Below are 144,179 nucleotides of genomic sequence, written 5' to 3' on the forward strand. Positions count from 1 at the left end.
CTCTCCAGTTTGCTTCTTTCTGGTGTGAGCATCCTAACATTGTCCTTTGTGAAAGCCTCCTCTCAAGCTTTCTGTAAATCTTACCACTGTCCTAACCTCTAGGGTCTGTCTAACAGGATCTGGAAAGTGGTATTGTTCTATAAGGAAAGGTCATTATTGATCAGTCAGAGTTGATATTCTCCCAGCCTGCAAGAACTTATTCCATAGAGCATGGAGGAGTTTTGTTTGTTTGTTTGTTTGTTTGTTTGTTTTTTTAGCTCCTGCTGGCTCAGTCCTGTAATATAATTGATTAGCCAGAGGAGAATTGATTAGACTTATCTGGAGGACTTAATAACATGGAAAAACTGGGACTTTAAAGTCATTCATAGTTTTTGTAGGGCTGCCCATTTTATAAATGAAAACAGAGAAACAGAAGTACGGAAATAATATGAGGATGCTTTTTCAAAAAGGGAAAAGATCAGTGGACTTTTTAGTCAGTATTCTGTTTTGGGAGACAGTCTCTATATAGGGACATATACTATTTTCAGAACCTGAGTAGATAAAACAGCATCTGTGTTCTAATGGAGGGTCAGAAGAGTCATTAGAGACCTGAATTTTTGTCTTTTACTGTAGATAAGTTACAAAAGAGGGCCCTCTTCTCGTGTAACATGCATATCCTAAAGCACTGATGAAGGAAAGTCAGGTACTAGAACACTATTGAGGTTGTCAGGTCATCACCAAGGGGTAAGCAGGAAGAGGGTTGTGACTTGGAAGAGGCTGATGGTCCTTTTTGGTTGTCATTCGCTGGCATTGACTTTATTCCTCCATCCTAGACCCATGATATGTGTAGCAGAGTACACATATGTGTCATAATGCCGCTGATTTTCTGATGCCCATTTATTGGTAGCCACTAGAAAGATGGAACGAAGGAAGAGTTTGAAGAGAAAATACTTAATACTTTTAACTCTATGGCCATTCTAAACAGAAAATTTTAATTTCCATACCATTTACTAAATAGACATCCAAACAATCTCTATTGCCATATATTTTATTCCCAAACTAAAACATTTTAGCTGTTGGATTTTGTTTTTTCTTCTCATTTTTTTGAGTGTTTGTTGTTTGCGCTTTTCTGCTTGAGGCAGGATCTCATTCCATATTCCAGATTGTCCTGAACTCCTCATATTACTACCCCTATTCCCAAGTGCTAGGTGTAAATCATCACATCTAGTGGTCATTGAATTTTGGATCATGATTTCTACCTACTGTTTTCCATTAAATCCAGTAATTTGTTGGCCATTATTTTCATGGTTTTTGTGTAATTTTCCCTTACTTTAAAAATTCATAAAAAGATAGGACAGCATTTATTTTTATACCTTCATAGGATGGTACTTTGCATTTTTTAAAATCACTGTTTTAAAATATTTTATATATTTAAATTTGTATTTGTATTGAAAATAGATTCTTTTCTCACACAATACATCCCAACGACAGTTTCCTCCCGCTCCAGTCCTCCCAGCCCTCCCCTTCCCCTTTTCCTTAGATCCACTTTCCTTCCATTTCTTCTTCAGAAAAGAGCAGGTCTCCAAGAAAGCCTTTTTTTTTTTTTTTTTTTTTTTGTAGGCATGATCTTTCTTTTTCCAGTGTTAGATGTATTTAGTTAGTAAGTGAGTCCATATAAATTTGGAAAGGGGGTTAATTCTCTTCATATAATACAGGTCTTATGCTTGGTTTTTTTTTTTTTTTTTGTTTTGTTTTTTTTGTTTGTTTGTTTAGATTCTTACTGAATTCTCCTGCTTCAGTCCACAAATGAGGTGCATACCATTACATATAGCTAGGGTCACTGTAATAGTGTTTTGAATTAATTCTGATGTCATAAGAGAATGAATGAATTTTCCTAAACTCTTAAGTAATGTTTTATTTGTTTGGGTTTAGCAGGACAAACCCCCAAACTATTCTTTTTTAGAATTATTTTTATTTCCAGATTTGTTCTGCCACCAAAATGTTAAATGCCATCATTCACTATCTTGTTTAAACATTATTTTCTTTTATTTTATTTCTGCTTTTTAAAAATTTGATTCTGCCCCTCAGCTCACCACATGCACCTTAGTTCCATGGAAACTTTTCTTGTTTCAAGACTGCTGAAACCACCCAGGCTTCTTTAGCCAGAAACGGAAGTACATACATGCTCTCTGAGCAGGCCAGTGACTCAGATAAAAGAGGCCAAGTTGTGAAGTCAAAGAAAATGCCGGAAACTGTTTTGATCAGCCTTGGATTAATTCCTGAACTTTTGCATTTTGCTTCTCATTTACTGGCTTTAGAAAATGCTTTCAATGGTTAGTAGCATTTTCTGCCTGATAGTATTTTGCTGTTGCTGTTTGTTTTTAAAGATGAATAATATATAGGGGAATAAATTATTTTTTTACTGGTGACATGTGAATTAGGTGGAAAATGAACTTGATGGGCTATAGAGGTTAGTAGACTTTTCTTAGGAGATAGTTTGAATAGATTGGTATATAGATCTTTCTTTCTCCCTGGAGTACCACTGCTGGCTCTGCCATTCATTATTGCTCATATAGAAAGTGGAAGATTTTGTTTTCATTTATTGTAATAAAAACCATGTATGGTGGTAAATGCTTATAATGCAGCTTCTCAGGAGGCCTAAGTAGGAAGATCATGATGAGGACAGTTTGGGCAACATAGCGAGACCATGTCTCAAAACTTTAATATTAAATTATCATGAGGATTAAATGATATCATAGTATAAATAAAATAACACAGTAGTTGGCACAGCATAAGAGCTTAACAAACATCTAGAGCCTTCTACTCAAAATGTGATCCATGGACCAGTAATGAGAAAGACAGCTCTGAGGTCCTCCCTCACCTGCATGTTAAAGTCTGAGAAACACTGGACCAGACCATCAGTGGCCTTCCTTTACTAAATAAGATTATAACATGAAACCAAGATTTAGGAGGGCAAACATTTTATTTATTTGTAGATGAACAGCACAGTGTCCATACAAAGGCTGAATCTGGACTCCATTCTCAAGAAACAGTGTATTCACTGAAAATTATATCAAGTTACATAGGATCTATTCTTATTAATTATTTTTTGGGGGAGGACAAGATCTCATGTAGTCTAGGCTGGTTTTAAATTCACTAAAGCAACTGAAGCTGGCTTTGAACTCCCGATCCTTTTGCCTCTATCTCCCAAGTGTTGAGATTGCCAGTATGTCTCACTATGTTTATGATGTGATTTGGCAATTCTACTCTTGGATATAGAGCCGGAAATATTAAAAACATTTCAAAGGTAAATGTTTTTAGTAGCATTATTTACAGTAGCCACAAGTGAAAACAATTTGAATGTATAAAAAATGAAGTATACCTATAAAGTACAATATTTAGCTTTAAATAAGAAAGGAATGCTGATAGATGATACTCAATAGATGAAGTTTGAAACTATCAGTAAAAGAAAGAAGTCACAAAATGCCATGAATCATATGATTCTGTTTATATAAAATGTCTGAAATGTGCAAATCCATAGAGACAAAAAGTAGATTGTTTCACATGGAGAGAAAGGAAGAAAGGTTAGTTATTTCTTAATGGATAAAAGGTTTCATTTGGGAGCCATAAAATGATTTGGAATTATAGTTATGGTTGTGGTTATGATTGTGAATATACTAAAAATCACTGAACTGGACATTTAAAGAGGAGAGTTATATGGTATGTTGATTCTACCTCAACAGCAAACCTAAATTCTTAACCAATAGGAAGAATCCTCATTTTGAGGAGAAATGTTTCAGGGATACCTAAGACTGAGGCCAGTTTTAGTGATTTGCTCTGAAGATTTGACATACAGGTATATTTATAACAAAATCCATAAAGGGGAAAGAAATGAAGGACAAAGTCTAGGAAAGACAAAGCACAAGCTTCCAGAATCTTTCCAGTAGAGTAACTCAGGATGTGTTTCCTGAAGTGATTTCAGACAAGAATGAGTTGCCTGGCAGGAAAGTTTGTTAGATATTTGATGGTACTTTTTACAGGGATTTGACCATGTGAACCCCTTGTCCAGTACGTATCAAGATTCTATACTGTTGAAATGAAAGATACTTGGATTGCTTAAGGCACAATAAATCATCCACTCACCAGCTAATGTTGGGAACCTTGACTGAGTCTTAGATTCCCAGACATGGTTCAGAGACCCAGCATAGAGGGTTTGTCTTAAGCAGCCATGTTGCCTCCTTGTCCCTTCTGAAGCTTTTTCACCTGGCCCCTGCGCAGCTCTGTCCAGTAAGCTGAAGCTCACCTGACCACCTTCAGGTCGGAGGCAATGTTACGATATTATGGGCATGCACAAGAAGCGTAATTCTTGAGAGCTCGTGAGTTTCTGTTAAAAGAAGAAGAAGAAGAAGAAGAAGAAGAAGAAGAAGAAGAAGAAGAAGCCGAGAACTTTGGGGAACTCAGAACAGGAGATTCATTGATCAAGAGACATATCCACCTATGTGAACTCCCACTGTAGTTTCTCTCACTGCCCCAGGAGGCTTAGTACACTGGTAATAATTCATTTCAGCCTATGAATTCAGAGAGACTGCCTGAGGCTATCAGTCCTGAAGCTCCACTAATGTTATTAACACTGGCTTATCTATCTGGTGAGTGTGAATAGTATGTGAATGAGAACTATACCAAAACTGGCCCATCACAGCTACCTCAGTCATACTGTCATGTGCAGTCTAGACCCAAAAATCTGTGGTCACAGTAGCTTGCAAAGACATCATGGAAAGTTTCCTCTGAAAAAAGAGAACTTCTAGGAGCAATTCTGGAAAACAAAGATCACAAATATAGTGACAGTGTCCCCCATGCCACTATAAGCTGAATTTTTTTTATTTTATTAACCAATCAAAACTTGATTTCTCAATTATTCATTACATTTGAATAAGCTTCTTTTAAAAAGGACAGAGCATTTTTATGGATGGAAGAAGAGGAGAAGAAAATAGAAAAAACATTTAATTCAGCTTAATCAGAAAGACATATTATGTTTAGAAATTATTAAGAATCAAATCCTAAATTTTCAAAGAACTTACCTTAGGTGTATGTACTAGGATGAGGTAAGTAAGTAGAATCAGGCCATAGTTCATTGATATAAAGTACAGCTAGTTTTAAAAATCAAATAGAAAAATGGCACTTTAACAACCTTTTTTAGACTGTAGCTTTTGCAATCAAAATTTTGGTAAAGGATCTTTCATGAAGATTTGGTTAAAATGCTGGCCAGGGCTATACCATCTGAAGGCCTGACTCATGTGAGACAGGCCTGCATGAAAATTATAGCACTGAAGAGTGGCTTGGAATTTTTGGATGATGCCATCAGAGACCCTGCCCTGTGAACATTTATATGTAACCCAAGTGGTCCAGTAGTATTCCAGATGTTTCACATAGAGACCTAAGGAGGGATGTATTTGAGGAGTCCTAGTTAAGTTTAAAATGACAATGTATATCTCTTCTGGAAATTTCATCTTTTCAGACTCTTAATTTTAGACAGAAATAGTTTAAAAAAACAAAAATTAGTTTGAAATTTGTTTTGGTTTCAGTACTTGGTTCCAACCCACCCACTGATGACAAAACCAAGGAAAGGCTGGTTTTTGTTGTTGTTGTTTTTTCTCCATTTCCATTGAAGGAGAAAACTAAAACTATTCCCTGACTGTGATTTTTACCTCAGTTTAGGTAGCATGGCCAAAAAGTAGTCAAGGAATACCATGAGGCAATACTCTTGGAGATGCAGTAGTTATGTTCAAATTCTGTAGGCAACTGTCGCCTCTCATAGCAGAGAACATCTTGGCTGTTTTATACCATGCCCGACAACATCACAGCCACACAAGGACTACAGGTTCACTCTCCCCCTCCCAGGCAATTTTCTTTTCTTTATTTTTGTGAATTGGTGTTACTGTAGTAATTCCCACTTCTGATGTCAATTGTTACTGGAGAGCCCCAAGAACACCAGGGTTCGGTGATTTATCAGAGGACTCATAGCAATGATTTATTACAACCAAGATGTACAACCAAGTTAGCAAAGGGAAGAGCGCGTGAGAAGTAGAGGAGACCAGGTGTAAGTTACCAAGGACCTCCTAAAAGAGTCATACAGGATATGCTTCATTTAGCAATGCACAGAAAGTATTGCTGACAGAGGAAGCACTCTAAAGATTTATTCATACCCTTAGTTTTTACTAGGGACTAGTCATGTAGGCACTCTTTACCACGCAGATACCCAGACCTTACACACTTACAATTCATTATTTGTATGAACAGGTTGGGGGTTTATTTGTTTGTTTTTTTGTTTTAGCACTCAGCAGTGAGTGATATGAACCTTACTAAAATCTAAGGTCCTAGGTAGTAGCCAAAGCTCAACCTTGTATGCAGACATGCAAAGACAGCAGTCAGGACTTGTGTGTTCTTCCTGCATAATAAAATTGAGGCTTAGAGACACTAAGTGCCCTGCCCAATGTCACCAAGCTATCAGATGGCAGTGCAGAGTCTGCTTAGCTCCAAAGTGCATTATCCCCTCAAATGAACTTGACATTGGAATCTTGGCAGTCTTATTCAAGATGAGATCTATCCTGTGGATAGTAGAAAAAGCATATTTCAAAAATGTGGATTAAACATGACATTTTTAAAGAAGTAAGTTCTTTTCAACCTCTGATTCTCTTGCGTTTTCTATCTGTGTTTCTTGTATTGTTTGGCTATTACAACTGTAACTCTCTAGTACCCCATGCCTGTTTTCATTTAGTTCTTGGCAGCCCTGTCAAATCTTTATACAAGTCCTCTCCAACCCGGGCCACTGAGAGAAAGAAAGGTACACCTACATCTGCCATGGGAGATACTGGGAAGGAAGCTGTGGCAGGAGCAGAACCTTCACTGGTAAGTTTAAATGCCCTCTTTTCACTTTTTTCTATACTGTAGTTTGTCTGACACTGTAAGTATTTTCACCATTGACCTGGGGTCTCTTTCTGTCACTCTTCAGGGACTAGAGGATGCATTTGGTTTAAGTTTTTACCGAACTTTGCAATCCCCAAAATCTTTATGTCTTATAGCAGAGTCCCAATGATATTGTTGTAATAATACAGCCCGTTCTTCCGGAGGACACAAGTCAGAATGAGTGTTGCAAGGTTCCTTTCTGCTTCTTCAAGGCTTTTAGGTTCTAGGAGTCTTGCCTCTGTATGCAACCAAAACTGAGGCTTTGTTCTCGTTGAGCCTTCACTCACAGTAGCCTTTGAATGTTTTTATGTAATATAGACACTGCAAGTAAAATGACTGTTGAGCAGGTACGTGCAATTCTATATATTTATTTAGAAATTATATATGTGATATTATTTGTGTTATCATTTGCTGCATAGCAAAGTACTCTAAATGTTGACAGATTAAACAAATATGTCTTTACTCATTACAACAAATATGTCTTTACTCATAAGCTCCTTGGGTCTGAAATTGAGGTTATCTCAATTAAGAGCATGATAATTTTAGTAAAGGATCTTTCATGAAGATTTAGTTAAAATGCTGGCCAGGGCTGTACCATCTGAAGGCCTGATTCGTGTGAGACATTCATTACAGGGCTACTGAAGGATGGACAGCCTTAGTTCCTTACTATAAGCCTTTCTGCAACCCTACTAGTGAGCACAAAATGGCTGACTTCTACCAGAGCAAACAATCCAAGAGACAAGCTACAAAAGCGAAACTGTAATGCCTTTAATTTCCAACTTGTGAGTTAAGAGTCATGCAGGTCACAAAAAGCAAGTCGCTATGATCTATATTCATAGGAAGGAAATTGAGTTCCACCTATTGAATGAATCAATATACATAATTAATTGTGTTGATTATGTATCAGTTCATACATAAAAGTTTATGTTAAAATTACTATATATTACTATTGAACTTTTTAGTTTTGTTCATTATTCATTATTTTTATTATCTGAAGTCTTGGAGAGCAAATCCAGGAACTTATACACATTACATAAGTAGTCTACCACTTATCTTAAATCCTGGGCTCTGTTGAACACTTTGTTAAAAAAAAAGAAAAAAAAAACACATATTCTTTTCAAATTCACAGGTGCTCTGAGATATTTAAAATAGAAGATAGTACTTTGGACTCTTAGATTTTCAGGAAGATGGATTATTTGTGGAAGAAGGTTGCCATTTGTAGGGGAAAATGAGTACTTGTTACAGAATCGTGTAGTAAGGAAAGAGGTTGAAGCTCTTTTTATAGGCTAGTCAGTGATGCCCATTCCCTTCTGCCAAGAGAGGTAAAGTGAAAAATGGAGAGAAATGTGTGTTTTTTCACTCTACATTACATGTATGCCTCAGAGTTTACAACTGAGCATCTTGGATATTAAAATCACCTTGTGGTAAAAGTTTTGCAATAAGTATATTTTTGTTTGTTTGAATTTAATGTTTTAAGTTATTGAAATTATTTTTTAATTTTTAAAAAAAATTAATTACTATTATTTAGTACAATTTATTCATTTTGTATCCTGGCTGTGCCCCCCTCAAATTATTTTATTTTTTAAGATTATAATTACATCAATTCTTCCTCCAAGCTCTCCCATATACTTCTTGCTCTCTTTCAAATTCATGGCTTCTTTTTTAAATTAATTGTTGTTACATATATATATATATGTATCTTTATATGTATGTGTATTAATATATAATATATATTATTATTCATTCCTAAGTACATAACCAAGTATGAGATAGCCCTCTTTTGAGATGTTAATTAAGGTTGTCCAAAAGGCTCCCAAAATGTTATAGGTTATTTCTCTTTGCCTTGGTTGTCTCCCAGAGGTGGAAAGTAAGTCCCTATTACTAAAAACACCATGTACTTCAGACCCAGAGCCCAGAGGCTTCTGAGCTAGAAGTGTATGTTTTTGTATTCTTTCCAGTTCCTATATGTTTAGGGCCACAATATGGTTATGTTGCTTCTTACCTCTTGGTAAGACAACAAATTGCAGGGCAAAGGATCTCCATGTTGAGGCACAAAATAATAATTTCTAACTTGATGACCTAAATGTAATGATCTCACAGTATCACAAATTTCTACAAGGATTCATGTCACATGAAGATTTGGGCCTTTATATTGATACTTCTGTATGGTATCAGTCCTATATGGGATAGTTTTTCAGTTATAGAAGTAGTGCCAGTCCTAAGATGCTCAATCCCCATTCAGAAAGGCAAAGAGGATGGACATCAGAGGAGGGAGAAAAAGGGAACAGGACAGGAGCCTACCACAGTGGGCCTCTGAAAGGCTTTACCCTGAAGGGTATTGAGGCAGATGCTGAGACTCATAGCCAAACTTTGGGCAGAGTACGAGGAATCCTATGAAAGAATTGGGAGATAGTAAGACCTGGAGAGGACAGGAGCTCTACAAGGAGAGCAACAGATCCAAAAAGTCTGGGCACAGGGGTCTTTTCTCAGACTGATACTCCAGCCAAAGACCACTCATGGAGATGACTTGGAACCCCTGCACAGAGGTAGCCTATGGCAGTTCAGTGTCCAAGCGGGTTCCATAGTAATGGGGACAGGGACTGTCTGACAGGAACTGATTGGCCTGCTCTTTGATCACCTCCCCCCTGAGGGGGGAGCAGCCTTACCAGGCCACAGATGAAGTCAGTGCAGCCACTTCTGATGAGACCTGATAGACTAGGATCAGAGGGAAGGGGAGGAGGACCTCCCTTATCAGTGGACTAGGGGTGGTACACAGGTGGGGAAGAGGGAGGGAGGGTGGGACTGGGAGGGGAGGAGGAGGGAGGGAGCTACAGGAGGGATACAAAGTGAATAAACTGTAATTAATAATAAAAAAAGAAGTAGTGCCAGTCATGGACTGTGGTTATCATATTCCTTGACCTCTACAGGTGGAGAAAACGAAGAAGGGACGAGTGACATCTTCTGCTTCCTCCGGGATTATTGGGTCCCCACTGAGAAGATGCGAGTCTCCTAAAGACATTACTAAGAACTCATCTTCTCCTGTGAAATCCAAGTAAGCATATCTTCCCTTGCCAGAACTCTGATGGCTAGTCAGTTTAACTTAGTTTAGTTTCATCCAGCATTGCTGCTTCTGTTCTGCTAAAAGCATGACCAACAAGAAGGGGTGAGCAAGACAAATGCCCACCTTTCAGGTATGTGCCTACATGGTTATGTTTCTTCTGGATAAATGATGACCATCCATTTATAAGTTTGTTGCTTGGTATGATATGTTCACCATTTTCTCTTTGGAACCTTAAATTCCATTTTTCTTGTCTTTATTTTCTCTGGAATTATCCTTTCTCTTTTGATGGACCAGGTTTAGCTCTTTATTGAAGGGATTACATGGTGTGTGGGCACCTGCTCACCATCTCCTATTATTGGTGATTAGCAATTTTGTTTTGGAGACAGAGTCTCATGTAACCAAGGATGGCCTTGGACTGATCTTTCTGCCTCTGCTCCTACAGTGTTGGAACAATAGGTATATGTTACCACACATAACAACATTTTCATATAGAACACATAACTTTTAGTAGGGATAAACTCAACAAAGAGAATATAAATAAAAAACAAATTTATGATCACTGTCCTAAGTTACTAAAATTTTTACCAACAGTAATTGACAAGAGTAATTCAGTGAAGGATCAATGAAATGGTTTAGTTGCTAAAGGTGCTTGCCACAAAAGCCTGGCTACCTGAGATTGATACTTGGAGCCCACTTAAAAGGGGAAGGAGAATTGTCCTCTGGCTACTACAGGTTGTACCATTGCACATATCTGCCCATCATGCACACACACACAAATAATAAATAAAAGAGTAGTTTAGTAACAACTCAATCCAGTAGTGTAGTAGAAAGGTATGAATTTAAGATATTAAGAAAGAAGGAACAATGTGGTTTTAATATGGAAAAATAGAAACTTTTTTTTTGGTCTTTTAGAGGTTTTTATTGTTGTTAGTTGATACAAGGTGTCTTGAAGCTGAGGAAAACCTTGAGTCATAATCCTCCTGCCTCAAATTATTCAGTGGCTGGGATTACAGTGTCTGCCCCCATGCCCAGTTTACTCAGACGTTTTTCTATTCGGGGTTTTACATAAGGTCATCTTCATTCGTGCAAGTATAAAATGTACTTTGAGTATATTCTCTCAATGTAATATTTGAGTGGAAACTTGCATGAAAGAGTTGGCATGCCTCAATTGGAGCCTTGTTAACCCGAAGCTCATTTGCATTGTATCTGAATTTTATATTCAGTTAGTGGTCTTCCTCAAAACTGCTTTAGGCTGGGGACTGTCATTATTTCTTGTTGTACAACAGGTTTTCAGTATGTGTCTGTCTTAGTTCATTAGGACTACTTGGATGCTTCACATTTTAGAGTTGCTTAGGCTTGGGGGTGCTTGCATAGACATTATATGGGTTAAGCAACCTTGATCTGACTATTTGAAATTTTTGAGCAGTGGCATGATGCTCACAGAGCTTTGAAATATGGAGCATTTCAGACTTCAAAACTTTCTATTAAGAATATCACCTGTCCCCATCCTGAAAGGCAAAGAGGATGGACATCAGAAAAAGAAGAAAACAGGAAACAACCTAGGAACCTTCTACAGAGGGCTTCTGAAAGCCAGAAGAAGAAAACAGGAAACAAACTAGGAACCTACCACAGAGGGCCTCTGAAAGCCTCTGCCCTGCAGACTATCAAAGCAGATGCTGAGCCTGATGGCCAACTGTCGGGCAGAGTGAATGGAATTTTATGTAAGAAGTGGGAAATAGCAAGAGCTGGAGAGGACAGGGTCTTCACAAGGAGAGCAACAGAACAAGAAAATTTGAACACAGGGAACTTCCCAGAGACTCATACTCCAACCAAGGACTATTCATGCAGATAACCTAGAACCCTTGCACAGATGTAGCCCATGGCAGTTCAGTGTCCAAGTGGGTTACATAGTAATGGGAAGAGGGACTGCCTCTGACATAATCTGATTGGCCTGCTCTTTGATCACCTCCCCCTGAGGGGGGGAGCAGCCTTACCAGGCCACAGTAGAGGACAATGCAGCCACTTTTGATGAGAACTGATAGACTAAGATCAGAAAGGAGAGGAGAACCTCCCCTATCAGTGGACTTGGGGAGTGGCATGCATGCAGAAAGGGGAGGGAGGGTGGGATTGGGAGGGGAGGAGAGAGGGGCTTATGGGGGGATACAAAATGAATAAAGTGTAATTAATAAAAAATTTTTAAAAAATTTTTAAAAATGTATGGATAGATGTACTGTATTATCCAGATGTAACACATCCACAAAAGCACATAAAGTAATAAAAGTCAGCATTCAAAAATAAAAAAAAAAATGATCACCTGGAGACTGAACTGTGTCTGTGGGCTACATCTGAGGCAAGGGTCTAGTTCCTCTCTATTCATGGTCTTTGGTTGAAGCATCAGTGTCTGTAGGGTCCTCTGTGCCCAGCTTCTTTGGTTTTGTTGCTCTCCTTGTGGGGCTCCTGTCTCCTCCAGATCATTCTATATTCCCCTTCTTCCATAAGACTTCCTGCGATCTGTCCAACGTTTAGCTGTGTCTCTGCATCTGCTTCAATCTCCTGCTGGTTGGAGTATTTTTTTCCAAATTTTCTTTTATTTTTTTTATTAATTACAGTTTATTCACTTTGTATCTCAGCTGTAGCCCCATCTGCCATCCCCTCCCAATCCCTTTGTCCTCCTTCATCTCCTCTCATGCCCCTCCCCAAGTCCACTGATAGGGGAGGTCCTTCTCCTTTTCCCTCTGACCTTAGCCTATCAAGTCTCATCAGGACTGGCTGCATGGTTTTCCTCTGTGGCCTGGTAAGGCTGCTCCCCTATCAGGGGGAAATGATCAAAGAGCCAGCCACTGAGTTCATGTCAGAGACAGTCCCTGTTCCCCTTACTAGGGTACCCACTTGGAGATTGAACTGCCATGGGCTACATCTGTACAGAGGTTCTAGGTTATCTCCATGAATGGTCTTTGATTGGAGTATCAGTCTAGAAAAGACTCCTTTGCCCAGACTTTTTGGATCTGTTGCTCTCCTTGTGGAGCTCCTGTCTCCTCCAGGTCTTTCTATCTCCCCTTCTTTCATAAGATTCCCTGCACTCTACCCAACGTTTGGTTGTAAGTCTCAGCATCTGCTTTGATTCCCTGCTGGGCAGAGTCTTTCAGAGGCCCTCTGTGGTAGGCTCCTGTTCTGTTGCCTGTTTTCTCCCTCTTCTGATATCTATCCCATTTGCCTTTCTGAAAGAGGATTGATCTTACCCAGGGTCTTCCTTCTTGATTGGCTTCTTTAGGTATACAAATTTTAGTATGTTTATACCATATTATATGTCTAATATCCACTTATAAGTGAGTATATACCATGTGTATCTTTCTGCTTCTGGGATATTTTAATCAGGATGATCTTTTCAGACAGTTTGAATCCAAGTCACCAATATAGGCATTTAGAGGACATATGTGATAGGCTCCTGTCCTGTTCCCTCTCCTCTACTGCTTCCAGTGTTTTGCCTTCTAAATAAGAATGAAACATATTCCCTAGGATCCTCCTTGTTATTTAGCTTCTTTAGGTCTATAGATTTTAGTATTTTTATCCTATATTATATGGCTAATATCCACTTATAAGTGAGTATATAACATGGGTGTCTTTCTGCTTCAGGATGATCTTTTCCATCCATTTGCCTGCAAATTTCATTATTTCCTTGTTTTTAGTAGCTGAGTAGTATTCTATTGTATAAATGTACCATATTTTTCATTAAAATTAGAAATTTATTTCTTTTTATTATTATTATCATTTCTTAATGAGAGAAGAAACAGTCTCTGACAAGATCTTGGTTGCTTGTTTCTTGTTCATTTCTCCCTGGTGGTGTGATCTAGCCAGCCCACAGAGGAAGAGGATCTAGGCAGTCCTGAGGGGACCTGACTGGCTAGGGTCAGACAGGAAGGGAGGAGGACTTCCCCATCAGTGCATTAGGGGAGAAGAATAGGGGAAGAAGAAGGAGGGAAGGTGGGACCTGGTGGAAATGAGGGAGAGGGCTACAACTGGGATACAAAGTGAATAGGTTGTAAATAATAATGACAATGTTAATAATACAGTTGTTAATAAAATTATTATTATTAAAGGAAATGTGGTAAAAATAACATTAATTTTTCATTTTGGGTAAAAAAAAGTGATCAGCTGGGCTTGGTGGCACCTGCTTGTAATCCTAGCACTCAAGGAGGCAAAGGCAGATGGATCTCTGTGAGTTCGAGGCCAGCCTGGTCTACAGCCAAGGCTACACAAAGAAGCCCAAAACATAACGCATTTCACTCTGGCTCATGTTTATCTTAAGAGAATCATTCAGACTTTTATTTTATTATCTGTTAAAACATCACCAATATCCAGTAGCCACTGAGTGTTTACTTTTTGATAACTCTAAAAAGAACATGCTGGGATCCCAGTGAGATGGCTCAGTGGGTTAAAGGTGCTTGTTCACTAAAGCTGAAAACCTGAGTTAGATTCCCTGGAACCCACATTATGGAGTGCAGGGTGTTTTGTGATCTATACTTGAGTGCACAACACACACACACACACACACACACACACACACGCACACACACGCACACACACACATGAAGTTTTTAAAAAGCATGCATAATTGTGGCAGGCAGAGGAGTGCTTGCCTGTAATTCCAGTATTTGGGAGGTGGGGGTAGAAAGGTTGAGTTCAAGGCTATTCTTAGCTACATAGCAGGTTTGCAACAAGCTGAGGCTATGTGAGACCCTCTCAAAGCAATAAAACAAAACAAAAAAGAACAGGGAACATGAAAGTGTTGTGCTTACTTAAATAAGCCAGACACAAAAGGACACATATATGATTCCACTCACTCTAATGAGTAAGATGCCTTAAATAAGCAAGTTCATAGAGATAGAAAGTAGAATTAGAATAGTGGTTGCCTGGGGCCGAGAGAATGGGGGGTTGCTTCATAGAAATGGATGGTAGTAATTGCTATACAACAATACGAATATCCCTACTGTTTCACAGCTGTTCCTTTAAAGATGGTTCTAATAGGCTGAGAGGTGGTTCAGTGTTGTACTCCTAGCATTTGGTAGGCCAAGGCAGGAGGATCTGAAGTTCAAGTCCAGTGCGCTATACATAGTGAGTTGAGGACCAGCCTGGATACATACATGCATGAGATCCTTCCTAATGACTTGTTATAGGTCTTTATCACAGTTTTAAAACACAGAGCCAGTTACCTAGCTTCTCTTCCAAATGGTGGTTCTAACTGTAAAGAAGTTCACTGAGCTGTACAGTCTTCGGGTCTGGTTAATTTTGGTATGTGTTTTTTTCCCAATAACAAAGCTTGAAATAAAAAAAAAAGCCAGGTTGTCTATTGCCATATGTTGAAACAAAACTGAATTCTAGTGTTTATCTAAAAAGAGGATATAGGAAATGCCCAATAACCTGTCTTACTTGTTTTGTATTGTAATAACAAAATAATTGAAGTTTGTTGTTTTATAAAGAAAAGAGATTTGTTTTGGATCAGAGTTTTTGGAGGCATAGTAGTTGAAGAGCATTTGTTGGACTTCTAGTGAGGTACTCATACTGCATGGTAGAAAAGAAAAGTGGGCACATAAGAAATGTCACATGTGTGAGAGGCAGGGAAAGCTGGTCCATATTCTAACTCTGTATAGTAAATAATCTAGTCCCAGAAAGTGTAGTTTTGACGGTGAGGTGACTCATTGTGTAAAAGAATTTGCCATCCAAGTCTGGAAACCTGAATTTGGTGCCAGGAGCCCATGTAAAGGTAGAAGGAGAGAACTGACTCCTTAAAGTTGTCCTCTGGCCTCACATGTACACTATGGCATGTGCATGGACACACACACACACACACACACATCCTACCCACCCACATACCCATACATATCCAAACCATGTTACCATCCTAAACATTGTCTCAAAACATAAATGAATTTAGGACATAGTATTACCAGCTGGATTTCTTAAAATATTTCTCTTTCTTCCAGGGACATCTTACAGATACCATGTATTTCTTTGGGATGAGTTTAGGGAGTATATTCTAAAACCTACAGGTTTTTTTTTTTTCTATAGAAGGGTTAAGTTATTCAGTTTCTTTGAACAAAATTTCTTATGAAAAGTTCTGTGGTCAAGCTCACTACCTATTGTGCCTAATTTTGGTTTTCCAGGACAATTTCAAAAGGATCCCCACAGTCTCCGAAGACAGCAAAGCCTCCATATGTAGGGTTTCCTGGGAAGCCTCGCTTTCCCCCCATTCCCAGTGAAGACACACTCAACAAGAAGGCAGAGAAGGAAAAGACTAATAAGGAAAAGGAAGGTGCCACTGGTCAGCAGACCACTGGCCTACCCGGAGAAGAAACCCTGGAGAAGCACATGGTTGACAAGAATGCCGCTGTGAAGTTTGTAGCTGATAAACATGCAACTGAGAAGCATTCTGCCACTGGAGGGAAGGCTGAGCACAATGCAGGTAAACCTCTGTTGATGCTGCCAGTTAGCCTTGGCTTTCCTCTCATAGTTCTCTCTCTGTCCTTATCTATTTGCCATTCTCTCATGGTTCTGAGGATAAGGTGTTTCCCCTCAGGACAACGTCATCCCCTTATGCTGTTTTTTTGTTTGTTTGTTTGTTTGTTTGTTTGTTTTGTGTTTTTTTTTCAGGCTAGCTCAACATTTTTGAATTCTCCTTTGTTTTTTAGGAGACCTGGGCCTTACGGCTGTGGGATTTCATAGGAGTGCTAATATGGGCTGCATACAGCCTGTATGTGCACTGCTGTATGACAAAGCACTAGCTTAAGTCCTTAAAGTCTTTGGCATGCAGTGAGTTTATTCATACGGTAGTGTTGTGGAACTTGTTTGTAGCTCTGCCCTTAACTGTTTCCTGCCCCACATGCAGGGTTACACAGCTAGCCCACTGCGGCTTCTTCTGCTCAGTGACTAATTGTAACCCTCCTTTGCAGTGTTTGCCATTACCACACTGAGTTAAATAGCTTAGTGTCCAGTTCTGTGAGAATGAACTCACTGTGTTCATTTCCCCTGGTCATTCTTTTTGCTACCACTTGTCTGACTGACTCAGGAAAACCTACAGCAGGCACCACTGATGCAGAGGAGGCTGCAAAGATCCTCACTGAAAAGAGACGTCAGGTTCGGCTGCAGAAGGAGCAAGAGGAGAAAGAACGACTGGAGAAGGAAGAACAAGAGAGGTATACAGGCACTTAAACTGTGATCTGATGTAAAGATTAGCTTGGAAAGATTAGGTTGGAAAGATTAGCTTGCCTTTCTTCTTACAAGTTTTTTGTTGCCAAAACCTGGACAGAAGTATAGGAACCTAGATTGCAAGGGTTACACAGAAGGTGCTTAGAAGACTGCATCTTCTGTATGTCATTAACAGCTGCACTTTTTTAAGGACTTAGAAACTCATATTTCCAGATCTAAATGTTACAGGTACCTTTTTTTCCCCTTTTTGGATGTAGAGTGGAGAAAACTCTAGTAGAGCTTTGAGGAGAGCTTGAACTTTGATGATAGATTGAGTCTCCCTGAAAGACAAAAGATTCTGGATATAGAAATCTTTACTCTGCTTCCCAAATGATCTTAACTCATGTTCAAAAGTCAGGGAAGAAAGAGAGTTAATCAGATTCCCACAGATAAGGGGCTGGAGAAAAGAGTCATCTCTCTAGCCCATGAGAATGAGTTATGTGGAAGTCCTCTCCTGGAGCACAACAAAGAATATTATTGCAGTGGTCTCTAAATGTTGGAGAGTGTTTGGGGAACATAATAAAAATGTACCGGCCCTAGTCTCATCTTTCTTTAGCAGTTCATCAGTATTTGAAAGCCATTATAGCAACAGCACCAGGATACTTTTATGTGATACTGGCAATCCTGCTTTTTCTGAACTTTATGTTCAGAAAGGAAACACATGGTTAAATGACAAGGTCAATTTTATCACTACAAGGAGAATGCCCTTGGGATGTTCACAGAGTACAATCCTGTATCATTTAAAGAATCAGAACACGACAAGAAGTAAGCAGTGCTGTAGCACTTCAAGATGATCCTTTAATAACATTATAAAATCTTTGTGGTTTCTGATTAAATGTTTGTTGATTTATTTTTTTGTTTGTTTGTTTCTTTACAATTGGGTGATAGGTCCCTTCTTCACATTCTGAGCATCTCTGATTATTTTCTTACTCCAACTTTTTGATCAATATCACCATATTTCGTTTTTGTTGGATGGTATGTTCAGGCTGGTATGGATAGGCTAGAGGGAAAGTAATAGGTAATGATGGGTAATGAAAGGAAAGTAATAGGTAATGATGAATCATGGAATTCCAAATAACAGTGTTAAAGATAGCTACAGAGATATACCATCCCCCTGAGCAGGTGAACGATATGATTGTTGCAGTGTGCTTAAGAAAGGAAAGTTGTTTACCTTCCAGCTACTTTCTTCTCTCTCACACTTCCTTCATGGCCCACCTGCAGAAAGAATTGATTACTTTCTTGTCTTTTTTTTTTCCAACTCACACCCTTCACCCTTCATACTTCCACACACCCTCCAATCTTTTATTACAAGATTCTTAATTTGATTCTTGATTTCCTATGGTGCTGTGGAACTTGTCTTTTTTTTTTCTCTCTCTCTTCTGTATTGCACCTATTAAATCTCCTTAAATGTTACCTAGACTCCACTCCTTTAGTCTTTGACCAGGTTTTTGTCTGACAAGTCCTCCCTGAGGGCAATGTTGCTAGCTATTGTCCCTGATATTCTTCCAGTTTCCTCTGGCTTCAAAATATTTATGAGTGACAGTTCATGCAGCAATTTCATGCTTAGTCTTTGGTGTGTTAAGTGAACTTGCTCTCATCTCCCTTCCTGAGTTCATTTACCTTTCACCTTCTGTTTATCACTTATTTCTGAAGCTAACTGTAGGTTTGTTTTGTAAACCTCCTAATACTTTCTGTAATATTTAAAGACTCCTGAATCTGTACCTATGCCCTGAATTTAACCTAAAGCTGCATTGTCTTATACCATCACATCGAGATATATGTAAATTTAAATTGTGGAAAATTCAATTCCTTAGCATTAGCCACATATCATTGTTTATAGCCACATGTGGCTAGTAGTTACCAGAACAAACAACACAATTCTGTAAAACATTTCCTTATCTCAGAAAGTTCTGTTAAGAAGCATTTGTCTATTAAGCCAAAGCCTATATTTTCAAGTATAATTTTAGTGTTCCCATATCTACCTCAAATTCAGCATTTTGAAGGCATAAATTAGTATTTAGACTTCTGGTTTATTTCATGCCCTCCATATTCCCATCTATCCCAGTCCCAAAGTCAGACATCTCAGGGTTGCTTTCAACAACTCCATCATCCTTCACATCACATCAGTTGTTAGGTAAGTCTCCATTGGCTAATAAAATTAGCATTTTTGTTCTCCCCATGCTTTCCCAGCAGTAGGTAGGTCAGCTAGACTGTGTCTTCGGAATCTTAGTGGAGTGCTCCAGATCTCTCAGAGCTTGTTTGCTGCCCATGTTGTTTTCATAAGTGACTTTTCTTAAATAAATGTGATTGTCCTTGCTAGTGAATCTTTTGACTACTGGATTTCTCAAAACCTACCAGCAAATGTGCCATGGACTGGCCACTCCTTGCTTCTCTTCTCTCTCTCTCTCTCTCTCTCTCTCTCTCTCTCTCTCTCTCTCTTTCTCTCTCCCTCTCCCTCTCCCTCTCCCCCAGCCTCCTCATGTGTTCTAGTATCCAACTTCACAACCATAAAACCCTTGCTTTTGCTGTGCCTCCACATGAACATGTGATGTGTCTTTCTTTCTTAAGATGCAGGTCAAATCACTCCTGTGGCCTTTCTGGATCTGTATTGGGGAGGGAACTGACCTACTCCCTTTTTACCCTTTTAGCTTAGCTTCCAATTGACTAAAATAGCCTCATTTGTCTAGAGGTTGTATCTGTTTTCTAGCTAATACTTTAAAAGGTCAGAGTACAGTCTTGGGTTACTGTTGCTTGGTGCTCAGTGAAGAAGAAGCTCAACAAAAATGCCATCAGTGACAGCAGTGGGTTAAGTGGGCTCAAGGCTAAAATTTCATGGTGAAGGCAGAAAAAAGGGAATATACAGACTTCTACAAATAAAAAGAAACGGGCAAATTTGGAGGAGATGCTAAGGTTTGATTTGAAGTATTTAGGAAGATGTTATACCCAATAACAGACCATGGGAAGGCAAAAAAAAGTATGAAAAGCTAAAAATTCCCCACCTGATTTTAGATAAAAGGTGCTTGCAGAGCATACAGGTAGTTGGAAATAAAAAAGAAGCCTGATGCCTAGGTGAAAATTGAGATGAATACACTTAAACCCAAATCAGTTTTCTTCTCTCTTGCCAGAATGTAAAGCTTTGACAGTGCCATAAGCAAGGCAAGAAAGGAAAGTACCAGACAACCTGGGACTGAAACACAGCAGACATCTCTTGGAATAGAATCATCCTCTTATCTGTTTTGTATAGTATCAATAGTTAAAGTTGCACAGAAGTGATGACCAGTTCAGAGACTGTAGAAAAAAAAAGAAAGAAAGAAAGAAAGAAAGAAAGAAAGAAAGAAAGAAAGAAAGAAAAGATACTTGTGCTAAACTCCAGAAAGCCCAGTTATTGTCACCAGCTATTGAGAGAAACAATATCCAAGTCATGGGTCTGAGAGACTCCCTTTAAAGAAAGGGTTTACTAGGTGATCTGGCAACTAGGCCCCAAGAGAACAAAACGCTGATCCAGTTTTAGATGGCTGTGACATCAGAGCTCTCTTAGAAGTCCACACAGCAGTCCTCGCCTCTAGGCTTGGGGATGGCCCGAGATATACAGTAGGATAGTTGGAGTTGGGACAGGCATCCTTACACCCTGCATCCAGTCTAGGGAAGACATAAGCAGACATTAGCAAGCAGGTGAGCTTACAGGGATTACAAAATAGATTACATGTAGAAGCTGAAATGGTTGTTAGAGATTCTTATGAAAGAATGTTCATAAAAGGCTTCTCATGACCAGGTCACGTAGCCAACCTGAAGTCATTGTTTAAATGAGAGCACATGCTTGAAACTGCGGGCACAGTTCCATAGTGTTGTTCATACCTGGCTTCTCACTGGCTAAGTCTTGAGGTAGCTGGTGTTTTGAGTGTAAGCTAGGGTAGGCACTGGCCTTCCAATGTGTAGCAGCAAGGTAAAGTAGAGGCAGGAGGGAGACAGGACAGCACCACCTTAAGTGGCCAGGCACTGTAAGAGGGCCCCACAGGAAGGAAAGCCAGTGTTGTCAGGGTATTGCAAGACATATTTAGGCAATGAAAAGATTTTAGGAGATTAAATTATTGAGAAGACAGGTACAAAGACATGAAACAGCCTGAAAAAGGTAAGAGATTGGTCAAAAAGCAGAAGGCAGGTGGGAGAAAATTTAAGAAGATGGATTGGGATGCCTGAGACCTGAGTGCTTTTGCAGCTCATGGGAAGTTGTATATAGAAGGGTGAAACTGGCATTGGAAGGAATGGGAACCAGCAGAAGAAATAAGAGTAGTGGGAGTGTAAGGAATTAATTACACATGTGGTAGCATTTACAATCCTTTGCATATTAGGCAGAACAAACAGGAAACACTCTTAGTCCTAATATAGTGAATGAATGAAGTATAGAAGTACGACGAAGTGGCCCCAGTTTTCTCTGAAAAGTAGTGGTACTGCTGTCAACTAAAATGAGGATAAAGGTTGACAAAAAGTGATTGCCCACATAGAATCCAAAAGATGAGACTAAGAATATATCAGCTGAGACTAAGGAGCACAAGACCAATCGCCTTTGTTTGTACCTTTCTCTAGCCAGTCTCAGAAGCCAGGGAAGGGCATGAGTAGATCCTAAGGACCACCCAGGCTGCGAATTGGGGAAGAGGGTAACAGAGTAGCCTCTGTGTCATCACAGGAATGCTCAGGTGGGGACCAGAGACATGGATAGATCCTAATGGAAGGAATATGGTAGACATTTGTACAGTGCTCAACAGGGAAGGTCACCAAAGAGACAGAAGGATGGGCTAAGATCAGAATAAGATTGATGGTAAAGATGAAGCTTTTTAAATGAAAACTTAAAACACATAGGACTAGTGAACAGTGAAGCCCACATACTCAACCACAAGACTAAACAATTCAGGGTCCATCAAGTGCATCCATAGGGTGGGCCAACATGGCAATGAGGGGCTTCAGGTGTGAAGAGCAAGAGACTGAGAGATGGGGGGCATTATATAAAGCCTCTCACCAGTAGTCAATGACTAAGGCAAGTGATATCCATTAATTGGTGAAGGATGACACTTTCTATTAGTAGTGAAGGAGGACTGGGCTTAGATGTGTATGATAACAAGGATCAAGAGGATGAAAACTGCTCACTGGTTTGGTGAACTCCAGAAGATTGGTAAGACAAGATTTTTATAAAACAAAGAGAAACCAGAGAGTGTAGGTAGCTTTGTGACAACAACAAATGTGGTAGATGAGGGGTGGCCAGTGATAGAAGCTGGTGGGAAAGGAAATGATTCTTAAAGTGAGAAGGTTCATACTTGGAGAAAATTGTGAAATACCTGGTTTCACATGGGAAGCCAGGCTTTTTGTGTTAGTTTTTAAATACTTGTAAGGGAAGTGAAGTGGAGGTAAAAGGGAATCTTTTCAGGAACAGGATGGAATTTCTTAAGGAAAGGATAAGCAGAGGCTGGTAGGTATGTGGGGAGGAACTTATGTTTGCTTTTGTAAAGTATTTTTCTTTTTATAATTTTGTTTGTTTATGTATATATGTATGTATGTATTGCAATTTATCCATTTTGTATCCTCACTTCAGCCCCCTCCCTCATCTCCTCCAGTCCCACCTATTCTCCCTCTTCTCCCTCTATGCCCTTTCCCAGATACCCACATAGGGGAAGACCTCCTCCCCTTCTATTGGACCCTAGTCTATCAGGTCTCATCAAGGCTGGCTACACCATCTTCCTCTGTGGCCTAGCAAAGCTGCACACACACACCCCAGGGGGAGGTGTTCAAAGAGCCAGCTACTGAGCTCATGTCAGAGACATCCCTGTACTCCTTACTGGGGAACACACTTGGAAACTGAGCAGCATATGGGCTTCCTCTGAAACGCGGTCTAGGTCTTCTCCATGCATGGACCTTGGTTGGAGTATGGTCTCTGCAGGACCCCCTGGGCCCAGGTTTTTTGACTCTGTTGTTCTCCTTGTGGAGTTCCTGTCCCCTCCAGGTCTTTCTATCTCCCTCTTCTTCCATAGGGTTGCTGGTACTCTGTCCAAAGTTTGTCTATGAGTCTCAGTATCTTCTCCAATACCCTCATGGGTAGAGTCTTTCAGAGGTCCTCTGTGGAAGGCTCCTGTCTTGTTCCTTGTCTTTTCCTACTTCTCATGTCTGTCCTGTTTAGCCTTCTGAATGAGGATTGAGCATCCTCCCTAGGGTCCTCCTTGTTGTTTAGCTTCTTTAGGACTGTAGAGGTTATTATGCTTATCCTATATTATATGGCTAATATCCACTTATAAGTGAGTATTTACCATGTTTGTCTTTCTGCTTCTGGGTTACCTCACTTGGGATGATCTTTTCTAGTTCCCACCATTTGCCTGCAAATTTCATGATTTCCTTATTTTTAATTGCTGAGTAGTATTCCATTGTGTAAATGTACCCCACTTCCTGCATCCAATCCTCGGTTGAGTGACATCTAGGTTGTTTCCAGATTCTGGCTATTACGAATAAAGCTTCTATGAACAAAGCTGAGCAAATGTCTTATTGAATGGTGGGGCATCTTTTGGGTATATGCCTAGGAATGGTATAGCTGGATCTTGAGGAAGCACTATTTCTAATTTTCTGAGAAAGTGCCAGATTGATTTCTAAAGTGGTTGTAAAAGGTTACATTCCTACCAGCAATGGAGGAGTGTTTCCCTTTCTCCACAACCTCTCCAGCATGCATCATCCCTTGAGTTTTTTTATCTTAGCCATTCTGATGGGCGTGAGGTTTCTTGTTTTGATTTGCAGTTCCCAAATGACTAAGGACGTGTTGAGCATTTCTTTAAGTGTTGCTCTGCCATTCAATATTCCTCTATTGAGAATACTCTGTTTAGCTCTGTACCCCATGTTTTAATTGAATTAGTTGGTTTGTTGGTGTTAACTTCTTGAGTTCTTTATATATTCTGGATATTAGCCCTCTGTCAGATGTAGAGTTGGTGAAGATCTTTTCCTAGTCTGTAGGCTGTCATTTTGTTCTGAGGACAGTGTCCTTTATGCTCATGGATCGGTAGAATTAGCAGTGAAAATGGCTATTTTTTACCAAAAGCAATCTAAAATGCAATTCCCATCAAAATACCAACACAATTTTTTACAGAACTTGAAAGAACAATTCTCAATTTCATATGGTAAAACAAAAAACCCAGAATAGCTAAAACAATCCTGTACAGCAACATATAGTCTGGAGGTATCTCTATCCCTGATCTCAAGCTGTATCTTGAGGTAGCACTATTCCTAAGGAATTTATGTTTCCAGTGATAATGAGGTTAAAGGAGATTTAGGACCATAAATATGTTACTCTAACAGTTTCAGTCTTTACCTCTCTCTCTTACTTGCTTTCTTCCTCTTGCTTCCTCGCTTGCTCATTGTCACTCTTGCTTGCTTTTAATCTTGAGAGAAAGAGAGGGAGAGAGGGAGAGCATGTTGAGCCTTACCTGCTATGGTCAGCACATGATCCATTGGTAGTTTGCCTTTAGAGTTATCACCCTCTAACAATTCTTTTGTTTTCAAAAGGCTGGAAAAAGAGGAATTTAAAAAAAAGGCAGAAGAGGAAAGGCTGCTCCTAGAAAAAGCCCTTGAGCAAGAAGAGGAAAAACAAGAGAAGGAAAAGGAAAAGCAGGTACAGTCTGCAGTCTCAAGACTTTTCTTGTTATTCAATGGTTCCTGTTAATAATAGGTAAAATTTGCTCAATGACATAATAATAATTAGGTTTTTCTGAAGCTCCTTGTAATGGTTATTAAATATAATTCATATGGAATAAAGTAAATTCATTAATGTTTACTATGTCAGTTTGGATTTCCCTACAAGAGGAAGACACTGGAATAAGAATTTGGGTAAGATGATCAATCCTTATTTAGAAAAACAGATGGGATGTGCATTGAACGTATGACAGGAGTCTACTGCAGAAGGCATCTGAAAGACTCTACCAAGCAGTGTTTCAAAGCAGACACTAAGACTCATAACCTGTACTTCAGCATAGTACAGGGAATCATATAAAAGAAGGGGAGTTAGTATGATGGGGAAAGGATAGGAGCCCCACAAGGACCAAATATATCTGGGCACAGGGTCTTTTATAAGACTGACATTCAACCAACGACCATGTATGGATATAACCTAGAACCTCTGTTCGGATGTAGCCCGTGGTAGCTCAGTAACCAATTGGTTTCCCATAGTAAGGGGAACAAGGACTACTTCTAACAGGAACTCAATGGCTGGCTCTTGGACCTCCCCACCCCCCAAGAGAGGAACAGTCCTGTTAGGCCACAGAGGAGGACTTTGCAGCCAGTCCTGAAGATACCTGATAAAACAGGGTCAGATGAATGGGGAGGAGGTCCTCCCCTATCAGTGGACTTGGAAAGGGGCAGGGTGGAGATGAGGGAGGGAGGGTAGGATTGGGAGGGAATGAGGGAGCGGGATACAGCTGGGATACAGAGTTAATAAAATGTAACTAATAAAAAAATAAAAATTAAAAAAAAAAAAGAATTTGGGTGCCAGTGGTTCATTTGGGAGAAAATCGCATGAATCTGGTATGGGAAAAAAGGAAGTCAGTATAAGTACATTGATGAATAAGTTACTGTGGGTAACTGGAGCTAGGTGCCATTGGGACCTCTGAGACTAATTATTGTGACTTAGAATTTTCTCTCTGAGAAGTGAGGAAACTGGACAGTTCATTTACTAACACTACTCCTGAGTGTGGAATACTGCTCCTTGGGGAGTTAACTTCTGGAATTGCCTGCCTGTATGCATACTTCCTTGCAAGAGCCTGCCCACAACCACAAAGACCTTCTCCATGTGTGAGAACTATCTACAGGTGATTTTCATGGTGGGTTGAGAGGATATGAACAACCTGCTAGGTCAAAAGTAGGTTTCAGAAGTTCACATTAAATATGGAAACAACATCCGCTTTGGGGGATATGATGGGATGAGGGCACCTGTGCAGAGCTCAGGGAACTACTCCAGTGTTTCTACCTTAATCAAGCCTGTGCTTTGCTTTGTTTCTTTCAGAAAGAAGTAGCAGAAGCAAAGGCACAGGAGGCCACTAAGCAGATGCGTTTAGAAAGAGAACAGATCATGCTGCAGATTGAGCAGGAACGAAGAGAGAGGAAGAAGGTAGGAGTGGAGGGATCAGGAGTACTTAAGGTGAGGACAGGAACAGGAAGTGAATCAATCAGTCTCTATCGTTATTATGTTGTTTTTGTTTTTTTTTTTTAATTTCCTGTCATCGTGTTCTTTTGCTCATTGAGAAAGGAGTGATTAGAAAGCTCTATTCGTGTGCTGGGGATGTAGCCCAGTAGTAAGAGTGCTTGTTAATCACATATACAGTCATTTGTTTGACCCTCAGCCCTGTAAATAATAGAGCTCTTTTTGTGATTTTGATTTTTCACATTTTGCCTTTCATTTCTGTCAGTTCTGTTATACACACACACACACACACACACACACACACACACACACACACACACAATGTATGTTGAATCCCTATTAATGAATATAAATATCAGATAGTTACATTTTCTTTTTGAATTGACAATTTTATCATGAGCTTCCCTTCTTAGTTCTTTTGTTTGTTGGTTTTTCAAGACAAGGTTTCTCTGTGTAGCCCTGGCTGGCCTGGAACTTGCTCTAGGCCTCAATTGGCCTTGAACTCAAATATCTGCCTATCTCTCTGCCTTCCAAGTATTGGGACTAAAGACCTGTGCCACCATTGCCCAGCATTAATTCTAATACTATTCTTTAAAGTATACTTTCACAGCCTTCATATGATTAATGTTCTGATGGTAAATCTTGTTTCCATATTTTTCTTTGAACCTGTGTGTTTTTATGATTGTCCTTTGTAAACAACATATAGCAGTCAGGGCTTGCTATCTGAATCTAATTTAACCGTTTTTGTCTTTCAATGGAAATTTTTATTTCTTTTAAATTTAATGTACTTACATATCAAGTGTCTGTAAGGAGACTTATTATGTAGACCTATTTTTGTGGTCCTTGTATTACCCAGTGTGGGCTTTGTATTGCTCTAGATAGAAGCTAAGAGATCGGTGACTCTTCCTGAGCCTACCGTTCAACTTAGCTTTCTATTGCATAGTCCTCTTGAATGGAAGGTGGCACTTGGTTGATTTAAAGAGAATAAGGAAAAATATGGTGTACAAATTGGATATTAATTCTAGATCTGTCTTAGTACACTCATTTGACCTTGTTTGTGGCAGTGGAAGACCCTGCACCACCACTGGGAAACCTTTCTCCGCTACTTTTCGTCTGCTGACATTTATCTTTTACAAGTTTTCTGAGAGATATGAAATTGCCTATGGAGCCAATTTCTTTTTTTATTCTTAGAGGCCTCTTACTTTTACCCCCCACTAGAGAATAGATGAAATTATGAAGAGGACAAGGAAGAGTGATGTGTCTCTAGAAGTAAAGGTAGGAATTCAAATAACCATTATGTCATGAGTGGAGAAGAACAGCAGAATACATTTCATGAAGTTGAAGGTTTGAGACTTGTAGAAAAAGTAGACTTTCCCCATTCTGGTCAAGGTACGGCTCAGGAAGGAACTGAGACCTTAAAGGAAAGAGGAGTTTCAAAGATGAAGGGGTTAAAAAATTTGCTCAGAGCAGTGGGGTTGGTGGTGCAAGGAAAGACACAGTAGTTAAAGAGAAAAGTAGCATAATAATTAAGAGAAATACAAAGCTTTAAAGAGAACACTTCCTGCTATGGCCTAGAAGGGTTCTGAATACTGAATACTGGTACTTTAAAAAAATTGTTTTTCTTTATAATTTCAGTCTTTCATCTTTACATCACCTTTCTGATTTCTTCTCCAGTCATTACCAGTGACTTGATTTTAAAAAAAAGTTATTTCTTTTTTATAGTTATTTCTTTATTAGATGCTTTTTTCTTTTTTCCTCCTTTCCCCTTTCTTTCCTAGTCATCCACCTTCTATTTGTTTCTAGAAGGAAGACCCCAAAGTTGAGATTCAGCCTGTTGCAGCTGTGGAAAATAAGACAAAACCAGTTGTCCCCAACAAAATAGGTGGGTATGAGGTCTCATGTTTGAATCCTTTAGGTGATGAGGACTAGTAAACCTTCCTCCTGGTGGTCAGGATAGTGCAGCTGGGCCAAGGGTTCTGGCTGCTGGCAGTTTTGCTTCCTGAGACATCTTTCCAGCACATGGGCTATTAGCTGCAGTTGATAAACTATTGCCTTCTTCAGCTACTCTAATAACTGATGCTTGGTTCAGGATGCTTTCCAGAGACCTTGACTGCACATCAGATATTACTAAGACACTGCTTGTCTCTTAAACTGAGTCCTTGTAGACACTGATAGTAAGATCATTTTTTTTTTCCTTTTGTAAAGCTGATTGCATGGAGTTACTGGTGGCTCTTTCCACACAAAAACTACTGTATTACTGCTGAAAGAAAGGATGAGAATAATTGCCTTGTTATATGTTTTCTGTTACTTTGTCAAATGTGGACATTAAGATTTATCTGAACATTCTGTGATCTTGATCAGAAATCAATGAATTGAACACCTGCCAGGAAGTAAATGCCCCAGAGCATTCTGCTCCAGAAACCTTTTCCCAAGACATTTTCTCTAATGGTCTTAAACCAGTTGGGGGACCTGTTCATCTGGATGGCCTTGATGGGAAATCAAACAGTCTGGATGATTCAACTGAAGAAGTTCAGTCTATGGATGTGAGGTATGTTCATTTATTTTGCATTTAATCTTGATAGGTTTGCCAGTCCTTGCCAATTAGTTTATCTTTTTTTTTTCATTTCTTTTACTTGTTTCTTTAAATCATACCCTTTTTAATTTTATCCCTTCACTCATCTTCCTCATCCATAATGAATCACCTTGAAAGCAGGTTTTGGTGATACAGGAAAGTTGTCATAGGTGTAGTATAAATGTCTCCAGTTTGGCATCCTAGAAGCAAAACCAGAGACCGAGTTTTATGGCATATAAGTTACTGAAGGAGGACTGTGGAGGGAGGGAAGGCAATAAGCAAGGATGTGTTCTCAATTTCACAGGCTATCTGGAGGTTGGCTTTCCACCAGGGCATCATTTTTATTACTATATATTACATACATTAGTCATTCAGTGTTGTCAAGCAACTGCAGGTTGGGTGATGCAGAAGTAACTGTGGCCACAGTGGCTCCTATCAGTTAAAACAAGTTGTCAAAAAAAAAAAAAAGTAGCAGCTGTGAATTTTTACTAGCCAGCCTTCTGAAGCTTGTAAGTAGGCGCACCTTCAAGGAGAGGAGATCTAGCCAGGCCACCAATGCAGTTGCCTGTGTCCAGAGAGCCTCACATTTAAGTAGACTTCTCAATTCAAGCTGAGAATGGTGTCAGATACTTGGAATCAAACACTCTGGCGGCTGAGATAGGAGGGTCAAGACTTGGAGAGGAGCATGGGAGGAGATAAGGGAGGGAGGGTGGGCTTGGGAGGGAGTGAGGGAGGGAGTTACAGCTGGGATACAAAGTGAATAAACTGTCATTAATATAAAAAATAAAAATTAAAAAAAGTTCAATGGCAGTCTGGGTTGCATAGCAAAATTCTGCTTGTTGTTTAAGACCTAATGAAAGAACTAATTTGATCTCAGTTACTAAAAACCTAAGGTATCATTAAACTGGTATCTTACAGATGACATCATTGGCATATTAATCTGAGATTTAAAAAAAAGAGATAATTGACTTGGAATTGACGTACAGCTATTGGAGTATGAGTTGGCTCTCTAGGTCAGGAGAGTGTGACAATATTTTATAGAAGTTTTACAAGAACTCCTACCTGTTAAGAGCTTATCCTTTTCTCATCAGCCATGAACCCTCTCTGCTTTATCTGAGCAGATGTGAACAGCCTGTGACACACACTGATCATTAATAACCCATTCATACACACTGAGTTTTAATCAGATACATGAAAACCCATGCTCCAACAGCCCTATCACCAGCAAAGAAAATCCTGTATAGGCTGATAGTGTGGCTCCCCACCAACTTTCAACTGGATATCCCCATACCACCAACACCACCTCACAGCTTTCCCCTGACTGGTACCACTCTGCTCCCAGCAGAGAGGAAGAAGAGCCTGACACCATTTTTTATCTTCAGGAAGATATGTTAGGTCAGTTGCTGTGCCTTAGCTTGGTTTAGGCGTGAGGAAAATGGATACTTTGAACTTCTGCAGATCTACTGATTTTCCTAGATTCTTCTTTAAGAACTCATAGAGGAAGAAGAGCCTGACACCATTTTTATTCTAGATGTCTTATTTGAGAGTCTTACAGGGACAGGCCCTTAATTTCCAGCCCAATGCTCTTCTAGAGCTGTATTTGCTCCTTTGGTAGACCTATAGCAGACAGCAGCAGTTAAACCCCTCCCATCTCTAGCAAAAGGAAATAAAGAAAGAGCAAGCCTCAGCTGCTTTAGATAGACAAGTCATGGTGAATTTGAAGCCTGGTTTTAGAAAGGAGGCAGTGGGTGAGATTGGGCTTATAGTTGCCTGGAGTGACAGTAGGTTCCCCCATTCCCCAACTTTAACTGAGCACATTCTTCATGTGGCCCTGCATTAATTCTTCTCAGCATGGTAACTTCACATCTCAAAGGAGTAGTGGGAGGAAAAAAACGACTCCTCTCCCCATTTTACAGGGGGAGGAAACCAAGGCCAGGGACAGGAAGAACAGCTTACCATAGACAGCACTGCTGGAAGGGCAGCACCAGGAGGCCCCAATGTGAATTAGAGTCCTTTTTAGGCCCCAGTGTGAATTTAGCCCTTTGAAATATTAGTCCTTGCTTGCTCTTGGAATGTCTCAGCCTGAATGCACTGGGGAGGGGGGGGCATTACTTCTCTGTAGTAATGTGATGATATCTGTAGGGTCTTATTTCCCTTTAACCCTCAGACACTGAACTAACTCTTCTTCACTGCTCTGACCCATCTACTTCCCTTGTTCTCATCTACAAGGACCTTATGTCTGCTAGCTTCTCAAATGTGAACTCACTTGTCATTTTCCTAACTCCATCTTCTCCATAAGAGCAGTAGAGTAAAATCATACAAAAAAGGAAAGTACATTAAGACATCATATTTAGTTCTCATGTTTTCTCTCCTCTCTGTCTCTCATTCTCTGTCTCTTCTAGTCCTGTTTCTAAAGAAGAGCTTATCTCCATCCCAGAATTTTCACCAGTGAGTGAAATGATTCCTGGGATGTCTCTGGACCAAAATGGAACTGGGAATGCCCGAGCACTTCAGGATATCTTAGATTTCACTGGCCCTCCCACATTCCCCAAGAAATCCAGTGAAAACCTCAGCCTTGATGACTGTAACAAAAACCTCATCGAAGGATTTAACAGTCCTGGGCAAGAAACTACTCTGAACACCTTCTGCTGACAAAGCATTCCTTTAATGAAAGGTACAGTCTTTTATGATATTCTAAATCTACAACTTCCTAAGTGAGATTTGCAAAGATGGGATAAATACCACATAGTCTCTTAGCTGATTTTATTTGAAAATTAAAAACACAAAATTGTATTGCAGCACACACAGAAAATTGAGGAGTCTAAGTAATTCCTTTATATGTTAGCCCCTAATGTAGTATCCTATTCATGTTGTCCCTGTTCTTTGGAGCTGTGGGTAGGAAGGTTGAGAAGATTCGACAGTGAGATAATGAGAGAATGCTCAGACTTCTGCAGGGTGATTCTAGTAAAGCGAACCCTTTTTCAGTGACTTCCATACTCTATCTGTAATCACTCATACAGACTGATGAGTGATGAGCCAAATGGTCAGCTATTCTATTGACCTACTCTGGATTCTTCCCAAGCAGAAATCTGTTCTTGGATCATAGCGGAGGTTAGAGGAAAGAACGTTATTTTTGTGTCCTGAAGGTTTTCCCTCACCACTGAGCTGTGTTTTACATGCTAAGCTTATGCTTTACTACTAAACAACACCAGCCCCTCTCATGGGAGAGTCTTTATCAGTTATCTTCATTCAATAGCTGTGTACACTTATATTTCACATTTGATTTACTTTAATTCGGACTTTAAAAAAACTTTTAAGTGTGTGCGTGTGCATGTGCATGCATGCACACACGTGTCGTACATATATACACAGGAGTAAAGGCCTTGGAGGCCAGAAGCATCACACCCCTGTCCGTCCCTGCATCTGGAGTTACACCCTCCTGATTTAAGTGTTAGTAATCAAATTCAGGTCCTGTGCAAGACCAATAGTACTCTTAACCACTGAGCCATCTCTCTAGCCCCTGGGACTTATTTTTGAACAATGCAAACATAATTAGTGTCTATCATCAAATCCTTGGGTAAGTTAGTTATTCCTATTGCTCCTGACATTTTATTTTTTATTTTTATTTTTGTTGTTATTTGTATATGGTTTCTACTTCTGTGTGTGAAGGTATCTTCCTCTATCACTCCCCGCCTTATTCCTTTGAGACAGGGTCTGTCACTGAAATAGAATTCACTTTTTTTGAGGGCTGGGCTACCTGAACATTGAGCACCAGCAATCCTCCTGCTCCACTCCCACCACCACCCTCACCACACACTGTGATTACAAGTACATGTGACCATGTTTTTATGTGGTTGCTGGAGATGTGTAGTCATACTGATGCCTGCACAGCAAGCGCTTTTAATTACTAATCCTTTTCACTAGCCCTAATGTCATTAAAGATTCTAAAAAAAGGTTTTTAGCCAGGCGTGGTGGTACATGCCTTTAGTCCCAGCACTCAGGAGGCAGAGACAGATGGATTGCTGTGACTTTGAGGCCAGCCTGGTCTACAAAGAGAATCCATGGTAGCCAAGGCTACACAGAGAAACCCTGTCTCAAAACAAACAAACCAACAATACAACCTATAGACTAGTTCTCACATCCTTCTAAACCAAAGGTGCTTTATTGCCACCGTGCTTGAAACATTAAACACCTTGAAGTTTGGATGTAAGGGTGATCTCAGTGGCTTGGAGAATATCATTCCTCCCTCCCTCATCCTTCATGAAGCTATGCACTAGCCCTACTTCCTCAATGGAGGACTGTTCTTTCCTCAAGGGCAGAAAAAACCAAAGATAATATCTGCCAATTTTAGAGAAGTCCCATAAGAAGAACCTTTGACCCCACTAAATTAATGATTCTGTTAAAAGTGCTACGTTATTTCTGTTGAGAACTACTGTATTATCCAAGGGAAAGTGCAAAGTATTTGGTTTCTGCTTTGATCTTACCTGATTTTGCTTTTGAATTGACACAGGTGGTGTTTGGATCAACCATGAAGCTGTTGGTGTAAAATCTAAATTGCTGGCCACCTGAAGAAGATTCTTTTGCCCTTAACTGCTGGATTCCAAATTACTATATCAGAATGTAACTGTATTCCTAGATAGTTTGGCAAATACTGGCCTTCTGATAAAAACCTTGAGATTTTTGCTTTATGGGACTTTAGCAAAATTTTATTTTATGGTTCCATTTATGAGCTTCAGCTACTGCTAAAGCACTTCCTTATCCTTCTCTACTATTGTAACTTGCGTGATGCTGGCTGGGAACCTTACTTTAGGACACTCAAATTTCCAGAGTTGGAGCACATAGGCATTTAGATGTCTCTTCTTATAGAATTCTTCTATTTACCCACACTCTAGTTAATCATGTACTTCTCAACCTGGGCTGCTTATCTCCCTGTCTTTTGGAGGGTGTGTATGGGGGATCTAGCCACTTTCTCTCTCTCAGGCTTCTGTTATTTTATTTTTATTATTAAGTTTCATCACCTGCAGAGCATTACCCACATTACTGTTGGAAGGTTAAAAATGTTTGGTTGAATAAATAATCAAATAGTGGCAATTATTTCTTTCCTCTTATGGAAACTGAATCTAGCAAGGACCCTTTCATGTCATACCTTTAAAATCTCCAAATTTTCACTCCAAACCATTGAATGGCATTGCAACTGAATGAATCAAGTCTTGTTTAAGTGGCTGTTTTTATGACTTTGCTGTTTTTTGTTTTTTTTTCCTGATGGATCTTGGAATTTTCTTTTGTTTGCTCCTATGATTGCTTAACTATAATAAAGGAGTCACAGTGCTTTGAAAGGGGGCCCCAAGTTGGTCCCAGTATGTCACTTTAATAGACTTTAACATTAAAAAGTCTGAACGAGGAAAAATGACACTAGAATGTATAACTCCATACATTTTATGCCATATGCTATATTTAATTTTTTTCATTTCTTGTGGTGAAATGTAGCTTTACTATTAAAATGATTTTTTTCTTTGGAACTTTTAGTTTTGACTTGTACTTGAAAGCTTTTGAAAAGATCCTTAATTTTGAGATTTGCAAAACAGGAGATATAAAGAAGTTTCAGTAGTATCTTGTTCTGTACTTTTAAAACCAGTACAGTTTAAGAATGTATTAGTCTCAGAAGCTATGTATGTTTATGCGATATAGTCTAAATAAAATCCATACCTCTAAGAATGCTGTGCTATTGACTTTGATTACTATTAAAGGAGATATATCTTTTATAATAAGCACACAGATGAAAGCATGGTCTGACACCCAAAAAGCACCTGGCCATTTTTCTTAAAGCTTTATTTTGCTAAGTGTCTGTTTCATTGAGCTTCACTGTACCTCACAGCACTGTGGTGATCACCTGATACCTCATTTGCATGATGTGTACATTCTGTTTAATTTTTAAAACTGTTAAAACATTTTTTGTTTTAATTTTTTCACAATTTATTCATTATATATCCCGGTTGTAGCCCCCTCCCCCAACTCCTCCCAGTCCCATCCTCACTCCCTTTCCCCGCCTCTCCCCTTCCAGTAGTCCACTGAAAAGGGGGGGGGGGTTCCCTCCTCTGCCATCTGCCCATACCTTATCAAGTCTCATCAGGATTGCTTGAATCCTCTTCCTTTGTGGCCTGGCAAGACCTTTTCGCCACGGACAAGTGATCAAAGAGCAGGCAACTGAGTTCATGTCAGAGGCAGCCCCTGCTCCACTTACTCAGGCAACCCACATGGAGACTGAACTGCCAGTTGGCTACATCTGAGCAGGGGGTCTAGGTCCTCTCCATGCATGGTCTTTGGTTGGTGCCTCAGTCTCTGCAGGACCCCTTGGGCTCAGGTATTTTTAGCTTTGTTGGTCTCCTTGTTGGGGCTCCTGTCACCTTCATGTCCTTCTATTCCACCCCCCTTCTTCCATAATACATTTTCATTGAAGAGTCTGATGGCTTGCTGATGTTTTGTTTTTGTAAGCAGTGAGAAAAAACTTGCCGAAACCAACTCAGAATTTTATAACCCGAAACTAGGTAGGGAAAAAAGGCCAACTGATTTCTGCATAGGTGTTCTTTCTCTGTCTAATTTATTAAAATTTCTTTAGTTGTCAGTTATCAGTGAACCCATCTGTAGCTTGAGTGGTGGCCTGTCCCTAGAACATGATGAACTTTCAAGGATGATTAAGTTGCACTTTTGCAGGCAGTTAGCTAAGTGAAGAAATAGCTGATTGTTGCATAAATGATGAGACTTTCACATAGCAGTTTGGCATTCAAATGATTGTAATGAGAGTATTGGCTGTTTCAAAGATATGGAGACCCAGACTTGATTTTTTTTTTTTTGCATCTGTGGTGTGATTTTTCTTGGGGAGACATGAACAAGTGTGTGTTTACCCCAGATTAGGCACTGACGATGACAGAAACCTAAGGCTTGTTTGGTGAACTACTGAGTTTATTGGGATTCCTTCAGGTGTATGGAAAAGGGATTATTTACAGGTGCACAGATGAATCAAAGACAGCTATTTCACATAAAAGACTATCCCAGTGTGGTGATGACTCTCAAAAACTCAATTCCTGGAGTTCTAGGATGTTCTAACAAGTCTCTTGCAGACAGCTTAGGCAGCAGACTGCTCTCGCCAGCAATGTATGTATGACTTTGAAGGGCTTTGTGAATCTTGTAAGTTTCAGGAGTCTGTTATTTTTGTTTAGATCATCAGGCCTATGAGTCTCCTTCCCTCCAGGGAAGGGATATTTTTATTCAGACTCATAAGCTTGTGTCCCTCCCTGGGTAATGGTACCAACCCAGGGATTAGACTTGAAGTTCATGGTGACTTCCTCCAGAGCATAGAAATAGCTATCTCTTGAGAGTTTATTTGGAGGTTCTAGGAGAGAAGCACAGCCGCTCTATACCTTTGAGTAAAGACTTGTCCTCTATCATGGAAAGTCATCATCTTCAGTCATCCAAGCACAAAGCTTCAGGGGGAACAAACATAGACCAGTGAGAGAGGAACTAAAATAACTTTCTGAAGTTTGGCCATGGGGTGTTAGGGCAGATGGGAAGATCTGTGCACATGAAGATGATTACTGTTGGGAAGAGGCACTCAGATTTTAGCCAAACAATTGGGATTTCTTTTGGACAAAGAATTGTAGAGTTTATGTAAGAAAACAAAACTGTCTGGCAATGATGACATACACCTTTGATCCCAGTACTTGAGAGGCAAAGGCAGGCAGATCTCTGTGAGTTTGAGGCTAGCCTGGTCTACAGAGGGAGTTCCAGAACTGCCAGGGCTACATACAGAAACCCTGTCTCAAAAAGGGTGGTGGTGGGGGGAACAACCTAAGAAACTTGTTTGGTGAAAATTCTCCCAGCAAATAGTAAAGTGCATAAAATTGTTATTTCTTAAAATGGTATAGTCTGATAGAGAAATTTAGAATAGCAGTGGAAACCAGCAAGACTGGAGGTACATTAGCATTTAATAGTGCTTGAAGCTGGAGATTGGCCATTTGTACCTGTAGAAAAGTAACGGGTGACTTACGGCTTCTAGAGTGTTAGCTGAGCTTAGGTTCTAGAATCAAGTGGGAAATATAACTGGGAATCTACGATGTGGATCACAATTGTGGTTTGTTTAAATGGGACAATATTTAGATACAAAGCTTGGGAACCCCTTCTGAGGATCCTGCTGTCCATTGCCTGAGGATGTGCGCACTCAGGAAGTTGGGCACAAATGGGAGAAGTGGAAGCCTGCTCACTGAGCTGCAGGCTTCTATGTGAATATACAGTAATGACAGCATGAAACTTTTTCGATTCAGTGTTAAGATTTGTTCATGCCATGAGGTAGATAAAAGAAGGTAACACCCCACCCTTAAAGACATATAGCAAGAATTACGTAGAGCTGATTTTAACTCCAGGGCTCCATATTGGTGCTCTGAGGGGAGGTTGACAGGCTGTTCAGCCACCAAGAACAGAAAAAAAAAAATGCTACTGCTTATAACAGTGAAGAGCCAAGATCTTTATGGGGAATCCTAGTTTTGAGTATGCTTAATAAAAAACAGAATTCTACCCTCTCCCTGAAACTTTTTTTTCTGAGACAGGGTTTCCCTGGGTAGCCCTGGCTGTTTGTAGTCCAGGGTGGGCACAAACTCTGCTTGCCCAGATGCTAGGATTACAGGTGTGAGCCACCACGCTCAGCTCTGAAACCTAAACAAAACAAAACAAAAAACTGAGCTGAGCATGGTGGCACACACTTATAGTCCCAGAACTTAAGAATCAGAGGCAGAGAGAACTCTGAATTAAAGGCTAGTCTGGTCTGGGTAGTGAGTTCCAAGAAGCCAGGGTTATCTTATGTAGAGAGACTGGGTCTCAAACAAACAAAAATTAAAAAAAAAAACACCCAAATAAATAAAAAAAAATTTAAAACCTGAGATAGAGTTGACATACAATAAAACACACTTTTAACATAAAATCTGGGCTGGTAATATACTGCCATAGCAAGGTGCTTGCCTAGCATATATGACTCTGCGTGGTCTTTATTCACAGCGTTTTACAGCCATTACTAATAATTGTCAATTTTTTTTTATTTGAGTGTGCCTTTGGGGAGGCAGTATTTTTGTTTTCAAATGGGTCTCATGTGATCCATGCTGGCCTTGAACTCCTGGGCTTTGAACTCATTGTATAGCCAAAGATCCTGGGTCTTCTGCCTATAGTTCCCAAGTGCTAGGTAATATCTCTGAGTGGGCCTTTTCAAGGGTTTCTTAGCCATGTAATACAGCCTGACTTTCTAGCATAGGTTCTCATTGTACCTGGAAGCAGGACCATGGACTTGATAATAGTACTCTTTACAGAAGCCATTTCTTCTAACATGAAAATTAAGGTGGTGATTATGTAACAGAAGCCATTTCTTCTAACATGAAAATTAAGGTGGTGATTATGTAACTTAATGTGGGCCATAGAGTGGTGTTCTCCATTTGTTTCAAAAACATGGGTTCACATGCTAATTAGTGTCACATATCAGGCACTCAGTATGGGCTTCCATGTTGATAGACAAGGATTAGGGGAAATCCATTTCAGATTCTTCACAAATTCCTAGCCTTTGGAGACATGCTTTCAACAATGACAATGGACTCAGACTCCTGAGTGTGACAGATTGCTCGTGTGAGTTAACGACTAGAGAGAGTGTGTATTTTAACCACCCCCCCTGCAAACTTCCAGGTCAGGATGCAAGGCAATTGGGAGTGCAAACTGAAATAAATAATCTATTGCCAAGACCCAGAAAGTCATCTTGCGAAAGGCAGAGAGTAACAAATGAAAGCCTTCAGGTGTGGAATACAACAGAATTAACTCCCATTCCCCACTGTCTTATGTGTGTGAGATTTCTGCCTGTGTGTCTGTGCACAGTATTCATACAGTGCCCATGGACACCAGAAGAGGGCATTGTATACCCTGGGATTGAAGTTACAAATGTTTGTGAGCAGCAAAGTAGGTGCTGGGAATTGAACCTAGGTCTTCTGGAAGAGCAGACAGTGTTCATGACTGCTGAGCCACCTCTCTAAGCTCTGAAGATAAATTATCCATACTGTAAGATGAGATTAAAAAGCTAACTATATGCTCTCCCGTGTGTGTGTGTGTGTGTGTGTGTGTGCATGCACGCACATGTTTGTGTGTATTACAGGCATGTGACACTGCACTCAGATGTTTATGTGGGTGCTGGTCCTCATTCTTGCATGAAAAGCAATTTACTGGCAAATCTGTTTCTCTAGGCCCTGCATGCCAAAGGGGATGCCAAAGGTTATAAAATTTGTCCCTATAGGACAATGAAAAATTGGTCTTCCAACCTGCGCTTGCTTTCTCATTTTCTCGCTGTATCTGCCTGTCACCCCCTCTCTCTTTCATACTGTGTCTCTCCGGTAATTTTTTAGGAAGGTTCTCTCTATTATATAGCTCAGGCTGTCTTGAAATTCGGTATGTAGACCAGGCTGGCCTGGAACTCACAGAGATTCACCAGCCACTGCCTCATGAGTGTCGGCACTAAAGATGTGTACTGCCATGCCTGGCTAATGTGTTCCCTTTCTATTAAATCAAGCTCTTTCCCTCTTTGTCGCCATCCACCCACACACACACACGACATGTAGTGCTACAGGACAACCTCTGGTATTTTTTCCTGATCTATCATCCATTTTTAAAATGCACGTTCTCACTGGCGTGAAGCTCATCAAGTAGCCTAGACTGGGTGACCAGGAGCTCCAAGGATCTGCCTATCTGTGGCCCCTCACCACTGGGATTACAAGTGCATACTATCATGCCTGGTTATTTTTTTAACATTCATTTTTGGGGTTAAACTCAAGTCCTCAGTCTGCACAGCCCCTTACCAATAGCGCTAACTTGCCAGCCCCAAAGATTTTAAATGGCATCTTATGACTTACTTTTCTTTGATTGTGACCTAATCCCTGACAAGAAACATAAGGGATGAAGATTTATTTTGGCTCCTACTTTGAGGGGATACAGGCTATCATAGCAGGGAATACGTGGTGGCAGAAATTGAGGTGGCTGTTCACAGTGAGTCCATAATTACAAAACAGAGTGAGGTGAATGCTGGCTCTCAGCTTGAGGGAGAGGTAGGGGAACTTAGGCAGATCAAGACAGCAGAATTTTTTTTTTTTAAGAGGACTGCTGGGACTAGAGAGATGACATAGTGGTTAAAAGCACTTAATGCTCTTCCAGAGGTTTGATTATCAGCTCACAATTGGTAACTCCAGGGGATCCAATGAACTCCTTTGACCTCTGAGAACATCAGGCAGGCAAATGGTACACATGCATACATGAAGACAAAACATAAATAAATAGATCCATAAATAAATAAACACATAAAGTGAGGGGGAAAATAACTTTTCTTCTTAAAATTCCTGGGGCTGGAGAAATGGCTCACTGGGTAAGAGCACTCGCAGTGCTTCCAGAGCACCAAGGTTCAATTCCCAGCACCCATAACAGGCAGCTTTCATCCATCTGAAACTCCAGTTCCAAGGGATTCAACACCCTCTTTCTGGACTCCATGGGCACGAGACACACATGTGGTACACAGGCATAAATGTAAGCAAACATATACACAGAATATTTTTAAATGGCTGGTGTTTCTGGTGTAATGGCACACACCTTTTGATAGGATAAGATGCAAACAACAGGTAGGGTACTTTTGGTGGGCCTGTGCCAAGGTGTACCCTTGAGAAATTATGTCAAGCAACAGATCTACCTTAAGATATTTATTGGGGTAGGGAGAGCAAAAGGTTATCTTGGAGTGGGGACATGAGGGAAGGATAGATGCAGACAGGCAGGGAGATAGGGAGAGGGACAAGGAGAAATGAGGGAGCTGCAGAGAGAGGCACAGGGGAAGGCAAAGAGAGAGCAGAGAGAACTGTGGGAGAGGATGATGATAGAGAAGTGAAAGCAGAGAGAGATGGGGGGCGTTATGTGTGGCACACCTAGTGATGGCAGGTGATGACCTAAGCAGCTACTAATTTCCTGAGAGCAGGCCAATGCAATTGCCTGTCTGCTACCACTTTTAATCCTTGAGTTCTAGGCCAGCCAGGGCTACCTAGCCTGTTCTTGCCTAAAGCTAGATAGTGAGTGTAATTGAGGGCTTTGAGGGAAAAGGTTTCCCCAATGGGAGTGTAATTTACATCTCTGAGGGAAAAGGTTTCCCAATTGGGAGAGTTGCAGCTCTGAGGAAAAAGGTATCCTGGCAGTGAGGGGCCAAAGAATACCACAAAGACACCACACAACAAACCTCACACAAGTCATGTATTGGGAAGGAAAACCCCTGGAGGGTGGCTGCCTCTGCTGAGATGGTTGAAAAACAACAGAGAACTGGGTAAAAGACAGGGTTTATATATGGGGTTTAGGGGGAGGGCTTTCCAGGGTGGCCTAGGATTGGTGGGATTTTATGGCCTGATCTTAGGGTAAGTTCAGGAATTGGTGGGATTCTGTAGCCTTTTTAGTTTGGACTTTTTTTTTTCCTCTGTAGGGTGGTAGGGTGGAGCTTGGCGGCCTGCATCTTCAGGGTCTGCCAGGTATCAGGAATCTTCCTCTGAGCGCCTTTTTCTTCCTGCCTTTTCTTGATGCCAGTGGGCTTTTTCTTTCAGCTCTTTGAAATTGCTACAGTAGCAAATTCTTCTCACAGTAGTCTGGAAAAAGGGATAGCAGAACCAATTGGGGAGAAAGTGAAGGAGTCAAGAAAGGGCTCCAAATCCTGTAAAACATCTAGCCTCTCTAGCCTACTTGGAGGACTCCCAGATCTGGGGTCCTACTGTTCTAAGTAAACTGGAAAGAAGGCTCAGCAATTAAGAGCATTGGCTACTCTTCCAGAGGATCCAGTTTAATTCCCAGTACCCACCTAGCATCTCACAATTAGTTATCTCCCCACCCATGAGTGACTTTGAACACCATTGCCATCCAAAAGGAATGGATGAAACACATAAGATTTTTGACTTGTTGGTAAGAGGTCTAGAAGAAAGAAGTAATAACCTTCTTGCATTGTATTATTATAAAATGTACCATAATGCCCATTATTATGTTCCCTTTTCCTACCAGTCTACAGGAGACCATAGGGTGCCAAATTAATTTGGGGTTGAGCTAAAAATGGTGGTACATACCTGTGATCTCCGTTTGCCAGGAGGCAGAGGTAGGAACATCATGAGATCAAAACCAGCTTTCAGTTGGCAATGTGGTGTTCTAGGTGAACCTGGATTACACTCTGAAATTCATCAGGAAGATGAAATTCAAGAGACCTTACTAACATTTTAAATCCAGTTAGGGGTTGTGATAGGGAACAAAACCAGAGATTGCGTATGGCAGGAAACTATATATGAATCTATCAAAATACAGAAAGTTTGTGAAGGGCACTGAATAAATTAGAGGAATGGCAAGCTTTAAAGTGCAAAAAAAATAAGATCTGAAACTCACATAGTCATTTCTTTTCACTTTGCATTAATGTAAATTGTCTGTATGAATTTTTATAATTTATTCTTACTGGTTTTGATTATGTGTATGTGGGTATGTGCACCTAAGTGTAGGTGCCCTCAGACATCAGAGGCATCAGAGCCCCTAGAGCTGGAGTTAGAGGCTGTTGTGAGCTTCCAGACACGGATGCTGAGAATTGGACTTGAGGCCCCTGAAAGAGCGATATGTGTTTTTTAACTGCTAAGCCGTCTCTCCTGCCCCTACACATCAATTTTTATTTTTTTAAAAAGCTACAAATATATAACTGTCAGAATGAGGGCTGCACTAATACATATACTAAACTATGAAAGACTTCATCAGAAATAATTATGGGACCAGATTTTATATACAAATTTGTTCACAATCTCTCTAGGAAACAAAAGCAAGGACTCACATAAACAAACAAACGAAAAGCTGAACCCTAACCCTTCCCCCAAACATTTTATTCCAAACAAAACAAATAATTTTTGTCTCTGCTCTGCTGTTGACAGAGCCATTACAGAAGCAAAAGTGGGGCAAGGTGGATGATTCTGATTGAAATAATGGAATGAGCTAATGGCAAGATGAAGTTATAGTATATAAAGCAGGTTACTGGAAGTGGCTCTTGGTCAACATGCAGGAAGAGGGGGAGAGTGAGAGAAAAGTGTGAAGAGAGAGGATAGAGGAGAAGAGATACAGAAAGAGAGAGGAGAACAAGAAAGAGGTGAAGGGAGAGGGAAGGAAAGAGAGGGAGGGAGAGAGGGGGGAGAGGGAACTAAAATGTCTGGGTTATATAGTGAAGGGCCTCTGGGAGATGGGAAGCCCTGCCCCTAGCTAGGGAATTCAGGGTAGAGGGCAGGGTACACCAGCCATGTCCTGTAGCAGGCAGAGACCCAGGGATGCCTGAAACCAAACAAGTTCAGTCAGTAAAACATTTGCTTGGAAGCATAAGGACCTGAGTTTGGACTCCAGAATTCACTAAAAATAAGAGGAAGGATAACACATAGTTGTAATTTCAATATTGGGGAGGCAGAGACAAGAGGATCCCTGGGGCTTACTGGCTATTGATGAGCACCAGGCTACTAAAAAAACAACTGTCTCAGAGGAGGTAGATGATATTTATGCAAATGGATGACACCTAAGATTGTCCTCCATCACCTACACTCACATGAGCACAAAACACATGCATATACAATACACACATTCACACACACATATACAATACGCACAAGCATACACACATACACAGAAATATTATGCATATGGTGCATAACTGTCATGTCTGCATTGGACAGTGGAGATACAAAGATCAGTAGTTGAAAGCCAGTCTGCAGTAGATGAAATCCTGTCTCAAATAAAGAAAACAACATCAAAAAAAAAAAAAAAAAAAGAAAGGACAGTGTCCATGCAAAAAATAAATGTTTGTATCATGGGCAAGAAGAAGAAGAAGAAGAGGAGGAGAAAGAGGAGGAGGAGGGGGAGGTGGGGGAGGAGGAGGAGAAATCAGGGCTAGCTATGCATTATGCATCAAATGTCATTAATAGCTAACAGAAAACACACATGGTTCTTTCAGTTAGGATATAAACATTGGTGTTAATACTGAGGGCACATGATACGACCCAAAATAGAACACATACAAAAACTCTGGGGAAATCTAGGCCAGCAGTATTTTCAAGGGACAAGGGAGCTCTCTGCCCTATTTCATGTTTTTCTTCTATTAGCCTTTACAAAGGAAAACCACGTAGAAGGGCTGCTGCCATTAGTTTTGTGTGGATTTCGTGACTCTGTGTGTGTATGTTTCTGTTTGTTCTGTATGTACCATTTTTAGATTCACCTCTGAAAAGGTGAACTTTGTCAAGACAAGCAGATGGCTCTTGGCTCTATTTTCCGTTTTCATGGAGCAAGCAGGTAAATAGCTTGCACATGATACTGAGCATGATGATGGCTTATCCCTGTGATCTTAGCATTTGTGAGGAGTTTGTGGTCATTCTCAGCAAGTCTGAGGCTAGCTTGGACTACATGAGACTTTGTCTCAAAACAGACAAACAAACAAACAAACAAAAAAACAATTTGCATGTGACAACGTAGTTCTTGGTGTGTAATGTGCACTACATATGTATGTAGAAAGCTTTTGAAATAGAATATTATTGGCCTTTCCCATTAACCTCTCCAGCTTTCATGAAAACAAAAACCTGTTACAGAATACCAAGCACGCGCAATATAAGGAGTTCACATATTAAGTTATGCTAAAATAACAACCCCTGCACGTCAGTGAGTTACTCATCCCAACAAATGTTGTTCACCTACATGCATGGGCATTGCAGGTCAGCTCCTGCCTGGAACTCAAACTAAAGGAATCAACCCTGGGTGAGATATTACGGGTGAGATATTATGCAGAAGGAACAAAAGAGCAAGGGCATAACCATGCACTGTACCTTTCTTTTTACTTCCAACCAGGGCCTCCTGCGTGTTAGATAGGCACTCTCGTGCTGTCTGAACCACCTGCACTGTAGGTTAAACCTTTTGTTTAAAGCAGAGACTCTGTGACCTGGGGGTATAGCTAAGGAGCAGAACACTTGCCTAACATGCACAGAGCTCTGGATTCAACTCCCATCACCACAATAAAAAAAAAAAAAAGAAAGAAAGAAAGAAATGGGAAAAAAATGAGTGAATGTAAAGCTACCAAATGAGAAACTCTGGAAAGAAGCCCAACAAAACTTCAGGGTAGAGGGCAGCCCAACTCTGTGTGAGTCTGATACACACTCAAATTAAAGAAGCAGTTCTGTATCATTTGTATTCCCTGGAAGACAGTTGAATAGTGGAATCGTGGGTAGCTGAAAATGTGTTTGTCACGATTTGTCTGTCAACCTGACTCCACTGAGATGCCTAGAGACACATTTCTGGATGTATCTGTGGGGGCGTTGTCAGATATAATTGACATTTAGGACAGCAATTGAGGGGGAAAGTACCTGTTCTGAATGTGGGTGGCAACATCCAAATAGGCCTGCAGCTCAAATGGAATACAGGTAGGAAAAGATGTCCAGCCAGAGTGTGCAAACTCTATAATCCTTCAGCAGATATGTCCAATGCTCAAGCCATCGCCTGTGGCCCTCAGACTCCAGTGTCTTCAGCTTCTCAACACTTACCAGCAAAGACACCCTCTAAGGAGCTTGAAGGCAATCAATGGTACCATTTGTTCTGAGACTTCCAGCTTTCTTAGACTGAGTAGCTAACAGGTTTCTGCTTCTGCAGGGGGCAAACAATCATTGTTTAGATTATCCAGCATCTAATTGTGGGACATAATCTAAAAAATCTTTTTTGTAGTTCTGTACACAGACACACACACACACACACACACACACCTCTACTCATCCTAGATAGGGTACCCTCAACAGACCAAAGTAGACATTTCACCAAAGTCCAACTTGGTGAAACAATGAGTTTTCATCAGTGTTGCTAAGAGGAGCCTGGGTATGGAGTGACCTTCAGGGATATAGATGATTCAAAAGCAGCTGCATCACTAAAAGGCCCATTCCAACATGTGTGACAGCCCAAGAAATCTGCATCCTGGAGCTGTCTTCACAGCTTACGGCAGCTCAACAGGTGCCAGAAGCATCCTCTAGGCTGCCTGGCCCTTCTCTGGGCAGCTTGGTTGTCAGTCTCCTCCCCAGAAGTCATTTATGACTTGAGTAACAATGGGGAAGGGACCTGGTAAACCTTACAGCTTTCAGCTTTCTCAGAGGTGTGGAAATCTACTAAATAATATGTCTCCTCCTTCTCTCCTTCCCGAAGGGAATGTTCTAATTCAGAGGAGACTGCTATAGAAACCATGGGTTTATGCTGAATTTATGGGAAGTGAGAGCTCTATGGTCAGTAAAGACTGTGTGTTCAGACTAAGGGAGACATACTATAGCAAGGATGGGGATTGTGACTCCAAATAAATAGGATTTTAAAAAAATGCATGATTTTAGAAACAGAGCAGTCAGGTATCTCCTACCTTTTGTCATGACTGTGGAGAGCTGCTTGTTCAGGCTGCTTTGTTATTGAGTTTTCAATGAAAACGAGGTTTTCACCCTGGCCTTCACCTTGAGACAGAGATAAGTAGGATTGTTTTGCCAAGCTCCTTCCTTTTGTTTGTTTGAGGATCACACAGAGAGGTGGTCAAGGTAAACAAGTTTGACTTCTCCATGAATCCATTCATTGTACTGAGGTGCTTTGTTCTGACTCAAGGAAGGAGCTATGGAATAAAACAGAATGTGACAGTTTTTACTGACAGCCCTCTCAAGCTGATCCCTTGTGTCTTGTGTTATTTTGTTTTTCAATCCTCACTCCCCACTCAAGAATTGTTTGACTCTGCCGGTGGGCTCTGGCACATGACATTGGCACATACAAGGTTCACAGGTAAGAACCACATAATTGAGCAACAGAAAAAGAACCATTTAGATGCATTTAAACCTATTATATGACACATGTGGCCTATGGGCTGAAGGTTCAGGCACACCTGACAGATTTTCTAGAGTACATCACCATGAGAATGGGTGGACACAGCAGAAGTAAAGGTTATTTGGTGGCTAGAGAGATGGCTCAGTTGGTAGAATGCTGAGGACCTGAGTTTGATTCCTGGAATCCACTAAACAAACTGGGTGTGGTGGCTACCAACTTGCCATTCCAGACTGGCAGGAGGATCTCTGGGTCTTGCCAGCCAGCCAACTTAGACTAATTGGTGAGCTCTGGTGTCCTAGTTAGGGTTTATATTGTTGTGATGAAACGCCATGACCAAAAGCAAGTTGGGAGGAAAGGGTTTATTTGGCTTAGGCTTCAACATCCACACTGCAGTCTTTTGTTGAAAGTAGTCAGGACAGCAACTCAAATGGCAGAAACCTGGAGGCAGAAGCTGATGCAGGGGCCACGGAGAGATGCTGCTTCTCTGGCTTGCTCCTTATGGCTGGCTCAGCCTGCTTTCTTATAGAACCCAGGACCACCTTCCTGGGGGTAGCACCACCCACAGTGGACTGAGCCCACCCTCATCTATCACTAACTAAGACACTGCTGTACACCGGGTCTTTGAGGTATTTTTCTCAGTTGAGGTTCCCTCCTTTAAGATGACTCTAGCTTGTGTTAAGTTGGTACAAAACTAGCCAGGACATTGGGTTTCCATAAAATTCCTTGTCTCAGAAGAATGAAAAATGAAAGTGATCTGCTCCTGAGTAACCATACACGAGGTTGACCTCTCACCCGAACTGCATACACATGCACAAACTTTTAAGGTCGTTTGGGTTAAAAGAGGCTAAGGAAAAATGATTCACTCATACAGGCTGGATTCCTTGAGATGATGATTGTAAATGTTACAAAGACGAAAGACGAAAATCAGGATCATGGTGTCAGCGGGTAACAGTAACAGGTGGAGTAGTTGTTTTTACAAGGGAGAAAAATGTGTATTAAAATTGCCCAGTGGGAAAACTTCAAAGGAAGAGGACACATTCCCTTTGGTGATGATGTAGACTGTGTGAGAAAAGAAACTTTGGAAGTAGCCAGGTTAGGAGCTTATCTTAGTGGTAGAGTGCTTGCACACTGCCTGCTTGGCCCTACATTCCATCTGCAGCACAGTCGATGGAGGGTGAGGGATAGAGTGATAAATAGGAAGGGAAGGGAGATAGCTCTGTTAGGACAGGGATTGCTTTGCAAGGGTCAGGACCTGAGTTGGAGCCCCAGAACTTGTGTAAAAAGAGACAGGCATGATGGCACATGCTTGTAACTCCAGTACCGAGGAGGCAGAGACAGGAAGATCCCTGGGACTTGGAAGCCAGCCAGCTTAGCCTACTTAGAGAGTTTCAGAGCAGTGAGAGACCCTGTTATCCAAAACAAAGGTGTTTTGTATTCCAAAGTACTCCTTAAGGAATGACACCTGAGGTTGCCCTCTGACCTTCATACATACAGAGACACACACTCATACATACAGAGACAGACAGACAGACACATATACATATGTGCATACAAACAGCGCCCTGTAGGCACAGAAGAGGAGGAAGAAGTGAGTAGAGAAAAAGAAGAAAAAAAAGATAAAAAAGAGAGAAGACAGGGAGGGATTGGTATTTATTGGTACCATTAACCTATTTGAAGAGTTCAGAAGTTTCTGTTTTCCAAGTAGAAGCTTCATTTGAGGTTATGAGAAATGGTTAAAAGTTAGGTGACTGGTTAGAAATTAAGTAGGTGGGAATGGAGGCCAGGGAGACGCGGACTCAGATGAGTTGATTCTGTAATGACTTTGAGGGCCAAGTAAAGCGCTAGAAATGCTTGGTGGATACCTCTGCCTCTTGGTGTGTGTAGCTGCCGACAAGGCAGGAAGACCGAGGGGACTAGAGGACCGCATTCTCCAAATCCAAAGAGCCCAGGACTTGCACCATCCAGTTCATCCCTTTCTTCCAGCCTGATGGGCTCGCCTGTGCTTTAGCGTCTCAGGTAACCGCAGTGAGCTCAGCCAGCAAAGGGCGCTAGAGTGTCTGCTGGAGCAGCCTGGGCGGGGCTCGGAGCCCTAGCTTCTCCTTGAAAGCAAGTTTGGCGCGAGGCAGGCACGATGGGCGGGGATAGGGGGTGGGGCAATACCATTAAGGAAGGAAGTGGTTCCGGGTCTCGTGGACCCGCGGGTGTGGCTGGGTGCTTGTTGGAGCAGGAGGCGGGAGCTGAGCAAGATCGCGAGGCCTGGAGGGACCTGCGGCTTCGGTGGCGTTAGAGGCTTGGCGACAGCGACGGATATGGCTACGACTTCCTTGCAAGGTGATCGGTCCCGGGGGCAAGCGGAGCGAGGAGGCCCGGGCCTGCAAGGGAGGGAGGGTGTGTCCTTCACCCGGGAGAGGCGGTTCTCACGGTGGCGGGAGGGGCGGCAGGGAAGGGGCGGCGGGCAAGCTGAGCTTCTCTGGGCGATAACATCCCTTCTTCCCCTCACGCTGGGCCCGCGCCTTCCCTCTGCCGCTGTCGCCCGCGCAGCACAGGCCCCTGGCGCGCTTGGCCAGCGGGCTTTCCGAGGCTGTCCCATGAGTGCCTTTGCCGAGCCGCCCGGAGTCGCAGCACCTGCCCACCTCCCGAGTCTTCCCCGGCTGAGGCGACGGGCAGGTGGCAGCTCTTGTTCCCCGAGTGGAGTGTCTGCCCTAGGAATCAGGAAGGGGGCGGTACCTCGGGTCTGAGCCCTTGCTCTCAGGCCTCCTCAGACGCTTCGCCCTCGGGACCCGAGCCCAGGCTTTGTCCGTGAGGGACCTCCTGGGAGAACATCGAAGAGTAGTAAAGACGGCAATGAGAAATTTAGTCAACTGTGTCACTGTCAGGACTGTCCTAGAGAAACTTAGCCCCCTAAATATTTTCCCCTTGGGGGTAATTTTTGAGCTTCACCTTGAGTGATTTCTTTTCTGCAAGAAATTACAAACTACCAGTAGAAAACAAGGTTCTCTATGCTCCTGGTCAGGCTACCTTTTGAGCAGTTTTTTTTTTTCTTCCCCCTTTTACAACCTTGTTGATTAAAGCTAGGACCTCCTCCATGCCAAGCAAGCACTTCACCATAGAGCTATGTACCTTTTGAGACAAGGTCTCACTCAACTCAAGCTGGTGTTTAGCTCATTCAAGCAGGGCAGTACTCAGACTTTCTACCTTATCCTTCTGACGAGCTGGTAGTATAGGCCTGCACCGCCAGGCCTGGCACGATTTAACATTTCTTTCCTAGATGTGAACAGGTCCAAAAAAAACTTTAAAAGGCTTTGCTGCAGTTTCATAATGAGCCTTGTTTGTTCACTTCTGTTGGGGTTTTCTTTCTTTTTTTAAGGAGAGTCTTCTAGCCCATGCTGGCTTTGAACTCACGGTGTACCCAAGGATGGTCTCGAACTTCGGATTCTCCTGCCTCTGGCTCCTAAATGCTGGGATTACAGGAGCATGTCCCCCATGCCTATTTTATTCTCCTTCTTTATTGATAGTAGTTCATTAACTCAACTTCCTGAAAAACTAGTTTAGTAAGGCCTTTTCTAAATGAATGAGAGATTTGAAGACATGACTTCATTGAATTATAATATGTCTGATTACCTTGGCCAAATCACTTAACTTTTTAAGAGGTATTTTCTCAGTAATGAACTTTTAAAGTCGTATGAGATATTTATTGAAAGTGCATTCACATACCTTGTCTTATTACAGGCTTTGCTTTCTTGTAAAAAAATTCAGAGCACGTAAAGCATCTTGAAGCATAAAAAAATTTAAAAAAAAAAGGAAATTTCTTTGAGCTGGGCAAAAATGGCTCAGTTAGTAAAGTGCTTATGGTGTAATCATGAGGACTCGGGTTCAGATGAAGCCCTAGCACCTGAATAAAAAGCCAGCCCTGCAGTACTTATTTCTAATCCCAGTTCTCAGAAGACACAAACAGGAGAGTCCCTGGGGCTTGCTGGCCATCCAGTTAAGCTGAAATGGTGCGCTTCGGCTTGGATGAAAGACCCCTGTCCTAAGAAAATAAGGTAGAGAGCTATTGAGGAAGATGTCTGTCTCTGAGGAAGGTGTCTATCTCTGGTCTCCAAATGGTTGCATACACATTGACGTATGGATATAAGTACATACTTATACATCATTTAAAAAAAAATCCTACCAGGATGTAAAGTGAATAAAAAGAAATAATTTTCCCTTTTGCAGCCCAACCTTGCCTCAGGCTCCTGAGTGTTTGGATTACAGGTACGTGACACCTGTAAATCACCTGTTTGTCGAGTTTGTCGAGGATCACAAATTGGAGACCACCCTACACACTCTCTTAAGATCCAGTTTCTAGTGGTGCAGGCCTTAAGTCACAGCACTCGGGAGGCAGAGACAGGAAGATCTCTGAGCTCAAGGCCAGCCTGCTCTACAGAGTGAGTTCCAGGAAAGGCAGAGCTACATAACAATAACAACAACAAAAAGCAGAGATCCAGTTTCAAAAACTCTTTTGTGACAACTCTTTTGCCCCAAACCATGCTTTTGTACTCTCAAATTTGAAGTTTAACTTATTCTTGGTAATGTATAAATTTTTTGAACATAGCTCCTCAGTTCTTTTCATTTGTTTTTTGAGACAGGGTCACATTTAGACCACCTTGAGTCAAATTTGTAATCCTTTGGCCTTGGACTCCTTTGTACTGGGATTATGGCATATGTTACTACACACCTAAATCACTTTTCTTTCTTCCCTTCATTCTTTCCTTGTGACAAGGTCTCCTATGGACCAGACTCAGTTTGTAGCTGAGCAGGACTTAGGATTTCTAATCTTCCTCTGTGTCTTCAGGATTGGGATTTCAGAAGTGTGTGTATCACACTTGGTTTATATCAGGGGCTCTCAACCTTCCTAATGCTTTGACCCTTTAATAGAGTTTCCCATGTTATGATGACCCCCCCAACCATAAAATTATTTTCATTGTTATTTCATAACTAATTCTGCTACTGTTATGAGTCATAATGTAAATATCAGTGTTTTCCGATAGTCTCAGGGGACTTCTGTGGAAGGGTCAATAGACCTTTAAAGGGGTTGTGACCCACAGGTTGAGAACTATCGGTTTATATGGTTCCGGGGACTGAACCTAGGACTTCATGCAGGCAGGCATGCACTGTACTAAATTACATTCCCAGGCTCCTTCCGTTGTTGTTTTAAGTGTTTTTAAAAATCTTGTAAATCAATAATGATTTGTAAATGAGCAAATGGTGTTACATGCATGTCAAGGCCAGAGGTTTGGTATCAGGTATCTTCCTTGATAGTTATCTCTTATTTTTTTTTTAATCTTTATTTATTATTAGAGTGGGGGTATGCATGCATGTGTGCTGGGACACATGTGGAGGTCGGAGGACAACTTTGTGGAGTCAGTTCTTATCTTTACGTGGAGTTGGGGGCTCAAAGGCAGTCAGGCTTAAGTGCCAAGTATCTTTATCTGCTGAGCCAGCTCATTGTCCTCTGCCTTGTTTCTAAGACACTCTTTCTCACTGAACCTGGAGTTCATTCATTGTGCTAGATTGGCTGGCCAGCCAATGCCTTTCCAGCCCAGGGATTACAGTTGGGCGGTTGTACGAGGTTTCATGTAGGTGATCTGAATTTGGGTCTTCTTGCATGGTGAACACTTCATTGATGCATCTGTCCCTTCAGTCTCATACAGTGAATTTTTGACTGGCCACTGTTGTTTTTTTAATACATCTCATAGAACTCGATGACGTAGTTAGTCTTTGTGTCTATGTGCGCACACACATACATATATACCCTTGATAGAGGGTTTTACTCTACAGCGCAGGCTGACTTCAGACTCATTGTGGAGCCCGGGCGGGCCTCAAATTCAGATTGCCTCCAGCCTCAGCCTCCAAAGCACCAGGATTGTAGGGGTAAGCTTGGCTTTATTGTCAGATTTTTTTTTTTTAAATAAACATCTCTTTAAGGTGGAGGGATGACTCGGCAGTTAAAGAGCACACATATCTCAGCACCCACATGATTGTTCACAAGTATTGAAACTCTAGTTTTAAGGCATCTGACGACCTTTTCTGGTTTTAGTGTACACTACATGCACAATATAATGCACACACACACAGACATGCAGACCAACACTCATATACATAGAATATAAAAACAAATCTTTAAAAAGGCCATTTTTACACATATTTATTGTGTATATCCGAGTTCATGCCATGTGTGAAAGAGAGACTTGTAGGCCCTTTAAAAAAAAAAATCAACACATGGGTTCTGGGGAATCCAACTTAAGTCCTTGTGCTTGTGTGACAAGAACTTTACCTACTGAGCTATGTCCCCAGCCTGTAGGAACATTAGTAATTTTTTAAGGGGCCTACCTTTGCATTTAACTTCCTTCTAACGTGTTTACTTTTCTGTTTATCTTTGTGTGAGACAGGAATTACTTTAATCCATGTAACCAAAGTAAGAGTGATAAGCAACAATGGGATTCCATGTGCACTTATAGCTCTTTCTTACTGAAGAATTGGTGATGAGGTAACATGCTCTCTGTGACCACGCCTGATCTTCTCACTGCTGCTTTCTCCTTTCCTCTGAGCTACTGATCATCCTCTTATTCCTGTGGTCTCTTGCTGCAAAGGCTTTCCTGGGAGAATTTTAATTCATTGCATTTGTAAATACTGAATTTGCATTTAGTGTGGAATATTTTTGCATAATTCATCCATTTTAAGTGTACAGTTCAGTATTTTTAGTATTTTCATACAGTTGTACAGACATTACCATAAGTCTAATTCCAGAACAGTTCTTCACCCAAAAAGCTCTTGTTGGGTGTGATGTTAGATACCCAGAGTCCCAGGACTTGGATGATATAAGGATCCCAGGATTTGGATGATATAAGGAGGGGGGAATCAGGAATCCAAGGTCATTATCCTCACCTACATAGTAAGTGTGAGGCCAGTCTTCCTGATGGGAAAACCTGTTTCAAAAAAAAAAAAAAAAAAAAAAAAAAAAACAAACAACAAAAAAAAAAACTAAAGAAAAATGAAAAAAACATTAAGCCCGTTAGCCATCATTCCATTTCTGTGGATTTTGCCTATTCTAGATATTTTACATAAATGAAAGCATACAGTATGAGATCTTTTGTGAATAACTTCTTTCACTTGACACTCTACTTTTAGGTTCATCCATGTTGAAGCATGACTTAATATTTACTCCACATTTTATGGTTAGAGATTCTACTGTATATGTATGAGATTTTGCTCATTCATTTCTTAATGTACATTTGACTTGTTTCTACCTTTTGGCTATTATGAGTGCTCCTATGAACATTGTTGTAAAATATTTTGTCGAGTCATATTTTTAGTTATTGTGGTTGCATATATATCTGGAATGGATAATAGTTGGACCATATGGTAACACTATGTTTGACTTTCGGGGGAGCTGCCAGACTTTTCTAAAGTGGCTTACTGTACCATTTACATTTCCACCAGCAGTGTGTAGGGATTGTATTAGCACTGCATCCCTAAAAACATGTGTTATCATAGAATGTTGTTAGTATGGCTGGCTTCATTAGCATGGAGTGGTATCTGTTATAACTTTGATTTACATTCCCCAATGACTAGTGGTTTTATGTGCTTTTTAGTCAGTTTTATAGTACTTTGGAGACATGTCTATTCATTGCTTTTATCCATTTAAAAAGTTTGATTGTTACAGAGTTACGTTCTTTTTATATAGGATGACATTAAGTACATTTCTAGACAGTCTTGAGTATTCTGTATGCATTTCTTTATAAGATAAATGATTTGTAAAGAAAAAATGTTCATTAATTGGGTTACCTTTTGACTTTTTTTTCTCTTTGTTTTACATTTTTACTTTCTTGGTGGTGTTTTTTTTTTTTTTCCAGAATTTAATAACAAGACTTTAATTACTTGGTTTCTTTTTCCTGTGATCGTATTCATATATAAATCTTGACAGGGTGACACAGTTGTTAAAAATAAACATAAAAATAACAGCTCTAAACTGGCAAGGAGGTGCATGTTTTTAATCCCAGCATTCATGAGGCAGAGGCATGTGGGTCTGTGTGAGTTTGAGGCCAGTCTGGTCTACATAGTGGGTTTCAGGACTACACAAAGAGACCTTGCTTGAAATAAACAAAAGTCCGAAACAAACAAAAAGCCAGCTCTACATATTGAACAGATTAGTTAATTCATTTTGCTTTTTCAGTCATCTACCAGACAGCTTTTAGATTAGAATTAGAACATATTTTTAACAAGTAGTAATGAAGATACCAAGTAGTTTGTAGAAAATAAACTTAACATTTCATACTCTTAACATCATATAAGCCTATTAATAAGAACTTTAACTTAATACTCAGGACAGAAGTTTAATACGGAAGCAGGCTCTGAGCTGAGGCCTCTCACTGCTGCCCAAAGTGGTCTGTGCTGTTTCAGTCTGCCCTTTACTTTTTGGTAATGTCTATCATGGTGACTGAGGTATGTTTCTTGGATGCAACAGAATGTTGGGTCATGTTTACTCATCCGTTCTGTTAGTCTGTGTATTTTTATTGGAGAGTTGAGTCCATTGATGTTGCGAGAGATTAATGACCACTGACTGTTAGATCCTTTTATTTTGATGTTGGTAGTGTGTTTGTATGCTTGGCTACTTTTAGTTTTACTGTAGTGAGGTTATTTATTGTTTAAATTTGTTTTTGTTGTTGAATATCTTGTTTTCTCCATCTATGAGGACTGAGAGTTTTGCAGGGTATAGTAGCCTGGGCTGACATCTGTGTTCTCATAGGGTATGCATGATATCCGTCCAGGCCCCTCTGGCTTTCATAGTCTCTGTTGAGATGTCAGGTGTGATTCTGATGGGTTTGCCATTATATGTTACTTGGCCTTTTTCTCTTGCAGCTTTTAGTATTTTTTTCTTTGTTCTGTATACTTACTGTTTTGATTATTATGTGGCAGGAGGATTTTCTTTTCTGGTCTAATCTATTAGGTGTTCTGTAGGCCTCATGTATCCTTATTGGCTTCTCCTGTAAATTGGGGAAATTTTCTTCTGTGATTATGTTGAAAATAATTTCAGGGCCTTGGAGATGGGAATCTTCTTTTTCCTCTATTCCTATCATTCTTAGGTTTTGTCTTTTCATATTGTCCTTGATTTCTTGGATGGTTTGTGTCAGGAATTTTTTAGATTTAACATTTTCTTTGATGTATGCATCAATTTCTTCCACTGTATCTTCTACACCTGAGATTCTTTCTTCCATCTCTTATAATCTGTTGGTTATGCTTACCTCTGTACTTCCTGTTTTCTTCCCTAAGTTCTCCCTCTCCATGATTTCCTCAGTTTGTGTTTTCTTTAATTTTTCCATTTCCATCTTCAGATCTTGAATGGTTTTGTTAATTTCCTTTACCTGTTTGTTTTTTCCTGCTTTTCCTTCAATTCCTTCACCTACTTGTTTGAACTTCCTCTGTTTCTTTTATTTCTTTCAGTGATTTAAGTATGTCCTCTCTAAAGGCCACAAAATGTTTGGCTGTATCTTCCTGCGTTTCTTTATGGATAGCCGTAATCTCTTTGAATTCATTTTTCTGTATTTCGTTATGGATTTTATTTATTTCCTCCATTACATCTTCATGAGCATAGATTTAAGGTCATTTTCTCGAATTTCACTTACGTTGGGTACTTGCCCTGGATAATGGGTTTTGGAGGTGCTTTGGTTTTTGTTGGTTGTGCTTTTACACTGGCCTCTACTGATCTGGCTGGCTCTGGTGTTGGCTGTTAGTTTCTGGTGCCTGCTGGAATCCTGGGGTGGGGAGAATCCCCTTGGAGGAAGATGGTTGTTCCTGAAGGAGGCCTCCTCAGCTTTTTGGTCCCTGAATAGTCGGTGCTTCTCAGGGAATTGCCACAGCTCAACTCAGGTATATGTCCTGTGGGGTAACTGGGCTCCTTGGGAGTCCAGGGGCTCTCCTCTCACCAGAAGTCCCGGAGACAGCTGCCCTGCTACTGGCTTTCTTGCTCTGAATTTAGTGAGCTGCTGCTGCTCTTACACTGTTTTTGCTGGGTGCAGCCCTCTTGAAGAAATAGGGAGACCTGCGGTTTGGTTGGTTTCACTAGGGAGACAGGTTGAACTTTGGAGCAGCATCTGGGGCTGATCCCAGGGGTCCCAGGCTTCTGTACGTCTGAGGTTGAGGCTTGTGAACCCAGTACCCAAGAGGTAAACAGTGACTGGTGAACATACCATATGGGCATGTAGCTGGAGGCCCTGATCTTGTGGGAACCCAGGAACTTTTCCGGGAATTAGCTGTGTGTCCTGATGTTTCCATCTCGACAGGGGTCCACACACAGATCAGTCTGGGATGGTGAGTAGAGCTCAGCCCTGTGGCTCTGTGCTGGCAACTGAACGCCTGCTGGGAGCCCGGGAACTCCTCCAGGGTTTACCTGAGGTCCTTCCCAATTGTTTCCTTTACCGGGGGATTTCCTCTCAACTGGCGAATCCAGTCTCCAGTGTTTGGGGGCCCACAGTGCTGCCTGGGACAATGAGTAGTGTGTGTAGGCCTGTGGCTTTGGGCTGGCGACTGAGCTCCTATAGGGAATCCAGGAACTCTTCTGGAGTTTAGCTGGGTGACCTGAGATCAGACCGGATTGCTTCCCACATCATGGGGTTTCCTCTCACCTAAGAAACACAATTGCTGGTGTTTTTTTTTTTTTTGGGGGGGGGGGACAGAGTTCCCTCTGTTGGTCACTGTGCAGTCCCTGCTGTGCTGCTGATCAGACATAGTGTGCTCTCAGCAACACCGTCTTGGATCTCTCAAGAAAGGAAATGTAAATAGGAAGAACAAACTTTTTCTGTAAAGGCCAGGTAGTAAATATGTTATACTTTATATGTTACATATGCATCTATTATTTCCATATCTTTCAACAATAATAATACCTTTTTGTGGTCCTTTTAATACCAGGCTTCGGATCTAACAATCTCTGTTAAGTGGCCTTCCAGGTTATTATAATGCACACCAAAATTTGAGAGTCATGTGTGGAATTGCTGAGCTTTTGGATATGGGCATGTTCAATATTTTGGGGTACCTCCAAACTGCTTCTAAACTACTTTTACTTAGCTATATTCTGGCAGTGTATGAGGGTTCCTCTTGTGCCGTACATTTGCTTACTCTCCAAAATAACAACCTCACTTTTTAAAAATTTAATGGGTAGAAGTGATTGGATTTTGCTTGCATTTCCCGATTACTAGTTCATCTCATACATGCACATATCTCATACATTACTTGAATTTTGGTTTTGGGATACACTATTTAGAGAATGCCTATTTAAATGAATAGTGCCATGTAAATAAATAAAATGTGTTGAAATAATTACTGAACAAACCCAGAATCCGCAAGGAGAAAGAAATTTAGAATTATAGTCAAAACAAACAAAAAATGAGGAAGAGCACCAAGGAAAGTTAGGGTCAAACAATTCAGGAAAGCATGGGCAAACTGAGCCAAGGCCATTGAAATAGGAGGACCAGCATGCCCTGATTAGGGAAAACAAGGAGTTTGATACAGACTCTTAGGGTAAGTAGAGAAAAAGAGACATCTGAAGTCAAGAAAGATGATGTTTGTGTTATATATTTAATTTAGTTATTTAGTTTTTTGAGACGGGGTTTCTCTTTAAAACGGCCCTTACTATCCTGGAATTTAACTTTGTTGACTATGCTGGCCTGGAAATCCCAGAGATCTACTTGCCTCTGCCTTCTGAGTGCTGGGATGAAAGGCATGCACCACCACACCTGGTTTCATTTAATCATTTACTAATAGTGAAGCATTTGGATTAATTTGGCTTGGATTTTGCTTTGCTTTGCTTGTTGTGAATATACATTCTTGATATTTTCCCCCCTTTTAAATTATTTCTCTTTAAGACTTGTTTTTATTTTATGTGTGTACATGTTTGCATGGATGCCAGAAGGGGGCATCTGTTCCCCTGAAACTGGAGTTATAGCTGGGAATCAAACCAGGGCCTTCTGCAAGACCATAGTCTGAACTGCTGAGTCATCTTGCTGCTGGGGAGGTGGTGCGGGGGTGGTGCTTAAATCATTTACTTGCTGGGCTAAGGCAGAAGTGAACAGGTGGATTCTGAGGTCCAAAAACCTGGCTGGCCCAATCACCAGGTCCCAAAAAGGAAACAAGGTAACAAAAGAAGCAGAAAAAAGCGTGCAAGCGCAGCTGAAGGTTGGAGAAGGTGACTGGCAGAGAGGAGAGACAAACTGCCATCACCTCTGTTTTGGAGCCCTTTATTTATTTATTTTTCTTTTCTTCCCCCTTCCCCCCCCGAATTCTTTTCTTTGCGTGGGTGTTTGGAGTGGAGTGTGCGTGTGGTGGGGTAGGGCTGAAAAGTCAACTCTCCAGAAAGAAGGGTAAGTCTTGGTTTTGATTTCTTTCCTCTTTCACATTTTCTTTCTGTCATTTTTCTCCCAGTTCAGGGCTTTCCCCCTTCCCCTCGGTGGCCACTGTCACAGGATCTCAGCACTTGGGTGGTAGTGGAGTGATGGTAGCAGTAATGGCGGTAGCCGATATTTTACAGCAGTGTTTGTGCCTGTGCAGTGCTCTGCATGGCATTTTTTAGTTGAGTCCAAGTAAGTTTTGTTTTTTTCAGTTCACTTTTCATTCCAATCGTAGACCCCTCCCTCCTCTCCTTCCGGTCCTTCCCTCCCCTTCCCTCCCCTTCTCCCATCTCCTCTCCCTACTCAGAATAGGGGAGTCCCCACCACCAACCCGCTTTGGAAATCGGTCTGGCAGTTTCTCAGAAAATTGGGATAGCTCTACTTCATGACCCAGCTAAATCACTCTTGAGCATATACCAGAAAGCTGCTCTACCATACTCCAAATGAGTTCTTAGTAGAAGCTGTGCTGCTGCATGTGACCCTTCTAACCCTCTCTCACCTATGGTGGTTTTAGAAACTTAAGGTTTCTTTCTCACTGCAGAGGAGTCACATACCCCTTTCCCCGACAGTGCGGAGTCCCCTTGCAGTGTTTCCAAAACTAAATTTCACTTGTATTTGAGCTAGGTTAGTACTATCTCCAAGACAAGTGCTTGGCTGGGCACAGGGAACAATAAATAGTTCTATGTTTATTTTAAATTTAATTTTGGTTGTTTGAGAAATGTCTCATTCTGTAGCTTTTGGATAGCCTTTAAAAAATTTTTTTTTCTATTAATGAACTGTATAAAACAGGCTGGCCTTGAACTCCAGAGCAATCCTGCCTCTGCCTTTTGAGTGCTGGGATTAAAGGATTTTTTATTTTATTTTTCCTTTGTCATTTGATTTTTGAGACTGGTTATCCCTGACTGGCCTGGAGCTCCTTTGTAAACCAGGCTTGCCTCAAACTCACAGAGAAAATGCCTGCCCGAACCTCCCGAGGGCTCTGATTAAAGACCTGTGCTGCTGTGTCTGGCCACAATTCCATGTAAGAATTACCGATGTTCAACAAGCTCAGATGAATCCCAGGGGTGGGAAGAATTTTTTTTTTTTCAAAGTCAGATACAAAACCAACCCTTAAGTTTTCTCCTCCTTTCTACAAATACTGAGCACCCTGCTATTTAATAATCACAAAGACACTAAGATAAAAGCCGAACACGATAACAAAGGATCTGTCCTACCTTGTCAAGCACTTCCGATGGCAGTGGTTTTCAACCTGTGTGTGCCATCCCCCACAGGGCTCACATACTGAATAACCTGCATGTTAGACGGTTACAGTATGACTCATGACAGTACCAGTAGTACAGTTATGAAGTAGCAAGGAAATAATTTTCTGAATGGGGATCCCCACAACACGAGGAACTGCACGAAAAGAGTCACAGCTTTAGGAAAGTTGAGAACCACTGTTCTGTGAGAAAGCAGAGAAGACAAACTAAATGTCAGAAAAGAATTAAATAATCCGCTTAATGACAAAACCTAGAATAAAATTAAAAGGTAGTAAAGAAGACTCATTCTGCTAAAGGATGCCTGAGGTTGACCTCTGGTCTTCAAATATGTGCACATACATAGGTTTTCCAAAGATTATCAACAGCAATGTCTGAAAACATTGCTGGTTTTTATACCTGGATTTTCTTTTCATACTGTTGCAGTGATTTTTTAACCTTAAGAATTCTAACTTTGAGAAAATCTTATTTTTATATGTCTGGGTATTTTGGCAAGGTTTGAGTCTGTGTATCACTTGTGTGCAATGCTGAATAATGAATCCAGAAGAGGAGGCCTGATCCCACAGAACTAGAGTTACAGACAATTGTGAGCAGCCACATGGGTGTTGGGAGTGTGGGAGTTGCAGCCAGTTCCTCTGAAAGAGCAGACAGTGCTCTTTAATTGCTAAGCTATCTCTCCAGCCCCTGTCCTTGAAAATGTTAACAACCTTGAATTGTTCACGTCCCGCGTTGAAATTTATCTTCCGGAAAACTTTCTTCCTTTTTTTCCAGTTACGTTTGTTTAGTTGGATAATACATTGATACTGTCAGGAATCTTTGTCAGCTGGTAGATAACCCTTTGCAAAACCCTCTGTCTCTGAGCTTAAAATACGGAACTTTATTCCACCAATAAGGATTTTTCTTGCAGTACATTCTGAAGTTCTCTTGAAGAAAGTTGAGCCCCACCCATACCTCTGTCCATTTGTGTCAAAAAGTACAGTGCACTTTATGGTCCAGGTGAGCCAAGTGTTGGAACAGTTCATTTGATGCCATGATTCAAGGACTTTTTCTGAGAAAAGCAAGAAGCCAACCACACTCCATATTTACTACTGTAGCTCTTCTCACCACCAAGTCAGCCGTGTATACACTGAAATATTCTGACCTGGAGTCACCTCCTTAGAAAGCCTTTTCCAGCTTAACTTGGACCTTTGGTGACACTCTGAACCTTTTTGGTTTAGTCTTTCACTTTTTCTTTTCTGTTTTGGAAAAAAAAAATATTAGGGTCTTTTGGTTTTGTTCTTTGTTTGTTCCTTTTGTATTTTAACAAAGGACAAAATCCTGTTTACTGTATCAAGTCTTTTTGTTTTTGCAGCTCTTGCTCTCCTGAGACTCACTCTGTCATCAGGCTAGCCTTGAACTCTGTCTCCGCCTCCCAACAGCTAAGCCTTAAGTTGTACATGACTATGCCTGCTATAAAATCTTTCCTTACCCCTAAATAGGAACATGTACACATGTACATGTGGAGGCCAGTTACTTTACCTTATTTTTTGTGACTAGGTCTCTCACTTAACTTGGAGACTGTCATTCCAGCTAGACTGGTCAGCAAGCCCCTGGGATCTTTCTGTCTCTTGTCTCCACTGCTGAGATTACAGACTTGCACAGTCATGCCTGGCTTTTATGCAAGTGCTGGAGATTTTGAATAAAAGTCTTCCTGGCTGCTCAGCAAGCATTTTAGCTATCCCTCTCCAGCCTCATTTGTTTTTGAAGTGGTTTCTCACTGGCCTGGACTGTGCCAAGTAGGCTAGTGACCTGCCTGTTAATTTTCTTGGCACTGGGTTTACAAACGCATACCCCGAAGCCAACTTCCCAGCCCCTTTCTATGTTTTTTCTGTGCTCTTAACTGTGTTTAGGTCTGTTTCTGCCTCTCACTTACCAGTTCCCTCCTATTGTGTTTTCTTTCTAAATTTAACAAAATACTCAGTAATGAAGATCATGAGACAGAGCAACACAATCAGTTTGCCAGATTACTAAACAGGAGTTAAATATAAATTATATTTATGATATAATGAAACTAAGATTCTTTGTCCACACATTGTTAAACCACATGATTCTTTTTTAAAATTTTTATTATTAGTTACATTTTATTTATTCTGTATCCCAGCTATATCCCGCTCCCTCATTCCCTCTCAATCCCACCCTCCCTCCCTCATCTCCTCCCTGCCCCTTTCCAAGTCCACTGATTGGGGAGGACCTCCTCCCCTTTCATCTGACACTGGTTTATCAGGTGTCTTCAGGACTGGCTGCAAAGTCCTCCACCACATGATTCTTATCTGATGCAAGTCTTAGATTTTATTACTGCTAGGGTTTAGATCCTGAGCTGTCTACATAAAAGTCAGGCCTAATGATACTTGTTAGGAAAACCAGAAATGGGAGAAAGGGAACCAAGACCTGGATTCTAGCATCTTAATGACCAGTCAGTCTAGCTTAAAAGGTAGAAAGGTGCACTCCAGTGTAATAAGAGACCTTACCGTAGAAAGTGAGAGAGGCAGACACCTTAATTCTACCCCTGAGTCATCCCCTCCCAAGAGAAACTTTAAGCGAGCATACTTCCACACACATACACACAATAATGAAATTGATTTTGAAACCCATGCTGGCAAACAAGATGAAATATCCTCAGTGTTACTCTCCTGTCACTTTACCTCAACAGGTACCTTTACTGGGAGGGAGAGCAGAATGCCTTAGGACACAGTGTAGGATGGGGGGGGGGGTGTTATCGGTCTCTTAAAGCGCTATTCTTCTAGGAAAACTCTTTTCACCCGACAGTGAATTTGTACCCAAGTCATATGTTGAATCATGGGCAGGTCCCTGACCAGAAAACAGAAGAGTAAAGAAAGCCCTGCAAAGCAGAGAAGGTGAGCAGATAGATAAGTGGTGGTGGTGGCGGCGGCGGTAGAGACTGGAAGCCTCAGTATCTCCACTGCTCAGATGAAGCTGCCTTGAAAATGCTGCAGAAAGGGAATTCCAGGACAGTCAGACTTACAGTACATGCTCTAGATTTCAGCATAAAATGTTCACAGGGGTGGGGTGGGGTTTTCACAGCTGCAGAGGTGTTACCAGACTGGAATAGTTTTTTCCTGTTTGTTTGTTTTGTATGTGTGCTTTTTTTTTTTTTTTTTTTTTTTTTTTTTTAGTATTGCTGTGATAGTAAAATTAGAACTATGTACATGTCTCAGGAGAAAGTGACCTAAGATTATAAACAAAAACAAACCTGAAAATTGACAAACATACTGGGCATGTTTAATCCCAGCACTTAGGGGGCAGACGCAAGTTGATCTTTTACAAGTTCAAGGAGAGATATAGTGAGTTTTAGGACAGCAAGGGCTGTATAGTCAGACTTGGTCTCTAAAAATAATAGAAGGAAACCAGAAAGGGGAGAATCTGAAGGTGAGCCTGAGAGCAAGCCAGTAAACAGCATTTCTTGATGTTCCCACCTTCTGTTTTGCCTTCTTGCTCAGCTTCTGCATTAGTTTCCTTCAGTAACTGTTCTAGTTTTCTCCTACTGTAACCTGTACACTTAAACAGATTGTGCCCTACTCCAAGTTGCTTTTGGTCAGTGTTTTGTCACAGCCACAGAGAAGCAAACCAGAATATTATTTTCTTTTGCTTTGTTTTGAATTTTGTTTTGAGACAGAGTCTCATGCATCCCAGACTAGCCTTGAACATGATATGAAGTATAGGATACCCTTGAATTCCTGATCCTATCAATTTCAAAATTTTGGAAACATTTTAATAGTACATTTAATCCAGTATACCAAAAAAATCATTTTAACATATGATCAGTAGTAAAATAGATTGATGAAGTACTTTACATCCTTTTGTTTGGGCCAAATCTTTGAAAGCTGATGTGTGTTTTATATTTATAGCACATCTCAAAATGGTCTAACCATGTTTTTGAACTTTTTTTTTTTCTAAGCATGGTCTTATTGTGTAACCCAAGCTGGTCTCAAAACTGGTACATAGCCCAGGCTGGCTTCAAATTCAGGATTCTATTTGTCTCATCTTCCCAAGTACTGTGATTATGTAATGTACAGTTACATTTTTACATTTTAAGAGATTGTTTTTGTGTTTGTTTTTTTCAAGACAGGGTTATTGTCCTGGGTATCTTGGAACTCTGTAGAGCAGGGTGGCCTTGATCTTAACAGAGTCCCTCTGCTTCTGCCTCCCAAGTACTGAAATTAAAGGGATGTGCTACCACTGCAGAGTCTTGTTTTTAATAAAACAGGAGGAATAGATTTGATTCAGACCTCATGTTGTAGGACATGTAGAATAGTTTCAAGTGTAGTCCTTTACAGAAAACATTTGCTTATCCTTGATTTAATTCATTTTATTTTGACAGTATTTTAGTAAGGTGGGTATTCTTATCTCTGTGTTGTAGATCAGGAAATATATGCACAGAAGACTCTCTTAGCAACCACCAGGTTTTTAAAGCATACTGCTGTCCTTTTTAAAAACAAACTTCCTAATGCTGTATTTCCTTACAGTATAAAAAGTGAATCAGGTGGCTCATATGCTGAAGGATGGCACGGTCACGATCCAGATCCCCCAGATGGAAACAAAGGTGAGGAGTTCCACGCTTCACATAGTTCTTGGATTTAAAAATCACCATTAATGCTCAAGGTTCCATTTTAATAAGCTTACTGGATCTGGCTGTTCACAGACAATTGATCATGGTAGTGGTAGTATTTCTAGATTTGGAGAGTTGATGAATTTGTTTAATTGGGGCTGTTAGCTGGAATTACTTTATAATAAAAAGGAATGCAGTGACCACAACTAGAATGAGAAATGTCCTTGAGGAGGATAATTTTGTTTTTAACCTAGTAAGAGGTTTACATCTCTTTAGTGCATGATTAGTTTTTCATAATGTGCTTCAAGAAATTTAGTCAGAAAATAAAGTGTTTCCTACCTTGGCAGAATAGTGGTTTTGAATAGCTCAATTACAGTTCAACTTTCATTTCTTCCTCTGGTAGGTAGTATCAGTCCTAGAGTATGTGTAATTAGATTGGAATAGTTCAACCAGTTTATTGTACATCAGTCCCAAGTTCTGGGACTACATGGACAAGTACGTCATTTTCCATGGCCTCAGCAAGCACACAGACTGGGTGGGGAGAGCGTCATCGTAGGCAACTTTGATACAGTGGGGAAAGTGTTGGGTTTCTGTCGGGGGCAAAGCACTCTGTATCTGTAGGGAGAGAATAATTCTGCTTTGCAACCAGTAACTTTTTGGACTGACCTAAAGGACCATTATTATTTACACAAAAGATAAACCATGTTTTTTATATTAATAAAGCTTAGCCAATGTGCTTGTTCTGATAATATAGTGAATCACTGATCCTACTTTAGTTTTCAGTTTATAAATGTCGCAAAATCATGTATTTGGGAGAAATTTCAAAAAGAGAATGTAAAGATAGAAATGACTATAACAAAATAACAAAGATCGTTATATTTTATTCTTCTTTTAGTGAGGCTCTGGTGATTCCTTCTGATTCCTTCTCCAGGGTTGGTTGTTAGGAGCTATAAAGGATTTGATATAATCCAACATACTAGTTTGCCACAAAATACTCCCATATCAGAAATATTCTTTCTCCCTTCTAAGATCCCCTGAGGGCCAGCACTTCAGAGTGGCTGGCTGGATAGATGATGCAAAACAGTCACAGGTTCTAGGGTTATGACACAGCTGAGGAACTTGAATCACTTGGAGTAGGCATTATCTTATTATCATGGGCAGCAAACAAATAAGCCCTCTATTCCAGAGGGAGACCTTATCTCTGTTTCCAAGGCTGTTTCCTGGGGAACCAAAGTTGTCAGTGCCTCTACTCATAAGGCATGCTAAACTCTAGAGATAGAGAATTGTCTCCTAAGAAAACTTTAGGAGAATTGGAAATGTTAACAACCATTGTAACAACTTTTTCTAGGAGAAGGAAGCATTAGACAGTAAGACATAAAACAATGTAAGAGCAGTTTTAAATGTGAATTAAGGGCTAAAGTTAAATCTTGAATATTTTGTCCCATCTGGAAGACCTCTGCCTCTGGCTGCCAAGTTCTCTGCTTAGCAGTGAAAAGAGATGAAATATTCAGGAATTCCTCAGAGGCTGTAGTTGCTTTCCCTCCTTGATGAGATATAGCCATCTGGATGGCAGAGTTTCTGTTTCTGGTTGGTAATATTTACCAGTATGTCTAGCTTGGTGACTCAGAAAGACAATATTGCCAAGTCCAATGTAAATGTCCTAATGAGTACTGGAAAAGATAGGAGTGTCTCCTTTCTTTTGTGGATGACACAGGTTTGCCCCTGGAGGGGAAAAGATTCATGATTGCCCCAATTCTTTAGAAGCTTCTTAGAACAGGTAAAGTAAAAAATTGTCAGGGAACACCTTTCCTACTGATTTGGACACATTAAGCCCTAAAGGAGGAGATGAAAAGTTAACAGGTGGGGAAAAGGTTCTCATTCGGATGCAAAGGTAAATTTTATTGAGAGCACAAAAGGGATTGTTATCCTCCCCAAATGCAAGGAAGGTATATTCCTGATGAGCATAGAGATAGAGGAAGTGGGAGAGGAAGGAAGCCACCTCAGATGTCACTGGCAGATTCCTTTAGATTTGAAGAGAAATGGCACCTCCTCCCACCCCTCTTTTTCGTCTTCTTTTTTCTTTCTTTCTTTTTTTTTTTTCTTTGCTTGCTTGTTTGGTTTTGAGACAGGGTCTCACTGGCTGACCTGGTATTTAATATACAGACTAGGATTAAAACTCATAGATCTACCTGCCCGTGCCTCCGAAGTACCAGGAGTAAAGGCGTGAAACACCATGTCCAGTCCTTTCCTTGTCTCTAAGGCTGAGTAACCTCCAACATTTTCCATGAATATGGGAGTCTTGTCAATGGGAATACAAGTCTGCATGCTGGCAATCACATGAACACAATAAAGGAACCACAGAAGATAGATACAGAAGAGCTATAATACTGTCCCGTAGAGAGCATTATAGGTGCATTAAAACAGTTTGACAAGAGGTATAAGCTATTTGAACAGCATATATTTCAGTTGATGTGTAAGGGAGGAGAGTTTGGAAAGAAAAATCAGTTTATACTAGAAGTATTTATGGAGAGATAGGCATATTGGTACACTCTTGTATTCTCAGCATGATGTAGGAAGAGGCAGAAAGATTGCTTTAAATATAAGGTTAGCCTTGTCAGCAGAGATGATACTAGTCAAGGGCAGCTTGGGTTATAGAGGGGGACTTGTTTTTTTGTTTGTTTGTTTGGGGTTTTGTTTGTTTGTTTGTTTTTTCAAGACAGGGTTTCTCTGTGTGGCCTTGGCTGTCTTGGACTCACTTTGTAGATCAGGCTGTCCTGGAACTTAGATATCTGCCTGCCTTTGCCTCCTCGAGTACTGGTATTACAGGCATGAGCCACAAACCACAGCACCCAGTTTTTTTTAAATGTGTGGAAGAAAAGTGATTCCTTTTCCCATGCTACATGATAAGCTGTTTCTTTGGTATAGCCTTGAGGGAAAGAACAATCAGTTGGAAAAACTATAGAAACATTTCTGGGTGTGAGTTTAAATTGTACCATCATTGTGTTAGACTGTAATTTCAGAGGTCAAGTTCAGCTTTCTTGACACTCTTCTGCACATTTTTTTATTTCACTCATGCTTCTTACTCACTTGGCTATTGAATGTGATGTAAGTTTTTCCTGATTGGCCCTTTGAAGTCACTACATCGACTTTTGCTAGAACTGGCTATTAGTAGTCTCTCAAAAAAGATTCCGCTTTCTACCTGAACCCTGTTCTCCTCTGCAATACGACATGTATATTTAAACCCATTTTGATATATTGATTGAATACATTATTTTGTATGAAAAGAGTATGATTGGCAGGTAGGACAAAAGAATCATTAACCCGTCTCCCTCACCCCAATAGACAATTTTAATTGCCTAGATTTACCTTGAGTGGGATGGTAGTGGAATTTTAGGAATGGTCAGTGTTTTAGGTATGTCACACTAAAACAGTTGATTGTCACAAAGTGAACTAAACTTCTCTATGCTTGTTTACATAGGTCATTATCACCACAGTCTAGAAATTTTGAATACTATGAGGAAAGACATTTCCATGGGCACTATGACCCTGAATATAGAAATGATGCAAAAAGACCCTTTACTTGGAGAATGTATGATGAGAAACATGGACAGAATAAATCAAGGATTCCCCCTCGTGTGAATTCATATTATCGGTCTTATGAAAATAGATCACCTTCCCCAAATGTAAAGCCTGTTGAAAAATTTGACACGTATAAGCCTCACCAAGAATATTTCCCTGGAAGAGGGGACGATGACAGAAGATCTCAGTATATACCCACATACTCAGAGAGTGCAACAACCTACACAGAGCACAAAAGGGATTGTTATCCTCCCCAAATGCAAGGAAGGTATATTCCTGTTGAGCATAGAGATAGAGGAAGTGGGAGAGGAGGGAAGCCACCTCAGATGTCACTGGCAGATTCCTTTAGATTTGAAGAGAAATGGCATGAAGATGAATTGAGACACCACAGGGCACAAGAAGAAAGCTACCCTCAGTCACCCAGAAGAGCCTCAGAAGACTTTGACACAAGGAACACTTTTCAAAAGAGGTACAGGAAATCATCATTAAGCTTGGGGAATTTGGCATAAAGCCTCAAGTAAAAAAGTTTGTTACTTTTATGTTGAATGTCATTTTTTTTGTCTCAAATGATAAAATATTTCTTAAATAATGTATGTGGGCAGCTAGAATGTGTGTTTTTCTTTCTCTCTCTCTCTCTCTCTCTCTGAGACAGGGTTTCTTACATTTTTGGTTGTGAGCCTAGCCTTTAACGGCTGAGCCATCTCTCCACACTGAGACAGGGTTTCAGTGTGTAACCTTGGCTGTCCTGGATTCGCTTTATAGATGAGGCTGACCTCAAACTCAGTGAGATTTGCCTGCCTCTGCCTTCCTGAGTGCTGGGATTCACCACATTCGGCTGTGAGAATGTTTTTAAAAGATGTTACTTTTTTTTTCATTTCTTTTCTTTTAATTTTTTTATTTTTAATTATACTTTATTTACTTTGTATCCCCCCTCTAGTTCCCTCCCTCCTCCCCTCCCAATCCCTCCCTTCCTCCCCGTTCTCCACACACTTCCCTCCCCAAGTCCACTGGTAGGGGAGGGTTTCTTTTTCTTCCTTCTGATCCTAGTCTGTTAGGTCTTATTTTTAACTTTCGTGTGCCTCTATGAGTTGGCATAGGTCCTATAAGTTGTCTTGCCATTTGCATGCTGCATTTTAAGGCCAGATTGCTCAGTAGTCTGCATATAAGCATTTTTATTTTTACGTATTGCAAAAGTAAACTTTTTTATGTCAACACAGGTATCCTGAGAATCATGATTTCAGAAAGTATGGCTACGCATCAAAAAGACCTATAAATGCAGCAAGGTATGAAAATAGAGAACCAGCCAGAATCCCAAAGTGGAAACCTGAGCATTCCTTTCTACCTTTCCAAGAGAAGGAAGAAGAGTGGAGCTTTGGAGCCCAAAGTCACAGATACACTGAGAGAGAATACTCAGAGATAAGTTCAGCAACCAGAGTGTCCTATGACTACCGTCACAAACATCATAAGCTCTCAGATGGTGAGCAGGGCTTTCCTGATGGGAGATTTCAGAAATACTTGAATGAAGAAGACAGAAAGTACAATTTTCTAAGAGTCCCTGGAAATAGAGAGTCAGAGTGTTTCAGTACTACAAGAGGAAAAGAGACCAAGAATGAGCAAATCAGTGGACCTTTTCAACTGTACAAGAAAGATTGTGTTTTCTCTACTAAAACAAATAAAAAGGAGGCTGATGTGGGGCCTTGCAATGACAATTGGAAGAAAAAAATAAATAAAGAAGATTGTAGAAAAGAGAATGCCTCTTCTAGTAAACAACTTGGTACAAGCCCAAAACCTGAAGAGAAACGCTATTCATTTGTCAAGAAGAAATCACTTACTGTTAAAGTAGACATGAACAAGATGGACACATTTAGGTATTAGCTTTTTAAAGAAATGCTAATAGTTTTTTCCATCTTAATTTGCATCTTCCAAGATGAAATTTGTACTGTTGGTTAATGTATATTGTGTATTCAGAGGATCACCAATGTTTTCCTCCAAAGTCCTATAATGAAGATGATGTAGTTAGTAATAGGTAGTGACCTTTTGTCTTCCAGCTCCTTTATCTGACCTCCAGATAATTCTTGAGTATAGGACATTTCAAAGGATTGTTTCTGTTTATGTGGTTATGTGTATTTATACTGGCAGTGTTTGTCTTTTAAAATACAAACATAAGCTAAGGAGAGTTCAGCTTCTATTTTTTGTTGGTTTTTTTTTTTTTGTGGTTGTTTTTTTTGTTTTGTTTTTGAGACAGGATCTTGCTCCATAGCCCTGGCTGTCCTGGAACTCACTGTATAGACCAGGCTGTCTTCAAATTCACAAAGACCCATCCTCCTTTGCCTCCTGAGTGCTGGGATTAAAGACATGAGACACCACACCATGCCAGCACCTGTTTTTTATATAGCTTCTCAGGATGTTCCTTGCTGCTTTTGACATTCACAGAAAGGATCTTAGCAGGTCCTTATTCTATACAGGAGAAAAGTTAGGTTTGAGAGATGAAATGGAACCCAAATCCTCATGTCTTCTTGGGATCCCAGGAGACAAATGACTTGATGTGATTCTTAGTATGATTTTGACATAACTGAATTTAACTGACTAGATTGTTCTTCAGCATAAAGGCAGGATGAGGCACAATGCGTGAATGCTGGAGCACATGTGCCATGTAGAGGTCAGAGAACAATTTGAGGAATTATTTCTCTTTTTCCACCATGGATTTAGGGACTAAGCTTGCATGGAAGCACGCTGAACCATCTTGCTGGTCCAAAGTTAAATTTCTTAACATACTTAGTTTCAAAAAATTATTCTAAGCTTCTCATTACTTAATGCTGAGACAGAATTTTTATAGTCAGGTTTTTAGGTTTGATTAAGGCTTTTAAAATACAGTAGTGTCTCAGAGTGGCTGATTATAGTGTTTTGACAATATTGAAGTAGAAAATAGTCTTGATTTTTTTTTTTTATATTAGGTAACTTTAATGCCTTGTGAGTTTGAAGATAAAAATTAACTTAGAATTGGGATTTGAAAAGAACTCAGAACCATTCATCTGTACTTATCTTCTACTCATGGCTTATTGGTTTTATAACATGTAATTTAGTGCCTAAATTATGACAGAATAAATAAATATCTTTTTAATGTTTAGCTATCTTAATTTTAACAAATTCCATCCTTAGCAAAATAGTTTCAAATTAAACATTTCAAATTATTTCAGGTCTACTTCTAGATATTCTGCAGAGAGACAGATATCACATGATTTGGTTGCAGTTGGCAAAAAAAGTGACAATTTTCATCCAGTATTTCAACATCTTGACTCAACTCAGAATCCTGAAAACAAACCTACAGAAGAATTTGCTCAAGAAATCATAGCAATAATCCATGAAGTTAAAGGTTGGTATATTTTACAAAAACATTAAGGATAACACAAAAATAATATACTAACTTTTCATAAGATAGAAATGCCTTTGATGACATTTGATTGTAATTAATATTTCATTTTAAGTAAGTCATAAATTAGGAAATCTATTGGAGAACCATATAGTCACTCAAGTATAGTTATTTTTATGTATTTTCAATAAATTTCTGAATCAAGTGGTAATAGATTTCAAATCATTAGTTAGAAAATGATCAGACTGCTTTAAATGACAGGCATATTGAAAGGCTAACAAAGGAGGACGAAGCAACAAAAACAGGTTTGGATCCCAGAGTGTAAAAGTCTAGGCTATTATGTGATATTGTCAACCCTTCCCCAGGGCCTTTCTAGGTCTCTGTGCTATAAGATTGTTCCTGCATGATCAATAGAGGATTACATTCTCAATGACATTGAAGAGTTAATGAGCATTTTAAAGATTTTCATTAAAATTTTGCTTTTGATGAGTTTCCATTAATTGGAAAAACAACTTTTCCTAGTAATACTACATATAGTATAGATACTATAAGAAAGGTTTTCAAGAATGTAAAATTTTTATTTTCTTCAGTCTTTACCGTAATGAAACATTTAAAAAATAATTATTGTGGCTGAAGAGATGCTTCAGCAGTTCGAGTACTGGCTGTTCTTGAAGAGGCCCCCCATTTGGTTCCCAGTACCCACAAGGCGGCTTACAGACTTCTGTAACTCCAGTTCTAGAACTATTTTGGAATCTTTGGGCACAAGTCACACACATGGTGCATAGATACACATACAGGCAGGACATTCATATGCACAATTAAAATACTTTAAACAATAATTATTTTCTCTTCTATCCCTTAGGTGAAGGCATCTATATTTTTTGAACCCGGTCTTTTGGGGCTCAGTATTAAAGCTCTTTTTCTTAGACTGGACATGGCCCTGAGTTTGATCCCCTAAAACTTGAGTTTAGATATGAATAAAAAATAAGTTATACAGCTTTTCAGGAACAGTTTCCCCTCTCATCTCCAACCCCCCTTTTTTTTTATCCAAAGAGTATAGTTTTCACAAAGTATGGTAGTATTACAGAAAAGCAGGAGGGTGTCCCAAAACAGGACTAGTAATTAGGAGAGAAGATTGCTTGCATAACGTTTTGATGGTTTAAGTGTATTCTCCTTTCTGTACTATGAAGAGCCTTCAGTATAGCTGATTTTAGAATGTTTTTATGAACTAAAGTTAATATAAAAGTGGTGTTTGAAAGTACTCTGTGGCATTTAAACATATTTTTCAATATTTGTTCAGAGATTATTTTGATTGAATTGTTAGTTGATTTTATTTTCACTGTTGAATTGTATTGTCTTAATTTTCTAAGTAGAGTATGGCCTTACCGTGGAGAAGAATCATTCTCACTTTGACAATGTCCCTCTTCTAGACAAGAAAGCAAACATGGCAGATAGGAAGAAAATCATTGAATTCATAAGTCAGGTTTTTAAAAATCCTTGTTTGGCAGAGAAACACTTAAAGAAATGCTCAACATCCTTAGCTATCAGGGAAACGCAAATCAAAAAGACCCTGAGATTTCATCTTACACCCACCAGAATGGCTAAGATCAAAAACTCGAGAACACATGCTAGAGAGGATGTGGAGAAAGGGGAGCCCTCCTCCATTGCTGGTGGGAATGTAAACTGGTACAACTACTTTGGAAATCAACCTGGTGCTTTCTCAGACAGTTAGGAATAGTGCTACCTCAAGATCCCGCTGTACCACTCCTAGGCAAATATCCAAAAGATGCTCAATTATAAAACAAGGACATTTGCTCAACCATGTTTGTAGAAGCTTTATTTGTAATAGCCAGAAGTTGGAAACAACTCAGAAGTCCCTCAGTTGAGGAATGGATATAGAAATTGTGGTACATTTACACAGTGAAATACTAAGCAATTAAAAACAAGAAAATCATGAAATTTGCAGGCAAGTGGTGGGAACTAGAAAAGATCATCCTGAGTGAGGTATCCCAGAAGCAGAAAGACACACATGGCATATACTCAGTTATAAGTGGATATTAGACATATAATATAGGACAATCATACTAAAATCTGTAAACTTAAAGAAGCTAATCAAGAAGGAGGACCCTGGCTAAGATGATCAATCCTCATTCAGAAAGACTTATGCCCCTCCCCCCTTTTGGTTTTGGTTTTGGCTTTTCTCTTTCTCTTGTATAATCTTACCTGTCCTAGACTTGCTCTGCAGACCAGGCTGGCCATGAACTCACAGAAATCGGCTTTCCTCTGGCTTCCCACATGCTTGGATATAGAATCTTTTAAGGGCAATGAGTTTCACATTGACATGGAATTATTTGCTTTCTTTTCCAGAAAGTAATTTCATACCATCTGAAATGACTCTTCATGAGCGTTTCTCAAGAATAAACAGACATGATGCCAATTTCAACCAAATGAATTCAAATTTAGATCCAGAATTTCACAGGTAATAACTAAATACTGTCTTTTCACTTGTTTCATGAGAATAAACCTCATAATAGATAGGGAAAGGTCCAGGTTTCTGAGCTTGCTTTTCTAAGCTTGGTATAGACTCTAGGAGTGCACTTTGTACATAAAAACAAGTGTAATCTAAGCATCTGCTGGACTAGTACACATGGACGAAGTAGGTTGCATTAAAGTCATGGTCTTAACATTGTTTGAATGTGTGGGCCTTTGAAAATATTGACCTACCCAACTTTGATTGTGCTGTGTCTATAGCATTTGCCTACTGACGGTAACACTGGATGATGTCAAGCCATTGAAATCAGAAGAGATTACTTCAAGTGGTCACAAATGATCCTTCTGAGGTCTGAGGATGCAAGCATGCCTTCTGCTGTCTGTCATTTGTACAAGCAGGTGGTGCACCCTGTCTAGACTGCTGAGTTGAATCAATGTTATAATGTGTATCACCAAGATAAGACTTGGAGGTCACACTTACCACTGATTAGAAAACCACCAAAATTTCCCTATAATGTGGTCCATAGGATATGTGTTGCCTGTAGACTGCCATGTAAGTGAAAAGCATATCTGGGCATAGGAGCACATGACTTCAGTCCCAACACTTGAGTCACGGGGTCAGGCAGATACCTGAATTTGAGTCAGGCAGTGAGTTTCAAAATAGCCAGGGCTACATTAGAAAGACCCTATCTTAAAAAGAAAGAAATAAAAAGAAACCTGCTACCTGACAGGTTTCTTTTGCTTTCTCTAAGACCTACCTACTGGTTTTATTTTAAATTCTGTTCTGTAATAAAAGAATCAAGGTGTCAGTGCATAACATAATTATCATAATTATTTAATTATATGCCTTTATTATTTTAGGAGAATAGATGTGTCTTTGGCTGATCTTCAGAATAAACAGACTACGGCATATGCACCAGATAAGGTAAGTGAATACAGTTATCATTGGTATAATATCAGGAAAAAGGATTTGTAATGGGGTCCAGAGAAAGAGTGAAGGATGTATGAAGAAAAGCTAACATTCAGGAATCTAAAATTATAAAAGCTGTTCAAGTGACTGATTACAGTCCAGGATAGAATGAGAATACCAAAAAATGACAAAATTTTTCTTTTTTTAAAAGCTATATTTATTTTACATGTATGAGTGTTCTGACTGCATGTACACCTGCATGCCAGAAGAGGGCAACAGATTCCATTATAGATGGTTGTGAGCCACCATGTGGTTGCTGGGAATTGAACTCAGGACCTCTGGAAGAGCAGTCAGTGATCTTAACCACTGAGCTATCTCTCCAGCGCCCAAAAATTTTCTTTGAGAGGCACAGTTATTAAGGATAACAACTTTGAAAAGTTGATTTACAGGTGACACTTAATATTGATCCCCAAACTCCTCAGTGTGTGAAGCTTATAGAAAGTATGATTGACAGCTATTTTTCTAAATCTAGCCTGTGGAACATGTATAAGAAATGCAAGGGAACTGTGGCATTTGGTGCTGCCTGTCTATTTGCTATAGAACTTACGAAAGATTCAGTGGAATAAAAACTAGCAAAATAATGAAAATGATGCTAATTTCTTCATTATCATTGAATGTGTTCCTACGCAACACCTCCACTCCCACCTTCTAATTCTTTACTGATAATAAAGACTGCCATGACTAACCAGGTTGAAAGAGAAGTCTTAAAAAGCATGTCAAATTCTAGATGAATTGTTACTTTTTCCTTTGAGAATATTTTTTTGTGAAAAGATTTTAATGTATTTCTGATGTACTGTAAGTAGTTTTTCACTTATGAAATAAAGTTTTTATTAATACGGATTTCTTAGTTTATTGAATGATTTTTTAAGAAAATTCATAATTATCTTTATAGTCAACTTACAGGGAATTTGAAGACAAAATATTCTTAATTCTTGCAGTATGGTGTGGTACATTTTAAAGTCTGTCAGATGTAGTTCAGTATGCTTTTAAAATAATCCATAAAGTCTCTTTCATGTAAAAGTTCTAAATTCCCCCCCCCATGGTATTTTATAACTGAGATTTAGTTTTAAGGTTTTTTTGTAAGTATTTTTTCATATTGACTCATATAGCATTTATTAATTTTAATGTCTGTACAGTTTTGTTTGATTTATTTGTCAAATTTGCTGCATCCTTTTCTTCCATCTAAATTATTTTTACATTTAAGTTGTTTCCTCTTCGTTATTTTAAATATTTTTTTAAAGGCAACCCCTTTTTGGGATACAATCCCAGAAGTAGGATTTCTGGTTAATATTAAGAACTTTTCTGACTAATGTCAGTTGTGTCTCAAAATATTGTATCAGTTTATACTACCATTAGCAGAATGAGTATAAAATAATTAAGGACTTTTAATTTAATTAAGTTTCCTGTAGAAGTGGTCTTTGTGCAACTAACAGTAATATGAATGCGTTATCTTCTGTCAAAATTCTTTAGACTCTGGTCAAAGTAATAGATCCAAATGACTTACGACATGACATTGAAAGGAGGAGAAAAGAGCGGTTACAGAATGAAGATGAGAACATTTTTCACATGGCTAGTCCTACAGAGAGGTAATCAGTGAATGAAAACTCTCCTGCTATTAGAAGCCATTAGGAGGCTTTTGGTTTCAGCAGTTTTTACATTTTTGGGTGATTAACTTTAGTCTGGGGATTTGAGTATTTAGATCCATTTTCTGTTTATTAAGATGTTTTAAGTTATTCACAAGTTATTGGAGGAAGCTTGATTTAAACATCAAAAACCAGGGAGTGTGTAAATATTTAAGGTCTTCTAATCTAGAAAAGAAGAGTATAACAGCTGTTTTCATATTAGTAAGAGCCAGGACCAGCAGTTTGGCTCAAGGAGATTGAAACTAATATGTTTGGGCCCTTAGGTTCTGACTTAGTCTGAATGAGTACAAAATTTTTTGAGGTCAGTACAGTTCTCTTTGGGAATTCTTGGTTCCCTGAAGTAGGTAGGTGGAGTAAAACAGGTGGAAGACATCAGGTGTGTTGGCATATGCCTTTAACCTCAGCACCCTGGAGGCAGAGACAGGTGGATCTGTGTAGTGAGATCCTGTCTCAAAAACTAAACTAAAACTAACAAGAAAAGAAACAGCAGAGGGAGACCTCAATTTGAATCTTTACTGACTCTGCCCACTTTACAAACTGCCAACAAATTTATGAATCTTTAGAAATCTCTCCATACTGTAGTAATAAGACCAGTTTATTATAAAGGGGCATCTGTACTTAATAAAGTCACTGTCATTTTAGCAGAAGTTATGTCATGCATACCAAAGAGATCATATCATTTTTTCTGTATTCAGTCTCATACCTCTTTCCAGGGGTCTTTAGTCATCTGTATTGGCCTCAGTTCGTACCTCTAATTCTGAGAACTAGTGGAGCCTATGACAACTATGTGAACCCAGATGATGAAGAGAAATAATAGAATGAGACGGAATTTCTAGTTTGGGCAAGAGTCCTTAATTTGAATCCCTGAAAAGAATATGGATAGGAATATGAATAGGATAGTGCTAATTGTTTTTCCATAACCCTTAATATCAACTCTTAAAACAATTATTTGACTAGACTTAAATCAACTCAAAACCTAACTAACCTTAATAAAAATTCATAGAGCTTGTTTTAGCTAGAATTGATGTTGACAATAAGTTTGGGACTGATTAAAAGATAGTGAAACTGCTTTGCATATAAAACAACTGGAAAATGTAAACTTCTTGTCCTTTGCTGGGTGAAAGTCACCAATTTCCTAATATTATATGCTTACGCATGGTATCACTGTATTTAATGACAACATGTCTATTTTGATTTTCTTGGCTTAGAGAGCTTTAGAAGAAACACAGTGTATCAAGAGACAGGAATATTTCAACATGTACAATGCTAACTGCATCATAAATGCCCCAGGGAGTATCTTTACCCTTTGAGATGATTACAGCTTGAATGCTGGCATTCTACTTGGGTTTGATGCTCAGCTCTTAAGAATCCTAGCTATGTGAGTGACTTGGGATAGGTTAACTAGCCTCTGTTTCCTCATCTGCGAAATAGGAACCAGAACTATGCTTACTTCATACGGGTGACCATAATTAATAAAATGTAGCTGGTTAGCATTAAGGTTGTTAATGTTAGCTTTGAGGACAGTGTTATAGCATGAAACATGAGGATTTTTAAAAATTTTACCATACATTGCCATAAAATTCATCCTTTGTAAGTAAGCAAATGAGTTGTTTTTACTATATTCACAGAGTTGTGTACAAACCACTTACCCCCCAAGAATATATTGTCACTCCAGAAGGAAACAATGTACCCAGATGTGACATGACCCCCACCATTTTTTTCTTTTCCCCTCCTCCGTCAACCACTGTTACACATTTTGTTTCTATGGATTGCCAATTCTCAACATTTTAGATAAATGCGGTGATATGATGTTTGGCTTTTTGTGACGTGACTTCTTATTTCATGTAGCATGTATTGAAAGTTTAGCCATGCTACAGCATGGATTTCTTTCATGGCTAAATAATGCTCCATTGTACGGATGTATCTCATGTTCTTTTATTCATTTATCCGTTGATGGACTATTGATTTGTTTCCACTTTTTGGTTATTGTGAATAAATAGTGCTGGGAACATTTGTGTGCAAGTTTTTGTGTGGTCATGTCTTCATTTTTATTAAGTATATACCTACATGTAGAATTGATAGTTAGGTGCTTATTGCCAAACCTTTTTCCAACATGACTACATGATTTTACATTCTTAGCAGCAATGTCTGATGTCTTTAACAATAACTTTGGGGTTCTTTTTGAATTTATTTTTGCTTTTTGTTTTTAAAATGATACCAGGGCCATTTTGATTTGCATTTCCCTTATGACTAAGGATGTTGAGCTTTTCTTTAAGTGTTTCTCTGCCATTTGATATTCCTCCATTGAGAAGTCTCTCTTTGGCTCTGTATCCTATTTTTTAATTGGATTACTTGAATTGTTGCTGTTTAACTTCTTGAGTTCTTCATATATTCTGGATAGTAGCCCTCTGTCAGATATAGGGTTGGTGAAGATCCTTTCCCAGTCTGTAGGCTGTCGTTTTGTTCTGATGACGGTGTCCTTTGCTTTACAGAAGCTTTTCAGTTTCATGAGATCTCATTTATTGATTGTTGATCTTAGAGCCCATGCTGTTGGTGTTCTGTTCAGGAAGTTGTCTCCCGTGCCAATGAGTTCAAGGCTCTTTTCCACGTTTTCTTCTAAGAGGTCTAATGTGACTGGTTTTTGTTGAGGTCTTTTATCCACTTGGACTTTAGTTTTGTGCAGGGTGATAAATGTGGATCTATTTGCATTTTTCTACATGTTGATATCCACTTAGACCAGCACCATTTGATGGAGATGTTGTCTTTTTTTCCCATTGTATGGTTTTTGTCATCTTTGTGGTGTCCATAGGTGTCTGGGCTTATTTCTGGGTCTTCTATTTGATTCCATTGATCCAGCAGTCTGTTTCTATGCCAGTACCATGCAGTTTTTATTACTGTTGCTCTATAGTACAGCTTGAGATCAGGGATGGAGATACCTCCAGAAGGTCTTTTATTGTAGAGGATTGCTTTAGCCATTCTGGGTTTCTTGTTATTCCATATGAAGTTGAGAATTTTTCTTTCAAGGTCTGTAAAGAATTGTGTTGATAATTTGAAGGGAATTGTATTGAATCTGTAGATTGCTTTTGGTAAGATGGCCATTTTTAACTATGTTAATCCTGCCGATCCATGAGCATGGGAGATCTTTCCATCTTCTGTTATTGACTTCTATTTCTTTCTTCAGAGACTCGAAGTTTTTTTTCATACAAGTCTTTGACTTGCTTGGTTAGAGTTACACCAAAGTACTTTATGTCTTTTGTGGCTATTGTGAAGGGTGTTGTTTCCCTAATTTCTTTCTCAGCCCATTTGTCTTTTGTATACAGGAGGCCTATTGATTTTTTTTTAGTTAATTTTGTATTCAGCCACTTTGCTGAAGGTGTTTATCAGTTGTAGGAGTTCCCTGGTAGAATTTCTGCGATAACTCATGTATACTATCATAGCATCTGCAAATAGTGATACTTTGACTTCTTCCTTTCTGATTTGAATCCCCTTGATCTCCTTTAATTGTCTTCTTGCTCTAGCAAGGACTTTAAGAACTATGTTGAAGAGATAAGGAGAGAGTGAGCATCCTTGCCTTGTCCCTGATTTCAGTGGGATTGATTTAAGTTTCTCTCTGTTTAGTTTGATGTTGGCTACAGGCTTGCTGTATATTGCCTTTACTATGTTTAAGTGAGTGCCTTGTATCTTTGATCTCTCCAGTACTTTAAACATGAAGGAGTGTTGGATTTTATCAAATGCTTTTTCAGCATCTAAGGAGATGATCATGTGTTTTTGTTTTTTTTCCTTCAGTTTGTTTATATGGTGGATTCCATTATAATATAAGTTATATGAAGGCTCTCTATCTAGATGACTATTTCTTAATGTCCTGGGTTCCTTCGCCAGTAAGCTTAATGGTCATTTCAGCCAATGTCTAAGACCTTGCTATTCTCTATTGGCTCTTCATTGTGACCAGTATTTTATTGTGATGTCTCCAGGTCTTACAGTGTTTCCAAGTCTTCTGACACATGACTTTTCTTAGTAACTCCTGTTACTAAGTATAATTGAGATGTTCTATAGGTATGGGTTGTGTTAAGCAGCTTAAAATTTTTATCAGTGAACTTTAAAAGGACATGAAACTATAAGAACTTTATTTTTCACTAGGGAACTTATGGGAAAAGAAAGTTTATATCAAACTAGGGTGAACTTAATAGAGGTATTTTTCTGTACAACCTTGTTTCTGAGCATTGAAGGGAGATGGGGATATAACAAGGAAAGCATTGCCAAGGACTGTAGAAATGAGGCTTCCAGGATCTTTCTCTCAGGGAGACACTCATTGTCAGGGTTTCTTGCTCTCACTGTCAGGAGCTGGGAGCCTGTCCTTTCCAATATCAGAGCCCACAGCTTTGCCATTGAGGTGACTATGTTCCATTCCAGTATCTTACCTTCTCTTTGGTAAATAGGTTGGGTCAGGAGCCACTGATACTTTTGCCAAGTAGAATCTCAGGAAGTGGGCAGAGCAGCCATTTATTCTTTTTCCTGAGGGGGGAAAAAATAACTTCCATGTGTCAGCTTTAGCCTCCAGGAACTCTGTCCTTGGACCTCAGATTGAGACCCCTATTACAAGAAATATTGTTTTTCCTGTGTTGGTAATTTCCAGCTTACTTAAATAATGTTTATTGAAAATAACAGACGTAATAACCATCATTTATAATTTTAGTAATGACAGCGCATTAAAATTTTATTGTTGTGCATATCCTAACTTTTTTTTAACCCTTTTAACTGATAAAAGTAAAGTAACAACATTCTTTCTTTCCCTTTATCAGGAATCATCAGTGTCCCAGTTTTTCAAAGGTGAAGACTGTTTGTGCTGATGGATTTCAAAAGCCCCCCCATTTTAAAAAAGCAAATTTTCGAAAATTTGTTCAGAAACCTTACATAGTAAGATTGGAGTTTCAGGTTTTTCATTTTGTACATTCTTTATAAATATATCTATATTCTTCAAAGTACTTGCAACTTCATTATGTGTTATAAGAGCATTGAGGCTTAAAGATTTTATGACAAGAAAGCTCATTTCTTACTTGAAATCGTAAAAAAGTGATTTATTATATTAACTAATTTTCATAAAATGGTTTAATAACAACTTTATTAAAATATAATTTATACACTATAAAATCCACTCATTTTAGTTGTATAATTTGGTGATTTTTAATTCTGCAAGATGTGTTATAGTCATCACGTTAGTTCAGTTGTTGGACTCGAGACAGGATTTCACTTTGTTGCTCAGGCTAAGCAGTGGAATTCAATCTACATTCCAGGCAAGCTTCAAATTTACAAACCTTCTGCCTTCTTTCACTTCCTAAGTGCAGAGATTACAGGCATATGCCCCCATGTCTGAATAGCATATTGTCATTACCCAGTAAAAGCTGTCATGCCTGTTTAGTTATTCCATGTTCCCACTCCTCCACCAAACCCCTAATCACTTTATTTTAAAGATTTGCTTATAGGATAGATCATGATATAATAGCTGACAGCTCTAAATGATGACTAAGTGAGAGAAAGCAGGGTTAGTTTGTAACCTAATTTTAGAAGTAATATTCCACCACTTTACCATAAGATTATTACAAGAAAGGTATGCCCACAATCAAAGAGAAGGATCATTGATGGAGATAATTAGGAACCATGTCAACAGCTGCCTAGTACAATCCTCCCTCTGGCCAGACTCTACAGAAATGGATTAAATAGAAGGTAATAAATAATAAGATTGTTGATTTTAGAAATAGGAAACTGGAGAATGGATACCATCTTGTTTCTGTTGAGCTTTTGGGGTCTCTGTAGTTAGATTGCAAATATAGTTCTTTCTCTTGTTTCTGGGCCTTCTCAAGCTGTTGTAAGAGTATCACCTTGGCTCAGTTAAAGTCTGTGTTGGGCTAACTTGCCTCCTGGCTGTGTGGAGAGTTTGTGTTTTTCTTGGGCAGTAGAAACCCTTTACAAAGGCCTGCTAACAATGGGTTTCTTTCTTTCCAAGATGCATATATGAGTAACTGCTAGATTTATAGTCCACTTTCTAAGAGTCAACCATTGTGTTATACAGAGTGTGTTTTTTTTACACTTCTCACAGGCATGAATGAAACTGGCCCCTCACAAACTAGCATGGGTCATATGAGAGAAGAAGTATGTAAGCTCCATGCTCCTTGATTTGGTGTCTTAATCTTCCAACACATGTTGTAAATGGTGAGACTAGTTTTTAAAGTACCCTTTAAGGTTTATTAACCCATACTAATACTTTTCGTTCAGAACTATACTATGCAGAGAAAAGATGCCATTACTCAGAAGAGATTTAGAGTTGAGGAAAATCATCAAAACAGAAGAGACTCTAAAAGACCCTTTAAGGTATTGAGTGTTGTTTTTCATTTATGTCTGGCAGGGGTTCATATATATGGGAAGTAATATTGAGTTAGTACATTAAAAGCTATTTTCATGGTATTCTTTTATTTATTTATTTAATGTACATTGGTGGTTTGCCTGTATGTATGTTTGTGTGAGAGTCTCGGATCCCCTGGAACTGGAATTACAGATAGTTGTAAGCTGCCATGTGGAAAAGCAGCCTGTGCTCTTAACTGCTGAGCCATCTCTGCAGTCCCCTTTTGCAGTATTCTTTTAGATATTTCATAACTATAAACTAGTGTTTCTGTTTTCTATGAATGTTTCTAGAATTTAATAGTGATCAATTTAATAATGACATGTTTCATCAGGACTTGATTTTGAGTTTCATTTTTGCTAGTGGAACCCTTTTTTCAAATAGTAATGCAGCTGATTCTAGAAATTAGCAAGGGTTTAATTAGTAGGGCAGAGGTAAATTCCATTTGTAAGCAGATGGGCCAGTCACTTTTAAAACTGTTTCAGAAGCTTGCTTGGAAATGCAGCTGTCCACAAGGAGTGTATGCGAAGAGTGAGTGAGGAAGGTTTATACAATTGTTTGGAAAAGTTTACATAAGATTGGTTTATGTCAAGCAAAACTAAATATTCCTCCTTGCTCCCACCTTCAGCACAAAATGACAAGATCAACACCGTAAATGCTTACAGTCCTTTTATGCCTTCTATACTAGATAATACATAGGACAGAATCTAGTTTTTCTCATTGATACAATGAATATTTGCTGTTTTAATGGTAAGAAAAGATAAAGGTACTGTTAGGAACAGATTTTATTTAACTGTCTTTGACTGTTACGAACATATGTGTGGATACCCATGGAGACCAGAAGAGAGTGTTAAATATTGTGGAACTGGAGTTGCAGGCAGTTGTGACCTACCCAGTGTGGGTGCTGGGAAATTGAGCTTGGGTCCTCTGAAAGAGTGACATATCTTTTATCTTTCCAGCCACAGGAATAAGGTTTCAAACTTTAGATTCATAGGTGATTTTACTTTCCATCTTTTCCCCCTCACTGGTACCTGACGTAGTCTCTATGAATCAGACAAATAAATTTAACTAATTAGAACATTTGAATATTATTTTTTCAGTATGATTAATGTCAAGAATTCATTTCTAATTCTTTTTTCTTTTCTCTCCATATGTGTATGTGTGTTTGTCTTCCTTGGTTGTTCTCTACTTTTTTTATTAATAAATTTTCTTCTTTAACAACTTTATATATGTATATAATATATTCACCCCTACCCTGTCTTCATTTTCTCCTACCTGTCTGCCCCCCTACTTTCTCATAATTCTCTGCCTTATTCATGACATTTTGTTTTATGTCCTCCAGAATTTAACTAAGGTTGTATGTGACCTTGGATTTGAAACTATCCATTAGTTTCAAACTGGTGGGTTCATCTGTGGCAACATGACTGGGTACTATGCCTCCCATTTTTCCAGAATTTGTTAGTTTCAATAGTTCTACAGTGTGTGATAGAGCTTTAAGGTCCTCTTTCTCATCTTGTAGCTATTAGGTATGCAAGTTCATGATTGCCTTGATTGTATCATGCTTAGAAAATGGCATTCCCTAGCCTTTCTCCCTTAAATTTTTCTTTTTTAATTTGGACCACAGTTCCACTCCTTCCTCTCCTCACAGTCCCTTCCCCCCCCCTCCCCCCCCCCCCCCCGATACTTCTGCATTTCTCTTCAGAAAAGGGAAAGGCCTCCCATGGATATCAACCATCTATGGCATAGCAAGTTACAGTAAGACTAGGCACCTCTTCTTCTATTAAGGCTAGATGAGGAAATCCAGTAGGAAGAAAGAGTCTCAAAGGCAGGCAGCAGAGTCAGAGACAGCTCCTGTGCCCATTGTTAGAAGTTCCACAAGAAGACCAAGCTACACAACTGTAACATACACAGAGAGTCTAGGTCAAACCCATGCGGGTTCCCTGGTAGGTTATTTGTTTGTTTACCCTACCCATCTAGTCTCCTTATCCTACAGCTCTTACATTTTTTTCTCCTCTACCCCCATCAATAATTTTCCCTGAGTCCTAAGTAGGTGGTACAAAAGTCTTGTTGAGGGTTGAGCCCTCAGCCATACTTTATTTTGGCTCCTGGCACATAGTATCTTGTGCTTGTACGTGTCCCTACATTGAGCTCCATTTGATGCAAAGAGAAGCTTTTTCTCATTAATGCTGAGACAAGGCTTTGACTATGGGAATAAACATACATATTTAGAAAACAGTTTGACACTGTTAATTAGCTAATCAGTGGTTGTAGGTTGCCCCCTAGAATCCAAGTTCTCCTTAGTCATTGTTTTGTTTGGGATTTTTTTGTTGTTTTGTTTTGTTGTTTTTTTTTTTTTTTAGCCCAGTTTACAGTATTTGACATTGGCATGGATTTCCCCTTGTGGACTGGGCTTCAAATCCAGTGAGGGAACATTTGGTTACCTTTCTAATAGTCATATCACTATTGTACTAGTGGGCACATCTTGCCTGGCAGGGTGGTAGTGTAGTTCAGAGTCCACAGCTGAATAAGACCATCGTTGCCTTATTCCCCCAGCAGCCTAACTAGCACCATCTAGCACTGTGAAAACTATCTGGCAGGAAATATCCAGCTCAATTCCAACTCGCTTTTCCTGTATCTTGTAACCGACAGACATGAACTCATGAATGATGAGTTCTACTTCTATAGACAACAGCTTGGCATTGTTTGGGGGATTCTGGAGCCTCCCTGATGGGGCCACAACAACTTCTATGAAAGTATCCCACACCTGGCACTGGGTGATTTTGTTTAGTGACCCTTACCTAGATTGCTTTTTTGTTCCTATGAAAAAGCACTGAACAAAACCATCTTTGGAGAGGAAAGGCTTCATTTGGTTTACAGGTTATAATCACCAAGGAGAGCCAAGGTAGGAGCCTGGGGACAGGAACTGAAACAGAGATGGGGAGGAATGTTACTTACTGGCTTGCTCATCATCTTATACAGGCCAGGACCACCTGCCCAGGGTTGGCAGTGCACAGTGAGATGGACCCTCCCATAGCAAACATTAATTAAGACAACTCCCACAGACAGGCCCCTGTCCCATTCAGTGGATAGAGTTCTTCAACTGAGGTTCCATTCTTCCAGATGATCCCAGTCTGTGCCAGGTTGACATCAAAAGGAAATCAAACAAACAAAAAACCACCAGTACACATTTGACCCGTTGTCAACTCTTCACACACACATTACTCATTGTTAATCCACAATGTTTCCCATCGTGCTTGTACTTAAGATCTACTTAAGAGCTCATGTTAACTAAAATTTAAAAGTCCTACAAGTCTAAAAATGTCAACACTTTAAAAGTTCAAGTTCTCTTTTAAAATCCAGTCTCTCTAACTGTGATGCTTCCTATGAAATAAAAATAATAATAATAAGGTAAATACTTATTGCAAAAGGGAAGAACCCAGAGAACAATTCCCATCAGATAAAAGCAAAACCAAAGTTGGGTGATGTTAAAAGGTCAGTAGCCAGTATCTGGACCTCACCACAACCAGCACAGACCTATTACTTCTAGGATTGGCATTGTCTAACCTTGTGAGCTGTCTGCTTTCAAACTCTATTGTATATATTTTAATTGGGTTACCTGATAGTAGGTGTTCAAGTGACGTTTTCATACCCTCCTTTTCCTTACCCATCCCTATTACCTCAACTCCCCCATACTCTCAACCCTGTCTATGTTTGAAGTTTTGTTCCTAATATTCCCCCTCTCCTTTCTCCTTTTCTTTATGTGCTGCTATCCCCATTCCCTTAAGGCAGTGTTGCACATTGTCCCCTTTCTGATCTCCCTGATTCCATATGTATTCCAGGTTAAATACATAAAACTAAAGAGTTGAGTACAGGATCTGCACATAGGAGAGACCACACATTGTTTGTCTTTCTGGGCCTGGGTTACCTTTGAATATGTTTTTTCCAGTTTTATCCATTTCTCTGCACATTCCACATTTTCATTTTTTCTTCATAGCTAAATAAAATGTCTTTGTATATGCATACCACAGTTTTATCATCCATTCATCAGTTCATGGATAATACTGATTCTGTTTTCTAACTATTGTGAATAGAGCTACCATGGTTAATGGTAGATGTGCAAATGTCTCTGTAGTAGGATATGAATTTCTTTGGAGTTGTATGGCTGGGTCATATAGATGGTAAACTTTTTTTTTTTTTTGAGGAAATTCCAGACTGATTTCAAAAGTGATATAGCAGTTTACACTTACACTAGTGTTGTGTAAGTGGTCCCCTTTACCCACAACTATGCCAGTATTTGTTGTTCTTTGCAGCTTTGATGCTGGCCAGTCTGACTGGATTGAGGTGAAATCTTCAAGGAGCTTTATTTGTTTTATGCGTATGGATTCTTTCCCTGCATGTCTGTACATGTTAAGTCCCATAGCCCATTTAGGTTCTTTGTTTTTATGGAGTTTAGATTTTTGAGTCCTTTATAGATTCTGGTTAATAACCTTATATCAATATATAGCTGACAGATAATTTCTTTCATTCTGTGGACTGCCTTTTCCGTTACTGGTTTCTCGTGCTCTACAGAAGCTTTTTTTAGTTCCACGAGAGCCCATTTATCAGTCATTGTGGGCCTTATTTCTTTGGCTATTGGACTTCTATTCAGAAAATCTTCATATGTTGAAAAGCTTTATATACCTATATGTTACAGTGTAATCTTTGCTTCTTCATTTAGCCAGATTCAGGGTTCCAGATATTATATTGAAGTCTTTGATCCATTGGAGTTGACTTTTGTACAGGGTAGGATATAATACAGTATTAAGTGCCTACATCAAAAAAAAATTGAGAGATCTCAAATAATGATGCATCTTAAGGCCTTGGGGAGAAAGAGAACAAATTGAACAGAGCAGTAGAAGGGAACAAATAATTTGAGATCAGGGTAGAAATTAATGAAACATAAACACATAAAAATGCAAACAATCAGTGAAACAATGAATTTGTTCTTCAAAAAAATAAACAAGATTGCTAAACCCTTAACCAGATTAACTCAAAGGAAGAGAACTTAGATTAGTAAATTAGTTGTGAAAAGGAAGATATGAAAAGTTTTCAATGAAATGAAAACTAACATAACATAAAAACCTATATTCTACTAAAAGGAATGGATGAATTTCTAGATGTATATAACCTACCAAAATTACACCAACGTGAAATAAGTAAGTTAAGACGAACAATGAGATTGCTACAGTCCTAAAAAGTCTCACAACTGAAATCTTGCAGTATTGCATGATTTCAATGAGAAATTGTATAAAAATTTTGTAAAACTTCACACCTGTGCATTCAAATTATTTTACAAAGTAGAAATTGGCTTTGTAAACAATATTGGCTTTACAAAGCAAATATTGTGCTGATACCAAACTGGACAAAGACAACAGAAAGAAAGGAAGAAAGAAGCGAGTATTGTGCTGATACCAAACTTGATAAAGAAAACAACAGAAAGAAAGGAAGAAGGAAAGGAAGGAAGGAAAGAAAGAAAAGGAAGGAAAGTAGAGGAAAAGAATGCTCATCACGTCTACATGATGGACGTAGATGTCTAATTTCTCAATACTTCTATACTGATTCTGTGTTAATCAAAAACATGGCTGTCACAGTCGTGTTGCCTTCATTCCATGGATACACAAGGATGGCTCAGTAAATGTAATTCACTGCATAAATGAATATAAAGATAGAAGTCACATGATCGTCTCTGTAGATGCAGGAAAGACCTTTGGCAAAATCTAACATCCTTTCATGATAAAAGTCCTGGGGGTTGGGCTTGTGTTGCTGGAGAGATAGCTTAGCAAAGATCACTCATTATTCTTGGAGAGGACGTGTCTTTGTTTTCTAGCACCTGGTAGTTTACAACCATCCATAACTCCAGTTCCAGAGGATTCAATGCCCTGTTTTGGCCTCTGTATGTCCTGTATGCATGTAGTAAACATACATATAGGCAAACATACAATAAATAAATCTAAAGAAAATTAAGTCATGAAGAGATTAGAGATGGAGCGAGCAAACCTCATCATGATAAAAGCTTTGTGTCAAAACCTAGCCCAGCATCATACTAAATTGAGAAAAAACCAGAGCATACCTACTAAGATCAGGACTAAGACAAGGATGTCCGTTCTCCACTGCTATTCTGTGTAATGCTTAAAATCTTCACTAGAGCAGTAAGACAAGAAAAGGAAGTAAAAAGGGAGACACACACAAACACAAGTCAAAGTAACCAGGTGGGGTGGTACACACTGGTAATCCCAGCACCTGGGGAGGCAGAGGCAGGCAGACTTCTATGAGTTCAAGGCCAGCCTGGTCTACAAAGTGAGTCCAGGACAGCAAAGGCTACACAGAGAAACCCTGTTCTGAAAAAAGAAACAAGAAAGAAAGAAAAACAAAAGTTGAAGTATTCCTTTTTGCAAATGATATGATTAGAGACCCATCATAATAAACCTCAGAACTGAGAAAACACTCCAGTGAGGTGTCAGAATATAAAATTAATATGCAGAAACTTGTAGCCTTCCTGTATGCCAATGGCAAGCATATTGAAAAAAAAAAGTAAATCTCATTCAGAACAGCTACACACATAAAATATCTGAGAATAAACCAAAGACGACTTCTACAATGAAAACTTTAAGAAGAAAAAAGTTGAGGAAGACACTAGACCCTGGAAAGAGCTCACATGCTTATTAATCAGATTCAATATTGTGAGCCACCATGTGGTTGCTGGAAATTGAACTCATGACCTCTGGAAGAGCACCCAGTGCTCTTAACCTCTGAGCCATCTCTCCAGCCACCTCAGATTCAATATTGTAAAAATAGCTGTTCTTCCAAAGGCAATATACAGATTCTACGGACATTTTCATAAACATAAAAAAAATCTTAAAATTTATAAAGAAGCACAAAAACCCAAGGAAAACCAAAAGAGTTCTGAACAAAAAGAATAATACAAGAAATAGCCAACATTTATAATTTCAGGCTCTACTACAGAGCCATAGTAGTAAAAACAGCATGGTGCTTGTAAAAATAGATCAGTGGAATAGAGGAACTGGATTTAAGTTCATATTACCTGAATTATAATTAAGACACCAAAAATAGATGCTGGAGCAAGACAGTATCTTCCAACAAATGATCCCAGGAAAAACTTAAGCATCAACCTGTAGAAGAATAAAACTAAATCCACCTTACTTTATGAGTCTGTGTCTCATTGTACCAGGAGCTCAGTGATTTGGATAGGCTGGCTTACCAGTGAAGTCCAGGGATGATCTGCCTATTACTACCTTTCTATCCCAACCCCTGTGACTGGTATAGTCAGGTGCTGGAGATCTGAACTCAAGTCTTCATGCTTGCTTAGCAGGCACTTTAAATGACTGAGTCATCTTCCTAGCCCCATTAATCGCACTACTAAAACAAAAACAAAAAAAACACCTATTTTCTATGTAGTAAAGTTTTTTTTAAAGATAATATAAAAATTAGTAGGAAGTTTGAAGAAATTATACTTTAGTGCTGGTATTAATGCCTTTTTAAAATGTTTGTGGTACCAAGAATCAAGGGCTGTTGTGAATATTATTCTTCTGCCTGTCATACTAAGAATAGAATAGACTGTATTTTTAACATTTAATTCTCTTTGGATCCTTTACAGAAACTTTTGGGTGGCAGATTCCAACCCCATTATAAGTCACACCTGGTACAGAAGAGCTTATATATTCAGGCTAAATACCAGCGTTTACGGTTTGCTGGACCAAGGGGATTTATTACCAATAAATTCAGAAAGAGATGTCTAAGGAGGAAAAAAGGTTAGTTTGACAATAACCTTTTAAAAATATTTAGTAACTTTAAATGTTTGTTAGATAATTGGTTTTCATCTAGTTTAAGAAACAAGGGAACAGGGACTGTCTCTGACATGAACTCAGTGGCTAGCTCTTTGACTGCCTCCCCTGGATGGGAGAGCAGCCTTGCTAGGCCACAGAGGAGGACAATGCAGCCAGTTTGGATGAGACTGGATAATCTGGGGTCAGACTGAAGGGAAGGAAGACCTCCCCTATCCATGGACTTGAAGAGAGGCATAGGAGGAGATGAGGGAGGGATGGTGGGATTCGGAGGGGAGGCGGGAGGGGGCTACAGCTGAGATACAAAGTGAGTAAACTGTAATTAATATAAAAAATAAAAATATAAAGAAGAGGTTATAATGAACAATTAAAAAGAAACAACCTAACATATTAAAAGTGATCTTAATGCATTATTATTGAGTGAAAACTTTGAAGAGCGATGCTGATGGAACTGTAAAACTATTTAAGCTTAAAATTTTTGCCATACTACCTGAAACAATTTGAATGTGCCAGCTTGTTATATGACAAAGTGTTGTAGTAAACAAAAAAAAAAATGAGGTAATAGAGTTTAATATTAAAACCTATAATTATTGCTGGTGACGGACACCTGTAATCCCAGCACTCAGGGAGCCAGAGGCAGGCAAATCTCTGTGAGTTTGAGGCCAGCCTGGTCCACAAAACGAGTCCAGGACTGCTACAGAGAAACCCTGTCCCCAAAAACAAAGTAAAACAGAAAAAGTGTAATTATTGTAGCAGTTTCATTTAACCCGCTATCAAATCAGTAAAAGACACAGACACCTGATAGATTTTAGATAAGTTTTATTTTACCTGGGGCTAGGCAGATCTTAGCCCCCTAAACTACCCTTAACCTCCCAGCCTTCATCCTATGCCAATTACTCTAATTTTTATCTGGGCTACTTCCCATCCATAATTTCATAAATACTTGCTTATGCTTCTTAGCTGGGGCCTTTTCCTCTATCTACATTGATTTGGCCATGTGCATCTCTCCCCACTAATCCAGAGCAGCTCTGCTTTCTCCCTTCTCCTCTACCTCCTCTCTCCTGTGAGCCTTCTGCCCCCAAAGCCCTTGAACCATAGTTTGGCCCCTCATGTCTGCACTTCCCAGGTGAGCCTACTTTATTTAGCCAAGCAAGGATACTTGGGGAACACTCCTTACATCACATGGGTGCAGGAGATGGTTCAAGATTCATAGCAATGCTCCTGGCAGGGCAGAAACCAGATCTCAGGCACTGGAATCAGCATCTGAAAACACAGTGCACAAGCCCCTCTCTAACAACAAAACTTTTCCTTGGGAGACACAACACAGAGGCATAAGTGCATTTTTATCGTGTAGTTAATCTTTGAAGTGAACATTTAATGACCTATAATATTTAGGTATTCTTCTGGACTCCGCTTCCTTTCTAAAATTAAACATTTTAATTGATTAATTTGTTCTTTAGCAGTTTCTTTCTTTCTTTATTTAGTTTCGGAGACAGGGTTTCTCTGTGGAGCCTTGCCTGTCCTGGACTTGCTTTGTAGACCAGGCTGGCCTCGAACTCAGAGAGAAAGCTTGTCTCTGCTTCCCTGAGTGCTGGAATTACAGACGGGTGCTGCCACCACCCGGCTTCCTCACTCTTACTTTTCTCATACCACAGGTCCCCTTTCTCACATTCATACCTTTGTTTTTGTTTGTTTGTTTGTTTGTTTGTTATAATTGATTTTTTTTTAACCAGGACTGTGTCTGTGGTCACGGCTTTGGAACTGTTTCCTGGAGCCTCATGTTTAGCAGACAACTGGAGGCAATGATCAGATCTTCCCAGAATCCATCAGTTGCCAATAGTTCCGCTGAGAGGGTGTCAGCTACTTTTCTGTCGTTGTGACAAAGTACCATGACCGAGACAACTTAACAGAAGAAAGGGTTTATTTGGGACATGCAGTTTCAGAGGGTTAAAGTCCATAGCCATCATGGCAGGGAACATGGAAGGAGGCAGGCAAATATGACTCTGGAGCAGTAGCTAAGGGCTGGCATCTTGATTATAACTACAAGGCAAAAAAAAAAAAAAAAAAAAAAAAGCTAAGAGTGATGTGGGTTTAAACCTCAAAGCCTGTGCCCAGTGACATACCTCTTCCAACATTGCCACACCTCCTAATCCTTCCCATATAGTTCCACTGATTTATGGAGGTGATGTCTATGAACTTAGAGGGACCATTCTCATTTAGACCACCACAGAGGATTAGGATCCTCTAAGCCCTTCTGTGATCCGTGATTGGTAGTGACAGTCCTGGTCTCGTGCAAGCATCTGTAGCTTCTGTGAGATAAGTTTTTGCTATGACTTTATCATGTCCTGAAGATAGCATTAGCAGTCCTCTTTCCTATTTATTATCTTTCTCTTACATTCTTTCTAAACTCTCTTTTGCAGTATTGCCTCTGACTTAGAGGGGTTGACATAATGTCCTGTTTCTGTATACTCAACCATCATTAACTTGAAGCATCTTTACTGTAGTTCACTGCAAAGAAAAGCTGCTCTGATAAAAGCTGAGAGTGTTATTTGTCTATAAGTATAAATATTTAGACTTCAGTTTAGTGCCATGTTAATTTCAGCTAAAGAACAGTAGTAAGCCTTGCCCTAGGACCCATGGCCTTCGCAATCATAGGTTATATTTTTTTTCTCCATTAAATCACTTTACATCCTGATCCTAACCCTCTCCCTCCTCTCCTCCTAGTCTCACCCTTACACTCCCTACCCCCATTTCCCTCTCCCCTTCTCCTCAAAAAGGGAGGCCTGGCATTGGTATTGACTTACCCTGCCACATCAAGTTGCAGTAGGAATAAATGCCTCCTTTTCCACTAAGGCAAGCCAAGGCAGCCCAGCTAGGGGAAAGGGATCCAAAGTAGGCAACAGAGTCAGAGACAGCCCCTACTCTCATTGTTAGGGGAACCACATGGAGAACAAGCTGCACATCTGCTACCTATGTGTAGGGGGTCTAGATTCAGCCCATGCATGCTCTTCAGTTGGTGATTCAGTCTCTGTGAGCCCAGGTTAATTGACTCTGTAGGTCTTCTTGTAGTGTTTTTAATTGCTGAGTAGTATTCCATTGTATAAATGTACCACAATTTCTGTATCCATTCCTCAACTGAGGGACATCTGGGTTGTTTCCAGTTTCTGGCTATTACAAATACAGTTGCTACAAACATGGTTGAGCAAATGTCCTTGTGATACAGTGGAACATCTTTTGGGCATATGCCTAAGAGTGGTATAGCTGGGTCTTGATGTAAAACTATTTCCCAATTCTCTGAGAAACTGCCAGATTGATTTCCAAAGTGGTTGTACATAATTGCACGTTTACCAGCAGTTAAGAAGTGTTCCCCTTGCTCCACATTCTTGCCAGCATGAGCTGCCATTTGAGTTTTTATCTTAGCCATTCTGACAGGGCTAAGATGGAATCTCAGAGTCATTTTGATTTGCATTTCCCTGATGACTAGAAAAGTTGAACATTTTTTAAAATTTATTTTTATTTTCTTTGTAAATTTATTTTATATCCCAAGGGTGCCCCCTCCCTTCCCTCCTCCCAGTCCCCTCCTTCTTCCTCTTCTCTCTTCCACATCAAGTCTCATCAGGACTGAGCATATCTTCATCACCTGAGGCTAGGCAAGGCAGCCCTGCCAGGGGGAAGTAATCCAAAAGCAAGCAATAGAGTTAATGTTAGAAACATCCATTACCCCCGCTCCATTCATCAGGTGCCCCATATAAAGACCAAGGCGCCTATTGACTACTTGTGTGCAGGGGACCTAGGTCCAGATCAAGCATGCTCCTTAGTTGATGTCTCAGTCTCTGTAAGCCCCAATGGGACTGGGTTAGTTATCTCTGTAGGTCTTGTGAGGTTCCTGTCCCCTCCAGGTCCTTCGATCTTTCCCCCAGCAGTTCCACAGGACCCCCCAGAGCTCCATCCCATGATTGCTTGCAGCATCTGTCTTGGCCTCTGTCCTGGCCTCTTTGCTGGCTGGAACCTCCCAGACTCCAGTCAAGTTAGGTTCCTGTCTGCAGTTAAAGCAGAGTATCATTGTTATTGTCAGGGCCTGCCTATCTACCATGGGCAGGGTCTCAGATTAGGCCAATTATTAGTTAGATTTTCCCTCAATCTTTGTTCCCTTGTTATTCATGCACTTCTTGTAGGCAGGGTAATTTTTGGATCACAGGTTTTGTTGATGGGTTGTTGTTCCCGTCTTTCCACTAGTTTTACCTGGCTAGGAGGTGGTCACTTCAGTCTTAATGTGCTATTGTCTCCCACCCCCACCCCCATTAGGAGTCTCAGCTAGTGTCCCACCCATATGTTCCTAGGAGCCTACCCTGTTGCAGGCCTCCAGCCTGACAAAGAGATGTCCTCCCTCAGTTTCCCTCTTTATTCCTAGCTCTCTTAACTCCGCCCATTCTTCCCATATCTGATCTCCATCCTTGTTTCCTCCCCATTCCATCTCCTGCCCAGTTCCTTCTCTTCATCCACTTATGCTGTCTATTCTATTTCCCCTTCTGAGTGACATTCTGGCACCCTCATTTGGGTTCTCCTTCTTACTTAGCTTCTTAGGGTCTGTAGATTGTAGTATGGTTATCCTGTACTATAGGTCTAATATCCACATATAAGTGAGCATATACCATGTGTGACTTTCTGGGTCTGAGTTAACTCACTTAGGATGATCTTGTCTAGTTCCATCAATTTTCCTTTCATATTTGTATCTTCTTTAGTTGTCTTATTGCTCTAGCTAGAACTTCAAGTTCTACATTGAATAGATATGGGGAGAGTGGGCAGCCTTGTCTTGTCTTTGATTTCAGTAGAAGTGCTTTAAGTTTCTTTCCATTTAATTTGATGTTGTCTATTGGCTTGCTGTATATTCCCTTTATTGTGTTTAGGTATGCACCTTGTATCCCAGGTCTCTCCAAGACTTTTAACATGAAGAGTGTTGAATTTTGTCAGAGGCTTTTTCAGCATCCAATGAGATGAGCATGTGGCTTTTTTTCTTTCAGTTTGTTTATATGGTGGATTACAAAGATGGATTTTTGTATGTTAAACCATCCCTGTGATGAATACTACTTAATCATGGTGGATGGTGTTTTTGGATTCGGTTTGCGATTATTTTATTGAGTAATTTTTGTATAAGTGTTCATAGGGAAATTGGTCTGAAATTTTCTTTGTTGGGTCTTTGTGTGGTTTAGGTATCAGGGTGACTGTTGCCTCATAGAATGAGCTTGGCAATGTTCCTTCTGTTTCTACTTTGTGGAATCCTTTGAGGAGTATCGGTGTTAGCTCTTCTTTGAAGGTGTGGTAGAATTCTGTGCTGAAACCATTTGACCCTCTGCTTTTCTTGGTTGGAAGGCTTAATGACTGCTTCTATTTCCTTAGAGGTTATAGGACTACTTAAATTGTTTGCCTGATCTTGCTTTAATACTGGTAAGAGATATCTGTCAAAAAAAATCATCCATTTTGTTTAGATTTTCTAGTTTTGGGGAGTACATGTTTCTGAAGTTAAGACCCAATGATTGTTTGGATTTCCTCAGTGTCTGTAGTTATGTCCCCCTTTTCATTTCTGATTTTGTTGACTTTGATAGGATACTGTCTCTGCCTCTTAGTTTGGCTAATGGTTTGTCTATCTTGTTGATTTTCTTAGAGAACCAGCTCTTGGTTTTGTCAATTCTTTGTATTGTTCTCTTTGTTTCTAATGTATTGATTTCAGCTCTGAGTTTATTTACTGCTATCTATTACTACACTTGAGTATGTTTACTTCTCTTATAGAGCTTTCAGGTGTGCTGTTAAGTTGCTAGTACGAGATTTCTCCCAGTTCTTTATGAAGGCGCTTAGTGCTGTCACTTTTCTTCTTAGCACTGCTTTCATTGTATCCCATAAGTTTGTGTATGTTGTGACTTCATTTTCATTGACTTTTTAGGAAGTCTTTATTTCTTAATTTCTTCCCTAACCCAGTTGTCACTGAGTAGAGAGTTGTTCAGTTTCCATGTGTATGTAGGCTTTTTGTTTTTTCCTGTTGTTGTTGGGGTCCAGTTTTAGTCCATGGTAGTCTGATAGGATACAGGAGATTATTTCAATTGTCTTGTATCTGGTGAATCTTGCTGTAACCAACTATATGGTCTATTTTGGAGAAGGTTCCATGAGGTGCTGAGAAGAAAGTAAATTCTTTTGTGTTTGGGTAAAAGTTTCTGTAAATGTCTGTCAGGTCCATTTGATTCATGACCTCTGTTAGAGACATTGTTTCTTTGTTTAATTTCTGTTTTGTTGACCTGTCCTTTGATGAGAGTGAGGTGTTGAAGTCTCCCACTATTAATGTGTGGCGATCTATGTGTGGTTAAGTTTTATTAATGTCTTTTACAAATTTGGGTGCCCTTGTATTTGGGCATAGATGTTCAGAACTGAGATGTCATCTTGGTGGATTTTTCCTTTGATGAGTATAAAGTGTCCTTCCCCATCTCTTTTGATCAATTGTGGAAGAAAGTCTATTTTATTAGATATTTGAATGGCTACTCCAGCTTTGTTTCTTGGGTCCGTTTCTAGCCCTTCACTCTGTAGTGGTACCTGCATTTATTGCTGAGGTGTGTTTCTTGTATGCAGCAGAATGATGGATTCTGTTTTTGCATCTATTCTGTAAGCCTGTCTTTTTATTGGAGATGAGTCAATTAATGCTAAAAGATATTAATAATCAATGATTGTTAATTCCTGTTGTTTTGATGCTGGTGGTGGTATGGTGGGAGAGAGGGCACACAAGTGTGTGAGCATGCAAGCAAGCTTTCCTTCAGTTGGCTTTGCTGGTGTGGTGTTAATTATTTCCAGTGTTTTGTGTGTAGTTAACCTTCTTGGGTCATAGCTTTTCTTCTAGTATCTTCTGTAGGGCAGGATTTGTAGACAGATATTGTTTGAATTTGGTTTTATTATGAAGTATCTTATTCTCTCCATATATGTTGATTAAAAGTTTTACCAGGTATGGTAGTCTGGGCTGACATCTCTGGTCTCATAGTCTGCAATATATCTGCCCAGGCCCTTCTGGGTTTTAGAATCTCTGTTAAGAAGTCAGGTGTACTTCTGCTAGGTTTGCCTGTATATGTTACTTGGCCTTTTTCCCTTGCAGCTTTTAATATCCTTTCTTTTCTCTGTATATTTAGTGTTTTGGTTATTATGTAACGGGAGGATTTTTCTGTTCTGGCCCAGTCTATTTGTGTCTGCATGTTTCTTGTATGTTTATAGGCATCTCTTTCTTTAAGTTGGGGGAGTTTCTTTGTATGATTTTGTTGAAAATATGTTCTGGGCCTTGGAGCTGAGAGTCTTCTTCTATTTCTATCATTCTTAGGTTTGTTCTATTCATAGTGCCCCAGATTTCTTAGATGTTTTATGTCAGGAGCTTTTTAGATTTAACATTTTCTTTGACTGATGTATCAGTTTATTCAATTGTGTCTTCTACACCTGAGATTTTCTTTTTATCTCTTGTATACTGTTGGTGATGCTTGTGTCTGTAGCTCCGTTCATTTCTCTAGGTGGTTTTCTCTCTCCAGAATTGCCTCATTTTGCTTGTATTTACATTTTCAAGTGTTGAACCATTTTATTCATTTCTTCACCTGTTTGGTTATATTTTCCTGTATTTCTTTTAGGGACTTTTTTTTTTTTCATTTCCTTTTTAAAGGCCTCTATCATCTGTATAAGGTTGGGTTTAAGGTCATCTTGTGCTTTAATTGCATTAGGATCTCCAGGACTGCTTACATAGTAGGATTGCTATGCTCTGAAGGTGCCATAGTGCCCTGGCTCTTGTTGATTGTGTTCTTAACACTGGCCTTTAGCCATCTCGTTGTCCGTGGTGTTGGTTGGATGTTCCTGATGCTGGCAGAATTTTTGGAAGGCAGGCAGGCAGAGTCTTGGGTCTGACAACAGGGCTCAGCGAATAGCCTGTTGCTTACCTCCACTGCCTGTGCCCCAGGTGGACCTGCATGTTCCTGGTGACCTTCAGGGATGAAGGCAGAGCCATGGGCCTGACAGTAGAGCTCAGGAGACAGAACACAGCTTACCTCTGCTAGCTGTGCCACTGGAGGACCAGGCAGGCAGGAAATTGGCAGAGAAGATGTTCCTGGGGTTCTGCAGGCCTCCTCTCGAACGTTGGCACTGGCGCTTGAAGGATAGCATGCAGCTCACCTCTGCTGGCTATGCCTAAGGTGGGACCTGGCAGGCAGGGGACAGGCAGCAAGGGATAGGGAAGTCTAACCTGGATGTTTCTGGGGCCAGGGAGGCCTTGGAAGTACCTGGGGCCCTGCAGGCCTCCTCAGGAATGTGGCAGTGGGGCTTGGAACCAAGCCATAGATTTTTGACAGGGTTTACCTTACTAGGCTTGTAGTCCCTCCTATGGAATGGAACTCTAGTCCAGTCCAAGAGCACTTATTTTTACCTCGTAACGATTGTGCCACTATTGTACCAGGAAGACCATCTTGCCTGGCCAGATGATGTCATTACTCCCCTAGTATCTTGCATAGCAGCATCCAGCACTATGAAATCTAGCCAGCAGGGAATAAGCATCGAGCTCAATTACAGCTTGCTTTCTGTATATCTTGTAACCAAGGTGTCTAGGGTCTTTAGCAATAATCTTGTCATCTAGTTCTGGTAGGCAGCCAAGAGGAATAGAAATAGCTTGTATTGTTGTGGTAGTCTCTGGGGCCTTCTGCCCAGTGAATAGTAAGGACATATCCCATACCTGGCACTGGGATTTTTGTTTAATAAGCAGTGACATCTAGGAGCAGTATTATACAGCCATGCAGAATATCTCCTCCTTTTAACATATTTTAATTGGCTTACAAAATAATAGATTTCCATATTTTTCTCATAACCTGAACTCTTAATTCCTTTATCTTGGTATTATATGTGTGTTAATTTTGGCCTCTTCCAATCTGGTCAACTGTCTATGCTAGCAAGCAATTTTCAGATAGGTTTTTATAGACTTTTTTTTTTTTTCAACAAAGACCAACTCTGATTATAGCATGAAATTAGATACCCTGCTGTACTCCATAACACATAATTGAGCTTCATTTTCCTAAGGTTTTGGGAAGGGACTGAGACATAGTAACTCTGCCAAGTTTGAACTAAAGTACTTATGGCTAACTAGACCTTTAGTCTATCCTACCATGTGCTACTCTGAAACTACATCCCCTGTGGGAAAATTGATGGCTTACCCCATCAGTTCATTTTACCTCACTTTATGCCCTAAAAAGAATAAAATCTAATGTTTCTGCTAATGTTGACTTCCATTTTTCTTAAATGAAGGACACTTTTGCTCAAATGGAGCTACTCAGTGCAAGGCACCATTCACAACCTTTTTGTGGGTGTGAGGGTATGGGTTTGTGGTGTTGGAGATAAAACTTTGGGGCTTATATACACCTGCAGCCTGCAGTTACATCATTTAATGTTCCAAGTTTGAGCATCAAGGGGAACTTTAAAAGTTCTGCCTTAGCCAGGTGTGGTGGCACCCAGCGCTCAAGGAGTCAGAAACAGGTGAATCTCTGTGAGTTTGAGGCCAGCTTGATCTACAAAAGCAAGTTCAGGACATCTAAGGATACACAGAGAAACCCTGTCTTGGAAAATCAAACAAGGTCAAAAGTTCTGCCTTAGAAATCTGGGTAGAATCTTGTAGTGGTTTGAATGAGAATGGTCCCTGTGGGCTTTGAGGTTTCAGAAGCCCACACCAGGCCCAATCTCTCTCTCTCTTCTCTCTCTCTCTCTCTCTCTCTCTCTCTCTCTGTGTGTGTGTGTGTGTGTGTGTGTGTGTGTGTCTGTCTCTCTGTCTCTCTGCCTGATGCCTGTTAATCAGGATGTAAAGCTCTCAGCTACTGCTCTAGTACCATGTCTGTCTGCTTTCCACCACGATCATTATAGACTAATCCTTTAAAACTCTTAAGGAAGACCCCATTAAATACTTTATTTTATAAGAGTTGCCTTGGTCATGTTGTCTCTTTATACATCTCTTCACATTTTAGCTTTTTGCAGTGTTAGAGAAGCCATTTTTAGCAGTTAGTAGACTATCACCTGGACTAATTAATTGGTGCATGATGAATTAAGTATAAGTATGATTAAATTAGATCTAGACCTATTTATTCTCATATACCTTGTCTACCAGAAATATTTTTAAATTAACTTTATTTAAAAACTTTCAAATAAGTAAACACACCCACACTTAATGCGCATATATAAAGATAGAATTAGCATTTAAAACAGAAGATCTGAAGCTTTACATTAAATTTTACATTTTCAGTATTGAATATATTGATGGACTTATCCACCACCAAAACAAAACAAAAATACATTTATGACAGAGTTAGAACTAGATAGCTTTATATTGTCTTTTATAACTTGTACTCATTACTTGCATTCACATCTTCCTCAATCCCTTATACCTAGCATTTCTTGTTCTCTTTCTTCATTATCACCATACCCACATGTACATGTGTTTGCTTATATAAGTATATTATTAGCTAGATCCTGCATATGAGAGAGAACATGTGATTTTATTCATTTCTGAGATTGTGTAACCTGGTACTTCAGACAAGGAACTAGTATCCAGAATTAACAAAGAACCGCAGAAATAAAATACCAAGTGGAAAAAACTGCCAGTTAACACATGGGCGATGAACTGAATTGACAGTTTTTAAGCAAGGAAATACAAATGAGGAATAACTATTTTTCAAAGTGTTCCATATCCCTAGCCAACAGGGAGATGCAAACTAAAACTACTTTAAGGTATTTCTTCACCCTTGTCAGAATGGCTGTTATCAGCAAATCTAACAGTGAATACTGGAAAGTATGGAGAAAGAGGGAAATCCATATTTACATTTGGTACACATTAAATGGCCATTGTGAGCCAGGTACAGTGCCACACTCCTGTAATCCCAGCACTCGGGAGACAGAGGCAGGTGGATCTCTCTGAGTTTGAGTCCAGCCTGGCCTACAAAGTAAGTCCAGGACAGCCAAGGCTACACAGAGAAACCCTGTCTGGAAAAACAAAAAATAAACAAAAAGAAGTGCTAGGCTCCTGTCCTGTTACTTGTTTTCTCCTATTTCCCATGACCATCCCATTTGTATTTCTAAGTGAGGGTTGATCATCTTACCCCTTTCTTGTATATCTTCCTCTTTCTTGTATATCTTCTTTAGGTATACAGATTTTAGTATGTTTATCCTATCTTATAGGTCTAATACCCACTTATAAGTGAGTTTATACCATGTGTGTCTTTCTGCTTCTGGGATACCTCACTCAGGATGATTTTTCTTGATCCCACCATTTGCCAACAAATTTCATGATTTCCTTGTTTTTAATTGCTGAGTAGTAGTCTATTGTGTAAATATACCACAATTTCTGTATTTATTCCTCTTTTGAGGGACATCTGGATTGTTTCCAGGTTCTGGCTATTACTAATAAAGCTGCTACAGAGGGCCTCTGAAAGACTCTACCTAGCAGTGTATCAAAGCAGATGCTGAGACTCATAACCAAACCTTCGGCAGAGTGCAGGGAATCATATGAAAGAAGGGAGAGTTAGTATGACCTGGAGAGGACAGGAGCTCTACAAGAACCAAATAAATCTGGGCACAGGGGTCTTTTATGAGACAGTTTCTCCAACCAAGGGGTATATATGGATATAACCTAGAACCCCTGCTAAGATGTAGCCCATGGTAGCTCAGTATCCAAGTGGGTACCCTAGTAAGGGGAAGAGGGACTATTTCTGACATGATCTCAATGGCAGGCTCTTTGACCTTCCTCCATCCCCAGAGGGAGGAGCAGCCTTGCTAGGCCACAGAGGAGGACTTTGCAGCCAGTCCTGAAGATACCTGATAAACCAGGGTCAGATGGAAAGGGAAGAGGACCTCCCCTAGAAGTGGACTTGGAAAGGGGCAGGGAGGAGATGAGGGAGGAAGGGTGGGGTTGGGAGGGAATGAGGGAGGGGGCTACAGCTGGGATACAAAGTTAATAAATTGTAACTAATATTAAAAAATAAATAAGAATTTAAAAAAAGGAAGTAGCCATTGTGTCAGTCAGTTGTAGATTTCTCAAAAATTTAAACGTAAAACTGCCATGTGACCCAGCTTTCTCTGTCCTGGGCATACACCCAGAGAAATCCATATTCTACCATAAAAATATTTATATAGATGCCCATGTTTATTACTGCTTTATTTACTGTAGCAAAAAAATTGGAATCAACCTAGTTTTCAGTCAACACAAGAATGGATAATGAAAGGTTGGTGTATATAAAAAATGGAATACTACTTACCTCTAAAGAAAAAGGAATTAAAAAATTTGCAGGATAATGGATGGACTTAGATATCTGCAGTTGTGAATTTTGGATATCAGCCTGTTTGAAGTATAGCTGGTAAAGATTGTCTCCCATTCTGTGTGCTGTCTGTGCTCTGCTGTTGTTTTCCTTGCTGTACAGTAACTTTATTTTCATGTAGTCACATTTTTGATATTAGGATCAGTTCTGTGCTCTTGGTTTCTATTTTAAAAGTTCTTGTCTACCCCAATATCTTGAAGTGTAGTCCCTGTGTTTTCTTCTGAAACTTCTAGTGTTTCGGGTTTTAAATACATGTCTTCGATTCGTTTAAATTGATTTTTTTTTTTTTTTTTTTTTTTTTTTTTTTTTCATGTTTAAGATTTTAAATAATTTTTTTTGATTTTTTTAAATTGATTTTTTTTTTTTTTTTTTTTTTTTTTTTTGTACAAGGTGAAAGATAGATAGAAATCTAATTGACTCTTCTCTGGCTAGAAATTCAATTTGCAGGCACTATTTTGTCAAATGGGCTATTTTTTTTTCATAGTATGTTTCTGCCTCCCTTGTCAAAAACTTAAGTGGAAAGGGTTTTGCCATGTTATTTCCTGTTTCTTTATTCAATTGTTCTTTCTATTTTTATACAAGTACCAAGCTATATTTATCTTTATAGCTCTATAATATAATTTGAGGTTGGTATTGCTCTACCTCCAACATTGTTCTTACCCCTTAGGATCACTTTGGTATCTGTGGTCTTTTGTAGTCCCATATGAATTCTTATGTTATTGTTTTCTAAACCTGTAAAATACGCCATGGGAATTTTTTTTATTATTTAATTTTATTTTTTTTCTTATCAGTTACATTTTATTAACTCTGTATCCCAGCCGTGTCCGCTCCCTCATTCCCTCCCAGTCCCTCCCTCCCTCCCTCAACTCCACCGTGCCCCTTTCCAAGTCCACTGATAGGGGGGAGGAATTTTGTATCTTTGCCATCAACTACATATTCCCTGTTGCCTGTTACCACTACAAAGCAGTCTTGGAAAATAGTAAGAACTGACACTAGACAGCCTCTTAACACATCCTCTTCAACTGCCCAGCATCAAAGTAGTAGCTTCCCTAAAACTGAATTTGACCCTCAGCTTTCTACAAAATGTTATATTCCCAAGAAGAAATTAAAAAAAAAAAAAGCAGAGAACTGAAACTCTTACATATTCATAACAGGCTCATGTTAATTCTCTTCTGGTACCCCAGATTCCTTAAAACCATTGGCTGCTAGCAGTTCTTCCTCAGGTACACACATGCACAAGCACATGAACACATGCATGTACATATACACACACAAATAGACAGCCTACTTTAAGGGAGAGAAGGGTCCAGAAGGGCTTTCATATGTGCTTACACATACACACACACACACTCACGTGTGGAACAAGGAACAGGGCTAAGACCTTTGTCTCCTTAAATTGGACTGAGCAAGATACACTTTGTGGTTTGGGTCACTTTAAATGACAGCAGGGACAGGATTGGATGAGACAAGGGTAGGAACTTCAGAAATTCCCACAGAGAAAAAAAAAAAGCCTAGCAGTGGAAATAAACCTCACAGAAGAGAGGTTTTTTTTGTTGTTGTTTTATTTTGTTTTGTTTTTTGACAAGATCCTGGAATCAGGCCATCTTGGACCAAACAAAGTAATCTGAGAATATCCTGATCTGATCCAGGACCCTGTTCCTCAGCTGGGGAATTAACTGTCCCATGTATTTAAGCTGGAAGATGAGGGACATATGTTCATTACCTCCTGGAACAGCTCTTGTTTTTAGTCTACTAGCACTCAAAAGTATCTCCCATAACAGCTTCTGCTTCCCACAGGAAGTTTTTTGAAAGCTTGAAAGAGAGCTGGGCATGGTAGCTCAGGCGTGTAATCTCAGGCTAATATAGAAGGCTATCATAGCTTCGAGGCAAGCTTGGGCTGTGGGAAGTTCTAGGAGAGTCAGGGATACAGAGTAAGTCCCTGTCTCAAAAACAAACAAACAAACAAACAAACAAACAAAAAAACTTTTGATGGGGCTGGAGAGATGGCTCAGTGGTTAAGAACACTACTCTCCAGAAGTCCTGACAGCAACCACATGACCATCTATAATGGGATCTGATACTCTCTTCTGTCATGCAGGCATGACATGCAAACAGAGAGCTCATATTTATAAATAAATAAATCTTTTTTTAAAAAGCTTTTGATGGTCTAATTATATGTCAAACTAGGACTAAAACTTAGTAAAAACAGTGTTGGAAGGGGACAATTATATAATCATAATATACTTACTAGTTTTAATTTCAAGGAATAAAAAAAAAAATTAAAATGTAGAGGTAAGAAGATAGCCACTGAAAAAATATCAGCAGCTGAGCCTTTGGTCAGGAAGGCACAAAATTCCTTAAAACCATCCATACTTCGGTAGTCCTTCAATTCCTGTATGTTAGGGGCCTGTTAAAACTGTGTCCGTGACTAGAAAAGGCATAAAAAACACATGGGAAGGAATTACAGACTGAGATTCATGGCTTGAGGATTGAAAGGAAGCTTGAAAGTCACACAGCATAAAACAAAGATGGAAGATCAGGTGACGCAGTGAGAATGTACTCTGCCTGCTTTGCCTGAGTTGCAGCAAGTCAACATAAAAAGGAAACATTGCCTTAGGGAGGCATCATCACCTTTGAGTCTGAAATCTGGAGACTGGCTTCTCTTGTCTTGTTTTCTCTTCTTGTATATGTTTTGGTTTTTGTTCTTTTAATTGAGGCAATATTTTACCATATAGCCCAGGTTGCCCTTGAACTCATGACCCTCCAAATTCAGATACGCAAGTATTAGGATCATGAATATGTACACATAGTTTCTTTCATACATTCTTATAGAAGGTAGGCATTTCTGTAAGATATGATGGTAGACATCTGTAATTTCAGCACTTGAGAGGAATGTCTAGCGAAAAAAAAAATTGTGCGTTTGAGGTCAGTCTTGGCTACATAGTAAGTTCCAGCCTAGCCTGGGCTACATAGTGCCACCCTGTGTCAAAAAAAAAAAAATAAATAAATAAAAATATTTCCTAGTATATTAGTTTTTCTCCTTTTCAGTTATCCTATTTGATATCCTCACCCCTTCCCAAGATTTTACCATTGCCTCTTTTGATGGCTGATCCTTACAACTCCCCAGACTCTAGATGTTTAGCTGCCTCACAAATACTCCTCAAATGGTTGTCCTAAAGCACCTCAAATTCAGTTAAACTTACACTAAAACATGATACAGCATGGATAGAACTTTAAACTATGATGCTGAGTGACAGAAGGGAAGGTAGTGCTTTAGGACAGCTGCTTGGATAGCAGCGTGTAGCAGGGACCTAGGGAATTAAGATGAGATACAGTAAGACCAGCAAGGTAGCATTTGCAGAGATCCTGTTCATTAAGAACAAGCCTTTAATCCCAGCACTAGGGAGGCAGAAGCAGGCGAATCTCTGAATTACAAGGCTGGCCTTGTCTAAAGAGTGAGTCCAAGACAACTTAGGACAATGCAGAGAACCCCTGTCCTGAAAAATAAAAACAACAACAACAAATCTGCACAAACCTAGTTCAGTGTTACACTTAAAATATTTTTTAAATCATTGCAAGAGTGGGTGATCAATAGGAGAGATGATAAATTGTATCAAGATGAAAGTAGTTCAAAACTTGCATGCTTCTATTTTCAGTTAAAATTTGTTTAGAATTATTATAATTTCACTTCAGACTTGTTGGTGACATTTTATTTGAAGATACAAATACATGATTTTATATTGTATAGTTAAAGAATAAAGTATAGTGCCTGCCACCTACTACTTTTAGATGAATGGTGAAAAAGTATATGTATGTGTTCATTAAGCAAGATAGAAGAAATAATAAGATTTTTCTACCAGCATTGTTTTTATTTGGAATTAAACATTTTCATTTTAATATAAATGCTAAAAATAAATACACTTTTGCATTTCTTTCAGTTTTAATGTAAGAGCCTAGTTAAAAGGTAAGGATATATTTGAATAAATTTTATTTTCAGTGTCTCTGAATTCCATGTCATTCTGCCATTTGTAGTTTTATTATTTGTGTAGTTTTCCATCAAGTTTGTAGTCAGTAATTTAGTGTTTTTGCATCAAACCACAATATAAATCCAAGGACTGTTACTTTAATTATAATTTACTTGTTCTTGTGAGCTTTTTTTTTCTCATTTTCATTGAATCCTTATGTCTTTGTGATGACCACCATCTAAAAGTGAGGAAGGTTTTCCAAAAGGTTTCTTTGCATTTAATCAGTCATTACAAGAATTCATGTGACAGGTTAATATACTAGTTTGCACTCATGGGCCTCTGTTGTGTCAGGCTGGGGACTGGAGATGCAAAGTTTGCATCTTGAGTTTAGGCCAGAGTGCTTTCTTTGCCTGAAATTCTCCCAAGGAGCACAATGCTGTTTTTCCTCATTTATTAATACCAGTGCCCTCTAGTGGTGGTGTTTTTTTTTTTTTGGTTTGTTTGTTTGTTTGTTTGTTTGTTTGTTTGTTTGTTTGTTTTGTCCTACTCATTTACTATTTTTGGCTGTTCTGATATATTCTATGTTTAGATGACATCTTCAGGGTTCAATATTACCTTTTTGGGGATTGTTAACACTGTACAGATTAAAGAATTTTGAGAACTGCAGTGTGGGCCGAACTCTAGCTCAGATGTTGTAAGTGACTCTTCTGTTGAAGCCCCTATTTCTCTTGTTTTCTTTTGATAGGAATACACAATATTGTCACAGAAAACCAACGTGGAAATGTTGCAGATGGAATCAACCCTACATGAGGATTTAACTGAGAACTTAACAGAGCATCTCATTTTGTCAGGAATTGGAATTTACACTAAGACACTAATGCTGTAACTTTCTTGATAAAATATCTTTATTTTTCAGTAGTGGAATGCTGCAACTTTTTTACACTTAACAATCACTGTTAATCACAGTATTCATTTTCAAAGTTGTATTTAACTACAAGATGTTTTGCAAAATCTCTCAGCAGAATCATTTGAGGGGCATCTTTCTCTGAGCATGGGTTCACTGGGAGAATTTAATCAGATTATATCTAAATGTTTATATGTTGAAAGCTTTGTTTATGTTATAAGAACAAGTATCAGGATTATATAGTGTCTGTACATGAAAGAACTTTAAACAGTGGCCTTACAGTAGCAAATTTTATACTGGCTTTTCTTTTTCTGATGACATTTTGGCTTTTAACTTGAAGTTTCTGAAGACCAGGGCCTATGTATGTCATCAGTTTCATAATACAACATAAGAAGCCTAGAGAAAAGGTGCATCTCCTCCATCGGGTCATGGCGAGTGCACTGAATCGTTAGTACTGCCTATCTTGGGTTTTCCCATAACGATTTGCTCTTTTCTAGTTTCAAATGCTATTGTGGAAAATGCGTAAGGATTTTGTAATCTTTATTCCATCTTCTTTTCCCTCAGGGCAAGCTTGTGCATATTCTATTTTTAAAGGCTGTTAAAAATCTGACAGACAAAATTGCATATTTGACCATTGTACTTTACTACTACAGTGTTACACATTTTGCAGACACAACTGACAGAAGGCGCATCTTTGGTTTAGTTGACAGGGGTTGCATCCTTACTATGTTTAAGGTAGGATCCACGGGATCCTATATACAGTCTGGAGGTTCAGAAGCTCACTTCTTTGTTTCCTTTCTTCTGGTTAAAAGTACATAGACATTCCCAGTCACGTTTTTGTGAAATGTTTATTTGTAAGAAAATAAAATATTGTTGCTCTTTCTGCTTGAAGTTATTACCTGGCGATTGGTGAGAACTGTAATTTTTTATGAGACTGACAACTCTGGGTGATACCTGTTGGATGTTGGGGAAACGCGTAATGTTATATATTTTCCCTATATTTTTTAAAATGTTTAGTTAAAAGATTTTTTTTTCATGCAAGGGCCACTCTTCCTTAAATGGGTCAGTGGTGAAGGAAGTCAGTGCTAATTGGATGATACATAGACTGTGCGTACAGATGATTTTGTACTGTGTGCTACCTCTGAAGTTCAGGTTTTCCAACCTTACCAAGCATGAGGCCTAGGGTAAGGGAGAAATTTATGTATGCAGTAGTACAGCAAGTTTGTGTTATCTGGGTACTTAAAAAAAAAAGACTATAATTTTTTTGAGTTGGGGGTCTCATGTAGCCCAGGCTGATACAAAACTCATTATATGGCAAAGAATGACCTTGATGACCTCAAGAATGTTGGGATTACAGGCATGTTGCCACCATTCATGGTTTTTACAAGATGTTTCATGCATGGTAGGCAGAAACTCCCGCCTGTTGAACTACGTCTCCAGTCCACCTAGCTTAATTTGATTATCTTATGTGGATAGGTGTTTTTGCCCACATGTGCATCACACGGTACCTACAGAGGCCAGAAGAGGATATAGTCCCTGGCACTGGAGTTACAGATGCTTGTGGGATGCCACTGGATGCGGGAAACTGAACTGACATCCTCTGGTAGAACAGCTAGAGTCAAGCTGTTTACTGAGCTTCATGAGACACATGGTCTCATCCTTTTACTTGTTCATTGCTACATGAAACACAGACACACAGAGCTGCCAATCAAATGATTAACTGCTATAGTTTCATGATTGTCTACTAGAATATAAGAACAGACTAAATCAGTTGTGTTAGAACTAGGGGCTGGACATATGACTCAGCCTTCAGGCTTCCAGGGAATTCTCCTGTCTCCACCTCCCGTCTTGCTGTAGGGATGTTGGGATTACAGACAGGCTACTTTGTATGGGTTTATGTAGTTTCTTGGTATCTGAACCCAGATCCTCATGCTTGTGTGGCAAGTGCTTTTATTCACTGAGCCATTGTCCCACCCCAGAAAAGTTTTGGCTGAGTCCTAAACCATTGCCTCCTTCCATTTCTTTCCAAGTGCTAGACTTATCACTGGTAGAAGGGTGATAATTAAGATCATCCCTGCTCTGAAGTATCTCAAGCCAGTGAAGGGAAAGATCCATAAATATAAAAAGTTTCCCAATACAGCACTAAATACTGTAACAGACACAAAAGGTTGGAGTCGTTGGCGTTCTTTGTTGAACAGTTCCTTCAAATTTCTTTCCTATTGACTAGACAAACCTCCCACGTTTCTGTTGGTAAGCTCTCTGGTTTTAAATTTTGATGTTAGTTAAAAATGAATAAAAGGAACCAATTTCCATCTGTATTTCTTTTGTTTTTCTTTTTGAGGGAGAGTCTCATTATGTAATCGAAGTGTGAAAATCAAAGGTATATGCCACTTGTGCCTGGCTTTTTCTGTTATTTTTTATGGCTACATATGAACTTATAATTATCTCAGCATAAATTTCTATTTAAAAACTACCCATCACCATATCACAGAGAAACTCATTTTAGAGTACACATTTTAATTTTTTTCTAATAAAAATATCATTTACATTAAAACATTTAAAATAGATGCATACCAACTTACCATGTTTTAGTTAATATCTTAGTGTCACAATTGCTATCATGAAATACCATAACCGAAAGCATTGGGGAGGAAAGGGTTTATTTCACTCACAGTTCCATGTAACAGTTCTTCAAAAGCAGTGAGGGCAGGAACTCAAACTGGAAGCAGGAAATAATGCAGAAGCTCTGGAGGAGTGCTGCCTACTGGCTTGCTTCCTGTAGCTTGCTCAGCCTGCTTTCTTATAGCACTCAGGACCACCAGCCCAGGGGTGGCACCACCCAAAATGGGCTGAGTCCTCCCCCATGAATCACCAATTAAGAGAATACCCTATAGCCTTGCCTACAAGCCTAATCTTATGGAGATATTTTCTCAATTGAGGCACCCTTTCTGATGACTATAGCTTGTGTCAACACAAAACTAGCCAGGACAGTTAGTAAACTCCATTTTTGTAGTTGTTTGTTGATGATGCCTATGCTCAAACCCAGGGACTCAAAACTGCTTTGGTGTCAAAAAAACAGGGGCTAACACCAAGATGTTGCAAGGTAAAAAAAATTATTTTGTGGGTGGTCCAAACTTGCAGTCTTCTACAGGTAGAAAAGAGAAGCAGCCAAGACTAAAAGCAGGGGAGCCTTTTGCAAATAGCAAGAGAGCAGACAATTACAAAATGTGAAATTTCCCGTTATTTTCATGATCATGGGTTATGGAACCTACCATAAAACATTTTATGGTCAGACAATTCTGAGAATATACCGTGAAACGGTTTATGACATGTAAATCACAAGATGATAGGAGAATGTTGCAGGGTATTGGATCCTATTGTGAACCCTGAGATTTTGAAAGGAAAACAAAAATAACACTTTCTTGTGGTGTAGCTCAGCCCTAGCACACACCTTTAATACAGGAGTTAAAGTTAACCACAGGTCAAGAGGCTGAGCAAGCAATCAGCTGACAGGGAGTAAACAGAAAGGGACTTTGAGGGTATTTAAGACCATGTGGAGAAGGAGACAACAGCTTTTCCCTTTTGGGTTGTCAGCTAAGTAGGAAGGTCTGCCTCTTTGGAGCTAGCAGATTTTCACCACAGCATCCAGCTTCTGAATCTTTATTGGTAAAATCAAACATTTTGGGATTTAGTTTGTTTTTTTTTTCCTTTTATTAACAAAGAACAAGTTGTAAAACAGCTAAGTTGACTTTTAGCTTGGGATAACAGAATAATATAGAAATAAGTTATAAAGTTGAATTAGGAAATGGGAGAAAAAAGTGGAGTCAGCTGGCTCTTAACATTGCTCTTCCTTGGCAAATGCTTTATCACTGCGGTAAAATGTCCAGCCCATGAAGGTGTTTTTAGGGAAAGGTGGGAATGCTTTGCAGTAGACGCAAGAAAAGTAAAGCCAAGTCAGTCTCTCTGCATTAGCTAGCAAGCATGGAATATCTAGCAGCCACCAGACAAGGGAGGGTGGAGAAGATGGGGTACAGCTAGGTATTACATGTTAAGATGCATGACTGCAAACTCTTCCACAAAGGGCTGACGGGATAAAGGGACTCTATGGAGGAGAGTGAAGCTGAACCCCTGTGTTGCCCTCAGGACTCCAGCATGAAGTGACATTTCCCGGTACTAGGCTTCCCAAAGTGCTAGAGAAGCCTGGGGGAGTGAGAGCCACAGAAAGTACACCTTTGTCTGGTCCAGGAAGCCTGATTGTAAGCATTCAGTGAGGGCCCAGAGGAAAGGGGATATCAGGTTCCCCAGTGTTCCAGTAAACCGTGATTGTATACTCTGAATCCAGGAAGATAGAATGAAGACGCCAAAATTGAATTGTAGTTTGAAGAATAGAAAGCAAATGTTAGAAAATCTGACAGCAACTATCAGGTTGACAAATTAGAACATTTGGAGGGAAATGGGTTGTATACCAAAACTGTCTTCAATGGTCTGCTGTCATTTCAAGTCATAATGTCCTAAGGCTGCAATTCAGAGGCCTTGAATATACAATCCTACACTTGGGTGGCATGGGTGAAACCCTGTGGTGGTTTGAAGAAGAACAGCTCCCATAGGATCATATATTCGAATGGTTAGTCAGCAGGGAATGGCACTGTTTGAGAAGACTTATGAAGCATGATATGGCCTTGTTAGAGGAAGCTTGTCCCTGGGGGTGGGATTTGAGGTTTCAAAGGCCCATGTCGGGCTGGAAAGATGGCTCACAGGTTAAGAGCACTGGCTGTTCTTCCCATGGCCCTGAGTTCAATTCCCAGCAACCACATGATGACTCATAACCATCTATAACAAGATCTGGTGCCCTTCTCTGGCATGCAGGCCCACAGGCAGGATACTGTATAAATAATAAATACATAACTTAAAAAAAAAAAAAGCCCATGTCAGGCTGAGTCCTGTTTCCCCCCACACACACACACACACCATGCACTTTCCCCCAATAGGAGGGAGATACAGCCCTCAGCTACTACTCCATCTCCATGTGTACCGCGATGCCCCCTGCCATGATAATAATGGACTAACCTCTAAAACTGTAAGCAAGTCCCCAATTAAATGCTTTCTTTTATTAGAGTTGCCTTGTTCGTGGTGTCTTCACATCAATTGAACAGTGACTAAAATGGGCCCTAATAATCAAGGTTACATTTTTCACAGCTTCTTGACTTTAGCACAGTGGTTCTCAGTGTGATCCCAGTGCCTGACTGCATTCAACATCATCAGCTCCTTCTATTCACTTCTGATTCTTTTACTGTTGCATTAAATTAAAATTAAAATGAGAAATACAGTGAGTTGTTGCTACTATTATTCCCGGGCATATATAGGAATGCATGGAGGTCTGGAAGCATACTTACTCACTTGGTTACTTAACTGGTGGGATTTGGAGGGACTGTGCTTCTCTTTTATCTGTCACATAACAAAAACCTAGAATTTTTATTAAAGTCATTCTCTTAAAGTGGTAGGGACATTTTGTCCTACCCATCATTGAATGTCAGTCACTGTAAACATGTAAACAAGCGTTACTTTCATTTGGATGTCTACTTCACTGTAACCAGTAGGGTTTCGTTCTCCTTCCACATTATAAGAAGTGGTCAACTTTTTTATGCATGATATTGACCTTTTTAGTATAAATTATTGACATGCAAAGTGTAATATAATTATATAAAAGTTAAATTCTTTTCACTTTTTTTTTTTTTAAAGGAAAGACAAGTTGATTGTGGTGGCCACACTGGGGCAGGCTCTAGTATAAGGACACCCTGGCTACACATTATTTTTAAAGACAAAACTTTTCCCTTTCCCTATTAATTAGTAACCATTAAAGGCTATAGACCCAAAATTGAGTTAGGGTTTTACATGTCATTACACCTAAACCTATGCTATCTACTTTTAACACCTAACCTTCAAAGGACAGAGAGGTGGTAACCAAATCCTGTTAAAAGCCAACACAATTTCACAGACACACATATATGTATATATTTATATAATTGTTGTTTTTAATTTCTTTACTTTTTATTCACTTTACATCTTTGTTGACCCATCCCTTCAGTCTCCCCCTCTTTACCTCCCCATTGTCTACTTGCCTCTTCTTTTTTATTTTTCTTTTCTTTTTATTAATTACAGTTTATTCACTTTGGATCCCAGCTGTAGCCCCTCTTCCATCCCCTCCCAATCCCACCCTCCCTCCCTCTTCTTCTATGCCCCTCCCCCAGTTCAATGTTAGGGAACGTCCTCCTCCCCTTCCATCTGACGCTAGTCTATCAGGTCTCATCAGGAGTGGCTGCATTGTCTTCCTCTCTGGACTGGTAAGGCTGCTCCCTCCTCAGGTGGACGTGATCAAAGAGCCAGCCACTAAGTTCATGTCAGAGATGGTCCCTGTTCCCATTACTATGTAACCCACTTGGACACTGAGCTGCCATGAGCTACATCTGTGCAGGGGTTCTAGATCTCCATGCATGGTCCTTGGTTGGAGTATACTGAGTGAGGTATCCCAGAGGCAGAAAGACACACATGGCATATACTCACTTATAAGTGGATATTAGACCTATAATATAGGATAAACATACTAAAATCTGTACACCTAAGGAAGCTAATCAAGAAGGAGGACCCTGGGTGATATGCTCAATCTTCATTCTTAAAGGCAAACAAGACGGACATCGGAAGAGGGAGAAAACAGTGAACAGGACAGGAGCCTACCACAAAGGGCCTCTGAAAGACTCCACCCAGCAGGTTATCAAAACATATGCTGAGGTGCATAGCCAAACTTTGGGCAGAGTGCTGGGAATCTTATGAAAGAAGGGGGAGATAGAAAGACCTGAAGGGAGCAGGAGCTCCATAAAGAGAGCAACAGATCCAAAAAAATCTGAGCCCAGGGGTCTTTTCTGAGAAAAGAAAAATTTTTTAAGACAGGGTTTCTCTGTGTAGCCTTGGCTGTTCTGGAACTCGCTTTGTAGAGCAGGCTGACCTTGAACTCAGGGAGCTGCCTTTCTCTGCCTGTCTCTGTCTGCCTCTGCCTCCCGAGTGCTGGAATTAACAGGCGTGTGCCACCATGCCAGGCAAAAGGTGGTTTTGTTTGTCGAGACAGGGTTTCTTTATGGAGCCCTGGTTGTCATGGAACTACCTCTATAGATTAGACAGGCCTCGAACTCAGAAATCCAACTGCCTCTGCCTCCTGAGTGCTGGAACTAAAGTCTTGTCCCACCACTGCCTGGTTCACTTAGTTTCCTAAAAGGAATGTGGCCCTGAAATAACTGTTCTTACACTTGTTCCTTGGACCTGCTCATTTTGTTCCTTGGAGTACCCTTCTGGTTTTTGCTGTTGAGGTTTAGCGTCTCTCCCTCTTTCTCCCTCTTTCCCTCTGTCTCTCTCTATTTGGTTTTTTGAGATGATGTTTCATGTCCATTTGGTCTTGCAGATTGTCATAAACATGCATAAAACATGTTTAAGTCAGTATGACATTCGCTTGTATAGGACAAGGGGATATTAAGCTATTTTCCTGAGTAGCTTCATCATTTTATACTCTCACCAACAATACAGGAGAGTTCTGCTTGCTCCACTTTGCCATCAGCTTCACGTATGTTTTGTTGCCAATCTGACAGATGTGTTTCGTAGAGGAATGGTGTTGCACAATTTCTGTGTTCTCGTTTCCCTGTACAGCTACCTTCCTAGTAGAGTGGATCGAGTGACTCTGTTATGAGTTCAGGAATAGACACACACTGACCACTCAGACACCACACTCAGACTGATGGAATTTTATTAAACTATGAACAATAACTGACCAGCCAGGGCCATAATCTGGACTTGGGAGCCAGACTATGATGCCTGACTAGCTAAATTGATTTTGTTCCAGGTGTATTGTGTTGTATCTAGGTATCTAGGCAAAGCACTTTAAGGTGATTGGCTGGGATTTAGAATAGGGGAGCTTTTGGGGACTTTCCAGCTTTTGGGGAGTAAGGAACATAGCAGGATGTTGCCATCTTAACTCAAGCAGAACATGCATTCACCATCTATTTTATTCTAAGCAGCAAGTATTCTTGAACTTAATTTCACCTTATAATCAAAATGGAATCTTGGAGGAAAAATGGCTTCTGATATGCTAAAGGCTACAGCAGGTGTTAACAGAGGACCCACCGTTATGCTAAGACCTAAAGTAGGTCTCAACAGAGGGGCTATAGAGTTGAAGCAGGTTACAACAACTTGACACTCAAAATTTAACGGTGCCATACTCTAGCTTGTTTATCTTTTGCCATTGTGTGCATTTCCTATGCAGATATAGTTGTTTTTGTATATGTATGGAGGTCTGAGGTTGATGTTGGGAACCACCTTTGATCACACATTCTATTAACTTTTTTTTAAAAAAAATTCTGAGTTTTTTTTTCCCCCCATAGATTTATTTTATGTGTATGATTGTTTTGCTTGGATGAATGCATGTGCATCACATGCCTGACTGGTGCCCACAGAGGATGGAAAAGGTCATCAGATACCCTGGAACTGGAGGTACAGATGGGTTGTGCTTTCATTTAGGTGGTGGGAATTGAACTCAGGTCCTCAGCAAGAGCAGTGCATGATCTTAGCTATTTAGAACTGGAGAGTCGTTCACAAGGGAAGGTTTTTTTTTTTTTTCAGTCAAGCTCAGAGTTCACTGATAAGCCTAGTCTTGCTAACCAGGTTGCTCTGGTGTCCCCCATCTCCACCTTCTGAGTACAAAATAGAGGTTGACGGCCATGACTAACCAGCATTTATGTGGGTTTCTGGGAATCTGAACTCGGTCCTCATGCTCACATGACAAACACTGCATCACTGAACCATTTCCATACTTTTGCTTTCCCACTCTTGCACAAGTTTGCCCAGTTTTCATCATGTCAAATGCCCTTCCTTTGCATCTGCCTTGTTGAGTGCCTAATTTCTGACCCTCTAGGCTCACTGGATCAGTTGCTGTTTCCTGTCTCTGAAGCACTGTTTCCTGTCTGTGTTGTGCTGTTTTCTCTCTCTGATACCAGATTTCCGTCTCATTCCTTCCGTTGCCTGTCTGATTCCTGCTGTTTCCTGTTTCTGTCCTGCTGTTTCCAGTCTCTGATGTGTTGTTATCTGTCTGGGTGCTGCTGTTTTCTGTCTGTGAGGAGCTGTATCCTCTGTTTCCTGTCTTCTAGCCCCTATTTCCTGTGCTGTCCTCACTGCTTCCTGCTGGGGCCCTAATTCTATCTCCAACTTGCAGGTGTAGCTTAAAATTACTTACTGGTGCCTAGTAATGGGAAGAGGGACTGCCTCTGACATAATCTGATTGGCCTGCTCTTTGATCACCTCCCCCTGATGGGGGAGCAGCCTTACCAGGCCACGGTAGAGGACAATGCAGCCACTTTTGATGAGAACTGATAGACTAAGATCAGAAAGGAGAGGAGGACCTCCCCTATCAGTGGACTTGGGGAGTGCCATGCATGCAGAAACGGGAGGGAGGGTGGGATCGGGAGGGGAGGAGGGAGGGGCTTATGGGGGGATACAAAATGAATAAAGTGTAATTAATAAAAAATAAAAAAAAGTTAAAAAATTACTTACTGGACTAACAGTCTTTATTTTAGCCAAAATCTCCTAGTAGCTTTCTGGTACCAGTGGAAGAGAAATTAAAATTCTAGCAGCTGCCATATGAATTTTTTGACGAGAAAGGTATGATGGTGGATTGATTTTGAGTGTTCCTGCTAACCCAAGCTTATCTTCCAGGAGTTCTCTGTTTCATGGTTAGCTGGGAAGGGAGCATGCAGGAGTCCCCTACTATGGGCCAAGTGCTGCATGAGAAGTTATCTCACAGGTCACCACACCTGGCTCTGACTGCTTTTTTTGAACGCCACCTGGCAACCAGAGGACAGACCTTACACATCAAGATGGCATGATTTCATAGACCTTAGGATAAAATAAGAATGGAAGGAAACGAGATCTGTGGATTTTTGTGAGTGGCTTTGTCACACTTCTAAATCATATTTCTAGGCATGTGAATTACTGATGTGAATGGACAGATTTTCTTAGCAATGCCACTGCCACCTTTTAGCTACTGCAGTTAGTCTATAGGCTTTTTTTTTAGTTTGCATGTGGTATTATACAGCCTGTAAAGAAGCTCTTCTTGTTATAGAGGTCATGTTTCCTTGATGGGAAAAGTTCTGAAAAGTGAGAAAGTATAAATAAAAACTTTAATTTCCCTTTGCTTTTTACTACTTCCAACTACTCAGTGTTAATAACATTTAACAGTTTAGTCACAATCCTTGTCAGCTTTTGCCATGTATGTGCCCGCTTTGTATGCACACGCATTCTCTTTCATTTGTTATTAACACACATAACTTGCACAAATTAATGGAAGCTTTTTACACATGCATACAGTATACATTGTTCATAGATCACATCTATCCTTACCACCCTGGAACTACCCTCCCCATTCCATAGTAGTCATTCCTCTACTTTTAGGCTGTGGTGGTTTGAATAAGAACAACCCCCATAGACTCATATATCTGAATGTTTGGTCACTAGGGAATGGCACTATTTGAAATGATTAAAAGGATTAGGAGGTGTGGTCTTGTTGGAGAAAGTGTGTCACTGAGGGTGGGCTTTGACAGTTCAAAAGCCCATGCCAGGCCCAGTCCAGTCTCTCTGTCTCTTGCTGTCTCTGTCTATCTGGATTAGAACTCTCAGCTACTTCTACAGCACCAAGCCTTCCTGCATTCTGCCTTGCTTCTTACCATGATGATAATGGATTTACCTCTAAAACTGTAAGCAAGCCCTTAGTTAAATGCTTTCTTTTATGATAGTTGTCTTGGTCATGGTATCTCTCAGAGTAATACTGTGGAACCATAATGGCCCAGGGTCACAGAGGAAGGGAACAAGGGAACTTCAACCCCAGATAATCAAACAGAAAGACTGGAGGAGTTGGCTACCACCTACCTCCCAATCTGACCCCATAAAGTGGCTGCCTCACCATCAACCCTAGAAAGAATTTATTATCCTGAAAATTATTAGGTTTCACTCTTTGCTTGACTTTATAAGGTTCCCTACCCCCAAAATATCTTCCAACACCCCTGCCCTAGCCAATAGTACATGGCCACATAAACCTTTCCCCAGAGACCCTGGTTACCTCCCCTGAGGCATAAATGCCTACCCCACCCAATAAACCAAACCAGTTCTCGGAAGCTGTTCTCAGGTGTGTTCATTGCCCACGCACTCATGGAGACCCTACACTGCACTCATCTGCACTCTGCTAAGATTTTCTCCCTCCAGCCCAGCTTGCTGCAAAATGGGCCTGGCTACCCCTAAGACACAGGCTTTAAAAATGTGCATTAGTGTTTTGCCTACATGTATGTCTGCGTGAAGGTGCTGCCTCCACTGAAACTGGAATTACAAACAGGTACAAGCTGCCAATTGAACCCAGCTCTTCTAAATGAGCAGCCAGTGCTCTTAACTGCTGAACCTTTTCTCCAGCCCCCTGACATTTTTTAAAAGAATATAAGAGAAACTTGTGGTACTTGTCTTTCTGTGTCCAAGTCCTATAATTCCTCTCTTTTGTTTTACTTAACAGAGTTTCATTCTTCTTTATGGCTAAATAATATACCATTGTGTGCATTGTTTGCCCCTGCATGAAAGTCTGTGCACCACGCATATGCCTGTGTGGGGAATTGAATCCAGGTCAATCGAAGCCAGGTCTGGAAGAGCAACCAGTGTTCTTAAGCATCAAACCTCCCTTCTGCTCCTAGCTTTAATTTAAGATAAGCTCCATACTCTTTTCCATAGACTTAATTACATTCCTGCCAATGGCACCTTTTCTCCCAATTGCTTGCCAGTACCAGTATTTGTTTTTTATTTTTATTTTTATTTTTTTTTGCTATTGCTTTTTCTATCTTAAAATAATAGCCATTCTGACAGGAATAAGATGATTATCTCACCACAGTTTTGAATGACTTTACCTGGTGGACAACGACATTAAACTTTTTTCATTTGTTTATTGTCCGTTTGTATTTCTTTTTATAATTTTTTACTTATTACAATTTATTTACTTTGTATCCCAGCTGTAGCCCCCTTCTTCATCTCTTCCCAATCCCACCCTCCCTCTTCTCCTCCCATGCCCCTTCTCCAGTTTACTGATATGGGAAGTCCTCCTCTCCTTCCATCTGATCTTAGTCTATCAGGTCTCATCAGGACTGGCTGCATTGTCCTCCTCTGTGTCCTGGTAAGGCTGCTCTCCCCTCAGGGGGAAGTGATCAGCCAGCCAGCCACTGAGTGCATGTCAGAGACAGTCCCTGTTCCCATTACCAGGGAACCCACTTGGAGACTGAGCTGCCATGGCCTACATCTGTGCAGGGGTTCTAGGTTATTTCCATGCATGGTCTTTGGCTGGAGTATCAGTCTCAGAAAAGGCCCCTGGGTCCAGATTTTTTGGTTCTGTTGCTCTCCTTGTGGAGTTCCAGACCCCTCCGGTATTACTATCTCCCCCTTCTTTCATAAGATTCCCTGCACTCTGATCAAAGTTTGGCTATGAGTCTCAGCATCTGCTTTGATACCCTGCAGGGTAGAGTCTTTCAGAGGCCCTCTGTGGTAGGCTCCTGTCCTGTTCCCTGTTTTCTCCTTCTTCCAATGTTCATCCCATTTGCTTTTTTTTTTTTTTTTTTTTTTTTTTTAATGAGGACTGATCATTTTACCCAGGGTCCTCCTTCTTGCTTAGCTTCTTTAGGTGTATAGATTTTAGTATGATTATCCTGTATTATATGTCTAATATCCACTTATAAGTGAGTATATATCGTGTGTGTCTTTCTGCTTCTGGGATACCTCACTCAGGATGATCTTTTCTAGATCCCACCATTTGCCCCCAAATTTCATGATTTTCTTGTTTTTAATTGCTAAGTAATATTCCACTGTGTAAATGTACCACGATTTCTGTCCATTCCTCAACTGAGGAACATCTGTGTTTATTGTCCATTTGTATTTCTTCTTTAAAAATTTTAAAAAGGCTTATTTATTTATATTTTATACATATGGTTGTTTTACATGCAAGTATGTTTGTACATGATGTGCATGCAGTATCCTCGGAGGCCAGAGAGGGCATTGGGTCCCTGGAAGTGGAGCTACAGACAGTGAGTCATCATGTGGGGACTGGGAATTAAACCCAGGTCGTCTGGAAGAACAGTAAGTTTTCTTACCTGCTCAACTGTCTCTCCAGCCGTAGTATTTCTTCTTTTAAAAAATACTCTTCAGATCATTTCCCCCTTAATTTTGGATTGCTTAGTTGCCTGGCTTCTTGATCTATATTGTGCATATTAAACCCTCCATCAGATGAATTGCTGTCAAAGATTCTGCTCTATAGATTTCTTATTGATCTGTTCATTGTTTTGCTTGACATGCAAAACTTTTAAATTTCTCATGATCCCACTTGTCAGTCTTTGTATTTTTGTCAGTCTGTGCTTTTTGAGTCCTATCAAGGAAATCATTATCTACATCAAAATCTTAAACTGCTTCCCCCTGATAACTTTGCACTTTCTGGTTTTACACTAAGGCGATTAATCCATTTTTATTTCTGCCCAAGGAATGGAGACCGGGGAACGTTTCAAACATCTATATGTGGTTATTCTGTTTTACCAGCATCTTTTGTGGGATAAGCTGTTTTTCTACAATGTCAATTTTTGGTACATTTGTTGAAAACCAAATTGACACTGAATGAATGAAGTTATTTTTTGTGTCCTCTATTTTGTCCCTATGGTCTGTGTGTCTGGTTGTTTCTTTCTTTCTTTTGGGGCTTTGTTTTGAGACAGTGTTTCATACTATAGCCCTGGATATCCTGGAACCCACTACTTAGAGATCAGGCTCCCCTCAAACTCACAGAGATCTGCCTGCCTCCACCTCCTAAATGCTGGAATAATAGGCATATACTACCATTCCTGGCCTTTGTGTTTTTCATTGTATAGATCTTTTATTTTCTTGGTCAAATTTATTCCTGTGTGTTTCATTTCTCTTTTGTGGCTACTTTGAATATGATTGCATTTGTGATTTCATGTGTGGGAGTGTTTGTACATGTTCATTTGTGGGAGTGCACATTTATGCATCAAGATTGGCTGTCTTCTTCACTCTCTGCATCTTGTTTTAAATTTAATTTTATTTATTATCATTGTGTGTGTTTGATGTGGGTGAACACTCCTACGCTAATGTGCATGTGTTGAAGCTGGAGGACAACTTTGTGGAGTCAGTTTTCTTTCCTCTCACCTTGCATACATTCTGGCGATGAAACTCGGGTCATCGCGGTTGTGGGACAAGTGCTTATGACCTGCTGAACCATTTCCCTGGCCTGCATACATGATTTTTTTTATTTGAAAAATCAGTATTTGTGCTTAGAAAAGGTACTAATATGTATTTTGGTTTTGTAACCTAATGCTTTTCTGAATTTGTTTATCAGTTCTAATGCTTTTTGTGTGTGGAGTCTTTAGGGTTTTCTAGCTATACAATTAAGTCATCAGGAAACAGTGTTAATTTGATTTCACCATTTTTAAAAGATTTATTTATATTTTATGTGTATATCTGTGTGCCACATACATTCAGTGACTGCTGAGGTCAGAAGAAGGTGTCAGATCCCCTGGAACTGATGTCACTGAGCTGCCATGTGGAATGGAACTGATGTCACTGAGCTGCCATGTGGAATAGAACCTTGGAATCAAACCTGGGTGCTCTGGAAGAGCAACCAGTGCTCTTACCTGCTGAGCTATATGTCCATCTCTCTTCCCATTTCCTATCCATATGTATTTTATTTTATTTCCTTCCCTACTTGCTCTGGCTAGAATTTCTAGGACTATATTGCATGATCACAGTGGGCATGGATAGCCTTATCTTATTTCTGATCTCAGAGGAAATACTTTCATTTTCCTCCCATTCAATATGATATTGGCTATTGCTTTTTTTTTTTAATGGTTTGTTTAGTGCTCTTATCCTCAAGGGATGTGGAATTTTATTGATTCTTTCTCTGCATTTATTGAAATGATTGTTTGATTTTTATCTTTCATTCTACGTATGTGATACATCATATTTATTGATCTGTTTATGGGCTTTGATTTTTTTTTTTTTTTTTGAGACAGGATTTCATGTAACCCAGTCTGGCCTCTAATCTTGAACTCATCTTTCCACTTCTACTTCCCAGTCGCAGGGATTATAGGCATACACTGCCAACTCAGTCAAAGCTCTCCCTCTGTCTCTGTCTCTCTCTCTCTCTCTCTGTCTCTGTCTCTCTCTCTGTCTCTGTCTCTCGCTCTGTCTCTGTCTCTGTCTCTCTGTCTTACAAAGGATTGAACTAAGAGCCTTGTCAAAGCTATATCCCCAGCTTCTATATGCTGACCCATCCTTGCATCCCTGGAACACACACATGCTTTTTCTATTATTCCTTTTCTCTTTCTCTAACACACACACACATGCAGAAAACATATACACATATGCTCTGTACATATAATTATATATAATACTCTCTCTATACTCTATGGAGAACTTATATGCGTACATATACATACTGTACACATATTTTTAAAATAAAATTGAACAGTTGTTAACTACCTATTTTATACTTTGCATTTGTGACAATAATGGCTATTGTTTTTAGTTCTCAAAAGCATCTAGTGAAGCTGAGTGTGGTAATCCAACCCCGTAACCCTAGCACTCAGGAAGGTGAAGCTAATGAGTTTGATACATGAGCCTGTGCTAGCCCAAACTGCCACCTCCTAGTGCATTTGCTTACAGAGACACAGCCACACAGTTTTGTGAATGCGCCCATGTGTTAGATAGGTTTTTGTTTCGGTTTGGTTTTTGTCAGCTTGTCACAAGCTAGAATCATGTGAGAAGAGGGGCCTTCAGCTGAGAAAGTGCCTCCATCAGACTGGCCCACAAGCATGTCTGCGGAGGCGTTTTCTTGACTCGTAATTGATACGGGAGGTCCCAGTCCACTGTGAGTGGTACCATTCCTGGGCAGGTGTTCCTAGCTTGTATAAAAAAAGTGAACTGAGCCAGGTAGTGGTGACACACACCTTTAATCCCAGCACTTGGGAGGCAGGTAGATCTCTGAGTTTGAGGCCAGCCTGGTCTATAGAGTGAGTTCTAGGACAGGCAAGGCTACACAGGAAAACAGTGAAGAAAGTCAGGAAGGAAGGAAGGAAGGAAGGAAGGAAGGATGGAAAGAAGGAAGGAAGGAAGGAAGGAAGGAAGGAAGGAAGGAAGGAAGGAAGGAAGGAAAGAAAGGAGGGAGGAAGGAAAGAGGAAAGAAGGAAGGAAGGAAAAGAAAGAAAGAAAGAAAGAAAGAAAGAAAGAAAGAAAGAAAGAAAGAAAGAAAGAAAGAAAGAAAGAAAGAAAGAAAAAAAAAAAAAGCTGAGTAAGTTACAGGGAGCAAGCCAGTAACAGCACTCCTCTGTGGTTTATGTTTTAGTTTCTGCCCTGAATTCCATTCATTATGGATTATAATGAATGGATTGTATGGATGGTATAAGCCAAATAAACCCTTTCACCCAAATTTCTTTTGGTCATTAATATATATATATATATTCTTGTTTTTCTTTCCATATGTGTGAGTGTTTTACCTGTGTACCATGAGCATGCCTGGTACCCATAGAGGTCAGAAGATAGCATAGGGTTCCCTGGAACTGGAGTTACAGCTGGTTGTGAGCCGTTATGTGGGTTTTAGAAATCAAACCCGAGTCCTCTGCAAGAGCAGCCTGTGCACTTAAGCCACCTTATCGCCTCTAACCTCCGTGTTTTGTCACAAAAGGAAACGAACTAGAACAGGCCATTTTTCTGAATGACTCCGAATTGCCAGGTGGCGTGAACTCCTATCCTAAAGAGAAAACAAAGGAACCATTTATATTTCATGTGTATCAGTCTCCTATTGCTGCTTTCATAAATTAGCACAAACAGTAGCTAAAATAACACTAATTTATGACTGTGCAGTCCCTGAGGTCAGAACGAAACAGGCATGTAGAAGCTGCTTTTGCTAAAATGTGGGCTCCACAGTGGACCCACAAGGTAACTACAGCAGGACGAAAGCTGGCACCTCTGCCTTCATTTCATGTCCACTTTGCCTCTTTTACTTTGGCTGAAGACACGTATTGAAAGCATTGCCTTTAACCTGTCCTCCTGAGTTACCATGTATTCCCAGAACACCAGAACCATATTTTTGAGATTTCCTAATGCAGCTTTCCTGTCAAGGACACAGTCTCACAGCAGATATCCTTGTCCCTTGACTCTTAAACATTTTTTTTTCTGTTTCCTCTTTTGTGATGTTCCCTGAGCCTTAGCTTTTGGGAGTGTGTTATAGATGTATCAGCTAGGGCTTGGCACCCTGTGGCCAGTTGTTTTCTGCATCTTAACCAGTTATGGATCTCTGCTGCAAAAAGAAGCTTCTTGGGTGAAGCTTCTTATCGGTGGGCATCAGGATAAGTCTTTAGAACGCAGTGAGAAATTATAATTTCTTTCTTATATGGGTAAAGCCGTATAACTTTGGACACCATTTGGGGGGACGTTCTAGGCATGGATCAGAGTCCAGTAGGCCCTGACTGAAATGTCTAGGTCCCTGTGTCCTAGGCAGAACAAATAATCGGAGCAGGGATGGATGCATAGTAGTAGAAGTAGACACGCCAGTGTTGCCATAGTAGCATAAGCTACAGGGCGGGGGATACGCTTTCTCCGGAAATTCGCCCCCGGAAGGTCCCTGGCAGACTCATCCCACTTGGAAAAGAGACGCGTTCTGAGATTTCTACGCTTTTTCAGTTGTGGCTCTGGGGCTGGATTAATGAATTCTTTGATCTTTCTCTGTGACTCCTGAAACAACACAACTAATTTTATAAAAAAATTTATTATTAGTAGATTGTTAAAGGCTTTAATAAAAATAATAAGTTTAAGAAAAGTAATAAATTAGATTTAGTATTAATAGGCATTAAGAATAGTGAAAAAATAATAGGCTCCTTCTTAAGAAAAAATAACAGGAGAAGTACAGCTGGCACAATTTAGCCCTCCCTTCAGCGTCTTGTTTCTAGGGAAGATCATAAATCTTTAGCAGGACATAAGGGAGGATGGTTGACAAAGGTGTGTTTAGACTTTGGCAGGTATTCGACTTGGCTCGAAAGACTATTACAGCTCCTGACTTTCCTCTTCACTAGTCAGTGATAGTAAAACCATAGTTTGGGGTTTTTGTTTCTTGTTTGCGTTGATCAGAAAGTTTCTAGGCAAAGATTTCTTGTGGGCACTGCCCTATGTTAAAACAGAAACTTTGCATCCTTGGTAAAAGTCTGAATGTTCTGGAAAGCATGCCAATTTTAAGGTGCTTCCTTGTGAGATCACTATAAAAATACTAGCTTGACGTCAGTAAAATTGCAGCAGATTCCAAAGCCATCAAGGTGTCTTTGTCTGTCAATTCATCGCCGAAACCGAGTCTTCCTGTCCAAAGCCTTGTTTTCCCTCGGACGACGGGAGCTCGACTGGGCCGGTCCGTGGCAGTGGGTCATTATATACTACCTGCCTTCTGCATGTAGGAATTGTGGCTTTTACTGTATATGCTCTGTCCTTTACATGTCATCTTGGGTTCGGGGTTTTCAGCATTCTTTTTACTTTGTCATTGGTTTCTTTCATATGGTAAGCATCTGGAGAGATGTTGGGTGCCTCACAACCTCCTATAACTCCAGCCCCAGGGCATCTGGCATTCGTTTCTACCTTCCAAAGGCACCTCATCTGGGCTCCAGCAAAACCCTCACCTACATACAACTTAGCTGTGTGTGCTGGTGCAGCTCTGTACATACCACACCATGCATGTCAAAGGTCAAAGGGCAACTGTTGGGGTGGGTTCTCCCCTTCTACCTTGTTGAGCTGCTGTGATGTGTAGCTGACTGGTGAACTTTTTTCTGGGTGATTCTCCTGTCTCTGACTCCCATGCCCCTGTAGGAGAGCTAGGATTCCATATGAATGTTAGCCCATTCCAAACTTTTTATGTGGGTTCCTGGGATGGAATTCAGGTTATTAGGCTCGTCCAACAAGTGTGTTTGTCGACTAAGCCATCTTCATGAACATTTATTTTGTCTTGAATAAACTGATCACACACTCAGCATGCCTCAAGTCACCTTTTGGATTTAAACTAACATATGAGAAAGTTTCATAAATTAGGTAGGCGACTTTGGGCATACTTTATCAAATTTGCTAAAGTTTGTTAATACCAACTTGCAAACATTCAATTAAATCGATCTTCTCTCCTAGAGTTTTCCATTTTATTAAAGTCAAACCAACCGCCCTCTGCATCATCCAGGGGTTCTTTTCTTTTCCTCACTACTGCCTTATATGGGATCCATTGTTTCCTGGGTCTAATTCTTGCTTTCTTGGTGTGCTTCTTTCTTTTACTGGAGCATTCCTTCTGATGTTTAATTAGAAGAGTGCGTGGGAGGTTATGTATTAAGAATCCTTGTGAAAATGTCTGAAAGGGTCACTGAGGGTTTACCTGAATATAGGATTCTAAATTGAATATCATTTACTTTCAGAGTTTTCAAGGTATCTATTAACTTCCAACTTCAAGAGGCGTAATTGAGAAGATCAATGTCATCCTAATTTCCAATTAATTGTTATGAAGCTTGCTCTTTTGCCTTGAACTTTCCCCATATCTATCACTGGTATTATGAATGTTATTATACTATATTTTGACTATGAAATATCTTAACATACTTGTCTTCATAAGCTGCACTGACTGCTGCCCACATTGTTCACTCATTGTCCTGGACTCTTGGTTTGCTCTTCCCAGGTGGAGATATTTGCCCTTCAACTTATGGATATTTTCTTGGGTTATTTATTTCCAATTCTTTACTTTTTGGAGTGCTGCATCCAGAACCCTGAGCCATCTGGAATGGTCTGTGTTTCCCATCCTTTTCATTCTATTTTTCCATTTCATTGTCTTTTTATTCTACCTCTTGGGAAATTTCTTTGACTTTATATGAACATATTTATATATAATATTTTATTCATTCTTTGAGAATCTCATACACTCAATGTAATAGACCACAATTTTGTTACATTAAAAATTTTAGCTATTGTATTCAAATTTCCATGGTCTGATCCTTATCACGCCTCTCTTCTCTTTCCATTTCTTCATTTCTCCCACCCATTCTTTCAGTGTTATGCAGAGGCTCTCTTTAGACTCTATCTTTGGTGGATACAGTTTCTTCTCTTAATATCCTTAGGATCCTTGGTTAGGTTGTCTATGTTGCAGTCTTCATGAGCTCCCCATATATTTCTTTGCTCTAGTCAGAAATGCCATCTGTTGGAGATGATCATCACTCATACAGTAGAGGTCCCAGCTGTCCAAACACTCCACAGGAGTCCGAGGATCTCTTTTATCTTGGAAAAAGAAAACAGCCCTCCTCTCAAGAAACCCACTAAAAAAGATATCTTCAAGACTTGTAGTATCCCAAATACTCCCACCAGCACCCCAGTGTTGTGCGCTCAGAACATTGAGTTTAACTCTGGGGAAGAAGAGCTGGATGCCAGAGTCTTGGAAATGTCTCAGAAAGTCAGACACTGGTCCAGTCGGCTATCACTTCTGCTTCAACCTTCAACCACGGTTGCCCATCCTTCTTTGGCTTTGAGGGATCTGGGACTTGCCTAGTGTCTCACCTGTCATGTATTCAAAGTCAACTGAAATCCCAAAGGTCCCTGAGACACAACGTTTCCTGCAGTCTCTCCCCTGGATATGAAAGAGAAATGCCAGAAGGTGCCTGAGATCCTGAAATCAGAGCTGGATGACTGGGCTATGGCCATGAATGTTGAATTTGAAGCTGCTGAGCTTGATTTTATGATTGATATTCTGGTTGAATGGTATGAACTGAGATGCTAATCATTGAATGAGATGAACTGGCTACCCTACCACCACCACTACCACCACCACCACCACCATCACCACTTCCTGTACATACAGCACGTTTAGAAAAACAAGACATTTAGAGTCCTCTTTACTGGCCTTGTTACCCAGAAGGTTTTGCTGGCCTCTTTCATATTTTGACTAGTTACCCTGGACATTTACCTCCACAGTGGTGGGGATGAGAAGCAACTTCTGCTCTGAGCCAGCTCTGTCAGAAACAGGTTCAGTCATTGGTGGTTTCTCTGGTGTTGCCCTCTGCTAGTCGCTGGGAGTCCAACCACCAATCAGTAAAGGGGTTTTGTGTTCTGTTTTGGTTCTGCAGAGTTGAGAGAACTCATAAGCCAGGGAGACAGTTAAATGCTTGAGGAAGAATCTGGACATTGAGTCTGTGGAATGTGAGATACAAGAGAAGGAGAGAGTCATGTTTTTGTTTGTTTGTTTGTTTGTTTGTTTGTTTAAAACATAAGTGTCTGTTATATAGGAACTGTTCTGTGCCTGTGTTCTGCTGTTGACACATTGGTGAATGGGGTGCTGCTGCTTAGGGCATTGGATACACTTCAAAATGTGGGCTCCAGATGCCACCAACTTAAGGTTTACAGTCTCTGCTTTGACCACCCTTTCTTCACCCACAACTGTTTCTTTCAAAACAAGCTGCACAGTCTTGGCTCTGGGATGTGTCTTTTTGCAGCTACACTTAGAAAGTTCTGGACATCATTTCTCATGTGAAAGACAGCTGTAGCCCTCATGTCAGCTTTGCTGTGAGCTTGGCTATTTCACTTTCATGTGAAACCATTCCCAGGGGTTTCTGGGAACCAAAATGGATGTATCAAGGTCTCTGGGAAATTCCTTCCTGCCTATCAACTCCTGTCAATTATGGTAAAAGATATGATTTCAAAGACCACTGGACTTCCAGCATCTACAAGTTCATGTGAATAGAAGCTGCAGGGAATGAGAACTGCAAGCAAGCACCTGTTAAACCAGGATGGTTTTAGAAGAACACATGTAAAGGATTTGTCCTCACTGGTTCCTGTGAACCCTGTGCTGGATCATGCCAAATTGCTGCCATCACTTTGGACCTGTCTGCCTTTGAGAAACTAATGTGCAGCCTAAGGGAAAGGAGGTTTAATTAAAAAAATTTAGAAGTTTTTGTTTTGTTTTAAGAAAAAAAAAAAGGTCATGGGCATTGACTGTGCCTGCTCAGTACAGCAATTCTGAAGACTCTCCAGAAAGTTCTCACCAGTGATTTCAGTTTACACAGGCAATGAGAAGCCACTGCTGATCTCACATGCTTGAATGTTGGGGTCTGGTCCTCCAGGGAACAATGTCAGGTTGAAGTTTCTCCCATGCCCACATCTGGGGTTCTCTTCTCTAGGTCACCTTGGGTGATTCTGAAGGTGCCTCTCTTCTCATTGTATCCAGGAGGACAGGGAAGATGGGCAAGCCTTGTTCCTTGCCGTATTAGGAATTGGATGGCTCGGGGCTAGATGCATGCATAACCAGGCATCTCCTGCCTGAGTGAGAAGCAGGGGAGGACCTGAGGATGCAGCCACTCAGTGTAGCAAGGGTGACACCATGTCTTTGATCTGAGCTTTGTGCTTTGTGGAAGTTTGTTTGACCGAGGAGTCCCTTTCAGAACCTGCTGCAAGCTCCAGTTTTATGGCTTCCTGCTAAGCCTGCACCTCTCCAGGCTTCTGTTTGCATCCCACCTTGACAGGTCCAGTTCTTTGGTGTTTCCTTTCCTGTCCTTGTCATTGGCAGAGGAATCTCACTTATTCCTGCACTATCTCTTAGCAGGTTTGGGGTGCGGTGATAACAAACACAAGTAGTCAATGTGCTAAGATTGAGGGTATTTTTTTAGGACATTTTGCTACAGTTGTTAATTTCGACACTCACTTGAAAACCCTATAATCACTTTAGATATTTATTTGTTCAATCATATCGTTACTTATTTTAAACTATTAAAATAAGAAAACATAAAATAGTATAGATATGACACAGCTTCTGTTTGTTTCTTGGAAGCAGGGTCTCATGTAGTCCAGGATGGCCCTTTACTTTTTATCCTCTTACCTTCATCTCCCAAGTCAGGTCATTTACAGGCATGTACCGCTATAGGTGGTATTATGTGGTGCCGGGGGTTGAACCTATTAAACCCTAGGTCTTCATTCATTCTAGGCAAGCACTCTGCCAACTGAGCAAGATTCCTCGTCCCAAGAGATGACAATCTCCAAAAGCAGCCCTTTCATTTACTATAATTATGCCAGACACTCTCCCAGGATTTTATCAGAGTTACTTCATTAGAGTTCACTAAAGTTCTATAAGGTAGACACTAGATGAGGAACTTGATCCATAAAGAAAAGTCTCCCAGGATTACACACCTAGGCCCCAGGCTGCACCCTTATGGTCTTCTGGCTCAAGAAACAAAGAGGGCTGTGGAAGTAGCTTGATGTGGAATAGCACTCCAAAGCCTGACAACTTGAGATCAGATCCATAGTAGCTATGGAAGCCTTTTCATTTATTTATTTAGGTGGCCAGGAAAGGGCTAGTACCTATGTGAAGGTTAGGTGATCTGTGTTGCTCACGGTTTATGGCTATGAAAAACAGAGGCACACATACACCTTTAAAAATTTTCGTTCTTCCCTTCTCAGATGTAGCCCATGGCAGCTCAGTCTCCAAGTGGGTTCCCTAGTAATGGAATCAGGGACTGTCTCTGACATGAACTCAGTGGCTAGCTCTTTGATCACCTCCCCCTGATGGGGGAGCAGCCTTACTAGGCCACAGAGGAAGACAGTACAGACCTGATAGGCTAGGGTCAGATGGAAGGGGAGGAGGACCTCCCCTATCAGTGGACTGGAAAGGAGCATGGGTAGAGAAGAGGAAGGGAGGGTAGCATTGGGAGGGAAGGAAGGAGGGGCTACAGCTGGGATACAAAGTGAATAAACGGTAATTAATATAAAAATAAAAATGTAATAAAAATTTTTTCGTTCTTTTTTGAAAAGCCAGATGTAGTTAGCAAAAGCATTTGTAATCCTCACACTGCCTTAGAGGCAGCTGGGCGATGAAGGCAGGAGCATCTCCTGATACTCACGTGGGTGTTGGCTTAGCTAGCTAACAACTGAGACGCTCAATCAAGACAGAAAGGCCGGGCTGACCATCTAACTTCCACAGGCACATAATGGCATGTATGTGCCTGCACTCACATGAACAGGCACACACATACGCCTACTTACCAGAGTGTAGTCTGAATGGAATTTTGGTTTCTTTTAAAACCATAGAAATATTATAAGAATAGGGATTTTTGTTGTTGTTTGTTTATTTTCCCAGGTGTGGGGATATGCTTCAGACTATCTGAAGCAGCTGAGTATGTTCTGCCTTCTGCGCTAGCAGAGGCCTGGTTTGGCCAGCTGCATGAAGTTACTGTGATTGTGTGATGTTTGGAATTCTGGCATCTTTTTAAAAGGTATAGAAATGCTAGGACCCCAAGATGAGGGCTTGGTGGTTGGTTGCTGCTCGTTCCGGGGAGCAGGGGGAGTGTTGTGGTTTGTTAGTAGTCATGCTCAAAGAAGAAAAAAGAAGGAAGAAATTAGATACCAGGATTTCTCTCTTCCTCTCTCCCCTCTATCCTTCTTTCTCTCCTATCTAGTGATAGGGGTAAAACCTGGAGGATAAAGGATGGGGAAAAAGAAGAACCCACAAAGTAGCAAAGTCCAGCTACAACACAGGGAGAGAGAGAGAGAGAGAGAGAGAGAGAGAGAGAGAGAGAGAGAGAAAGGAAGAAGTTGTTTTTGGGACCACTTCGTTGCAAGACGGCCTTTGGAAGTGGTTGTCTTTTCTAAGTTAAAAGGCAACGTGAGTGCCTGAGATAGGTCAGTGTGCAAGCTGAGTCTTCTCATGCAGTGTTATGCCATGGGCATTTGCTGTGCATCCAAATCACAAATGTGTTCAGATCCCTTGCCAAGCAAAACACCTGTGAAGATATCCCCATATTCTGTGTAAAGGCCATTAGGTAAGAACTCTCAACCGTGTCAAAACAAATAAGTTGTTTAGTGAGATCTCAGAAAATCCCATCATTTCTAATCCAATCAGACACAATTGCCCTTCTGTTCCCTGAACTTCTCTTTTCTGGGAAGGTATACTGACAGAGCATGACATTTAGTTTCGTTGAACTCTGGTCCCCTCAGCTGTTAAAACAGATACAATAACACTTGATTTACACTAATATTAGAGATTAGGGCGAGGTACTATTAAAGACCCTTCTTGTCCATCGGTGATGCGGATTATATTTATTTACTATTTTTAAATTTTTTTGTTTGTTTTTTTCTTTTATTATTATTATTATTAATTATACTTTATTCATTTTGTATCCCCCCCATAAGCTCCTCCCTCCTCCCCTCCCGATCCCACCCTACCTCCCCTTTCTTCATGCATGCCCCTCCCCAAGTCCACTGATAGGGGAGGTCCTCCTCTCATTCCTTCTGATCTTAGTCTATCAGATCACATCAGGAGTGGCTGCATTGTCTTCCTCTGTGGCCTGGTAAGGCTGCTCCCCCTTCAGGGGAAGGTGATCAAAGAGCAGGCCAATCAGTTCATGTCAGAGACAGTCCCTCTTCCCATTACTATGTAACCCACTTGGACACTGAACTGCCATGGGCTACATCTGTGCAGGGGTTCTAGGTTATCTCCATGAATAGTCCTTGGTTTGGAGTATGAGTCTTTGGGAAGTTCCCTGTGTTCAAATTTTCTTGTTCTGTTGCTCTCCTTGTGGAGTTCCTGTCCTCTCCAGCCCTTGCTATTTCCCACTTCTTACATAAAATTCCATTCACTCTGCCCGACAGTTGGCCATCAGGCTCAGCATCTGCTTTGATAGTCTGCAGGGCAGAGGCTTTCAGAGGCCCTCTGTGGTAGGTTCCTAGTTTGTTTCCTGTTTTCTTCTTCTGATGTCCATCCTCTTTGCCTTTCAGGATGGGGATTGAGCATTTTAGTTAGGGTCCTCTCTTTTGCTTAGTTTGTTTAGATGTACCGATTTTAGTGGGTTTATCCTATGTTGTATGTTTATATGAGTGAGTATATACCGTGTGTGTCTTTTTGCTTCTGGGACAACTCACTCAGGATGATTCTTTCCAGGTCCCACCATTTACCTGCAAATTTCATGATTTCCTTATTTTTCATTGCTGAGTAATACTCCATTGTATAGATGTACCACAATTTATGCATCCATTCTTCAGTTGAGGGGCATCTGGGCTGTTTCCAGCTTCTGGCTATTACAAATAAAGCAGCTACCAACATGGTTGAGCAAATGTCCTTTTTGTGTACTTGAGCCTTTTTTGGATATATGCCTAGGAGTGGTATGGCTGGATCTTGAGGAAGCGCTATTCCTAGTTGTCTGAGAAAGCACCAGATTGATTTCCAGAGTGGTTGTACAAGTTTACATTCCCACCAGCAGTGGAGGAAGGTTCCCCTTTCTCCACAACCTCTCCAGCATGTGTTGTCCCTTGAGTTTTTCATCTTGGCCATTCTGATGGGTGTAAGGTGAAATCTCAGGGTTGTTTTGATTTGCATTTCCCTAATGGCTAATGATGCTGAGCATTTCTTTAAATGCTTCTCTGCCATTCGGTGTTCCTCTACAGAGAGTTCTCTGTTTAGCTCTGTTGCCCATTTTTAAGTGGATTACTTGGTTTACTGCTTTTCAGCTTCTTTAGTTCTTTATATATACTGGATATGAGTCCTCTGTCAGATAAAGGGTTGGTGAAGATTCTTTCCCAATCTGTAGGCAGTCGCTTTGTTTTGATGACAGTATCCTTTGCTTTACAGAAGCTTTTCAGTTTCAGGAGGTCCCATTTATTGATTGTTGCTCTCAGAGCCTGTGCTGTTGGTGTTCTGTTCAGGACGTTCTCTCCTGTACCAACTATTAAAGACCCTTCTTGTCCATCAGTGATGCTGATTATATTTATTTACTATTTTTAAATTTTTTTTATTTATTACAATGTATTCACTTTGTATCCCAGCTGTAGCTCCCTCCCCCAGCCCCTCCAGATCCTGCACTCCCTCCCTCTTTTCCTCCCATGCCCCTTCCCCAGTCCACTGATAAAGGAGTTCCTCCTCCCCTTCCATCTGACCCTACGCTATCAGATCTCATCAGGACTGGCTGCATTGTCTTCTTCTGTGGACTGGTAAGGCTGCACCCCATTCCGGAGGAGGTGATCAAAGATCAGGCCACTGAGTTCATGTCAGAGACAGTCCCTGTTCCTCTTACTAGGAAAGCCACTTGGTCACTGAACTGCCAATGGGCTATATCTGTGCAGGAGTTCTAGATTATCTCCATGCATGGTCCTTGTTGGAGGATCAGTCTCAGAAAAGATCCCTGGGCCCAGATTTTTTGGTTCTGTTGTTCTCCTTGAGGAGCTCCTGTCCCCTCTTGGTCTTTTTATCTCCCTCTTCATTTATAAGATTCCCTGCACTCTGCCCAAAGTTTGGCTATGAGTCTTAGCATCTGCTTTGATACCCTGCTGGGTAGAGTCTTTCACCCTATGTGAGTAGGCTCCTGTTTTGGGCCTTGTTTTCACCCTCTTCCAATGTCTGTCCCATTTGCCTTTCTGAGTGAGGACTGATCATCTTAACCGGGGTCCTCCTTCTTGCTTAGCTTCCTTACGTGTACAGATTTTAGTATGCTTATCCTATATTGTATGTCTAATAGCCACTTAATGGTGAGTATATATCATGTGTGTCTTTCTCCTTCTGGGATACCTCACTCAGGATGATCTTTTCTAGATCCCACCATTTGCCTAAAAATTTCATGATTTCCTTGTTTTTAATTGCTGAGTAGTATTGCATTGTGCAAATGTACCACATTTTTTGTATCCATTCCTCAGTTGAGAGACATCTGGTTTATTTCCAGCTTCTGGCTATTATGAATAAAGCTACTACAAACATGGTTGAACAAATGTCTTTGCTGTATACTTGACCATATTTTGGATGTATGCCTAGGAGTGATATAGCTGAATCTTGAGGAAGCACTATTCCTACTTTTCTGAGAACATGCCAGATTGATTTCCAAAGTGGTTGTACAAGTTTAAAATCCCATCAGCAGTGGAGGAGGGTTCCCCTTTTTCACATCCTCTCCAGCATGTGTTGTCACTTGAGTTTTTGATATTAGCCATTCTGATGAGATTTGCATTTCCTTGATGACTAAGGATGTTGAGCATTTCTTTAAGTGTTTCTTTGCTATTTAACAGTCCTCAATTGAGAATTCTCTGTTTAGCTTTGTACCCCATTTTTTAATTGGATTACTTGATTTGTTGCTTTTTAACTTCTTAAGTTCTTTATATATTCTGTATATTAGCCCTCTGTCAGATATAAGGTTGGTGAAGATCCTTTCCCAGTCTGTAGGTTGTCATTTTGTTCTAATGACAGTGTCCTTTGCTTTACAGAAGCTTTTCAGTTTCATGAGGTCCCATGTATTCATTGTTGATCTTAGAGCCCATGCTGTTGGTGTTCTGTTCAGGAATTTGTCTCCTGTGCCAATGAGCTCAAGACTCTTCCCCACTTTTTCTTCTAACAGGTTAAGTGTGTCTGATTTTATGTTGAGATCTTTGAGCCACTTGGACTTTAGTTTTGTGCAGGGTAATAAATATGGAACTATTTACATTTTCTACATGTAGACATCCAGTTAGATCAGCATTTGTTGAAGATGCTGTCTTTTTTCCATTGTATGGTTATGGCATCTTTGTCAAAGGTCAGGTGTCCACAAGTTTGTGGGTTTATTTCTGGGTCTTCTGTTCTGTTCCATTGATCCACCATTCTGTTTCTATGCCAGTACCATGCAGTTTTTATAACTATTGCTCTATAGTACAGCTTAAGATCAGGGATGGAGATACCTCCAGAAGATCTTTTATTGTAGAGGATTGTTTAGCAATTCTGGGTTTCTTGTTATTCCATATGAAGTTGAGAATTTTTCTTTCAAGGTCTGTAAAGAAGTGCTGGTAATTTGATGGGAACTGCATTGAATCTGTAGATTGCTTTTGGTAAGATAGCCATTTTTACTATGTTAATCCTGCCAAGCCACTAGCATGGGAGGTCTTTCCAACTCCTGATATATTCTTCTATTTCTTTCTTTAGAGACTCTTAAGTTTTTTTCATGCAAGTCTTTGACTTGCTTGGTTAGAATCATACCAACGTAATTTATGTCATTTGTGGCTATTGTGAAGAGTGTTGTTTCCCTAATTGTTTTAGCCCATTTGGTTAGAATGGCTTACCGGTGCACTACAGGAATCTACTCATTTCTCTCAAAACCCCACTCTTAACATTGGAGGTCCAAACATTCAACACTGCTCTGTGCTTTTATGTAGGTGGTCCGGGAACCTAAACTCAAGTCCTCAATCTTATACTTTACCAGCCGAGCAATCCTTCCAGCCCCTGACATTTAATTCTGAATAAGACAAAATTTCATTTCATGATTGTCTCTTGCAGCCTGGAGTCTTGTGTATGCCTATAATCTCAACACTGGGGAGGCTGAAGCAGGAGGTTCAGGAGTTCAAGGACATACTCATCCTGTAGCAAGTTGCAGGATCAAACTCGTTTACAAGAGACTGTGCCTCAAAAACAAACAAACCAAATATTTCTTCTTGCTCATGATATTTTCTGGGTAGCAAATGGCTAGATGGGCATAGTCAAGGTGGGTGCAAGGAAGAAGACTATCAGATTAAGTATCATTAGTCAGGAGTACTGGTATACGCCTGTAATTTCAGCACTTGAGAGGCCGAGGCAGAATTGTGAGTTTGAGGCCAGTTCCAGCTGCTTAGTGAAGCTCTGTTACAAAAACCTTTTCCACTTTGATTAGCTCAGACAGCAAATGGGCTGAGAGCAGACCCCTTGAAAAAGGCCTAACACCTTCTTTAATAATATCACAGCATTGTTTAAGTGTTTTAAGGTCAGAAAATTGTAAGGGTATGAAATACTGTACTGGCTGGTCTTATGTCAATGTGACACACAAAACTAGAGTTATTTAAAAGGAGGACATTTTAATTGATAAAATGCTTCCAGAAGATCCAACTGTAAGGTATTTTCTTAATTATTTATCAATGTGTGAGGGCCTAGACCACTGTGGCTGATGCCATCCTTGGGCTGGTGGTCCTGAGTTCTATAATTAAGCAGTCTGAGCAAAGCATGAGGAAGGAGCAAGGCAGTAAGCAGCACCCCTCCTTAGCTTCTGCATCAGCTCCTGCCTCCAGGTTCCTGCCCTGCTTGAATTCCTCTCCTGACATACTTTGATGATGAACAGCAATGTGAAGTGTAAACTGAATAAACCCTTTCCTCTCCAACGTGTCTTTTGGTCATGGTGTTTTTTTTCCACAGCAATAATAATCCTAACTAAGACAAATATGTTATATATATATATATATATATATATATATATGTATATGTATATGTATATGTATATGTATATGTATATATATATGTATGTATATGTATATGTATATGTATATGTATATGTATATATATATATATATATATATATATATATATATATATATGTCTCTTCCTAGCCAGGCATGGTGGAGCACATGCCTGCAATCCCAGCACTCAGGAAGGCAGAGGCAGGTGGACCTCTGTGAGTTCGATGCCAGCCTGGTCTACAGAGTGAGTCCAGGACAGCCAAGACTAGACAGAGAAACTCTGTTTTGAAAAACAAACAAAAAATGTATTCCTGAAGGATTAATCTTTCTCAATCAATCTTATGTGAAAAACAGAAGGTTATTCTTTCCTGTCAGCTTGACCGGAGACAGTTCTAGGCAAGTCTGTGAGGGTGTTTCTCAGATGAAACCGAGGAGGGAGGAACCTCTCTGAAGGTGGGTACTACCATCTTCTGGGCTGGGATTCCGGACTAAACAACAACAACAATAATAATGATAAAACCTTGAGGTTGAACATTCATCTCTCCTGCTTCCTGACTGTGGACACCATCAAGATGGCCTTTAACCTCAAACTGTGAGCCTATGTCAACCATTCTTCCTCTCCTAGAGTGCTTTTTGTTAAGTATTTGGCCACAACAAAAACACATGTATTTGAAGTATGTGGATACAGCAACTAATACAGGTAATTTGAGAATCTTCCAAAGAAAAGAGTGACCCATTTTCCAATGATCTCCATTTCTACTCCAACATGTTTTTATTGCTTATTGGGAACTTCACATAATGGACCCCTATCACATTCACTTCCCAGTCCTCCCAGGTCCACCCCTACCCTTGTAACCTCCTCCCCAAAGAAAAAAGAGAAAAAAAATCCAATTTCTTTTTGTGTTGTCCATATACTTGCTGGAGCATGGCCAAACTCCCAGTGGCCAGCCCCTTCAAGACAACTGAGTCCTTCCTCACCCAGAGCCCCTCCAGAAGCCATCTCCTGTGATTTCAGCAAGGGGTCTCTATTTGCATCATTAGAGCATTAGGAAGGAGTTACAGATTAAAAAAAAATTAAGGTGACAATAGGTAGAGGAATTTCTGGAGGAATATTTTATGTACTTAGTGAATGCAAAATGAGGAGGTGACAACTCCTAGGCATGGTTGAGAACAGGAGTTTATTGTAGATATGGGGGAGAAAACAGCTAGAGGCATCTGGAAGGGTCCAGACTGAACAGGGCCACGGGAGGAGGTGGGGAGACTGAGAGAGGAAGAGAGTGGGAAGTGGACCACCAGAGGAGCCTCATGAGGACCGTTGTGGGGTATTTGCCAGACAACACTGATCAGATACAAGTTTAAGCCAATAGAAAGTCTTGATTAGCTGGGTGTTTGGGATCCAGTGTAGTCCCAAGCTTTTCTCAGGAAGAGCTTTTAAGCACAAAAACCATGTTCTGTGCGGACATGCTTTAGTTAATAGAGTTTAGGCAAAGGGGGACTATAGACTTTGATGGATTAGGTCTTTGTTTTCATTTCGGCAAGTGGTGCTGTCTACATGCTGAGTTTTACAGCCTGAATAATACTTCCATTATGGAGTCAGCTGTGCTAAGGTCTGGGGGTATAGTAAGGTCTGGGGCCCTGTTACAGGACCAAGAGGCCAAGAGAGGAACCAGGAGTCAAGAGGCCAAAAAAGAGCATGGGAACCAAGAGAGCGCATAGTCAAAATGGCTGCATTGTATAGGAATCTGGCTGAGGAAAGGGAAGCCCAGCATCTGGGCTGGAGAGGTTCAGGGTAGGGGGTGGGATGAAAAGTGTTGGGAGGAGCCGCAGACACTGAGACTCTACAGTTCTGCAGTTCTATGGGACCTGACAGTTAGCAGTGATAATTATCTCAGCAAAAAGTTGGTAACATTAAGATCAGAGAAGATTTGGTTAGAATTTCTAAAGCTTTATTTTATCTGTATGAAGGTTTTGCCTGCGCGTACAAAAGAGCACGGTGTGGCGTAGCTCCCTTCAGCACAGTTTCTTTTAAGAACACATTCAGAATTTCAATTATGTGTGTGTGCATGTTTGCGTGTGTGTGTGTGTGTGTGTACTCCATCGCACATGTGTAGGGTTCAGAGAGCAGGTTGGGAAACTCAGTTCCATCCTTTCTCTGTGTGAGTCCCAGGATTGAACTCAAGTCATGAGGCTGGGCGGCAAACACTTTTACCCATTGAGCCATCTCGCTGAACTCCTTGCACTCATTTTCATTGCTAAAACGAAATTCTCAGATGACCCAGTTGCTCATCTTGGGTCTGAGGAGCAGAGGTGTAGCGATAGTTTTTCTACGTTGCTGAATCAGAATCCTCCGGACAGTTGGTTAAAACGTGGGCCAGTGTGTTTCCAATCGGGCAGGTCTGGGATGGGGTCTGCAGTGCACAGCACGAGTCAGTGCCCACACTTGATACACCCCTGTGACCTAAACAAAACAAAACAAAAACCCCCAACCAACCAACCAACCAACCAACCAACCAACCAACCAACCAACCAACCAACCACAAAACTGTTAGCAGGGGAATAGAAGCCCAAGCTCAGGGCTGGCGAGCGACACAGGTGGACAAACCTCACGGACTCCGCTTTTGCCTGTGGCTAGTCTGTAGTCATTTCTGAGGAGGTAAACTTGATTTAACTGACTCTATTTAATAAGCCTGAATGCTACATAAGAGTTGTGCCACATCTTATTAGGTAAGTGGCTGGTTCAGAGACTTTTCAATTAACTCCCGTGGCCTCTGGGGCTTGAGAATGCATCTTGGGTTGGCTCTTTGCACTGGGAGCTTCCCGACCTGGGAGCTGGCTATGACTCCTCATCCTCAGCTCAGAGAACTGGGCTTGGGCTCTCAGCTTGCTGAGGTGGTGGCATTGAGGGTAGAGCAGTAGTGACTTCCTGCTTGAGTATCGCCCGAGGAGGCAAAGCATATGGAAAACCACCCCTCTTGGCATCATAGTCCACCAACCACAAATGTTTTTCTTTTTCTGGTGGCAAAAGCGACATAGCATCCTTTTAACAATTTTTAAAGGATTTATTTTATTTTAAGTGTGTAGCTATTTTGTCTGCATGTGTGCATATGCACCACACGTATTATTTCTGGAGGAACTTTTTAGGTTATTAGCAGTGATAATCAGTTATCTCTGGAAATATTGATAATATTGAGCTCATAGAAAATCGGATTAAATTTTCTAAGACTTGATTATATGTGTATGAATGTTTTGCATGCATGTGTGTAGTGCCTACAGAGGCCAGAAGGGGGCACTAGATCCCCTGGAACTGGAGTAACAGGCCCTCCACAATTTGAATGTCTGAGTCATCTGTCCACCCCCACGAACCATTTTGAGTGTACGTACAGTTGAGTGGTATTGAGAGTACTATAATCATCATTGCAACCCAACACTAGACCTTTTCCACAATTCCCACACTGACATTTTATCATGACTGCTACACATATTTCAACTTCTGAGGTCTAAGTCACATGTTGCACAAATTGTCTGTTGAAAGTGTACAATTCCCCCATTTTAGTATTTTCACAGTTGTGCAACCATCCATACAGTTAACTTTAGAACGAAACAAAACCCTGTACCCATTTAGCCAACACTCTGTAACTCCAACAGCCAATAGGGATCACTAACCTACTTTCTGTGTCTGCATTTGCCTGTTCTGGACTTTCAGGAGGTGGAGTCATGCAATAAATGACCTTTTGTGCCTGGCTTCTGTGGGTCACCATCCTATTTTCCAGGATCATTTGCATTATAGTGTAAACCAATATTTTATTCTCTTTTAGGAAGATTCAAATATGAATCTATTATCTCCCCCACATCCCCACCCAACAGAAACGTTTGTCTTCACTTGGTTGAGCATCCCACCTACCCAGATTCCAAGTCAGCAAACAAAATGTTTCTTTGGAGTTCTCTGAGAGATGGCTCAGTGATTAAGAGCCCTGCCTGCTTTTCCAGGGGACTTTAGCTCCAGTCCCAGCACCCACATGGTGACTAACAATAGCCTACAAGTCCAGTGTCAGGGGATCCAGAGCCTCTTCTGGCTTCCACAGACACTAAGCATCTACACAATGCATGCACATGCCCATAGGCAAAACTATTCAGATACATAAAATATGTAAATATATGTAAAAATATGTAAATTTTTAAAAAATCCTCTAAGCTAGGTGGTATTGGCTCATACCCTTAATCTCATCACTCAGGAGGAAGAGAGAGGTCTACAGAGGGAGTTACAAGACAGCCAGGACTACACAGCGAGACCCTGTCTCAAAAAACGAACAAACAAATACCCAAGCAACCAAGCAAAGAACGACATTGGTAGAATCTGCATGATGTATGTCAGAACTTCAAAAATGTCTCTCAAGGACTACCTTTGCTCCCAGCATGCATGCTGCAGAGGCAGGCAGATCTCTGTGAGTTGGAGGCCAGCCTGGTCTACACATAGAGTTCCAAGCCAGCTTAAACATCATATGATAGTGAGATCCTGTCTTTAAAAAAAGGGAGGGGGGATTTCAAAATGGTCACTCCTGTTGTTCAGTGGAATGCCATCACAATGTTGGCCTTTAATTTCTTTAATTTCTCTTTAATTTCACTTTCCCCAAGGCTCTCCTCCCTCTGGCCCCGTATCTGGTCCACAGAGCAGAGTCCACAGGCGCCAAATAGGGGTATGGAGACTTCTGTTGCTGCGCATTGCCTGAAGAGTCTTAGTCACACTTGCCTGGCACAGAGACCACACAAGGTATTCAGTTCCCCTGACTCTGGTCAGTTTAGCAGTGCCCACTGAAAGTAACTGGCTTGCTACCTGGGTATCGGTCAGTACAGGGGTTTTAAGGATGCATCGTTATGCCCTGGCTTTAAAAACAGGTGCTGGAAATTGAGCTATCTCTCCAGCCCCTTCTTTTGTCCATTCCAGATAAAATTTGCTGATTGCTTTTGAAGTTGATTACTTAGATATTCTTTTTTGTTTTCTTTCTTTCTTTCTTTCTTTCTTTTTTTCTTTCTTTCTTCCTTCCTTCCTTCCTTTCTTTCTTCCTTCCTTTCTTTCTTTTTTTTCTTTCTTCCTTCCTTTCTTTCTTCCTTTCTTTCTTTCTTTCTTCCTTTCTTTCTTTCTTCCTTCCTTCCTTTCTTTCTTTCTTTCTTTCTTCCTTTCTT

At 40.2% G+C, this 144,179-nt stretch overlaps 2 protein-coding genes and 1 pseudogene across 10 annotated transcripts in view; all 3 read left to right on the top strand.

The window, feature by feature from the left end:
• The window catches only part of Map7d2 (MAP7 domain containing 2), an 83,544-nt gene extending 48,865 nt beyond the window's left edge, over window positions 1–34,679 (top strand). Inside the window, exons 7-17 of one of the 3 annotated variants that reach the window (XM_055615717.1) lie at window positions 6,755–6,885; window positions 9,870–9,994; window positions 16,165–16,463; window positions 17,067–17,193; window positions 24,779–24,884; window positions 26,271–26,405; window positions 27,627–27,683; window positions 28,212–28,290; window positions 28,770–28,956; window positions 31,383–31,654; window positions 33,491–34,679. In XM_055615717.1, coding sequence (XP_055471692.1) covers window positions 6,755–6,885; window positions 9,870–9,994; window positions 16,165–16,463; window positions 17,067–17,193; window positions 24,779–24,884; window positions 26,271–26,405; window positions 27,627–27,683; window positions 28,212–28,290; window positions 28,770–28,956; window positions 31,383–31,632 — 1,496 coding nt within the window. In that variant the 3' untranslated portion in view covers window positions 31,633–31,654; window positions 33,491–34,679. The remainder of the gene's footprint in view (window positions 1–6,754; window positions 6,886–9,869; window positions 9,995–16,164; window positions 16,464–17,066; window positions 17,194–24,778; window positions 24,885–26,270; window positions 26,406–27,626; window positions 27,684–28,211; window positions 28,291–28,769; window positions 28,957–31,382; window positions 31,655–33,490) is intronic. The other 2 variants (XM_055615718.1, XM_055615720.1) reach the window with 2 other exon arrangements.
• Window positions 34,680–49,112: 14,433 nt separating this feature from the next.
• Bclaf3 (BCLAF1 and THRAP3 family member 3) lies at window positions 49,113–109,588 on the top strand. 7 transcript variants are annotated; one of them, XM_055615748.1, is made up of 14 exons: window positions 49,113–49,230; window positions 51,115–51,153; window positions 63,383–63,471; window positions 65,101–65,177; window positions 68,662–69,231; window positions 69,980–70,630; window positions 71,960–72,135; window positions 74,500–74,611; window positions 75,484–75,547; window positions 77,063–77,178; window positions 82,035–82,149; window positions 83,506–83,601; window positions 91,284–91,437; window positions 108,534–108,703. In XM_055615748.1, the coding sequence occupies exons 4-14, from the start codon at window positions 65,137–65,139 to the stop codon at window positions 108,596–108,598; spliced, it is 2,160 nt and encodes a 719-aa protein (XP_055471723.1). In that variant the 5' UTR covers window positions 49,113–49,230; window positions 51,115–51,153; window positions 63,383–63,471; window positions 65,101–65,136; the 3' UTR covers window positions 108,599–108,703. The 7 variants fall into 7 exon arrangements, with proteins under 7 accessions (XP_055471723.1, XP_055471725.1, XP_055471722.1 ...); XM_055615750.1 differs by lacking the exon at window positions 63,383–63,471 and adding an exon at window positions 107,762–107,787; XM_055615747.1 differs by lacking the exon at window positions 63,383–63,471.
• Window positions 109,589–125,714: 16,126 nt separating this feature from the next.
• Window positions 125,715–144,179, top strand: part of LOC129683124 (sororin-like) — a 24,343-nt pseudogene continuing 5,878 nt past the window's right edge.

Source organism: Psammomys obesus, unplaced genomic scaffold (genome assembly GCF_907164565.1).
Source record: "Psammomys obesus unplaced genomic scaffold, mPsaObe1.curated_primary_1811, whole genome shotgun sequence".
In the NCBI taxonomy this organism is placed as follows: domain Eukaryota; kingdom Metazoa; phylum Chordata; class Mammalia; order Rodentia; family Muridae; genus Psammomys; species Psammomys obesus.

Coding starts and splice junctions, on each gene's coding strand:
- Bclaf3 (XM_055615748.1), top strand. CDS start 65,137: ATGGCACGGTCACGATCCAGATCCCCCAGATGGAAACAAAG. Junction 72,136..74,499: donor AATAATCCATGAAGTTAAAG/GTTGGTATATTT, acceptor TTTCTTTTCCAG/AAAGTAATTTCATACCATCT. Junction 75,548..77,062: donor CGGCATATGCACCAGATAAG/GTAAGTGAATAC, acceptor AAAATTCTTTAG/ACTCTGGTCAAAGTAATAGA.